Here is a 144,179-nt window from a genome sequence, read left to right as displayed (position 1 = left end):
GAACAAAACTCTGCCGCCATGAGGCGGAACCTTGGCGGAACCAATCTAGGGCTCCGGCGGAGCTGTTCTGCCGGGGAAACATCCCTCCGGGAGGGGGAAATCATCGCCATCGTCATCACCATCGATCCTCTCATCGGGAGGGAGTCAATCTCCATCAACATCTTCACTAGCACCATCTCATCTCAAACCCTAGTTCATCTCTAGTATCCAATCTTTGCCCCAAAACCTCAGATTGGTACCTGTGGCTTGCTAGTAGTGTTGATTACTCCTTGTAGTTGATGCTAGTTGGTTTATTTGGTGGAAGATCATATGTTCGGATCCTTTATGCATATTAATACCCCTGTGATTATGAACAGGAATATTATTTGTGAGTAGTTACGTTTGTTCCTGGGGACATGGGAGAAGTCTTGCTATAAGTAGTCATGTGAATTTGGTATTCGTTCAATATTTTGATAAGATGTATGTTGTCTTTCCTCTAGTGGTGTTATGTGAACGTCGACTACATGACACTTCACCATTATTTGGGCCTAGAGGAAGGCATTGGGAAGTAATAAGTAGATGATGGGTTGCTAGAGTGACAGAAGCTTAAACCCTAGTTTATGCTTTGCTTCGTAAGGAGCTGATTTGGATCCATATGTTTCATGTTATGTTTAGGTTTACCTTAATACTTCTTTTTTAGTTGAGGATGCTTGCAATAGGGGTTAATTATAAGTGGGATGCTTGTCCAAGGAAGTGCAGTACCCAAGCACCGGTCCACCCACATATCAAATTATCAAAGTAACGAACGCGAATCATATGAGCGTGATGAAAACTAGCTTGACGATAATTCCCATGTGTCCTCGGGAGCGTTTTCCTTTATATAAGTGTTTTTCCAGGCTTGTCTTTGCTACAAAAAGGATTGGGCCACCTTGCTGCACCTTGTTTACTTTTGTTACTAGTTACTCGTTACAAATTACCTTATCACAAAACTATCTGTTACCGATAATTTCAGTGCTTGTAGAGAATACCTTACTGAAAACGCTTGTCATTTCCTTCTGCTCCTCGTTGGGTTCGACACTCTTACTTATTGAAAGGACTACTATAGGTCCCCTATACTTGTGGGTCATCACATACCTAGTTCAATCTTGTTACCGGCAAGTCTCTTTACTCGTTTCATGATGCATCATCCCATAACTAACTCATTAGTCACATTGCTTGCAAGGCTTATAGTGATGTGCATTACCGAGAGGGCCCAGAGATACCTCTCCAATATACAGAGTGACAAATCCTAATCTTGATCTATGCCGACCCAACAAACACCTTTGGAGACACCTGTAGAGCATCTTTATAATCACCCAGTTACGTTGTGACGTTTGATAGCACACAAGGTGTTCCTCCGGTATTCGGGAGTTGCATAATCTCATAGTCAGAGGAACATGCATAAGTCATGAAGAAAGCAATAGAAATAAAAGTAAACAATCATTATGCTAAGCTAACAGATGGGTCTTGTCCATCACATCATTCTCCTAATGATGTGATCCAGTTCATCAAATGACAACACATGTCTATGGTCAAGAAACTTAACCATCTTTGATTAACGAGCTAGTCAAGTAGAGGCATACTAGGGACACTCTGTTTTTTCTATGTATTCACACATGTACTAAGTTTCCAGTTAATACAATTCTAGCATGAATAATAAACATTTATCATGGTATAAGGAAATATAAATAACAACTTTATTATTGCCTCTAGGGAATATTTCCTTTAGTCTCCCACTTGCACTAGAGTCAATAATCTAGTTCACATCGTCATGTGATTTAACACCAATAGTTCACATGTTTATGTGATTTAGTCCACATCTCCATGTGACTAACACCCAAAGGGTTTACTAAGGTGTGATCATGTTTTGCTTGTGAGAGAAGTTTAGTCAACGGGTCTGCCACATTCAGAGCCGTATGTATTTTGCCAAATTTCTATGTCTACAATGCTCTGCATAGAACTACTCTAGCTAATTGCTCCCATTTTCAATATGTATCCAGATTGAGACTTAGAGTCATCCGGATCAGTGCCAAAGCTTGCATCAATGTAACCCTTTACGAAGAACTTTGTGTCACCTCCATAACCGAGAAACATGTCCTTATTCCACTATTTGACTGATGTCTAATGATCCACTCCTGGATCACTATTGTACCCTCTTGCCAAACTCATGGTGAGGTACATAATAGGTCTGGTACACAGCATAGCATACTTTATAGAACCTATGACTGAGGCATAGGGAATGACTTTTAATTCTCTTTCTATTTTCTGCCGTGGTCGGGTTTTGAATCTTTACTCAACTTCACACCTTGCAACACAGGCAAGAACTCCTTTGATTGTTCCATTTTGAAGTACTTCAAAAACTTGTCAAGGTATGTACTCATTGAAAAAACTTATCAAGCGTCTTGATCTATATCTGTAGATCTTGATGCTCAATACGTAAGCAGCTTCACCGAGGTCTTTCTTTGAAAAACTCCTTTCAAACACTCCTTTATGCTTTCCAGAAAATTCTACATCATTTCTGATCAACAATATGTCATTCACATATACTTATCAGAAAGGCTGTAGTGCTCCCACTCACTTTCTTGTAAATACAGGCTTCACCAAAAGTCTGTATAAAACCGTATGCTTTGATCACCTTATCAAAGTGTATATTCCAACTCCGAGATGCTTGCACCAGGCCATAGATGGATCACTGGAGCTTGCACACTTTGTTAGCACCTTTAGGATTGACAAAACCTTCTTGTTGCATCATATACAACTTTTCTTTTAGAAATTCATTAAGGAATGTAGTTTTGACATCCATTTGCCAGATTTCATATAATGTGGCAATTTCTAACATGATTCGGACATACTTAAGCATCACTATGAGTGAGAAAACATTGGTGCGCGTCGGTCCTAAACAAACGGTTTAAAATCCCTCTCCGTGACGTCATTTGGAACCATCGCCAAGTGAGTGTGGGCGATAGGGGGGTCCTTCCCACACGACCCAGAAACCGTCGGGGATAGGGCCCCTACAGTACTCCTACTCGTTTCTACTCGCATTGCCATCGCAGTCAGTATTCTGTGGTGCTACGTTTACGATGTGTGGCCCATCACAAACGGTTCACTATTATAGAACATGTATGATGCGCGGCCCATCACAAACGGTTCACTGTTAAGAAGATTAGCTAATCGTCGTACGAGTGTCGGACAGGATTACGAAACGTCGGACCATCGTAACATCGTCGTACACGACAACTATCGCACACGCTATTCTGTGGTGCAACGTTTACGATGCATACTTCATCAGAAACAGTTCATGGTTGCGAATCGTGTACGATAAGGAAACTAACACAAATGTTTAGTTTGCCCACACCATTTGTGATATTGTCTGACATCGCACACACTTTGCAAACAGCAACTGTGTGCATGCTTGCACATGTTTCCTCTCTGTGAACCGTCTCGGATTATGGTGCATATCTCAAACGTTTGTGTTTTATCAACCATGTGTATCATAACAACCTGGAGAGCGTAATTTCACTATAATTTAATTGTTGCTTTTCCAAATTGTACCGGATTTGGATTTGAATTTGAATGTATGCTACAGCTTTATTCATATCCATCAGGATCAAACAACAAATGCATTATTCGATTCATAGGTACATATGTTCAAGAATTACATAAGAACCAAATAAAGAATGATGAACCACAGTTGTATACTTATACTATTAAAGACGGTAAAGAAAGAGGCAAAATATATTCTAGTTGCTGAACAAGGTGAAGCGGAATGCCCATATTACGCCCTCCTCCATGCAGAAGGCACGCACGACTCTAGTCCAACCCCTTGTGATGGCTGACCGCCCATCCTTCACGATCTTCATGAAAACATCTAGATAATCATCGTGTTTTGGTAGAAATACTTTAACCTTTGCATGCCCACCAATCATGTAGTTTGAGAGGTAATCTTGAGTAAACTGCTTTGGCAACCATTGCAAAGGAATAAGATTTCAGACATTGTCATCTAACACAACTAATTATGGGCAGTAAAAAGAAGGCTGCAGAGTTCTTACTTACCATCCTACAGTTCGCTATTGTCTTGGATAAAGTGTGAACAAATAGTTTAATTGCCATATTTGGACCCATTTTACTAACAATCTTTATCAGCTTCCTCACTTGATGTTGGTTCATTGATATCTCATGGCCCCATACGCAGAAAGGGTCGAAACGCGGATCTTTACCAATGACATATGTACCTAAAAGCACCAAGTTAATATTAGAAGCTAAACAACAATTGCACAATGATGTAGTACAACACTCTTTTATAATATGTCTATATACATCCGTATGTGGTAGTCCATTTGAAATCTCTAAAAAGACAAATATTTAGGAACGGAGGGAGTATCTTATAACATCCAATATACTCACATATTAGATGAATTAACATCTTATATTATGGGCCGGAAGGAGTTTAGTTCATTCTTAAAAATTATCTGTTGTTGTATCAACGGGTTACAGTTAGTTTGAGCTAGTTCGGGCTCAAATAGCCCTAAAGTATATCTAAACATGAGGGCTAATTTGAGCTAGTTGCATCTATAACCCACCCAAAAAAACTAGTATCCAACCCAAGAGGTGCTGATTGGAGCTAGTTCTCCTAGTGCATTTATTGTCAATCTAACCCTGCCATCCAAACAACCCTTTGGATGGAGTTAGTCAGGGTTAGTAATGAGCTAGAAACTAACTCCAACCTCTAGCTAAGATGAGTATCCAAACAGGTCTGTGTTGTTGCTACTGCTCTTCTACGTATATCTAGACATCATTAGAACATTAATGTAACACTCTTCCTTGTTGCTATGTAGCCTAGGATTGCATATTTAGACATTAAGTACAATGAGTGTTGCTATGTAGCCCCAGATATATTACGTATGGCCCTAGTTAACTTAAGGAAAAATGGGTTGCAGATATATTCAGTTAAAAGTTTGATTCACCGATTAGTCCCTTATCAGCCGCCGGCCTATATGGTACCAGCTACGGATATCCTGGACAGTGAGCAGATATAAGCCATGGGGTGAAACTAACCTCGATGGAAAACAACAGTCGTTCCCAAAATTGTCCTATGTAGGTACATCAAGAAGCATGTTAAGCACAACAAGCTAAACATCAACCAAAATTACACATGGCAGACAAAATAATCTCCAAAAGATAGCTTCAGTGTGCAGGTTTAAGCACGCTAGTAAAGCAAAACAAGTGGAAAGGTGTGCTAACTACAACAGGCCTAACATTTAACAACAAGCAAACATGGTCATTCAAACTGGTATTGTGCCAGTCTAAGTACACTGGTTATGGTTAAATAAAAATGGAAAGACGTGTTAACTACAAGATGCAGCAACCAAATGTAGTCATTCATAGTGGTATTGTTGAAACTGGTACTGATGAAATTGAACTGCACAGTTCATACTTGCACATATAGAACATCAGGTTGTGAATAACTGGAATAAACAAGGCATACTACAAACAACCAAAGATAGCATTTGAAACTGAACATATGCTAACTACAAACAACTGAACAATCAAAAAACTTTAAAAGAGGCATATGCTAGCTATAACAGGCTTAACAGCAAGCAAATATATGCATTCCTATCGGTATGTTTAAAACTGGATTGATGAAATGTACTGCACAGTAAATAATTGCACATATAGAGCATCACATTGTGAACAATTGAAATAAACAAATCATGGGTTTCCTCACTTGTCACAGATGGGCTCGTTCCTGTGGGAAGAGCACGGACCCTGGATGCGCTCCATGTTGTCGCAGATCGGCTCCTTCCCCTTGGAAGAGCACGGCTGTAGGGTGCCCTCCCTGATGTCGTAGACGGGCGCTTTCCCCTTGGAAGAGCAGAAGGGCTCTTTCCCCTTGGAAGAGCCGGAGAGGGTGCCCTCCTCGTGGTCGCTGTCAGTGAGGTCTGACTTGGAAGTTGTGGATCCCAAGCCAGCATCACAGAACGTGTCCTTCAGAAATGACAAAAGGGGCTCGATGGTGATGTAGAATGGCAAATTGTTGACAGCGAGCCACAGGAGATCAGTGGCGGGGCCATGGATGAGATCGACGGCGATTGAACCCGAGGGGTTGGGGGTGGGCCACTTAACCTGTGACACAGCCCGCCTCAGGGTGTCGCTGTTGGTGACCTCGATGTCATAGCTAGCGGACGAGACATGCTCACATACTCTAGCCCACTGCTTGAGTGTCTACCGCCAGTAATGGTCGTCAGCTTCCTTGGCGACATCGGGCGAAGAGACCGCTATACACCTCTTTTGGGCCAGTCGCTCCTCGAGCTCCACGGGAAGCGTAGCCGGGCTTAGGCTGCGACGCTCTGGAGTGGGGATGGGGATCCGTGGGAAAGGGGCCGTTTGGCAAGGGTCATCTGAGAAACTCAGAGCGGCCTGGGTATGGAGATCGGTGGGCAAACCGGCAGATGTTGACAATGGAGGCCTTGTGGCAGCGGTGGCGGGGACTTTACTAGGGTTTCGAGCAAGGGAGGGTGTGTGTGTGTGCGCGCGCGCACGCCCGAGGAGGTTTTGGGGGGTGTGTGTGGAGGGGGAGTGGGGTGTTTAAGGAAATGATGCGTGTACTGAAAATTTTACTACGCAGGAGTGAAATGCCGGGCTATTGAAAATTTTGATGATAGTGCATCGCACACGGTACAGAGATAAGAACCGTGTGTTATGAAAAAGAAAAACCCTTGAGGCGGGCAGATATTTTCGATGCAGGAGGGATTGGGAACAAGAAACATCACACACGGTCCGGAGATAACAACCGTGTGTTATGAAACAGAAAAACCCTCAAAGCGGGCAGATATTTTTGAGAGGGGGAGCCTCATGGAGCCCAATGTACTGTGCGGATGTGTGCGTGACAGGTGCACCGGCGTGGCACACGGTTAGTTTGAGTGAACTATGTCTGTTGCGTCATCCGGCTTGTCTAATGTTCATAAATTTGGTGAAAAATGATGCAGGAGAGGGTCAGAACACGAACACACTTGCATGTGGACAAAATTTATGTATCAAAAGGATGGTTTGATTTTCAAATACCAAATGCAACTTCGATGTGGCACCTCTCTCGCAAAGCGCACGGTATTGCTTGCCCCCCCCCCTCATGTCGGCATGAAGGGAATCCTAAGCTATGAATGCATGCCCCCTCCCCCTCAACCGAGGTTCACCTAGCAAAGTGCGAAGTAGCTAGCAGCCCCCTCCTCCCTCATGTCGGCACGAAGGGAATCCTAAGCTATATATGAACGCATGCCCCCCAACCGAGGTTCACCATAGCAAAGTGCGAAGTAGCTAGCAGCCCCGCTCCCTGTGTCGGCACGAAGGGAATCCTAAGCTATGAATGCATGCCCCCAAACCGAGGTTCACCTAGCAAAGTGTGAAGTAGAGCTAGCAACCCCCCTCCCTCGTGTCGGCACGAAGGGATTCCTAAGCTATGAATGCATGCCCCCCCCCAACCGAGGTTCACCTAGCAAAGTGCGAAGTAGCTAGCAGCCCCCCTCCCTCGTGTTGGCACGAAGGGAATCCTAGCTAAGCTATGAATGCGTACCCTCCCCCCCCAACCGAGGTTCACCCTAGCAAAGTGCCAAGTAGTGCTACCTCTTGAGCACTGCGTTGGTTTTCCCTTGAAGAGGAAAGGGTGATGCAGTAAAGCAGCGTAAGTATTTCCCTCAGTTTTTGAGAACCAAGGTATCAATCCAGTAGGAGGCCACGCTCAAGTCCCTCGCACCTACACAAACAAATAAAAACCTCGCAACCAACGCAATAAAGGGGTTGTCAATCCCTTCACGATCACTTACGAAAGTGAGATATGATAAGATAATATTTTTGGTATTTTTTATAATAAAGATGCAAAGTAAAGTAAAAGGCAATAAAAATGGCTAAGTGTTGGAAGATTAATATGATGGAAAATAGACCCGAGGGCCATAGGTTTCACTAGTGGCTTCTCTCGAGAGCATAAGTATTAAGGTGGGTGAACAAATTACTATTGAGCAATTGATAGAATTGAGTTATGAGAATATCTAGGTATGATCATGTATATAGGCATCACGTCCGTGACAAGTAGACCGACTCCTGCCTGTATTTACTCCTATTACTCCACACATCGACCGCTATCCAGCATGCATCTAGAGTATTAAGTTCATAAGAACAGAGTAATGCTTTAAGTAAGATGACATGATGTAGAGGGATAAACTCATGCAATATTATAAACCCGATCTTGTTATCCTCGATGGCAACAATACAATATGTGCCTTGTTGCCCCTGCTGTCACTGGGAAAGGACACCACAAGATTGAACCCAAAGCTAAGCACTTCCCCCATTGCAAGAAAGATCAATCTAGTAGGCCAAACCAAACTGATAATTCGAAGAGACTTGCAAAGATAACCAATCATACATAAAAGAATTCAGAGAAGATTCAAATATTGTTCATAGATAAACTTGATCATAAACCCACAATTCATCGATCTCAACAAACACATCGCAAAAGAAGATTACATCGAATATATCTCCACGAGAATCGTGGACAACTTTGTATTGAGATCCAAAGAGAGATAAGAAGCCATCTAGCTAATAACTATGGACCCGAAGGTCTGAGGTAAACTACTCACACATCATCAGAGAGGCTATGGTGTTGATGTAGAAGCCCTCCATGATCAATGCCCCCTCTGGCAGGACGCCGGAAAAGGCCCCAAGATGGGATCTCACGGGTACAGAAGGTTGCGGCGGCGGAATTAGGTTTTCGTGGATGCCTCTGTTGGTTTGGGGGTACGTGGGTATATATAGGAGGAAGAAGTACATCGGTGGAGCAACGTGGGCCCCACGAGGGTGGAGGGCGCGCCCCCTGACTCGTGCTCTCCTGGTTGATTTCTTGACGTAGACTCCAAGTCCTCTGGATCACGTTTATTCCAAAAATCACGTTCCCGAAGGTTTCATTCTGTTTGGACTCTGTTTGATATTATTTTTCTGCGAAACTCTGAAATAGGCAAAAAAACAGCAATTTGGGATGGGCCTCCGGTTAGTAGGTTTGTCTCAAAAATAATATAAAGGTGTATAAAAAAGCCCATTAATCATCCAAAACATAATATAATATAGCATGAAGCAATTAAAAATTATAGATAGTTGGAGACGTATCAACCATCCCCAAGCTTAATTCCTACTCGTCCTCGAGTAGGTAAATGATAAAAACAGAATTTTTGATGCGGAATGCTACTTGGCATAATTTTTTTAATGTAACCCTCTTAATTGTGGTATGAATATTCATATCCGAAAGATTCAAGATAAAAGTTTAATATCGACATAAAAGTAATAATACTTCAAGCATACTAACTAAGCAATTATGCCTTCTCAAAATAACATGGCCAAAGAAAGTTCATCCCTACAAAATCATATATTTTAGTCATGCTCCAATTTCGTCACACAAGAATGCTCTCATCATGCACAACCCCGATGAAAAGCCAAGCAATTGTTTCATACTTTAGTAATCTCAAACTTTTTCAACCTTCACGCAATACATGAGCATGAGCCATGGATATAGCACTATGGGTGGAATAGAATATAATGATGGGGGTTATCTGGAGAAGACAAAAAAGGAGAAAGTTTCACATCCACGTGGCTAATCAATGGGCTATGGAGATGCCCATCGATTGATGTTAATGCAAGGACTAGGGATTGCCATGCAACGGATGCACTAGAGCTATAAATGCATGAAAGCTCAACAAAAAGAAACTAAGTGGGTGTGCATCCAACTTGCTTGCTCACGAAGACCTAGGGAATTTGAGGAAGCCCATTGTTGGAATATACAATCCAAGTTCTACAATGAAAAATTCCCACTAGTGTATGAAAGTGACAAAACAAGACTCTCTATCATGAAGATCATGGTACTACTTTGAAGCACAAGTATGGAAAAAGAGATAGTAGCATTGTCCCTTTTTATTTTCTCTTTTTTTCTTTTTTTGGGCCTTCCCTTTTTTTATTTGTCCTTTCTTTTTTTATTGGGACAATGCTCTATGAATGATGATCATCACACTTCTATTTATTTACAACTCAATGATTACAACTCGATACTAGAACAAAGTATGAATCTATGTGAATGCCTCCGGCGGTATACCGGGATAGGCAATGAATCAAGAGTGACATGTATGAAAAATTATGAACGGTGGTTTTGCCACAAATACGATGTCAAATACATGATCATGCAAAGAAATATGACAATGATGAACGTGTCATGATAAATGGAATGGTGGAAAGTTGCATGGCAATATATCTCGGAATGGCTATGGAAATGCCATAATAGGTAGGTATGGTGGCTGTTTTGAGGAAGATATAAGGAGGTTTATGTGTGACAGAGCGTATCATATCACGGGGTTTGGATGCACCGGCGAAGTTTGCACCAACTCTCAATGTGAGAAAGGGTAATGCACGGCACCGAAGAGGCTAGCAATGATGGAAGGGTAAGAGTGCGTATAATCCATGGACTCAACATTAGTCATGAAGAACTCACATACTTATTGCAAAAATCTACAAGTCATCAAAAACCAAGCACAACGTGCATGCTCCTAGGGGGATAGATTGGTAGGAAAAGACCATCGCTCGTCCCCGACCGCCACTCATAAGGAAGACAATCAAAGAACACCTCATGTTTCAAATTTGTTACATAATGTTTACCATATGTGCATGCTACGGGACTTGCAAACTTCAACACAAGTATTTCTCAATTCCACAACTACTCAACTATCACAAATTTAATATCACTACCTCCATATCTCAAAACAATCATCAAGCATCAAACTTCTCTTAGTGTTCAACACACACATAAGAAAGTTTTTTACTAGTCTTAAATACCTAAGATATTAGGATTAATTTCCCGATTTAAGAAAATTACCATGCTGTTTAAAACTCTCAAAATAATATAAGTGAATCATGAGAGAATAATAGTTTCTATAAAACAAAACCACCGCCGTGCTCTAAAAGGTATAAGTGAAGCACTAGAGCAAAAGCTATATAGCTCAAAATATATAAGCGAAGCGCATAGAGTATTCTAATAAATTCCGAATCATGTGTGTCTCTCTCAAAAGGTGTGTACATCAAAGATTATTGTGGTAAACTAAAAAGAAAATACTCAAATAATACAAGACGCTCCAAGCAAAACACATATCATGTGGTGAATAAAAATATAGCTCCAATTAAAGTTACCGATGGAAGTAGACGAAAGAGGGGATGCCTTCCGGGGCATCCCCAAGCTTTGGCTTTTTGGTGTCCTTATATTATCTTGGGGTGCCATGGGCATCCCCAATCTTAGGCTCTTGCCACTCCTTGTTCCATAATCCATCAAATCTTTTACCCAAAACTTGAAAACTTCACAACACAAAACTTAACAGAAAATCTCGTGAGCTCCGTTAGCGAAAGAAAAAACAAAACACCACTTCAAGGTACTGTAATGAACTTATTCTTTATTGATATTGGTGTTAAACCTACTGTATTCCTTCTCTATGGTTTATAAACTATTTTATTAGCCATAGATTCATCAAAATAAGCAAACAACACATGAAAAACAGAATCTGTCAAAAACAGAACAGTCTGTAGTAATCTGTAACTAGCGCAAACTTCTGGAACTCAAAAAATTCAGCCAAAATAGGAAGACCTAGAAAATTTGTCTATTGATCAGCAGCAATTGGAATAAATATTTTATCTTGTTCTGGCGATTTTTAACAATTGTTTTCGTGAACAGAAAGTTTCTGGAATTTTCAGCAAGATCAAATAACTATCATCCAAGAAGATCCTATAGGTTTAACTTGGCACAAACACTAATTAAAACATAAAAACAAGTCTAACCAGAGGCTAGATCAAATATTTATTCCTAAACAGAAGCAAAAAAACAAAAAACTAAAATAAAATTGGGTTGCCTCCCAACAAGCGCTATCGTTTAACGCCCCTAGCTAGGCATAAAAGCAAGGATAGATCTAGGTATTGCCATCTTTGGTAGGCAATCCATAAGTGGCTCTCATAATAGAATCATAAGGTAATTTTATTTTCTTTCTAGGGAAGTGTTCCATGCCTTTCCTTAATGTAAGTTGGAATCTAATATTCGCTTCCTTCATATTAATGATTGCACCAATCGTTCTAAGGAAAGGTCTACCAAGAATAATAGGACATGAAGGATTGCAATCTATATCAAGAACAATAAAATCTACGGGCACATAGTTCCTATTTGCAACAATAAGAACATCATTAATTCTTCCCATAGGTTTCTTAATGGTGGAATCTGCAAGGTGCAAGTTTAAAGAGCAATCATCAAATTCATGGAATCCTAGCAAATCACACAAATTTTTTGGAATCGTGGAAACACTAGCACCCAAATCACACAAAGCATAGCATTCATGATCTTTAATTTTAATTTTAATAGTAGGTTCCCACTCATCATAAAGTTTTCTAGGGATAGAAACTTCCAACTGAAGTTTTTCTTCATAAGATTGCATCAAAGCATCAACGATACGTTTAGTAAAAGCTTTATTTTGACTATAAGCATGAGGAGAATTTAGCACGGATTGCAACAAGGAAATACAATCTATCAAAGAGCAATTATCATAATTAAATTCCTTGAAATCCAAAATAGTGGGTTCATTAATATCTAGAGTTTTGATCTCTTCAATCCCACTTTTACCAATTTTAGCATCAAGATCTAAAAATTCCGAATTTTTGGAATGCCTTCTAGGTAAAGGTGGCTCATAATCAGTCCCATCATTATCAAGATTCATATTGGAAAACAAAGATTTAATAGGGGACACATCAATAACTTTTAGATCTTCATCTTTATGTTCATAAAAATTAGAAGAACACGCTTCCACAAAGCAATCTTTTTTAGCATGCATCCTAGCAGTTCTTTCTTTGCACTCATCAATGGAAATTCTCATGGCTTTGAGAGACTCATTGATATCATGCTTAGGTGGAATAGATCTAAGTTTCAAGGAATCAACATCAAGAGAAATTCTATCAACGTTCCTATCCAATTCATCAATCTTAGGCAACTTTTCTTCAAGCAAAGCATTGAAATTCTTTTGCGAATTCATAAATTCTTTAACACTAGTTTCAAATTCAAAGGGCATCTTATTAAAATTTCCATAAGAGTTGTTGTAGGAGTTACCATAATTATTAGAGGAATTACTAGGAAACGGCCTAGGATTAAAGTTTCCCCTATACGCATTGTTACCAAAATTATTCCTACCAACAAAATTCACATCCATAGATTCATTATTATTTTAAATCAAAGTAGACAAGGGCATATCATTAGGATCAGAAGAAACACTTTTATTAGCAAATAATTTCATAAGTTCATCCATCTTTCCACTCAAAACATTAATTTCTTCTATCGCATGCACTTTTTACTAGTAGATCTTTCAGTGTGCCGTTGAGAATAATTAACCATAATATTATCTAGGAGTTTAGTAGCTTCTCCTAAAGTGATTTCCATAAAAGTGCCTCCCGCGGCCGAATCTAAAAGATTTCTAGAAGCAAAATTCAATCCTGCATAAAAATTTTGTATAATCATCCACAAATTCAAACCATGTTTAGGGCAATTACGTATCATTAATTTCATTCTCTCCCAAGATTGTACAACATGTTCATGATCAAGTTGCTTAAAATTCATAACATCGTTTCTAAGAGAGATGATCTTAGCGGGAGGAAAATACTTAGAGATAAAAGCATCTTTGCACTTATTCCAGGAATCAATACTATTTTTAGGAAAAGACGAAAACCAAGCTTGAGCACGATATCTAAGCGAAAAAGGAAATAGCTTCAATTTAACAATATCATTGTCCACATCTTTCTTCTTTTGCATATCACACATATCAACAAAGCTCACTAGTAGAAAAGGGGGCTTTGGTCCAGGTCGGGTAAGCCCATTAGTCCTGGTTCAGTCCAGAGCCGAGACCAATGGGTGCATTTATCCCGGTTCGTGCGGCTAAGGCATTAGTCCCGGTTCACCTGGGCCCTTTAGTCCCGGTTCGTGCGACGAACCGGGACTAAAGGGTGCGATGCCCATTAGTCCCGATTGGTGGCACCAACCGGGACTAAAGGTTAGACCTTTTGTCCCGGTTGGTGCCATCAACCGGGACTAATGGGCTTTGAGGCATTAGTACCAGTTCATGGCACGAACCGGTACTAAAGGTCCCATTTTCAACCCCCCCTGTGGACCGCCTTTTCAGTTTTAGAAAAAACAAAAGAAAATGATGGAAATGTCAAAAAAATAAAATAAAATAAGTTTCCCATGTGATATGTGGTCTAGTTGTTGGGAAAATTTACAAATATGAATTTCGACTTTATTTACAAAATCTCTCTGGAATTTGTAAAATGGGCATAACTTTTGCATACGAACTCGGATTAAAAAGTTTTTTATATGAAAAATCATCTACTCGAAAAGTTACATCCGATGGAGACCACCTACAGCCTGTTTGCAAATTTGTAGAATCCTCAAATTCCAAAAGGAAAAAAAGTTATGCTCAAATTTTAGTTTTTTTAAATTTTCATTAAATCTGGTCAAACTATGGTCAAACTACTTATTCAAGAAGTATTAGTGTTACTAAATAATTATTCAAGAATATTAGTGTTATTAAATAATTATTTCAGTTTTTTTGAATTTTGGTCAAATCTGGTCAAACTATGGTCAAACTGTGGTCAAACAATGGTCAAACTACTTATTCAAGAAATATTAGTGTTACTAAAAATTTATTGTTTTTTAGAACAATAGTTTCAAACTCAAACAGTGAAATGCGTGACTTCATGCTCAAGCTATACTCCTGAGGGTTAATAGGATTGACATCTTACTATTGTCAGGAAAACAACGAGTGCAGACTTGGAAACGAGGGAGAATAGAACCCGAAAGTTAAGCATGCTCAGGCTGGAGGAGTGGGAGGATGGGTGACCGTCCGGGAAGTTAGATGATTTAGAATGATGAGGGGTGATTAGAGATTAAATTGAGCAGTGATGAGGGGTGATTAGAGATTAGAGGTTAAAATAATTCAGAAATTTGAAAATAAAAAAATCAAAAAAAATCAAAAAAAAATTCAAAAAAAATCAGAAAATTTCCTTTAGTACCGGTTGGTGTTACCAACCGGGACTAAAGGTGGACCGGCCACGTGGAGGGCCTTTAGTCCCGGTTCTAGATTGAACCGGGACTAAAGGGACAGGGCATTAGTACCGACCCTTTAGTCCCGGTTCAGGAACCGGGACAAAAGGCCCTTACGAACCGGGACAACATGCCCTTTTTCTACCAGTGGCTATTTAGATGGATAGCGGCAACTTCACTAGGAAGGCCGGCAAATTGATGTTTCATGACAAGATTCAACAAAGCAGCATTAATTTCACAAGATTCAGTATCGGTAAGAGGAGCAATCGGAGTGCTAAGAAAATCATTGTTGTTGGTATTGGTAAAGTCACACAATGTGGTATTATCTTGAGCCATCGTGACAAGAAAGCGATCCAACACACGAGCAAACAGGAAGCAAGCGAAAAAGAGGCGAACGGAAAAGAGAGGGCGATTAAAACGGCAAGGGTGAAGTGGGGGAGAGGAAAACGAGAGGCAAATGGCAAATAATGTAATGTGGGAGATAAGAGTTTGTGATGGGTACTTGGTATGTTGACTTTTGTGTAGACTCCCCCGCAATGGCGCCCGAAATCCTCCTTGCTACCTCTTGAGCACTGCGTTGGTTTTCCCTTAAAGAGGAAAGGGTGATGCAGCAAAGTAGCGTAAGTATTTCCCTCAGTTTTTGAGAACCAAGGTATCAATCTAGTAGGAGGCCACGCGCAAGTCCCTCGCACCTACACAAATAAATAAATCCTCGCAACCAACGCAATAAAGGGGTTGTCAATCCCTTCACGGTCACTTACGAGAGTGAGATCTGATAGATATGATAGGATAATATTTTTGGTATTTTTATGATAAAGATGCAAAGTAAAATAAAAGGTAATAAAAATAGCTAAGTGTTGGAAGATTAATATGATGGAAAATAGACCCGGGGGCCATAGATTTCACTAGTGGATTCTCTCAAGAGCATAAGTATTGCGGTGGTGAACAAATTACTGTTGAGCAATTGACAGAATTGAGCATAGTTATGAGAATATCTAGGTATGATCATGTATATAGGCATCACATCCGAGACAAGTAGACCGACTCCTGCCTGCATCTACTACTATTACTCCACACATCGACCGCTATCCAGCATGCATCTAGAGTATTAAGTTCATAAGAACAGAGTAATGCTTTAAGAAAGATGACATGATGTAGAGGGATAAACTCATGCAATATGATATAAACCCCATCTTGTTATCCTCGATGGCAACAATACTATACGTGCCTTGCTGCCCCTACTGTTACTGGGAAAGGACACCGCAAGATTGAACCCAAAGTTAAGCACTTCTCCCATTGCAAGAAAGATCAATCTAGTAGGCCAAACTAAACTGGTAATTCTAAGACTTGAAAATATAACAAAACATACATAAAAGAATTCAGAGAAGATTCAAATATTGTTCATAGATAAACTTGATCATAAACCCACAATTCATCGGTCTCAACAAACACACCGCAAAAGAAGATTACATCAAATAGATCTCCACAAGAGAGGGGGAGAACATTGTATTGAGATCCAAAAAGAGAGAAGAAGCCATCTTGCTAATAACTATGGACCCAAAGGTCTAAGATAAACTACTCACACTTCATCGGAGAGGCTATGGTGTTGATGTAGAAGCCCTCCGTGATCGATGCCCCCTCCGGCGGAGCTCTGGAACAGGCCCCAAGATGGGATCTCACGGGTACAGAAGGTTGCGGCGGTGGAATTAGGTTTTTGGCTCCGTATCTAGTAGTTTGGGGGTACGTAGGTATATATAGGAGGAATAAGTACGTTGGTGGAGCAACATGGGGCCCACGAGGGTGGAGGGCGCGCCCTGGGGGGTAGGCGCGCCCCCTACCTCGTGCCTTCCTGGTTGATGTCTTGACGTAGGGTCCAAGTCCTCTGGATCACGTTCGTTCCGAAAATCACGTTCCCGAAGGTTTCATTCCGTTTGGACTCCGTTTGATATTCTCTTTCTGCGAAAGTCTGAAATAGGCAAAAAAACAGCAATTCTGGGCTGGGCCTCCGGTTAATAGGTTAGTCCCAAAAATAATATAGAAGTGTATAATAAAGCCCAATAATGTCCAAAACAGAATATAATATAGCATGGAACAATAAAAAATTATAGATACGTTGGAGACGTATCACAGTATAAGGCATCAAGTCCTCTTTATTCCCATACTCAAACAACCTACTTACTCGGGTCTGTGCTTCTGTCACTCACGCCACCCACCATAAGCAAATCATGAACATATTGCAAACCCTACAGCGGGGATCCGTCACGCTTGCGCAACACGGAGAGCACCATAGGACAGCACCAATAATAAAACATGCAACTCAAACCAATCACGATCATCAATTAACCCATAGGACAAAACAGATCTACTCAAACATCATAGGATAGCCATACATCATTGGGAAATAATATATAGCGTTGAGCACCATGTTTAAGTAGAGATTATATCCGGTAAAAGAGGGGTTACACCGCTGCATAGAGGGGGGAAGAGTTGGTGATGATGGCAGTGAAGTTGTTGGTGTAGATTGCGGTGATGATGACAGCTCCGACGGTGTTCCGGCGCCACCGGAAGAGAGGGGGAGAAAGCCCTCCCTTCTTCTTCTTCTTCCTTGACCTTCTCCCTAGATGGGAGAAGGATTTCCCCTTTGGTCCTTGGTATCCATGGCATGGGAGGGGCGAGAGCCCCTCCAAGATTGGATCTGTCTCTCTGTCTCTCTCTGTTTCTGTGTTCCAGATTCTGCCCTTTCACCGTTTCTTAAATTCCCGGAGATTCGTAACTCCGATTGGGCTGAATTTTGGACATGATTTTTATCCGGATATTAGCTTTCCTGCGGCGAAAGAAGGGAACCAACTGCCTTACGGGGTGGCCACGAGGGCCCAGGGCGCGGCTGACCCCCTGGGGCGCGCCCCTGCCTCATGCCCCCCCCCCCCCCCGGGCATTGTCTCGCGTTGATTCTTCTTCCCAAAAATCACATATATATTCCAAAAAAATCTCCATCGGTTTTTATCCCGTTTGGACTCCATTTGATATGGATTTTCCGCGAAACAAAAAACATGCAACAAACAGGAACTGGCACTGGGCACTGGATCAATATGTTAGTCCCAAAAATAGTATAAAAAGTTGCCAAAAGTATATGAAAGTTGTATAATATTGGCATGGAACAATCAAAAATTATAGATACGACGGAGACGTATCAGCATCCCCAAGCTTAATTCCAGCTCATCCTCGAGTAGGTAAATGATAAAAAAACATATTTTTTATGTGGAATGCTACCTAGCATAATCTTGATCATGTAATCTAATCATGGCATCAATATCAAGACACGAGTGATTCAAAGCAATAGTCTATCATTTGACATTAAGACAATAATACTTCAAGCATACTAACCAAGCAATTATGTCCTCTCAAAATAACATAGCCAAAGAAAGCTCATCCCTACAAAATCATATAGTTTGGCCATGCTTCATTTTCGCCACACAAAATGCTCCCATCATGCACAACCCCGATGACAAACCGAGCAATTGGTTCATACTTTTTGACACGCTTCAGCCTTTTCAACCCTCACGCAATACATGAGCGTGAGCCATGGACATAGGACTATAGGTGGAATAAAATATGATGGTGGAGTTTGTGTGGAGAAGACAAAAAAAGAGAAAGTCTCACATCGACACGGCTAATCAACGGGCTATGGAGATGCCCATCAATTGACGTCAATGTGAGGAGTAGGGATTGCCATGCAACGGATGCACTAGAGCTATAAGTATATGAAAGCTCAAACTGAAACTAAGTGGGTGTGCATCCAACTTGCTTGCTCATGAAGACCTTGGGCATTTGAGGAAGCCCGTCATCGGAATATACAAGCCAAGTTTTATAATGAAAATTCCCACTAGTATATGAAAGTGATAACTCAATGAGACTCTCTATATGAAGAACATGGTGCTACTTTGAAGCACAAGTGTGGTAAAAGGATAGTAACATTGTCCTTCTCTCTTTTTCTCTCATTTTTTTTTGTTTTTTTTCTCTTTTTTTGGTGGGCTTATTTGGCCTCTTTTTTATTTGGGCTTCTTTGGCCTCTTTTATTTTGATAACCTCACATGGGACAATGTTCTAATAATGATTATCGTCACACTTTTATTTACTTACAACTCAATATTACAACTCGATACTAGAACAAAGATATGACTCTATATGAATGCCTCCGGCGGTGTACTGGGATGTGCAATGATCTAGCGTAGCAATGACATCAAAAAATGGACAAGCCATGAAAACATCATGCTAGCTATTTTACGATCACGCAAAGCAATATGACAATAAATTCTCAAGTCATGTATATGATGATGATGGAAGTTGCATGGCAATATATCTCGGAATGGCTATGGAAATGCCATGATAGGTAGGTATGGTGGCTGTTCTGAGGAAGATATAAGGAGGTATATGTGTGATAGAGCGTATCGTATCACGGGGTTTGGATGCACCAGCGAAGTTTGCACCAACTCTCGAGGTGAGAAAGGGCAATGCACGGTACAGAAGAGGCTAGCAATGATGGAAGGGTGAGAGTGCGTATAATCCATGGACTCAACATTAGTCATAAAGAACTCATATACTTATTGCAAAAGTTTATTAGCCCTCGAAGCAAAGTACTATTATGCATGCCCCTAGGAGGATAGATTGGTAGGAAAAGACCATCGCTCGTCCCCGACCACCACTCATAAGGAAAGAAATCAAAGAACACCCCATGCTTCAAATTTGTCACACAACATTTACCATACGTGCATGCTACGGGACTTGCAAACCTCAACACAAGTATTTCTCAATTTCACAATTACTCAACTAGCAGGACTCTAATATCACCACCTTTATATCACAAAACTATTGCAAGGAATCAAACATATCATGTTCAGTGATCTACAAGTTTTATGTAGGATTTTATGACTAACCATGTGAATGATCAATTCCTGTCATCTCTCTAAATAGATATAAGTGAACCAAGAGAGTTCAATTCTTTCTACAAAAGATATGCCCACGCTCTAACAAATATAAGTGAAGCAAAAGAGCATTCTACAAATGGCGGTTTTCTATGTGAAGAAAACAGGCAATCCAAACTTCAAATGATATAAATGAAGCACATGAAGCATTCTATAAAGCCATACTCAAAAGATATAAGTGAAGTGCAATGAGCATTCTATAAATTAACCAAAGACTATCTCATACCAGCATGGTGCATAAAAGAAAAGTGAAAACTAAATGCAAAAGACGCTCCAAGACTTGCACATATCGCATGAATGAAACGAATTCGAAAACATATCGATACTTGTTGAAGAAAGATGGGATGCCGGGCATCCCCAAGCTAAGACGCTTGAGTCTCCTTGAATATTTACTTGGGGTGCCTTGGGCATCCCCAAGCCCGAGCTCTTGCCTCTCCTCCTTCTCCTCACATCGAGACCTCCTCGATCTTCGAACACTTCATCCACACAAAACTCAACAGAAAACTCGGTAAGATCCGTTAGTATAATAAAGAAAATCACTACTCTAATATTGTTGCAAACCAATTCATATTTTGTTTTTTCACTGTATCTACTGCAATATAACTTTTCCATGGCTTAATCGACTGATAGATACCGATAGTTTCATCAAAACTAGCAAACAATGCATCAAAAACAGAATCTGTCTTAAACAGGATAGTCTGTAGTAATCTGAACATTCACCATACCTATGGTACTCAAAACATTCTGCCAAAATTAGGAAAAATAGAAACTTTGTATAGAAAGACAGTGCAAAAAGTTTCAGAACCGTTTGACGTTCCAGTAAAAATTGTAAAATCGTGCACTACAGCCAAAGTTTCTGTTCTGCACCGCACAAACCAACAAGCAATGTAAACATCCTAAAGGCAAATCTTGGCACATTATTTTTATAATACAAAGGAATTGTAAAAGGGGATAATTATTTTTGTTGAAAATTTTATGTAATCAAGGTTCACAAAGTTTCCGTGAGCATGAACAAAGTTCAAGGAGCTCCCCCCACTTCAACAATGCTTGTCTCTCTCACTTTCACTTTCCTTTTTGAAAAGTTTTGGGTTCCCCTCTTTATTTTTTGTTTGTTTTTAAACTATATAAAAGCACTCAACAGAAATAAATGACTCTCTAAAACTTTCGGGTTGTCTCCCTGGCAGCACTTTATTTAAAGCCATTAAGCTAGGCATATAGTGCTCAAGTAATGAATCCACCCGGATCCCAAGGTATATCAAAGCCAATTTTAATTAACAATGATTTGTGATTTAGTAGTGTACACAAAGCAACATATATCATGTAATGATGAAGTCTAACTCTCTTCCTATGCATCGGCATGTCATAAAAGAACAATTCATGCATACATCGTAAAGGCCAATGCATAGTATAAACAGTTTCTTGCAATTTTATCATATTGGAAACATGGAGAAGCGGAGATGTAGTTCCTCTCTCATAATAATTGCAAGTAGAAGAAGCAAGAACATGCATATTATATCTATCAAAATCATCATGTGTAGTAGTAAAACGCAACCCATCGATATAATCCTTAATAAGGGCAAACTTTTCCAATATAGTGTAGTCGGGAGAATTCAAAAAGATAATAGGACTATCATGCATGGGTGCAATAACAACAATTTCATGTTTAACATAAGAAACTATAGCAAGTTCATCTCCATAAGCATAATTCATATTGGCATCTTGGCCACAAGCATAGCAAGCATCATCAAAAAGGGATATTTCAAAAGAATCAACAGGATCATAACAATCATCATAGCAATCATCCTTCTGTAAGCACGAAGGGAAATTAAACAATGTATGAGTTGAAGAGTTACTCTCATTAGAAGGTGGGCACGGGTAGCTAATCCGCTCTTCCTCCTTTTGTTCTTCGCTCTCCTCCTCATCTTTTTATCCAATGAGCCCACAGTTTCATCAATTCCTTCTTCCATAGACTCCTGCAAAATATTAGTCTCTTCTTGGACAGCGGAGGAGTCCTCAATATATGGTTTAACATAGGCATTAGAAGCATAATTATCATAACAATATTTAAGTATGGCAAAAGTTTCAGATTTGTAAAGAGTAGCATCATACTTTCCAATCAAAGAAGCAATTTCATAAGCACCCTTAAAAGCAACAAATTCTTAAATTTGTTGAACATCATAGTAATTATAAACACCCTTAGCATACGGAGATACGATTCCATTATCACTAAACTCACATTGGTAGGGAAGGTGTTTCTTAGGGTCTTCAGAACAACAAGTAAAATCATATATTTCACATAAATTCCAAGCATAGCATTGCAAACGATGAATTTGATCCAGTAAAAGTTTCCCTTTTTTAGATAACGGTGTCGCACATAACAAGCATGCTCATCTAAAGATTTGCCCTCAACAAAGCTAGTTGGGGTTTTAGCACGAGCACATAGGGATCGAAGATGATCCAAGTAAAAAGCTTCAGGAGTGTGATAGATTTTGAGTGGTTCTTCAACCATTGGTGTAGTAGATACAACTAATTTTTTTTGGTATTTTGTGTTTTCTACCCATAACTAAAGATAGAAAACAAGAGCACAAAATAAAAACTACTTAGTGATAAAGCAAACAAGCACACACGAGAATATTCACCCCACGCTATTGCTCCCCAGTAACGGCGCCAGAAAAAGGTCTTGATAACCCACAAGTATAGGGGATCAATTGTAGCCTCTTTCGATAAGTAAGAGTTTCGAACCCAATGACGAGCTAAAGGTAGAACAAATATTCCCTCAAGTTCTATCGACCACCGATACAACTCTACGCATGCTTAACGTTTGCTTTACCTGGAACAAGTATGAAACTAGAAGTATTTTGTAGGTGTTGTTGGATAGGTTTGCAAGATAATAAAGAGCGCGTAAATAAAAAGTAGGGGCTGTTTAGATGAAGACACAACTAAGTTAGTTTTAGTAGAGAGCTTGTTATCACACAAGAAAGTTATTTCTCCCTAGGCAATCGGTAACTAGACCGGTAATCATTATTGCAATTTTATTTGAGGGAGAGGCATAAGCTAACATCCTTTCTCTTCTTGGATCATATGCACTTATGATTGGAACTCTAGCAAGCATCCACAACTACTAAAGATCATTAAGGTAAAACCCAACCATAGCATTATGCTACCTCTTGAGCACTGCGTTGGTTTTCCCTTGAAGAGGAAAGGGTGATGCAGCAAAGTAGCGTAAGTATTTCCCTCAGTTTTTGAGAACCAAGGTATCAATCCAGTAGGAGGCCATGCGCAAGTCCCTCGCACCTACACAAACAAATAAATCCTCACAACCAATGCAATAAAGGGGTTGTCAATCCCTTCACGGTCACTTACGAGAGTGAGATCTGATAGATATGATAGGATAATATGTTTGGTATTTTTATGATAACGATGCAAAGTAAAATAAAAGGTAATAAAAATAGATAAGTGTTGGAAGATTAATATGATGGAAAATAGACCCGGGGGCCACAGGTTTCACTAGTGGCTTCTCTCAATAGCATAAGTATTACGATGGTGAACAAATTACTGTTGAGCAATTGATAGAATTGAGCATAGTTATGAGAATATCTAGGTATGATCATGTATATAGGCATCATGTCCGAGACAAGTAGACCGACTCCTTCTTGCATCTACTACTATTACTCCACACATCAACCGCTATCCAGCATGCATCTAGCGTATTAAGTTCATAAGAACAGAGTAACGCTTTAAGCAAGATGACATGATGTAGAGGGATAAACTAATGCAATATGATATAAACCCCATCTTGTTATCCTCGATGGCAACAATACTATACGTGCCTTGCTGCCCCTACTGTCTCGCGTTGATTCTTCTTCCCAAAAATCACATATATTCCAAAAAAAATCTCCGACAGTTTTTATCCCGTTTGGACTCCGTTTGATATGGATTTTCTACGAAACAAAAAACATGCAACAAACAGGAACTGGCACTGGGCACTAGATCAATATGTTAGTCCCAAAAATAGTATAAAAATTTGCCAAAAGTATATGGAAGTTGTATAATATTGGCATGGAACAATCAAAAATTATAGATATGATGGAGACGTGTCATGAACATACATGTTACCAAAGGAGGGACGTTTTAATTTCAAAAAAATCACAGAGATCATTAAGACGTTTTAGTACATTGATTGATTGATTTTCTATGGGTATAATGTGCAAAAATAAAATTTGAGCTACATGCACACGTGACATTGCACCTAAATGGATTGCAAAAACTCATGTGTCTCATTGGGTGCATGTTTACTCCCCGTGCAACAAATTTCAAACATTGAGAATCTTGATTTTTAAATTCTAGTACATCCAAAGCTTATTTGAAGCTCATGAAACTTATCGTGTTGTCATATGAACACCAATACAAAGTGGCATTGTACTTTTTATCAAATTCGAGACCAGTTTTGATGTAAACTTTATCCAATTACAGACGGGAGATTATTAATAATTAGGAACCAATATCCCAAACGGATTATTTATTCGAACCGTGAGCATTAGACCAGCAATGGATACGTGTCATGCTTCGGTTAAGCAATAAAGCGGCGGCATTAATCATCCAAATAGAAAAACAATATACGTGCCGCTGCACGACCCATGTGGCGTGCGAGCAGGCGTGAGTTGATGCGACGCATGCGAGCAGGCCGCCGCGCAGGCAGACGGGGAGGTGTGCGTGCAGGTGTGTGAATTGACGGAGGCGTGCTCGCTGAGCGGTGTCATCGGGAGGCGTGCGAGTAGCTGTGTGAAACTTTGGTAGACATGCCCGCAGTCCGGTGTGTAGGCTCACCGGGAGGCGAGCCATCAGTTTGACCGCCGCCCGCCTCTCTCCCACAACTCCCACTACTCCATATTAATGGTGCGCACGAGCGGCCGCACCCCCCATCCTCGCTACGCACACACAATCCTCTCTCTCTGCTTGCATCCTCGACGCCGCTCTCAGTCCTCAAAGCCGTCAGTGTATGAGGATGCCGTCGAAGCGCCCCATCTGAGGGAGTGGCGACGCAGGGGCTGCTAAAGCACCGGAGCACGGCGTGGAGATGGAGATAGAGGTTGCCGTCACCGCCGGCGAGTTATCGCTGCACCCTGACATCGTCGACGGCGTCGAGCTTCCACAACTGTAGGCGGAGTTCCACCCCAACTCTGACGACCACTCCGGCGACAACTCCGACGATGACGGTCAGCTAGTTAGTCATCTATACCCATTTATGTGTTAAATAGATCATAGGGTTTCTCTGGTTACTCCTGCCTCCCCCTTTTTGGAATAGAAATCATGTGGATATGTTCTCCCAATCCATGTAATCTGAGTAAGTTTCGTTAGATCCGTGTAGTGTATTGACTCTTTGAATGGTACAGGTGATAAGTGATTAATTGTTTCATCTGTGCAAATGATTTCTACTAGTAATCCGACTAGGGTTAGTGTTCGTGGTAATAATTTGTAGCCAGGACTTGACAATTGATTTTGAATGACTGATAATCCCCAAGTGCAGGGAATCATCGTAGCAATTCCCAATGGTGGAAGTGATAAGTATGGAGTGTCGAACCCGTAAGGAGCTAAAGGTAAGATCAATATTCTCTCAAGCCCTATCTGCCACTGATACGACTCTACGTACACCGAATGTTTGCTTCCAACTAGAAACGAGAAATAAAACTATGTTGTGGGTATGAAGAGGATAACTTTGCATGGTATCGGAGAGATAAAATATAAAAGTAGGTGTTGTTATCATAAATTTGGAATATATTACTAAATATCATAAATAGTGAGTGTGGAATAATGATGGATCAGTGTGCGGAATTGTCTTAGGCAATTGTTAACAAGACCGGTGGTCGTCATTGCAATTTCATATGAGGGAGAGGCATAAGCTAACATACTTTCTCTTCTTGGATCATATGCACTTCTGATTGGAACTCTAGCAAGCATCCGCAACTACTAAAGATCATTAAGGTAAAACCCAACCATAGCATTAAAGCATCAAGTCCCCTTTATCCCATACGCAACAACCCCCTTACTCGGGTTTATGCTTATGTCACTCAAGCAACCCACTATAAGTGAATCATGAACGTATTGCAACACCCTACAGTGGGAATCCCTCACACTTGTGCGACAGGGAGGGCTCAATAGGACAGAACCAAAATAAAACATACAACTCGTACCAATCTATATCATCAATCAACACAAAGACAAAGGATATCTACTCAAAACATCATAGGATGGCAACACATCATTGGATCCTAATATGTGGCATAAAGCACCATGTTCAAGTAGGGATTACAGCGGGGTGCGAGAGAGTGGACTACGTAAAAGAGATGAGGGTGATGTTGAGGATGGTGATGTTGATGAAGACGATCACCGCGGCGATGATTCCCCTCTCGATGGCACTCTGGTGCCACCAAGAGAGAGGACGAGAGGTTCTCCCCCCTATGCTTCCTCCTCCATGGCCTCCCCCTGGATGGGGAGAGGTTCTCCCTCTGGTCCTTGGCCTTCATGGTGATGATGGCCCCTCCGGGATCCTCCTCCATAGCCTCCGGTGATGATGGCCCCCTCCGACAGGGTGCTAGAGAGGGCCTAGATTGATTTCTCGTGGCTACAGAGGCTCGCAGCGGCAGAACTTCCGATCTAGGTTATTTTCTGGGGGTTTTTGTATTTATAGGAATTTTTGGCATCGGTTTCACATCAGGGGGGTCTCCGATTCGTCCACGAGATAGGGGCCCACGCCCAGGGGGGTGGGGCGCGCCCCCCACCCTCGTGGACGGTTCGGGACTCTTTTAGCCCAACTCTTTTACTCCGGGGGCTTCTTTTGGTTCATAAAAAATCATCAAAAGTTGGCACGTCAATTGGACTCCATTTGGTATTCCTTTTCTGCAATACTCAAAACAAGGGAAAAACAGAAACTGCCACTGGGCTCTAGGTTAACAGGTTAGTCCCAGAAATCATATAAAATAGCATATAAATGCATATAAAACATCTAAGATGGATAATATAATATTATGAATACTTCATAAATTATAGATACGTTGGAGACGTATCAGCATCCCCAAGCTTAATTCCTGCTCGTCCTCGAGTAGGTAAATGATAAAAGAAATAATTTATGAAGTGTGAATTCTAGCAAGTGCATAAGTTTCATCAATGATAGTTCCAATCACTTTTTCTAGCATCATTATATATCATAACAGTAGCTCAACTCATGAAACTTCTCATGATCAAGTAACAAGCTATTCACATGTTAAAGTATAGATCATAAACTTTCTTGAAAACTAACAAACCGTGCTCTTAGTCATCAAACAATTGCAATTCATCTTATTTTCGGGAAGGGTCTATGTAAGAGCTTTGATTCAGCAAACTCCACATACTCAACTATCATTTAATCTTTCACAATTGCCAACACTCATGTGATATTTATGGGTTCAAAGTTTTAATCAGACACAGAGAAAGATAGGGTCCTATAGTTTCTCCTCCCAACCTTTTACCTCAAGGGTAATGTCAACAATAATAATTTATGAGAACCTACATCCAAGTGGATATATATATATATATCCGGATTGATCCAACACAAAGTGCTTGCCAAAGGAAAAAGTGTAAAAAGGAAAGGTGATGACCACCATGACTCTTGTATAAGGGTAGAAGATAAAAGTAAAAGATAGGCCCTTCGCAGAGGGAAGCAGAGGTTGTCATGCGCTTTTATGGTTGGATGCACAAAATCTTAATGCAAAAGAACGTCACTTTATATTGCCACTTGTGATATGGACCTTTATTATGCAGTATGTCGCTTTTATTTCTTCCACATCACAAGATTGTATAAAGCTTATTTTCTCCACATTAATAGATCATATATATTTAGAGAGCAATTTTTATTGCTTGCAACAATGACAACTTACTTGAAGGATCTTACTCAATCCATAGGTAGATATGGTGGACTCTCATGGAAAAACTGGGTTTAAGGATATTCGGAAGCACAAGTAGTATCTCTACTTGGTGCAAAGAATTTGGCTAGCATGAGGGGGAAAGGCAAGCTCAACATGTTGGATGATCCAACACAATATAACATTTCGAATATAGGAAAACATAACCCATTAAGTTGTCTTCCTTGTACAACATCAACTTTTCAGCATGTCATATTTTAATGAGTGCTCACAATTACAAAAGATGTCCAAGATAGTATATTTATATGTGAAATCTCTCTTCCTTCAATATTCTTTCATGAATTGTTCAAGTGACCAATTCTGCGTTTGCTAACTTCCAATAAGTTTACTATCTATACTTATTATGTGTGAAGTCATTACTCCCCATGTTGTAAGCATATCAAACATATATAAATTCAAATTTATGATATTCAATTCATTCAACCATTTACTCATAGGATATATGTGAAGCACGTGAGTAAATGACAAACTACTCCAAAAAGATATAAGTGAAGAATACTGAGTAGTCAAATAATTAAACAGCCATGGGAGGATTCTTTTTCATTCAGGATTTCAGATCCAATGATTTTATTCAAACAGCAAGTAAAATTGAAAATATTATCCAAGCAAAACACACATCATGTGACGAATAAAAATATAGCTCCGAGTAAGGTATACCGATAGTTTTGAAGACGAAAGAGGGGATGCCTTCCGAGGCATCCCCAAGCTTAGGCGCTTGAGTCTTCCTTGAATATTACCTTGGGGTGCCTTGGGCATCCCCAAGCTTAGGGTCTTTCCACTCCTCATATCGATATCTCACCCAAAGCTTGAAAACTTCAATCACACAAAACTTAACGGAACTTCGTGAGATAGGTTAGTATGATAAAGAGTAAACCATTCACTTTGGTACTGTAAAAGACAAGGTTCATAATTTTTCTCACACAATGCCTGCTGAACCAAATCATTTCTACAATTTATATTGAGAAATATAAGCCATAGAAACTAGAAAACAAGCAAACTATGCAATGAAAACAGAATCTGTCAGAAACAGAACAATCTGTAATGATCTGAACACCAACCATACTTCTGCTACTCCAAAAATTATGAAATATATTGGTGGACGTGAGGAATTTGTCTATTAATCTTCTGAAAAAATAATCAACTCAATCGCATTCTTCTGTAAAAAAATGACAGCTAATCTCGTGAGCGCAAAGTTTCTGTTTTTTACAGCAAGATCAGATTAACTTTCACCCAAGTCTTCCCAAAGGTCTTACTTGACACTTTATTGAAACAAAAGCTATAAACATGATTAATACAGTAGCTTAATCATGTAAACACACAAAAATAGTAAGGGTAAATATTGGGTTGTCTCCCAACAAGCGCTTTTCTTTAATGCCTTTTAGCTAGGCATGATGATTTCAATGATGCTCACATAAAAGATAAGAATTGAAACATAAAGAGAGCATCATGAAGAATATGACTAGCACATTTAAACCTAACCCACTTCCTATGCCTGTGGATTTTGTGAGCACACAATTTATAGGAACAAGAACCAACTAGCATAGGAAGGAAAGACAAGTATAACTTCAAAACTCTAAGCATATAGAGAGGAAACTTGATATTATTGCAACTCCTACAAACATGTATTCCTCCCTCATAATAATTTTCAGTAGCATCATGAATGAGTTTAACAATATAACCAGCACATAAAGCATTATGTTCATGATGGTACAAGCATACAAATTTTACTAGTCTTCTCATAAGCAAAATTCCTCTCATTCGGAATAGTGGGAGCAACCTTCTTCTAAGTCCACTTTAGATGATAGTATTATTCATACTCCAAAATATATAAGTGAAGTTCATGGAGCATCCTACAATTAATATAGACTAACCAATATCCAAGCCCAAAATATATAAGTGAAGCACACGAAGCATTTTATAAAACCATACTCAAAATATTTAAGTGAAGCACAAAGAGCAATTTTATAAGATCATACTTAAAAGATATAAGTGAAGCACATGAAGTATTCTATAAATCAATAAAGGGCTATCTCATACTAGCATAGTTCTTAAAGGAAAAACAAAAACACAAAGGACACAAATTGTTGAAGAAGAAAGATGGGATGCCAACCGGGGCATCCCCAAGCTTAGATGCTTGAGTATCCTTGAAATATTTACCTGGGGTGCCTTGGGCATCCCCAAGCTTGAGCTCTTGCCTCTCTTTATTCTTCTCATATCGGTAGCTCCTTGATCTTCGAACACTTCATCCACACAACACTACAAAAAAAGACACATCCGTGACATTTTGGGCCGAACGAAAAAAAATTCTGTCATACATATGACACTTCTATGACAAAAATTGTGACAAAACCCGGTATCATCATAGATGTGGTGGGCTCCTACTTCTATTACAAAAAATCATGACAGAAAATGGGCTTTTCGTCCTGGGCGGGCCAGAGACGCAGTTGCATGACATTCTTTGGGCCGTCCATGACGGAAAAAACCATGGTAGAAGCGAGGGTGAGGAAAATTTCGGCGAGTTCCCGGTTACGGTGGTAGGCCGGGGCCGAGCGATGCGTGTTTCTCTCGTACACGTACGCGCATGTGTGCGAGGCATTGGCTCTAACTGAACCCGAGCGAGGCGTTGGGCTCTAACTGAACCTGAGCGATTGCATTGCAGGCTACGCGTTACTGAACCCGAGCGATCGATCGATGGATGTTAACTGAACCTGATCGAGCGATTCCTTCGCTACTGCTGCTAACTGAAGCCGATCGATGCTGCAACTAGGATGAACAGTGAGTGTTGTGGGGGGTTTGGATGAACAGTGAGCGGTGGCGTTGCCTCTGGATGAACAGGACCCCGTGGTGTGGTGGAGGGCTGGATGAACAGTAGACGGTGGAGGGGTGGTCGAACAGGACCCCGTGGTGTGGAGGGCTAGATGAACAGTAGATGGTGGAGGGGTGCCCGTGGAGGGGTGGTTGAACAGGACCCCGTGGTGTGGAAGGCTGGATGAATAGTAGACAGTGGAGGGGTGCCCGTGGAGGGGTGGTTGAACAGTAGCGGTGGAGTAGCGCGCGGTGGAGGCTGGATGAACGGTAGCCCGTGGAGGCTGGAGGAGGTCGACAGTGGAGATGAACAGTATCCCGTGGAGTCCCGTTTTGCGGTACGCCACACCCCTCCTGATGAACAGGACCCCCGTTTCGACCGTAGCGCTCCAACACAAGTCCGTTTCGTCCGTTTTGCGGTACGCCACACCCCTCCCGATCAACAGGACCCCCGTTTCGATCGTAGGAGGTCCGTTTTGCGGTACGCCACACCACTCCCGATCAACAGGACCCCCGTTTCGACCATAGGAGGTCCGTTTCCTCCGTTTTGCGGTACGCCACACCCCTCCCGATCAACAGGACCCCGTTCCGAACGTAGGAGGTCCGTTTCCTCCGTTGTGCGGTATGCTAGGCCTTGTTTCCATCACTTGTTCCGTCCAAACCCTCCCGATGAACACGACCATGCATTCCGTTCCGACCCAGTCGGTTGGCTCCCACGCGTTCTGTTGCCTCCCGATGACCACGACGCATTCCGTTGCCTCCCCATGAACACGAGGCATTCCATTGCCTCCCCATGAACACGACGACAACGTTGTTACTCCGTTCCGACCCAGCCATGTACACGAGCCCTCGCTGTACGTATGCACGAGTAGGCGTTCGAGACCCCGCCCGTATGTACATATACGTGGCCGTAGTTTCTTTCTTGCACCCTGGCCGCTGTACGTACGTGTACACGCTATGTGCGCGCCTCTACTACGACACGTGTGTGCCTCTACTACGACACGTCTGCGCCTCTACTACGACACGTGCGTGCCTCTACATCGAACAGTATGTACGTACACGTTCGCGACCAGAATGACAACTCTACCTATGCTTCGACCAGGTGGGTCCCGACTGTTAGGCACTTCCTTGCCTGCGAAGATGTAGCTGGTGGGTCCTAGCAGTCAGGGGGGCGTATCGTTTTGTTTTTTTTTTGCCCGGACGCACTTCCTTGCGTGCGAAGGTGTAGCTGCTGGGTCCCAGCAGTCAGGGGCGAATCATTTTTTTTGCCCGGACGCACTTCCTTGCGTGCGAAGGTGTAGCTGGTGGGTCCCAGCAGTCGGGGGGTGAATCGTTTTTTTTCGGACGCACTTCCTTGCGTGCGAAGATGTAGCTCGTGGGTCCCAGCAGTCAGGGGGCGAATCATTTTTTCGCAAAATACGGTGGCCCGTCCGGTGGGTCCCCGCTGTCAGGTGGAGGAATAATTATTTTGCGCGTAATAAGGAAGCACTTCCTTGCGGCTGCCATGGACCCAGTTGTCAGCCTCTCCACGTATAGTCCATGTCCGATGGAAGTCGTTCCTTGACCACGTTAACCATGCCGCGTCGAGAGCACCAGGGCGGTAGACGACGGCGAGGCCTAGGAAGGGGACGACGCGGAGCCGGAGAAGACGCGGTAGTGGATGCACACGCGGAGAGGAGTATCAGGGTTCACTGGTTCGGCTGCGCTGCTGTCGCCGCAGAATAATAGGGGGTGTGGGTGAGTGGAGGGATGGCCTGGCCAGTGGTGGGAGTAGTCGGGGGCGGTGAGGCCTCCGCGGTAGCACAGCCGGCCACGGGAGACAGGAGCAGGCAGCACGACCGGCGCTGCTTTGGGCAGCTGGAGCAAGAAGACTAGAGGTTGAAGAAGCACGACAGTCGTTGGATGGACATCATACGGTCACTGCAGCTAGAATCGTTTATATTGACTAAGTTGACAAAGCCCTTGGTACGTCAACTTAGTAGGCCCACAGGTCAGCTTCCGAAACGATGTGCCCCAGATGTCAGGGGGAGGAATCATTTTTTGGGCGGGTGAAGCTAGAATATCCGAGATTAAAGAAGAAGCACGGCATCCGTTGGATGGATATCCAACGACCACTGCTGCTAGAACTGTGTGTTGACTATAAGTTGACAAAGCCTTGCATACGCGTCAACTCTGTTTTTTTTAGGGGACGCGTCAACTTAGTAAGGCCAGAAGTGTGTGGCAGAGAACTTATAGCCCATTTGAGATTTGTAAGAATGTGTAGCCCATTTTTGAATTCTAACGGAATTTACTACAGCCCATTTACAGTTTGTTAAAAGTACAGCCCATTTCAACCAACCGTTCAAAACAGAATTCAATAAAATTTCCCACATTTTGATGGGATCCGAAATATTTTTATCCCAAAATTTCTAGTCAGATTAAATACAATTTCAATAAAATTTATATTACGTAAAAATCCAACGAAACATTGCGCTCGCAACAATTAATGAAATTAAAATTTTCAATATCCAAAAATAATATTTTATAAAGTAATCACGTGTTTGGTGCATTTTTTATAGTTACTGCCTAGTTTTTATAATTACATCCCATTTATTATTACTTAAAGCTCATTTTCTTGTTAAGCCTAATGCATCCCTCCTAGGAAAGGTTTGCAGCCCAGCGGGGCGGAGAATAACAACTTGACCTTGCCTGGGTATTCCTAAAAAAAGTATAGCTGGGCTAGCCATTTTCATCTTGAAAAAAATTAATATCTGGGCTGGATATCTGGCCTGGGCTAGACAGGCCACAGCCCGCCCAGTTAATACCTGCAGCGATGTTTTCGTTGTTGTTCAGAGGAGAAAAATTAATATCTGGGCTAAACATCGAAAAACTCTGCAGTGCTCACACCTCAAAAACACAAATACTGCTCGAGCTGCTTGGTCCCAGCTGTCGGCCGCTTCTTGTGCAATTCTCTCGTTTATTGACTACTACATAGGTTGACAATGGTGTGGGACCGTGATGTCAGGAAACCAGGAGGAAACAAAATAAATTATAGTTATATATATAATAAGGAGGCACTTGCGTACGTGAGGCTATGGACCTGGTGGGTCCCCATTGTCATCCTCTCCAAGTAAAGTCATCTCCTCACCCGCGTGCGCTTTCCGCCTGAAACAGTCAGCGCCGCTCGCCCCGCTTCCCGGTGCAGGTGATTGCTCCGCCTTCAAACGACACAAGTGTCGTCCGTCCGTCCATCTGCCGCCCACATTAATGATACGTGGTTGCCGAGGCGGCTACTCCGGCGCCACACGTCCGTCCCTCCGCCCACCCACCATTGCTATATAAACTGCTGCGCCGGCCATAGCCGCAGTCATCTGCATCTGTTCCCTTTCTCCTGTCCACACCACTACTGCCCACCATGGCTTCCTCGCGCTCCAGCACTCTTCGGGACGGGCGGACAATGGACCACAAGGAGATGGCAGCCATTGCTGCCGACCGGCTGGCCGGCAGGCAGCCGGAGGACGACGACGTCCCAATGGAGAACATGGTAGTCGATGATCCGGCGCCAACCCCCTCCTTCGCGCCATCCTCGCCGGTGCATTGCACCATGACCATCGGCGAGGCCCGTGCCCAATATATGGATAGGGTGAGGCAGATGCGTGAGGAGCAGTTCCTGGAGGCGCAGGCCGACGCCGCCTACAACCACCATCTCCTCCAGGAGCACCTGCAGGCGGAGGAGCAGATAGCCGCGGAGCGGGCGAAGCAGGAGGCGCTGCTCGACTCGTACCGTCCGCCCGCAAGGGCCGCCTCAAGCGCTGGCGGTACCGCATGTGGGTGGCACAGGCTGCGGCCGCCTACAAAGAGGCTAGCAAAGAGGGCGATGAAGCGGGCGAGGCGCTGTTTGGCGAGACCGAGGACGAGGCAGAGGACAATGCCGGCTCCGATGAGTCCCCGCTCCGCTGGCGTCAACGAGGCCCTACTCCGCCGAGGCCCCGCGGCACCAACAACGAGGCAGAGGACACCGCCGGCTCTGCCGAGGCCCCGCCCCGCCAACAACGAGGCAGAGGACATCGCCGGCTCAGCCGAGGCCCCACCCTGTCGGCAACGTGGGGGAGGATTTCCACCACTCCGCTGAGGCGCCGCCCGCCGGCAACGAGACAGAGGACATCGCTGGCTCCGCCGAGGCCCCGCCCCGCTGCCAACGAGGCCGTGCCACATAGAAAACGAGGAAGAGTAGAACACGGTAGGTCGTCGCCGCTCGGGTCCAAGTAAGGCCACCGCTGCTACCCTCTGGTTGAAGCCAAGCTAGGTGGGTTAACCATTGACGGTCGGTTAGCTTCTTGGCGGCGACGTGGAGTCGGAGAGCTGCGCTGGAGAAGAACGCTACTTCTACTTAACTGCTGGTGCAGTTGGGTGACTGACACGTGGGCCCAATAGGCCACATGTCAGTTACGCAACTGCACCTGCAGTTTAGTAACTGAAGCTTCTGTTCGGCTCAGCGGGACATAGTTGGGTAGCTTCGGTTAATTAATTATACCTCCAGCGCACCCCTTTTTAGTTGAAGAATGTATGAAATGTAATGAAATCCGGCATGTTTATATGAAATCCGACCGTGTATGAATGAATTTCTTTTGATTAGTTCGAATTCCTGTATCACTGGCATTGGATGAACATGCAAAACAATACGTACTAGCATTATTCCCAGGGTGATCACCTCGTTTGCAGCAGTTTCACATGTACTCCCTCCGGTCCTTTCTAGTCTGCATACAAGTTTTGTCTGCAGTCAAAGTATCTCTACTTTGACCAATCTTATACAAAAAAGTATGCACTTTCACAATGTGCGAAGTAAAAAGGAACAGAAGGAGTACAAAGAGTTTGAGCAGCTTTTTAGCGTTTCTGTACATTGCAACACACAGGCCTGGCAATCCATAGAGAACATTCAAAACAATCGATGATTATGCATCTCAGCGACTCACATGTCAGAGGCAATATTTACTTCACAACTAAAGAATAAAGAAAAAATTGATCGACGCTGCTGATAGCAAAGGGCGTCCCATTCAAAAATATCAAATGCATGTGTTGCTAAAATCAATGAGCAAAATTTGATAAGGTGGTCCCATTCCAAAATATCAAATGCCTACGATTGTGGAATGGGCAGGGTTTGCCATCAGTTCAAACATTGACATGGCACCTCGTGCTAAATAAAACAGCTGTTCTTTTTGTGCAGTTCTACCAAAATCAACCAAATTCGTGCGTAGCTTGTATGATTTCGACCTTATATGTTGCAACGCCTTGAACTTATCAGCACCTCCTTTCTTGTGGTGGAAATGAATGATTCGATGTATTCAGGAACATTTTGTGCAGTTCCCATTGAAATCAAGCTGAGCACCCCTGTTTGCACAAATACAAAAAAGTGATTAGTATAAAGCAAACTGTACTATGAATTGACAGTTTCAACAGGCACATACATGGTCCATGTAGAGCACACTTTTAGAAAAATGGAACTCACCAGAAAGAATCCTAGAACAACATTGTACTCGCGCATCACAGCAAAAAAATGGAGATTTGTCAGTCCTTCTGAGCTGAAGTTAGTTTGGTCTTGTGGGGAGTAATGTAACCATCCTTCAACTGCTCCTTCTGATGATAAGATAGACAGGGCTTCTTCATCCTGGCATAATCGGAACTAGTCACTTCACGTACTCCATATTCTTCTTCAGAGGAAGATGATCCTGTTGTGCAAAGATAAGAAGACTACTAAATGCTAGCATCCCTGTTTGCTCAAAAAAAGGAAAGGAAATATTTAAAACAGCACAGATGAAGCACTTCTCAAGGACAATACCACTTTTTCATGACAGTATCTAATTAGTAGCACAACACCAATAGAGATGACAAAGCTCAATCATATGGATGAAATAAGTGGGCGAGTACTAACCTTTGTCAGGAGGCTTATTGTTTAGAGCATACAGATGAAGCACTTCTCCGGAAACATCTGTTGCTATCTACGATGGTGGCCATGCTTACTATATACTCCTCGATTAGTTTAATGTTTCCAACATCTTCTTGTGCAGTTCCACTAAAGTATATGGTATCTGCAAAGAAGATCCCTATTTGCACAAGTAGAGATAATTACATATTACATTAAGAGTGGCATCAAATCAGTGGCAAAACAATTGCTCGTTCCAGCCATAGCAATAAATTAAGATGCAAAACTATATCATTACTTGTGTCATCATAGTTCCAGTGCTTCATTACAGCACCGGGAGTTGATTTTTGTTTTTCTTCCGCTTGTTCTTCCCCTTCATCACTTGGTTCAATAACAGACAAGCTTCGCCTTCAATGTAAGATTTGGCAAGTCAATTAGGGAGCACAAGTATAGTACTAAACTTAATTTTCTGATGAAAGTGGCAAAATACAGGCCAGTAGTTGTGAAATATCCTTATCTTACCTCAATGGGATATTACGGTGCACATACAGATTGAAAGTCTTGTCTTCATTTGTGCAGTTCACTAAAATCAAGCAACATTATCATACAAGTAGCACAACATATGAAAGCACACTGCAGAATCATGTGAAAGAAGGCTAGTACTGACCTCTCATGATGCGGAATTCAAACAACTCACAAGAATAAGATCTAAACCAAATTCACCTTAACGGATAGGAAGCAAGATCTCCTCTTGTGCAGTTCCACTAAGATCAAGCAATCAAGCAACGTTGTTGGTGTGACATTTTGGTTGAACTGCACAAAACACTCTTAAAATAGAAGTGTTTTGTGCAGTGCAACAAAAGGTCACAATGGCAACGAGGTGAAGTAGATAACCCTGTTTACACAGAGGTGCAAAGGAAACAATTAGTGGTTAATAACGGTGGATGACACAGAAGCCAACAAAAAGAAGCATCTACATTATCTAAATGGGAAAGAAATCAAGACAGTAGCATTTCTCAAACGGTGGCATTGATTAATATTAACATAGAGATTATATTAACAATAAAATTCGTTAAACATGTAATTTTCTTTTAACTATGGCATTGGATCAATTTTCCAGCGGCATTATTAGAGGGTGTTTGTTTACAGGGACATTTTGGTGTAGGGACTAAAAAAACTCCGTGTCAGTCCCATCTAAACCAAACAGGAGGGACTTTTAGGGACTAAAAGTGGGCATTTGAGACTAAAGAAAGAAGATCCCGAGGGAGTCTTTTTGGGACTTTTTCCAACAGTTGCCCCTGCCACGCATCGCACCTTGTCTCTATTAGTTCATTACTAGGGGTAACATGGTCTTTTAGCATGTCATTTAATAACCTCTAGTCCATGTTTAGTCTCTGGAACCAAGCAGGTAGAGACTAGGGAGTTTTTAACCAAACAGGGCCTTAGATTAACAACATCTAATGAGTTGCATGGGACAGTGGATGCACCAGCACCATGTGCATCTACCGATGTACTATGGTCATGCACAGTCTGTTACAACAAAGAACAAACAACCAAGGAGCATATTTGTGTTGGTCCCAGTTTTGTTATCTTTAGACACCTTTCCCTATGTGAGCGCAGCAAATCTAGTCCTGCTCAAACTCTACAGCCTTGTCCCTTCCTTTTCTTTTTGAACTAGTACTTTCGCCCCTTCCATTCCTCTTTGAACCGCATCCTAGATTTATGCGATACAACTTTCCCCACTACTTCCCCACATTCCTTTCCTCTTTGAACCACGTCCTAGATTCATGCTATACAACTTTCCCCCTTCATTTCCTCTTTGAACCACGTCCTAGATTCATGCTATATACAACTTTTCCCACTACTTTCCCCCACTCCTTTCCTCTTTGAACCACGTCCTAGATTCATGGTATACATGCAGCTAGAGCAATGCATGTGGAGTAAGTAAATTATACCTTAAGGTTCTTGGGGCGTGGTTCGGTGGGCGATGGGATGGCGGCGAAGTAGAAGGGGTCGGAGGCCCTCCCGCGCCGCCGCTGGGTGGAAAGTGAATAGCTGCGCCGGTAGTCCCTCGCCGACGGCGACAGCGTTAAGCCTCCTTCCCTTCTCGGCGGACGGATCTTGCTGGCTCTTTGAGCATCAGTGAGGGGAGAGAGAGGCCAACGAAGTCTTGTTTAGATCTGGAGAGGGCGAGAGAGTGTGAAGAGAGCAACTACAAGCGTTGAGGCTCCAGCGAGAGAGGGTGAGAGAGTGTGAAGAGAGCAACTACAAGCTCTGAGGCTCCAACGGGAGAGGGCGAGAGAGTGTGAAGAGAGCAACTACAAGCGCTGAGGCTCCAGCATGTATATATATACTGGAGAGAGAGTGTGAAGCGTGCAAACTCTAGAAAACATTTTGACTAGTCAAAGAATCCTCCTGGCACAAATTATGCTCAAGTGTAGTTATCGAACCCGAGACCTCAAGTTTGATGAGCGAACAGGCTAACCAGCTACACAACCCTCCTGTTATGTTCAACGAGAGGGAAATAACCTTTTATACATTCCTGCATTCGTGTGACAAGCATGCCGTGTTTTTTTTTGTGTGTGGGAATCATTAGGATTTCAATCATAATCGTGTCATGTGGCTTTGGTGGTAAGACTATCCACAGTGGTGCAAAAATAATGCAGCCTTAGTCACCTTACCTCTCTCCACATAGTACGTTGGGTCCCACCAGTCAGGGGGTGAAACAAACAAATTAATAAGAAAAATTAAAAGCGACAGCGGTGTATCTTACCTCACACATCTCGCTACTGCTCGGGAACACTGTCCAATTGATCCCTTTGTTCGCTCACGTACTATTTTAAGTGAATCCTTATTATAACATGCACACAAATTTTGGGCACTTGTATTCGACTTAAGTCAGTGTGCCACCGTATTTCGTACACTTACTACTCCCTCCGTCTAGGTGTAATAAGTCACGTTAGAAGGTGCAACCGGGACCAAGTTGTGTGCGTGCATGTGTGTGTGTCTGTGTGTGTGTGTGTGTTTAACAGCATGTGTGTGTTAGAGAGAGCGATAGATCGACCTACTCCTACAGAGAGATGTTGTGTAGTGTACGATTTTAGACGTGAGAGTCAGTGCATCCTCTCGTTTCCGGGCGTGTCCGGTAGGGACATGCGGACAGCTGCCATGCCCGCTCCTGACCAGCCTGGCCCACCCAAAGCCGCTCCATCTTCCACGCGCGCTTCCCGCCCGAAATGGTCAGCGCCGCTCCAAAGAATCGGTGCCACATTCATGCCTGGGCAGCGTGGACGTGACCTCTCACTGGCGCAAGAGTGATGGTTGCTTCGTCCGTCCCACTTACTGCTGGGTCTATGTGATTTGACGGCTCATTGGTCTTTATTACTGAGGTGGTAGGACTGCTGGATGTCCCACGCTTTTGGCGAAAGCAGGTACTACTACTAGGTTACAATTTTCTCCATTCTTACAGCGGAGGCATGCAAGAGCAGTGAAAACACGTAGGCTCAGTGATTACATGGCCCACCTCACACTATCACTGTGCGACACCTAACTCTTTACATAGTACTCCCTCCGTTCCTAAAACACGCAGGAACAGCAGTATATCTCTCTGCGCAAAATTATTGATTTCATAGAACTAAAAAAACTCTATAACCGCATTGTGGTAGCCAAACTAAATAAACTCCCATCATCATTTAGATCATCCCACGTAAGGAAAAAATATCAGCCAACTCCTACTGCATAATGGGATTATATTTTTCTTTTTGACATGTTAATGGGACTTAAAAGCTCACTTACATGCATGCTACCGGTGCATGCTTGCATGCAGACATGTTGATGTGATTTAAAACCCACTCACATGCATGTGCCACGGTATTTCTGCATGCTTGCATGTGGCTTAGTGCGGAGCCTCTCAACGTCTAGATCAGACGGCTCTTGTGGACTGATTTCCTTCATCTAATGGCTACATCAATTTTGATGATGTGGCTCAAGGAGAGGATAGAGAATTCCTAGTAGTGGGGGCTAGCTATTACTAGTAGATAAGTCTTTGTAGAGATTCCACTACATACGGAACAAAATGAATGAATCTACACTTAAAATGCATCTATATACATCCGCATGTGGTTCATGGTGAAATCTCTACAAAGACTTATATTTAGGAACGGAGGAAGTACTAGTATAGTACGTACTGTAATTTATCAGCGAGATAAATTTGTACAATGTTATGAAGCTTCCAGCTTCTGTTACATGTATCTTGCGTCCAAGGTTGCCCGTTGCAACATTTCATCAAATACAAAGGAGACTAACATGCATGCTATTGCATCTCAATGATTGACAGATCATAGCAAATATGTACTCCCTACGTTCCAAAATAAGTGTCTCAACTTTGTGCAAACTTTAGTACAAAGTTGTACTACTACTAAAGTTGACACTTATTTTGGAACAGAGGCAGCTAAAGAAAAAAACGATCCATGCAGTCCCTAGCCCTTGAACCGTGAACCCTGACCAGGCTTCAATTTGCTGGCAACGTTCGAGCTTCCTAATAAATGAAATTTGCAACCTTTTGACCATCGGATCATTTTGTGCAGTTTCACCAAAATCGAGATGAGCATCCCTGTGGCAAAGAAATTGAAGAAGCGTGATTAGAATAAGATTACTGGGACTAGTTGTTGAGACATAAACTCATCACAAATACAGTACGTAGAAGCCAGTAGAGGTATGTGCAGGGCAAAGAAGTAGAGAAATATCCACAGGGAGTGATGTGGGCAGCTGGAGCAGTGGTGCAAGCCGGCTGTAAAGGGAGTTGTACCTGAGGGACGTAGCTCAACCTTGAGGAGGGCGGCGGGAGGCGGCAACTTCCCATGTCGCGGCGGTGAGCAAGGGACGAAGGCAACCTCACCGGCTTTGTGAGAGAGAACGGCGGGAACCCCTGATCGGGACGTGCCGACAGTGGGTTTTCGCCGTCGGCGACGGCCACTGCATCTACACTAAGCAACCACCCCTTCCCCAAGCGGACGTGATCCGCCGGGATGTTAGATATGTGGCCACAGTCGTTTTGTGCGAGAGAGTGTGAAGAGAGCAACCCCAGCAAGCAACCGTGTAGGCTGGCCCGTCCTGACTATGTATATAGTGGAGCGGTTTCCTTTTCTCTCCATATGAACCTATCATATTGCGTACGTGCCACTGTAGAAAAAGAACTTTATTTATAAATGACGCGGCACCTACTACTCGTTCTCCTATAACCTTGCGCTTGGCATCTCCAAAATATTAACCTTGCGATTGGCTCTTTGCCTCTTCGGGAAGTCGAGCAATAATGGTAGTGCAGTATATATCGTTCTGGCTATATGAGACCAAATAAATTGCTGCACGTCCACCACGTGGGCGAGGGTCGAGGGGCGAGGGATAGTGCTACATACGGAGCAAAATGAGTGAATCTACTCTCTAAAATACGTCTATATACATCAGTGTTTGGAGTATGTACTAGTAGTTCATATTGAAATCTACTAAAGGACATATATATTCCAAACAATATGATATAATCTCTATAACCAAGGTAGTAGGGACGAGGAGTAAATGGAGGGAGTAGTAAATTTTTCTCCTCGTCCTGCGAGCCACCGCGCGCATGGGCGAGGGAGCGGGCGTAAGGCGGAGCAAGCTTCACCTCATCCTGCGAGCCACCGCGCCCATGGGCGGGGGAGACGACATACTAAGCAAGCTTCTCCTCGTTCTACGAGTTGACGGGACACATCAAAAGTACTCCAGTGTATAGAGCCTTGCCTCTAAGGTAGGCCTCACATGGTTTGCCTCTTTTTTTAACATAACATGTCAAGTCGCAATTTGTTTGTTCACCCGTGGTAGATGATCCTCCCTCCACCAAGTGGACAACCAGTACACGTGCCAAATTACCACATGGCATGCCTTTTTCGTACAGAAATGAGCTCCACCATGTACCCGCGCGGGTGTGGTTGGGAAAGAGACGGGAGTACGTGCGTCGTGCATGCACCTCTTCTCTTCGTTCACGTCCCCCGCCTACGTGGGTGTGTGTGAGAGATACAAACCGCGTTCGTGAGTGTTTTTTTTTTGGGGTGGGGGTGGGGTGGGGGTTGATTTCGTGAATTATTTGTGGGAATATGTGTCGATGACATCTCAAACAAAATTTTGCATGCAATGTGTGTGAAATGGAGGCCTATCCATATCATACATAGAGGGTCGGGCAATCCACGAGAAGAGAGGGAGGGGTCATAGCTATCGATAGAGTCGAAGAGAGGATCAAGTGGGTGGGTGCGAGATCGATGAAGAGAGCCATCAAAATTGTGTGTGTGTGCAAGTCAAAGATATAGGGCGACTGGCCTACCGGAACGTTAGAGGGCACATGTCAAGTTTGTGTGTGGCAGGAAGACATGACTAGAGCGCTCGATGTATCGGTGTGTGTGGGGGGGGAGGGGGAGGGGGGAGGGGTAGGCAGAGGCCTAACTATAGAGGTAGAATGACTCGTATATGTGTTGAGAAGGAGAGACCCAGCTATGTCTTGAGGGAGATCAGTCGACATCCATACATAACTGAAGGACAGGAAATATGATGGGACAGAGAGAGAGAGGAGAGAGAGAGGGAGGGAGAGGGGTAGAGTGCTGGATGGGTGATGGAGTTGCTTCTCGAAGATGGTGGGAGAGGCCTACTAGACAAACTGAGGGTGGAACTGCAATGTTATCAATAAGAGTGGGGATGTGTTTCTGTGTGTGGCTGTGCGTGATAGATCTGTCGGGACGCATCAATGGATGATAAAGGGGAACCATGTGTTTAGTAAGCAAACCTAACTAGATCGGTAGATCAATTGTTGTCTGTTGGAGGAAGGGAGAGACACAACTAATGAGGTAGATCGATTGACGTGTGGGTAAAAACGAGTTATAAGGACCTAGCTAGCTATATGTATAGCGAGAGATCGGTCGGTGTACGTCCATTTGTTAGAGGGAAATAAGGCCCAGCGAGACGGATAGACAGAGAGAATGGAGCTAGGAGGTGGTGCGAGAGGCCCAACTACTAGCTAGATAGGGGGAGGAGTGTGCCGTTGTGAGATCGATGAAAAGAGGGGTGAGAGTTTACACGTGTGTCTGACCGTATGAGAGACACGAGGCAAGGACACATAAAGGAGGAGATTGAAGGTGTGTGTGTGTATGTTGTAGGTAGGCATCGCTGGAAAGGATTATCGATCGGTGTGTGTCGGAAAGGAGTTGTGGAGACTCTCGGAGAACGACCTAAAGAAAAAATGAATGTGCCCGGTGGATAGAATGCCGAGGGAGGGGGAGGGCGAGGAGGGCGTGTGCATGCACAAGAAAAAGTTAGTGGTAGCTACAAAGGTTAGAGGATTGTGTGGGTGTAAGAGACTAACAAAGATCATAATTTGATATGAAAGCGGATTCATATATTTGAATAGGAGATCATAATGTTTTAAACATCGCATGCATGAATATAGCGGTGATACACGTGTTGTGCACATGTTATACCATAATGTGATAATGCATGGCGTTTGCAACTCACAGCTAAATGCCGAACAATCTAAACCATACTATACATCAAACAATCTCACATTTTATTTGAATTTGTGATAATGTGTGGCATTTGCAGCTTACAACTAAATATCAAACAATCTAAACAATATTATATATCGAACATTCTCACATTTTATTTGAATTTGTGGTAATGTGTGGTGTTTGCAACTCACATCTAAATACTTGTAGGTGTAGGGGGCGGGGCACCATACATAATGTGATAAACACATTATACATATGAGACATGGTTTAGATTATGAAGATCTAGCTAGAGCTAGAAATGTAATGTGATTTGAAATCAAAATAAAGTGGATTCAAAAAATCTAGTTCGAGTTCATATAGTACACATAGTTCATATGTAACTCGAGACTAATCATGTGGTGTGCTGTGAAGATTATACACAAATGATGGTTTAACTTGACAATAATGATGATTGTAGATCTTATTAAAACAGAGAAACGAATTCAAATGCTTTGACTTCACAACAATCATTACTGTAGATCTTATTCAAATAGAGAAATGAATTCAAATTTAGTTCATATTGAAGCGGTACTATATACGTTTGGAATGCACTAAAACGTTCATTTGAGTAGTAGGTTGCATGCATTATACACGTAGCGAAATATTTTAATTGAACATAACATGAATTCAAATTTTTGAATGACATTTGTAGTGTGCATTGATTTGGTATAGTACACGTTAGGCTTGTCCGGAAATTTCAACCCGCGCCTTGTTAGCCCGAAATATTTAAGATATATCTTTGTCTCGTTGTGCTCCGACAACTCCCTCCATCTCAACCCGCACCTTGCTATTCCGAAATTACGACGCGCGCGAAAACTCCCACCTCCTGTGAAATCCCGACACGCGAAATGCCCGTGGTACCCTTGAACCGAAAGAACCGCCTCAAATCGGTGGGGGGTACTTTCTTAACTTACCCCACATTTCGGACAAGCGCGTCTCTAAGCCATGGTTCCCCACTACCATCCCGTCTGCCCACCCATTCGTACACCGAGGCCGCGAAAACCCGCAACGAAACCCCACACCCTGCTCCGTCCGCCACCCAGCCGGAGCCTCTTCCCCGACGATGTCGTCCACAGCAACACCTCGACGTCCCTCATCCACCGTACCGGATGAGGATCCGTCATCGATCTCGTCGTCCTGCCGGTTCAGCCACCCCGTCCTCCACCTCCAAGGAGCTGCCCCGACGTTCCCCTCATCTTTCGCGCCACCTCCATTCCCACACCGCCGTCTTCACCTGCACCACCGGAAGAGCATCATCACACCGTTTCCTCAGATGAAGCTGTGGCCTAATCGGTGCAACCAAAGAGGTTGTACACTAATCGCCGCATTTTCTTCTTGATTCGATCTCACGGTGGTGCCGGCGCTCGGTCCCGAGCCGACACGGCGCGGCTCCATCCACAGCGGCGTCGTCGGCCACTTCTCCACGATGTCGCTCCCTCGACGGCGACGTCCACATCAGTAGGAGCTGCTGCTGCTTTAGCTCTCGCTCGCGTTGCTTCTCTGCTCTTGCTCTCGGTCCCCTGCCTGGTCTGCTCTTGCTATTGCTCTTGCTCGCGCTGCTGCTCTCGCTCTTGCTCTTGCTTCCGATGCTGCTCCGATTTAGCTACACTTCAGTCGACTGAATCGACTTTTGGGTCAGTCAATTTTCAGGGGGTGGGGGGCTCGCCGGGGTGAAGGAAGAACCAGCCGTAGCGGGGAGGGGGGCTCACCGGAGAGGTACCCCACTATCTATCTTAGGGTTCAGGATGGGGGCGGTGGTCGCCGGCGGTGGCGGGGCGTTGGCGGGGCAGTGGCGTGGGGATCGCCGGAGAAAAAGCTCGGCATGGGGGGCCTAGAGGGATGGCCGGAGCGGCGGCGGACCGGCGGTGGGGAGTGTTTTCGAGGCGGGCGGGGCGGCGCACCGCCAACCGCGGGCGGCGGGGGCTGCTGTTTGGTCAGTGGTGGCTGGCCGCTCAGGGGGGTGGAGGTTGAAGATGAACCGCAGGCCCTTGATTTCGCATCCAACGGCTGAAAAATCGACTGACCAGAGATGAAAAAGTCAGTCGACCAACGTGTAGCCTCACCTTGCTAGTGCGTTCAGTTTCGACAACAAAATTCAGTTTCGACAGCAAAATTTAGTTTCGACAGTTAAGTTCAGTTTTGACAGTTAAGTTCAGTTTCGACAGTTAAGTTCAGAGATGAGCGTCTGATGTATTTTACATCTAGCACTTTGTGGTTATGTATTTTATGTCATGTATTGGAGATTCTATTAGAATTCCACTCAGGTTAACATTGCTCGTTGTCTCTCTTACCTTGCTTCGGCCTCGGTGTCGTACAACTCAACGGAGCTGCTCCAACAACGAAACCCTCCATCACAGCGGAGCAGTACCTCGGGCTCCATCTCCAGGCGCCTAAGAACTTCTTCCCCTCCTCCGACAGCAAAGCCAGTTGAAGCATCCTCACCGGCCAACCCAATCACGCTGATATCGACATGGCTTCGCCAAAGAGGTTGTACACTTGTTGCATCTCTTTTTTACTCTACATGTTATATATATTGTCCACTGAGCACACGGATTTGTTCCTTTAGTGTCTCCTTGAAAGAAAAAACATAGGAACTTTAATTTTCACTTGTCCTCCTTTTCAAATTCCTATTCATGAAGCACAAGACTAAGACATAGTAGCATAATAGCATTATAACCGTACATTTTCTTGTGTTTGACTTAATCTCACCATGCTTCTTCGCATCCTGTGATCTTCCAACTGTTGTGAATCAAACACCCAGATTGGCAGAAATCCTGTGTTTTTAAATTCTCTATTTTGCACGTGCATTCCTATCCTATTCCTGTCTATTTCCTATCCCTACATTGTTGGAATCCTCCAATTCAAACGAGCCCTTACAGAATTACTTCTCTTACAGATAGTTGTCAAACAAAACCTTGTGTGGTTTGTCTCGCTCCTGCTACACCCTCGTCCACCCCAGCTCAGCTGCTCCAACGACAGAAGGGTCCAGCACAGCAGGGATCCGGCCTCCAGATTGTCTTTCGCCGCCTCAAATCTTCTTCCCGCCGCTGGCAGCCGTGAAAACTGCATTACTATCATCAACCGAGCAGATGACCTCGAGGACTACACGGGTCCGCAAGAGAGGTCGCACTCTTTCGTGTCTGCTTACGTTATGCATCGCTTAATATTACATGGTACTTTATCGTCCTGTTCACCGATTAGACTCTGAGTCAGCTCCAAACTAATGGTCAAACTTGAGTTTTTAAATGGTTGTGGGGTACATATCGGGGCCGCTATCAATAGTATCTATCTACTATCTGGTTAATCTCATGTGTCTACTATGAGTTTCATGTTGGGTGGGAAACAAATAGTAAAGAAGCCATTATCTGTATTTTTAACTGAAACCATTATCTGCCTGCTATTATTGGTTTTGGGTCTATCCACAGGTTGCTACCATCACTCTGGATTTCTGCATGCACTCCTTACATAATCTCACTATGTTTTATTCCTATGCATGACAGTTATTGTAAACAATGGAACTGAACATGTAGAGCAAAAGAGACGAGCCTTGTGTGGCAATAAAATTTCATGCAGACGTCGCTCCATGGTAGGCGCAAAGGCAGCCCCCCCCCTCCACGCATTTTGGATTGTAATCGAGAGGAAGATATCTGTTCTGGGGGGGATTCAGAAGGAGAAGACCACTCCTATTTACCCCCTGAGGTCTTTGCTCTAACTTGACATGCTGATGTTGGTTATATCATGCATATTGTGTCTTGCATTCCTTACTTTATACATCAAATATGTCATCTGCTTAGTTTAGACATCCTTTGTGCGAATGCCATCTGTTTAGTTTATTCATCATTTGTGTGAATTATGCAACGCCATCTTGTTTAGCCAGGCATCATATATGTGAATTTTGCAATGCCATCCTACTTAGCCAGTCATCTTATATGTAAATTATATCAGGCCATCCTTTTTTTCCATTACACATTACATTTATCAACAATGTTAGTACATTCAACTGCTCCTTGTGTGCATCAGCCATTTGACACGGTGATGGCAAATTCTAGAGTGAAAACAAGGTCTTTAGAGCAGACTATGCTATCTGACGAAGCGCATATCTCGCTGGTTACAGATAGCTCCTCAGAGGAGGATTCAGAGATAGATGACCAGTCCTATCCCCCCCCTCGAGGTGTATGCTCTAACTTGGCAGGGTTATGTTGCTCAATCGTGTGTATGGTGTCTCGCATTGCTATGTCATTTGATTAGTTTAGACATGCTTTGTGTGAATGCCACCTGTTCAGTGTCTAATTACCATATATGTGAATTATGCATTGCCATCTTGTTGCAAGACATTATGTATGTGAATTATACAATGCTATCTTGTTGCAAAGGCATTATATATGTGAATTATGCAATGCCATGTTGTTTAGCCAATCATCATGTATGTGAATTATATCATGCTATCATTTTTTTGTATTACGTGTTCCATTTGTCGACAACATTTGTATATTCAACTACTCTTCCTGTGCATCAGCCATTTGAAGCGGTGATGGAAGTATCTGGAGTGAAAACAAGGTATTCAGAGCAGACAATGCTACCTGCTGAAGCAGACATCTTGCTGGTTACAGAGAGCTCCTCAGAGGAGGATTCAGAGACTGATGACCAGTCCTATTTTCCCCCTGAGGTCTATGCTCAAACTTGGCAGGGTTATATTACACATGTCATGCATGTTATCTTGCATTGCTTAGTTTTTACATCATATATGGATTGCCATATGCTTACTTGCTTACTATATAAATCATATATTTGAATTATGGCATGGCAACTCATTTAATAAAGACATCATATAGTTATATCATCTCATCATGTTTAGTGTTTACAGTCATCATATTTTGAATTATGGCATTCTATCCGTGAATGTATGTGAATTATGGCATGCCAACCTATTTAATAAACACATTATATAGTTATGTCATGTCATCCTGTTTACATAGTCTCATATTTTGAACTATGTCTTTCCATCTTTTTTAGTTAGCCATCATAATGTGAAATTGTGTCATGCTATCCTGTTTAGTTAGCCATCATATATGTGAAATTGTGTCATGCTATCCTGTTTGGTTAGACAACATAAATATGAATTATTTCATGCCCTCTTTTATTCCCCACTATCCATTGCACCTGTCTATCATACAATGTCTATACTTTCAATTACTTTTCTTGTTTATCAGCCATTTGAATTGGAGAGCGTGATGGCAGTATCTAAGGGAGTAACAACACGGTCTTCAGAAAAGATAGTGCTACCAGTTGATGCAGATAGAACCATGGTTGTACTTGCCCAAGGACCAGATCCACCACACATAACCCAAACTCTCGCAGATTGTACCCCTACCTAGTTGGACAGAGAACCAGCTACACCCCTTCTAACCCCAACCCCGGCAGATAGTAACCCAGTTCCAGTTGACACAGCACCGTCTCCACCACAGAGCACCCAAACATGAGCAGTTAGTAAGGGAACTGCAGTGTCCAAAGCACGAGGACCACCACTCTGAATCCCAACTCAACGCTTAAAGGAGAAGAAGATTTGTTCGCAGGTCAGGTTCTGTAGCTATGGTTCATACTGCTTTGCTCTTGCATTACTGTATTTACTCATACCAACTATTTTCAAATTTAAAGGATGGAATTGAAACTCCAATGGCGCAACAGGTATGTTTTAAACCTGTTTCTTTAACTGGTTTGCTGTTGTAACCTGCTCTATGTTGATTTCAGTTTCAATTGAATAAACAGTTATGTTCTCATGTCATGCACATTAGAAGTGTTGTTATTGCTCTATAGTTACCCACACTTATATTCTGTCTATTCTGCTTTGTCTTGAACAAATATTATTTGAACTGTGTCTCTATCTTGATTTGGCAACAAAAACTAGAATGATATAGACCATAAAGTGACCATGGTACATAGATATATGTTTGTTTCATGCTGTTATCCTGTCCACTTTACTACTGAACTCATTTACCAAAATGAGTTTCATATACAACATGGTAAACATGTGATGTGTCTGCTTGTTTCTCTTTTAGAATGCGGACAAAATATTGGAGAACAGTATCGCGTTATCCAATGGTAAAGGAAGTAATGCAGATAAGATTCAAGATAGTGAGACATCCCTGTTGGTCTCCAAGAAAGATGATAAAAACTATCTTGACGACAATGAGGGAACCCAAAAGTCCTGTCTTGATGTAGTGTTCGAGTTACTGGCCACTACTGCTGGCACAAGCTCTTCGAACTCGCTGCCTGAATCAGTTCGTCTTCTTGAGTCTCAACTTCAAGTTGAAAGACATCGATCAGATGTTCTGCGACAGGAAGCTGAAGGACTGAGGAAGTCCCTGCAGAATTCAGATGCATATTTTCTGGTGCAACAGCAAGCGCTGGAGGATTTAAGCGCCAAACAAGAGAAAGTTAATAAGCTTGCTAAGCATCTTGCCAGCATTATGGGTACCCAGGATATTGTTTCTTGAGATCTTCTGAAGTGGTTTCAGTTCTGGATTTGTTTTGCTGCGGCGTTTATTTGCGCTGGTCGCCAACTTTGACAACCAATGTATATGATATGCTGCTTTGTTCCCTATATTTGCACTGGTGGCAAACTTTGATGCCCAGTGGATGTAATATGTGTAATAGCCGTGATAGCCTAGCGTTAGTTGCTTGCTTATTTATTTCCTTGTTGTCTTGTTTATTTGTTTGCTTGTAGTCACTACAGTTCTTTTTCCGCGGTTAGCTAGTGGCTGCAATAACCTATTTTTAAAAAACTAGGCCACAATAACCATGGGCTAATATTTACGGTGGTGACACTGGGCCTCCTACTGGCCGTAGAAACAGTGGGCCTTCTACGGGTCGTAGAAACAATGGGCCTTCTACGGGTCATAGAAACAATGGGCCTTCTACGGGCTGTATCATCAATGAGCCTTATACGGGCCGTATGATCGATTGGCCAAACATGGGCCAAACAGACCGCATTATGGTCGTAAATGGGCTAGAGTTGGAATCGTCCGTTCATGGGCCGACCATAACGGGCCATCATTAATAGGCCATATTTGATGATGCTATGAAAACGGCCCAACGTATTAACGGACCACAAACGGGCCGACGGTAACCACGGGCTGAATTTGGCCCACAAGCAGAAATTGACAGTAACGGGCCGTAAGTAAACAAATGCTGGAAATGAGCCCAAGAATAAATGGGCTCTGAGAAGGCCGAAAGATAACATGGGCTGGAAACGGCCCAATGGAATAACGAGCCGTTAATGGGTATAAAGTGATACACTGTTCTTTAAGGGCCAGTTTCACCACGGGCCGTTAATGGGTGTAAAGTGATACACTGTTCATTACGGGCCAGTTTCACCACGGGCCGTTAATAGGCCAAGAGTTACATAGGGCCTCATATGGGCCGAAAGACGTCATGGGCCATACATGGGCCAGAAGTGAAAACGGGCTGGAATCATATTGGATGGCCCAGATGACGCTACTGGGCCTAATTCGAATAGGGGGTAACGAGCCTTGGGTTAGCGGGCTGTAAATGGGCTATATGCAAACAGGCCGTTAACAGGCTTTCCATGGGCCGGCCCGCCACCTTTTGACCAAGTCAAATGGCCCGGCCTTTTCATAGGAATGGGCCTCTGTTGGGCCGTGCCACGTGTCGACGTATCATAGGCGCCTATCTGACCCACTGACGAGCTGACACGTGTTTCGTCCGGCCAATAAGAATTTTACACATGGAAATTTCCCATTGGTCGGGGCTATTAACGGGTTATCTGATCCAAAACCTGACCCAATAGCTTAACGGTGTTCCGTTATGGTGGATGCCACGTGCCGGCCACCCTTGACGAAAGCACTTCTGTGACGCGCGATTTATCGTCATGGAAGTGGACACTTCCGTGATGATAATTTTGGTAATGTCATGGAACACTTCTACGACAGCACAGGTATGACTATCTTGATTCTGTCATAAATTTTTCATGGATGTACATGCATGACAAAAAACGCGGCCTACTGTGACAAACACATATCATCATGGAAGTGTATTTTTTTTGTAGTGCAAAACTTTAACAAAAACTTTGTGAGATCCATTAGTGTAAATAAAGCAAATCACTACCTTTAGGTACTGTTTCAAACTTATTGAAATTTCATATTAGAACTATATCTACTGTATTCCAACTTCACCATGGTTCATACCCCCCGATACTACCCATAGATTCATCAAAATAAGAGAACAACTCATAGAAAACAGAATCTGTCAAAAACAGGACAGTCTGTAGTAATCTGGAAGTTTAGTAAACTTATGTAACTCCAAACAATTCTAAAAAATATGAAAATTTAAAAAATTTGTATAGAAGTAATGTGCAAAAAGTTTCAGACCCATTTGGCTTTCCAGTAAAAAATTTAAAATCACGTGCTACAGCCAAAGTTTCTGTTTTTGTACTGCACAAAGTAAACAAGCAATCTAATCGTCCTAAAACCAAGGCTTGGCACATTATTTTTATAATACAATGGATATATACAAGGGGATAATTATTTTCATAGAAGCTTCCATGAAATTTTTTACATTGTTTCCATGAGCATCAACACAAGTGTGCAAGGTCGACCCTCATTTCTCCAATGCATAACCTTCCAATCACTTCTCTTATTGAAAAACTTTTTAGGTGTGAGAGGCAAGTAAATTTTTTTGTATTTTCATTCTTTTAAAAAAAATTATGTTTCACCCACAACTAAACAGAAACAAAAAATGAAAAAAAAATCTACTTAGTGAAGAAAGCAAACAAGCATACACAAGAATATCAACCCCACGCTATTGCTCCCCAGCAACGGCGCCAGAAAAGAGCTTGATAATCCCCAAGTGCAGGGAATCATCGTAGCAATTCCCAATGGTGGAAGTGATAAGTATGGAGTGTCGAACCCACAAGGAGCTAAAGGTAAGATCAATATTCTCTCAAGCCCTATCTTCCACTGATACGACTCTACGTACACCGAACGTTTGCTTCCAACTAGAAACGAGAAATAAAACTATGTTGTGGGTATGAAGAGGATAAATTTGCATGGTATCGGAGAGATAAAATATAAAAGTAGGTGCTGTTATCATAAAGTTAGAATATATTACTAAATATTATAAATAGCGAGTGTGGAATAATGATGGATCGGTGTGCGGAATTGTCTTAGGCAATTGTTAACAAGACCGGTGGTCGTCATTGCAATTTCATATGAGGGAGAGGCATAAGCTAACATACTTTCTATTCTTGGATCATATGCACTTATGATTGGAACTCTAGCAAGCATCCGCGCAACTACTAAAGATCAGTAAGGTAAAACCCAACCATAGCATTAAAGCATCAAGTCCCCTTTATCCCATACGCAACAACCCCCTTACTCGGGTTTATGCTTCTGTCACTCAAGCAACCCACTATAAGCGAATCATGAACGTATTGCAACACCCTATAGTGGGAATCCCTCACGCTTGCGCGACACGGAGGGCACAATAGGACAGCACCAAAATAAAACATACAACTCGTGCCAATCTAGATCATCAATCAACCCAAAGACAAAGGATATCTACTCAAAACATCATAGGATGGCAACACATCATTGGATCATAATATGTGGCATAAAGCACCATGTTCAAGTAGGTATTACAGCGGGGTGCGGGAGAGTGGACCGCGTAAAAGAGATGAGGGTGATGATGATGATGGTGATGTTGATGAAGACGATCACCGCGGCGATGATTCCCCTCTCGATGGCTCACCGGTGCCACCAAGAGAGAGGAGGAGAGGTTCTCCCCCTTGTGCTTCCTCCTCCATGGCCTCCCCCCTAGATGGGGAGAGGTTCTCCCTCTAGTCCTTGGCCTTCATGGTGATGATGGCCCCTCCGGGATCCTCCTCCATAGCCTCCGGTGATGATGGCCCCCTCCGGCAGGGTGCCAGAGAGGGCCTAGATTGATTTCTCGTGGCTACAGAGGCTTGCGGCGGCTGAACATCTGATCTAGGTTATTTTCTGGGGTTTTCTGTATTTATAGGAATTTTTGGCATCGGTTTCACGTCAGGGGGGTCTCCGAGTCGTCCACGAGATAGGGGCCCACGCCCAGGGGGTGGGGCGCGCCCCCCACCCTTGTGGACGGCTCGGGACTCTTCTAGCCCAACTCTTTTACTCCGGGGGCTTCTTTTGGTCCATAAAAAACCATCAAAATTTGGCACATCAATTGGACTCCATTTGGTATTCCTTTTCTGCAATACTCAAAAACAAGGGGAAAACAGAAACTGGCACTGGGCTCTAGGTTAATAGGTTAGTCCCAAAAATCATATAAAATAGCATATAAAACATCTAAGATGGATAATATAATAGCATGAATACTTCATAAATTGTAGATACGTTGGAGATGTATCAATGACCTACATATGTTTGTGCCATTATTTTCTTCAAGATTGGTCTGTACACAGACGAATGTGCTTAAAAATCAAACCATAATATCTGAATATGTATAAATAAATAGCCATAAATTCCTAATCCTACTTCATGGCATATAATCGGTGATTTGGTGCCAAATTTGTTTTACTATATGTATAGGTGTTGTCTGATGATGTGGACAGCGAGGACGAAGATGCCCAAAGGAGGTACAAGAGGCGAATCCTGAGGGAGCTTTATGCGGGAATGCATAACAGGTGTATTAGGACCTGGAACGATGGCTATGGATGCCCATTTCGCAACCACAAGATTCATGACGCATATCTAAGTGTTCTGGCGCATGCAAGAGGACGGGTCATTGGCTCCTTCAAGCAGAAGTATTCTCGCAGGGTGGCGCACGGCGCGTATGCCGAGTACCTGGAGAAGCTTCAGGATCGTGCCGGCCGCATGTGAGATGATATGTGGGATGGATCGGACTATGTACGCTTGAGTATGCTTAATGATGGTTGAACTATGTACTTATGGTTGAACTATTCTTATGTACATGTATGCTATCTATGTCTGAGAATGTTAAATATTTCGCCAAATTTTGGTAAAAATTACAACATGGGACCAATAAACCAGGACGGAGGTAGTACGTCAATCACACACGGTTCCCAAAATTGGAACCATGTGCAATGACTATCATTTTTCCTGCTGCGTCAATCACACACGGTTTGCTCTAGCAAACCGTCACCCCCAAAATTCTTTGTGGGACAGAAAACCCTCACCATCCCCACGTCACAAAAACCCTCACCCCGCCCGCCACCCCCTCGGCCCCTCCGGTACGTTCCCCATTCACACCTGCACAAGCTCCTCTGCGTCTATGCCATGGCACCGCCTATCGCGGTGGTAAACACTTAGCTTGACGCATGTCGTCGCCGCCAGGCTGCCGACAAAGCCCACCGCATTTCGCCACTTCCACTTGCCGCCGCCTATCGCCATCAACTTTCTCGACGCTGCTCGCGGTCGACCCAGCTCCACTCGGTTGGGGAATCTGCCGTACTGAGGGTTCTTTCTCATGGACGACAAGATAACTAATTTAATGAGATATTATCTCATCTCTTATCCCAGTTCATCTGCCTCCTTTAATCACCCAGTGGAAATCGCCGTGAATTCATTTTTATTTGATCTGATTTGAGGGTTTTCTTTCATTCATAGAATGTATAGTGCGCCGATACTTCAGGACTTGGCGACCGCCGCCAGAGATTCCATCTCATCGTACCAGATAACTTGAGGACGCGCGCGGTATGTTCAATCTCACCCTAAATCGGTTGGCATGGCCTACTTTCCTGAACATATTCTAAATATTGCTACATTTGGATAAAAGGTGCCACATGCACCATATACGTCAAAGGGGATTTTTCTCCTCTTCCTTCTATATTAGGAAAATTAATGATGTATTGTTCTTTCGATTACTCTCATATTTCCATGACATCATGTTTACCCTATCTGTTCAATTATAGACTTTTGTCCTTCAATTTCAACTGTTGTACAGTTCTTTCAAATTGGGCCCATATTTGCATGTTACCATATTTTCTTTAACAATCCTACCATTTTCTACAGGACATCCCTTGCTATGCAACAGATTGTGTAGTGCACACCTTTTCTCTTTACATACATCAAGGCTCCACGAATGTCATACTGCGCACAAACCATAGATTTACAATCATTGCCACTGTAAGACTTGATGAACGTGGTGACTCCTATTTTGGCACTGGATTTTGGAATGAAATTGCAAAGTTTTATGTACTGAAAGCTGGCACTAAAATTGAACTACACATAGAAGGGCCTGGTCATGAGATATATGCTAACTTCCCCGAAAAAATCATCCGTCCAGACTTTGTTTGAAGTAAGTTTTCTTTTCAACTATCTGCATATGTTGACTTACCCAGCAATGTCAAATGAATTGTGTAGTATTTAAGCAACCAATTGTTATTCCCTTATCTTACTATATTCCTACCTAATAACTTCTAGTTACCAATACACTTTTCTATTGCCCTGTTTTAACTAAATATTCTCTGTACTCCCATTTCTATCAGAAAGCGCCGCTGACAAGGAGACTCCGGAGGTGGAGAACGGGGCTGCCAACAAGTGGAGGCGGGGCGAGCTAGAACCGCAAGCGACTCCAGCAGGCCTAGACTTAATCAGCAGCCTCCCCGCTGATATGTTGAGAGTCATCATCTCCCTCCTCCCAATCAAATATGGGGCACAAACAAGCCTCCTTTCCCGGCGGTGGCGCCCCCTATGGAACTCCAGCCCTCTCGACCCCATCGACACCCACGAGCTCTGCCATGGCTATCGCAAAAGCTTGGATGCGTTCTCCAAGATCCTCCGCAGTCACCTTGGCCCAACCAAAGGCCTTAGAATGGGCATGTTTCGTTCCAACGGCAAGGACCAAGCCAAGCTTGATGACTGGTTCCGATCCCCTGCCCTAGATCAGCTCGAGGAGCTCACTTTTGATGATGGGCATATGCGTTCACTACCAACATCCGCACTCCGCCTCGTGCCCACGCTGTGCGTCAACAAGTTCAGGAAATGCCATTTCCCGCCCCTTAATGATGCACCTGCTCTTATTCTACCACGACTGAAGCACCTCAAGCTCTTCGTCATCTGCCTCTCAAAAGGTGACATGGAGCGCCTGCTCCATGGATGTACTACACTCGAGTACCTTCGTCTTTAGGCGATCAATGGGATGAGTACCTTCCACATCACCTCCATGACTCTTCGGACTATTTATGTGTGTTGCTGGTGCGGCAGGAAGACATCACAAAAGGTGGACCACGGTATGGTCATCCAGGACACACCTGCACTTGAGAGATTACTTGTAGGTGATCAAGAAGGTCCAACAAGAATCAATGTCATTTCTGCGCCTAAATTGTCAGTGGTGGGCTACTCGTCTGACAAGTACTCCGAACTTGTTATTGGATCCACACCCGTTCAGGTACAATAGCCGCCTTCTACCTCTCCTTCTACAAATTAACATTATTTCTAATTTTGAAGATGTTTGTTCGTCTGTCATTCAGAAAATGATTCCGACAAGCTTGACCCCGAAACTGCGCACACTGAAGGTCTTGCCACTAGAATCTATCGGGCCCGACCTGGAGCAAGTTGTTAGTTTCCTGAGATGCTTTCCGTGCCTCGAGAAGCTATATATCAAGGTGATGTTCCTTTCCTGTTAAATGTTAACCATAAGGGAGTTCAATTTGTGACACCTTTTTCCAAGTTTACAATGACAATGTACTACGATTTCTGAAGGTTCTTTTGGAGGATTTTAGTACATACATGCCCCCCCCATATTGGTTGCTTGATCCATATGGTTACAATCAATAAGCATTTCTCCTCTGGATTCATCTGTACTAGTTTTCTTAGGGAACTTTTCATCCACTCCAACCTCTTGTGAAGAAGGCTACATTTTCCTAGAATGTAATCAAATGCCTATGTTAATCATGTCAGATCGAAGATGGCATGTTAGTGCATTTTACAAATCCTGCAAACCAAATAGCTAGTCGTGTAGTAATGTTCAAAACTGCATGTAGGCACTAATACGTTTTCTTCTTTTGCAGATAAGATTAGGCCCGGTGGTGGATAATGTGATACAATATAACAATCATGTCAAATGACTAGATCTGCATCTCTCAGAAATTACTTTGAACTCCTACTGAGGGACCTTACCAGAGATTATATTCGTCAGGTTCTTTATTCTCAGAGCAAGGGTGCTGAAGGAAATGAGGTTCGCCCTACATTTATTTCGCAAATATGAATGGTCTATTGATCAGAGACGGCGCTTGCGGTAGAATGGAGTAGGCTCCAAAAATGCTGAATTTCATTTTGGAACATCAGATGACAGAGTAATCGAAAGTCATCGGGTCAACCCCATACATGACATCTCAGTGGCTGACCCCTTTGCAAAAATTGTGAGGTTTCGAAGCCAGACTTAGAAGCGGTGATATTAGTTTGAACCTCTTTGATATCCATGTTCATCGCACGAGCGTTTGCAGCTGATGAGCTGAATTTCATTTCTAATATCAGTTTGAACCTTGTAATCTTCGAATTTGAGCCATATAACTCTAGAATTTGAACCTTATAACATTTCGAGCTTTTGTGGTACAATCGTTGAAATGGCATCGTATGAGGCTCGTATATTGCTAGCACTATTTTTGACCTTAATATGCAATGGTCTTAAATTTTATTAACCATTCTCAAATTAGTTTACCTTGTCAATCTCACAGCACACGATCTGTATAGCTAACTCGACTGTGATCTTCAACATTATTGCACACAGTTGGTTTCTTCCATCGTGTGCATTGTAGAGCGCAGAATTAATTACCGCACTCGAGTGTCCACGCCTGGGGTGCGGTGTTGTCAAGCATGCACTGGATTCTGGAATCCTCCGCTATGAATGCCATGACAAGACGTGACAATTACAACCTGGTCGGCCCCCATTTATTACAGCGGCCATTTAACCTACCCTTGTGTCTCTTCAACCTTTCAATCACGCCCCACCCTTGCAAGAAGCACACCCACCACGAGAAATTCTTAGAGGGTATCCTGCGCGGCTCCGATGGCGCTCCGAGCGGCTGCGGACGACGAGCAGCAGTTCACCATGCGTGACGTGGTGGGCACCCACAGAAGGTTCATGGACCTCTCGGTGGTGTACGCCAACGATCCGGTCTGGGTGGAGCACTCCATCCACATCATGGAGCTGTTGCTTGAAGAGGAGAAGTACAAGGTGGTCAGGTTCGACCTCGAGTACACCCGCGCTCGTGCCGGGTCTCGTCCCAAGGTCGTCGTCGCCCAGATGTGCGTGCGCCACCACATCCTTGTCTACCACTACTGCCTGGCCACAAGGCCTTGCGAGCGTTTCGCCAGGTTTGTCAATGGCCCCCACTACATGTTCGCTACAGTGGACATCACCAACGATGTAAAGGCGCTCGAGAGTTCGGGCATCGCCTACCAGAATCTTGTCAACATCCAGGGCCAATAGAAGATCTGGGGCAGCAAGGAGCATGAGAAGGACTCACTAGTTCACCTCACCTAGACCCCTACTACAGAGACATGAAGGATTCGTGCAACAAGGACAAGCGTGCCTGGCACTCGGCCTGGATGGAGAAACTCAACAAAGCTCACATCGTGTACGCGGCCAAGGAGGCGTACACAAGCTACGACATGTACCAGCAGATCGTTGACATGAGGAAGTCCCTCCTTCCCCAAAACGGCCAGGGATCCAGCCAGAAGCAGAGCAATGGCAAGCATTGTCGCAACAATAAGTAGATGATTAGATCCTCGTTTCTCCTACTTGTAATTGCTTACTTTGGTGTGTGGAAATGTTATGTGTGTAGTCACTTGTGTAATTGTATGGTTAATTTGGTTATGCAATGTTGTCTTTTTAAGTATATATGTTGATGCTCTATAGACAGAGCATAGATGGTGTGCGAACAAAGAAGATCACATCGCACACGAACTAAACAATGGAACCTGTCGGTGATGTTTTCATCAATCACTCACAATTGTATACCAGCAATCGTTTTCTCACAACAAACACGGCTTGTTAGCAGTAATCATTTGTGTTCTTATCGGTCTTCGCACACGTTTCTGATTACAGACCTGTTTGCCTCGTATCACACACATCTTGTTCATTTGAACTGTTTCTGTTCTCATGTCTCAACATAAACAGTTCATCCGAGTGAACCGCATGCCATATATCGCACACACCTTGAATCTTGCTGACCGTTTATTTTGTGTTGCCTAATCACAACCAGTTCATCCGAGTAAACCGTATGTTGTACATCGCACACACCTTCATCTGGTTGCCCATTTCTTTTGTTCCTCGTCATCGCAAACAGTTAATTGAGCTGAACCGTATGCCCTGCATCGCACACACAACTAAAATTTGAACCGTGTTTGATGCATCCTCCGTCGCAAACGTTTTGCATCATTGCTGACGGTTTTCATACAGCACCATTTGTGATTATTGCATTGCACATAGTTTCTCGAAGGGTCTCTGATCGTAGTGTCGCGTTAGCAGCATCCTGCAGTAGTGAAATCTTATCATAGTCAATACCTTGAACTTGTCGAAAACTTTTTGCGACAATTCGAGCTTTGTAGATAGTAACACTACTATCAGCGTCCGTCTTCCTCTTGAAGATCCATTTATTCTCAATGGCTCGCCGATCATCAGTCAAGTCAATCAAAGTCCATACTTTGTTCTCATACATGAATCCCATCTCAGATTTCATGGCCTCAAGCCATTTCACGGGATCTGGGCTCATCATGGCTTCCTCATAGTTCGTAGGTTCTTCATGGTCTAGTAACATGACTTCCAGAACAGGATTACCATACCACTCTGGTGCGGACCATACTCTGGTTGACCTACGAGGTTCGGTAGTAACTTGATCTGAAGTTTCATGATCCTTATCATTAGCTTCCTCACTTATTGATATATGAATCACTGGAACTAATTTCTGTGATGGACTACTTTCCAATTCAGGAGAAGGTACAATTACCTCATCAAGTTCTACTTTCCTCCCACTCACTTCTTTCGAGATAAACTCCTTCTCTAGGAAGCATCCAGTCTTAGCAACGAATATCTTGCCTTCGGATCTGTGTGTACCCAATAGTTTCCTTTGGGTATCCTATGAAGATGCATTTCTCTGATTTGGGTTCGAGCTTATCAGGTTGAAGCTTTTTCACATAAGCATCACAGCCCCAAACTTTAAGAAACGACAACTTAGGTTTCTTGCTAAACCACAGTTCATATGGTGTCGTCTCAACGGATTTAGATGGTGCCCTATTTAACGTGATTGCAGTTGTCTGTAATGCATAACCCCAAAGCGATAATGGTAAATCGGTAAGAGACATCATAGATCGTACCATATCCAATAAAGTATGGTTACGACGTTCGGACACACCATTATGCTATGGTGTTCCAGGTGACGTGAGTTGTGAAATTTATTCCACATTGTTTTAGATGAAGGACAAACTCATAACTCAAATATTCACCTCCACGATCAAATCGTAGAAATTTTATTTTCTTGTTACGATGATTTTCCACTTCACTCTGAAATTCTTTGAACTTTTCAAATGTTTCATACTTATGTTTCATTAAGTAGATATACCCATATCTGCTCAAATCATTTGTGAAGGTCAGAAAATAATGATACCCGCCGCGAGCCTCAACACTCATCGGACCGCATACATTGGTATGTATTATTTCCAATAAGTCAGTGGCTCGGTCCATTGTTCCGGAGAATGGAGTCTTAGTCATCTTGCCCATGAGGCATGGTTCGCAAGCATCAAATGATTCATAATCTGGTGATTCCAAAAGTCCATCCGCATGGAGTTTCTTCATGCGCTTTACACCAATATGACCTAAACGGCAGTGCCACTAGTATTTGCACTATCATTATCAACTTTGCATATTTTGGCATCAATATTATGAATATGTGTATCACTAAGATCGAGATTCAATAAACCATTCACCTTGGGTGTATGACCACAGAAGGTTTTATTCATGTAAATAGAATAACAATTATTCTTTGACTTAAATGAATAACCATATTGCAATAAACATGATCCAATCATATTATGCTCAACGCAAACACCAAATAACATTTATTTTAGGACAACACTAATCTCGAAGGTAAAGGGAGTGTGCGATGGTGATCTTATCAACCTTGGAATCACTTCCAACACACATCGTCACCTCGCCCTCAACTAGTCTCTGTTCATTTTGTAACTCCTGTTTCAAGTTACTAAGAATAGCAACTGAACCAGTATCAAATACCCTAGGCCTACTATGAACACTAGTAAAGTACACATCAATAACAAGTATATCATATATACTTTTGTTCACTTTGCCATCCTTCTTATCCGCCAAGTATTTGGGGCAGTTCCGCTTCCAGTGACCATTTCCTTTGCAGTAGAAGCACTCAGTTTCAGGCTTGGGTCTAGCTTTGGGCTTCTTCATGGGAGTGGCAACTTGCTTGCACATTCTTCTTGAAGTTCCCTTTCTTTCCTTGCCCTTTTACTTGAAACGAGTGGTCTTGTCAACCATCAACACTTGATGCTTTTCTTGATTTCAACCTTCATCGATTTCAGTATCGCGAAGAGCTCGGGAATCATTTTTGTCATCCCTTGCATATTATAGTTCATCACGAAATTCCAGTAACTTGGTGATAGTGACTAGAGAACTCTGTCAATCACTATCTTATGTGGAATATTAACTCCCACTTGATTCAAGCGATTGTAGTACTCAGACATTCTGAGCACATGCTCACTGGTTGAGCTATTCTCCTCCTTCTTGTAGGCAAAATACTTGTCAGTGGTCTCATACCTCTCAACTCGGGCATGAGTCTAAAATACAAATTTCATCTCTTGGAACATCTTATATGCTCCTTAGCATTCCAGACATTTTTGAAGTCCCGGTTCTAAGCCGTAAAGCATGGTGCACTAAACTATCAAGTAGTCATCATACCGAGCTTGCCAAACATTCATAACGCATGCATCTGCTCCTGCAATAGGTCTGTCACCTAGCGGTGCATCAAGGACATAATTCTTCTGTGCAGCAATGAGGATAATCCTCAGATCACGGACCCAGTCCGCATCATTGCTACTATCATCTTTCAACTTATTTTTCTCTAGGAACATATCAAAAATAAAACATGGGAGCTATACGCAAGCTATTGATCGACAACATAGATATGCAAAAACTATCAGGACTAAGTTCATGATAAATTAAAGTTCAATTAATCATATTACTTAGGAACTCCCACTTAGATAGACATCCCTCTAGTCATTTAAATGATCACGTGATCCATATCAACTAAACCATGTCCGATCATCATGTGAGATGGAGTAGTTTTCAATGTTAAACATCACTACGTTGATCATATCTACTATATGATTCACGTTCGACCTTTCGGTCTCAGTGTTCTGAGGCCATATCTGCACATGCTAGGCTCGTCAAGTTTAACCCGAGTATTCTTCACGTGCAAAACTGGCTTACACCCATTGTATGTGAACGTAGAGCTTATCACACCCAATCATCATGTGGTGTCTTGGCACGACGAACTGTAGCAACGGTGCATACTTAGGGAGAACACTTGTCCCTTGAAATTTAATTAGGGATCATCTCATAATGCTACTGCCGTACTAAGCAAAATAAGATGCATAAAGGATAAACATCACATGCAATCAAAATATGTGACATGATATGGCCATCATCATCTTGTGCCTTTGATCTCCATCTCCAAAGCATCGTCATGATCTCCATCGTCACCGGCTTGACACCTTGATCTCCATCGTAGCATTGTTGTCGTCTCGCCAACTATTGCTTCTACGACTATCGCTACCGTTTAGTGATAAAGTAAAGCAATTACCTGGAGATTGCATTTCATACAACAAAGCGACAACCATAAGGCTCCTGCCAGTTGCCGATAACTTTTACAGAACATGATCATATCATACAACAATTTATATCTCATCACGTCTTGACCATATCACATCACAACATGCCCTGCAAAAACAAGTTAGACGTCCTCTACTTTGTTGTTGCAAGTTTTACGTGGCTGCTACGGGCTTCTAGCAAGAACCGTTCTTACCTACGCATCAAAACCACAACGATTTTTCGTCAAGTGTGCTCTTTTAACCTTCAACAAGGACCGGCCATAGTCAAACTTGATTCAACTAAAGTTGGAGAAACAGACACCCGCCAGCCACCTGTGTGCGAAGTACGTCGGTAGAACCAGTCTCATAAACACGGTCATGTAATGTCAGTCCGGGCCGCTTCATCCAACAATACCGCTGAATCAAAGTAAGACGTTGGTGGTAAGAAGTATGACTATTATCGCCCACAACTCTTTGTGTTCTACTCGTGCATATATCATCTACGCATAGACCTGGCTCGGATGCCACTGTTGGGGAACGTAGTAATTCAAAATAATTCCTACGATCACGCAAGATCTAACTAGGAGATGCATAGCAATGAGAGGGTGAGAGTGTCTCCACGTACCCTCGTAGACCAAAAGCAGAAGCGTTTAGTAACGTGGTTGATGTAGTCGAACGTATTCACGATCCAACGATCCAAGTACCGAACATACAACACCTCCGTGTTCTGCACACGTTCAGCACGATGACGTCCCTCGAGCTCTTGATCCAGTTGAGGACAAGGGAGAGTTTTGTCAGCACGACGGCATGGCGGTGGTGATGATGAAGTTACCGGCGCAGGGCTTCACCTAAGCACTACGACAATATGACCGAGGTGTTGAACTGTGGAGGGGGGCACCGCACACGGCTAAGAGATTGTGTGTTGTGCGTTTGGGTGCCCCCTTGCCCCCGTATATAAAGGAGGGGAGGAGGAGGCCGGCCACCAAGGGGCGCGCCAAGCAAAGGAGAGTCCTACTACTCCAGTCCTAGTAGGACTCGCCCCCCCCCCCTTTTTCCTTCTTTCGGAGGGGAAAGGGGGAAAGGAGAGGGAGTAGGAGAAGGAAAGGGGGGCGCCGCCCCCTTCCCTAATCCTATTCGGCCTCCTCCCTTGTGGGGGGTGCACCAGCCCCTTGTGGGATGGTTAGCCTCCCTCCTATGGCCCATATGGCCCATATCTTTCCCCGGGGGGTTCTGGTAACCCTTCCGGTATTCCTATATGTACCCGATACACTCCGGAACCCTTCTGGTGTCTGAATACTACCTTCCAATATATCAATATTTACCTCTTGATCATTTAGAGACTCCTTGTCATGTCCGTGATCTCATCCGGGACTGCGAACAAACTTCGATCACCAAAACACATAACTCATAATACAAATCATCATCGAACGTTAAGCGTGCGGACCCTACGGGTTCGAGAACTATGTAGACATGACCGAGACACATCTCCGGTCAATAACCAATAGCAGAACCTGGATGCTCATATTGGCTCCTCCATATTCTACGAAGATCTTTATCGGTCAAACCGCATAACAACATACGTCATTCCCTTTGTCATTGGTATGTTACTTGCCCAAGATTCGATCATCGGTGTCATCATACCTAGTTCAATTTTGTTAGCATCTTTATAATCACCTAGTTACGTTGTGACGTTTGATAGCACACAAGGTGTTCCTCCGGTATTCGGGAGTTGCATAATCTCATAGTCAGAGGAACATGTATAAGTCATGAATAAAGCAATAGCAATAAAACTAAATGATCATTATGCTAAGCTAACGGATGGGTCGTCCATCACATCATTCTCCTAATGATGTGATCCCGTTTATCAAATGAAAACACATGTCTATGGTCAGGAAACTTAACCATCTTTGATTAATGAGCTAGTCAAGTAGAGGCATACTAGGGACACTCTGTTTTGTCTATTTATTCACACATGTACTAAGTTTCTGGTTAATAAAATTCTAGCATGAATAATAAACATTTATCATGATATAAGGAAATATAAATAACAACTTTATTATTGCCTCTAGGGCATATTTCCATCACATACAACATACATAACTGAAGTGGTGGTAACTACCACCGGTGATAGATAAAATTTGCCATATATATATATATATATATATGTGTGTGTGTGTGTGTGTGTGTGTGTGTGCGTGTGTGTGTGTGTGCGTGCGTGTGTATGTATATGTATATGTATATGTCATATGTATATGTATATGTATATGTATGTATGTGAATGGTCGTGCGAGAAATTCGATGATATATATATATGGTTCTACAAGAAATTCTATTTATATATATATGGTTCTACAAGAAATTCTATTTATATATATATGCATAACGTGTACACTGTGTAGTAGCGTAAAATATGTTTGAAATGAAAAGGGATTAAATGGAAACACAAAATTAAAAGGAAAAATAAATCATAAAACCCTAAACCTCTTAGTCCCGGTTGGTGTAATTATACGGAAGCAAAGTTGATGCGTTCCTTGAGAAAGCAAAGTTGAAAGATGATGGTAGCAATTATACGGACTGGGTCCGTAACTTGAGGATTATCCTCATTGCTGCACAGAAGAATTACGTCCTGGAAGCACCGCTGGGTGCCAGGCATGCTGCAGGAGCAACACCAGATGTTATGAACGTCTAGCAAAGCAAAGCTGATGACTACTCAATAGTTCAGTGTGCCATGCTTTACGGCTTAGAACCGGGTCTTCAACGACGTTTTGAACGTCATAGAGCATATGAGATGTTCCAGGAGTTGAAGTTAATATTTCAAGCAAATGCCCGAATTGAGAGATATGAAGTCTCCAAAAAGTTCTACAGCTGCAAGATGGAGGAGAATAGTTATGTCAGTGAGCATATACTCAAGATGTCTAGGTATAATAATCACTTGATTCAACTAGGAGTTAATCTTCCGGATGATAGCGTCATTGACAGGATTCTCCAATCACTGCCACCAAGCTACAAGAGCTTCGTGATGAACTATAACATGCAAGGTATGGATAAGACGATTCCCGAACTCTTCGCAATGCTAAAAGCTGCGGAGGTAGAAATCAAGAAGGAGCATCAAGTGTTGATGGTCAACAAGACCACTAGTTTCAATAAAAAGGGCAAAGAGAAGAAGAAGGGGAACTTCAAGAAGAACAGCAAGCAAGTTGCTGCTCAAGAGAAGAAACCCAAGTCTGGACCAAAGCCTGAAACTGAGTGCTTCTACTGCAAGCAAACTGGTCACTGGAAGCGAAACTGCCCCAAGTATTTGGCGGATAAGAAGGATGGCAAGGTGAACAAAGGTATATGTGATATACATGTTATTGATGTGTACCTTACTAATGCTCGCAGTAGCAGCTGGGTATTTGATACTGGTTCTGTTGCTAATATTTGCAACTCGAAACAGGGGCTACGGATTAAACGAAGATTGGCTAAGGACGAGGTGACGATGCGCGTGGGAAATGGTTCCAAAGTTGATGTGATCGCGGTCGGCACGCTACCTCTACATCTACCTTCGGGATTAGTATTCAACCTAAATAATTGTTATTTGATACCAGCGTTGAGCATGAACATTATATCTGGATCTTGTTTCATGCGAGACGGTTATTCATTTAAATCAGAGAATAGTGGTTGTTCTATTTATATGAGTAATATCTTTTATGGTCATGCACCCTTGAAGAATGGTCTATTCTTATTGAATCTCGATAGTAGTGGCACACATATTTGTAATGTTGAAACCAAAAAATGCAGAGTTGATAATGATAGTGCAACTTATTTGTGGCACTGTCGTTTAGGTCATTTCGGTGTAAAGCCCATGAAGAAACTCCATAGTGATGGACTTTTGGAAACAGTTGATTATGAATCACTTGGTACTTGTGAACCGTGCCTCATGGGCAAGATGACTAAAACACCGTTCTCCGGAACTATGGAGAGAGCAACAGATTTGTTGGAAATCATACATGCAGATGTATGTGGTCCGATGAATGTTGAGGCTCGTGGCGGATATCGTTATTTTCTCACCTTCATAGATGACTTAAGCAGATATGGGTATATCTACTTAATGAAACATAAGTCTGAAACTTTTGAAAAGTTCAAAGAATTTCAGAGTGAAGTTGAATATCATCATAATCTGATCATGGAGGAGAATATTTGAGTTACGAGTTTGGTGTACATTTGAAAAAATGCGGAATAGTTTCGCAACTCACGCCAGCCGGAACACCACAACGTAATGGTGCGATCTATGATGTCTCTTACTGATTTACCGCTATCGTTTTGGGGATATGCTTTAGAGACGGCCGCATTCACGTTAAATAGGGCACCATCGAAATCCGTTGAGACGACGCCTTATGAACTGTGGTTTGGTAAGAAATCAAAGTTGTCGTTTCTGAAAGTTTGGGGCTGCGATGCTTATGTGAAAAAGCTTCAACCTGATAAGCTCGAACCCAAATCGGAGAAATGTGTCTTCATAGGATACCCAAAGGAGACTATTGGGTACACCTTCTATCACAGTTCCAAAGGCAAGACTTTTGTTGCTAAATTCGAAAACATTCTAGAGGAGTTTCTATCGAAAGAAGTGAGTGGGAGGAAAGTAGAACTTGATGAGGTAACTATACCTGCTCCCTTATTGGAAAGTAGTTCATCGCAGAAACCGGTTTCTGTGACACCTACACCAATTAGTCAGGAAGTTAATGATGATGATCATGAAACTTCAGATCAAGTTGTTATTGAGCCTCGTAGATCAACCAGAGTAAGATCCGCACCAGAGTGGTACGGTAATCCTGTTCTGGAAGTCATGTTACTAGACCATGATGCAATGGTGAGCCCAGATTCCGCAAAATGGCTTGAGGCCATGAAATCTGAGATGGAATCCATGTATGAGAACAAAGTATGGACTTTGGTTGACTTGCCCGATGATCGGCAAGCAATTGAGAATAAATGGATCTTCAAGAAGAAGACTTACGCTGACGGTAATGTTACTGTCTACAAAGCTCGACTTGTTGCGAAAGGTTTTCGACAAGTTCAAGGGATTGACTACGATGAGACCTTCTCACCCGTAGCGATGCTTAAGCCTGTCCGAATCATGTTAGCGATTGCCGCATTTTATGATTATGAAATTTGGCAAATGGATGTCAAAACTGCATTCCTGAATGGATTTCTGGAAGAAGAGTTGTATATGATGCAACCGGAAAGTTTTGTCGATCCAAAGGGAGCTAACAAAGTGTGCAAGCTCCAGCGATCCATTTATGGACTGGTGCAAGCCTCTCCCAGTTGGAATAAACGCTTTGATAGTGTGATCAAAGCATTTGGTTTTGTACAGACTTTTGGAGAAGCCTGTATTTACAAGAAAGTGAGTGGGAGCTCTGTAGCATTTCTAATATTATATGTGGATGACATATTGTTGATTGGAAATGATATAGAATTTCTAGATAGCATAAAGGGATACTTGAATAAGAGTTTTCAATGAAAGACCTCGGTGAAGCTGCTTACATATTGGGCATCTAGATCTATAGAGATAGATCAAGACGCTTAATTGGACTTTCACAAAGCACATACCTTGACAAAGTTTTGAAGAAGATCAAAATGGATCAAGCAAAAAAAGGGTTCTTGCCTGTGTTACAAGGTGTGAAGTTGAGTAAGACTCAATGCCCGACCACTGCAGAAGATAGAGAGAAAATAAAAGATGTTCCCTATGCTTCAGCCATAGGCTCTATCATGTATGCAATGTTGTGTACCAGACCTGATGTGTACCTTGCTATAAATCTAGCAGGGAGGTACCAAAGTAATCCAGGAGTGGATCACTGGACAATGGTCAAGAACATCCTGAAATACCTGAAAAGGACTAAGGATATGTTTCTCGTTTATGTAGGTGACAAAGAGCTCATCGTAAATGGTTACGTTGATGCAAGCTTTGACACTGATCCGGACATTTCTAAATCGCAAACCGGATACGTGTTTACATTGAACGGTGGAGCTGTTACTTGGTGCAGTTCTAAACAAAGCGTCGTAGCGGGATCTACGTGTGAAGCGGAGTACATAGCTGCTTCGGAAGCAGCAAACAAAGGAGTCTGGATGAAGGAGTTCATATCTGATCTAGGTGTCATACCTAGTGCATCAGGTCCAATGAAAATCTTTTGTGACAATACTGGAGCAATAGCCTTGGCGAAGGAATCCAGATTTCACAAGAGAATCAAGCACATCAAGAGACGCTTCAATTCCATCCGGGATCTAGTCCAGGTGGGAGACATGGAAATTTGCAAGATACATACGGATCTGAATGTTGCAGACCCGTTGACTAAACCTCTTCCACGAGCAAAACATGATCAGCACCAAGGCTCCATGGATGTTAGAATCATTACTGTGTAATCTAGATTATTGACTCTAGTGCAAGTGGGAGACTGAAGGAAATATGCCCTAGAGGCAATAATAAAGTTATTATTTATTTCCTTATATCATGATAAATGTTTATTATTCATGCTAGAATTGTATTAACCGGAAACATAATACATGGACAAACAGAGTGTCACTAGTATGCCTCTACTTGACTAGCTTGTTGATCAAAGATGGTTATGTTTCCTAGCCATAGACATGAGTTGCCATTTGATTAACAGGATCACATCATTAGGACAATGATGTGATTGACATGACCCATTTCGTTAGCTTAGCACACGATCGTTTAGTATGTTGCTATTGCTTTCTTACTGACTTATACATGTTCCTATGACTATGAGATTATGCAACTCCCGTTTACCGGAGGAACACTTTGTGTGCTACCAAACGTCACAACGTAACTAGGTGATTATAAAGGAGCTCTACAGGTGTCTCCAAAGGTACATGTTGGGTTGGCATATTTCGAGATTAGGATTTGTCACTCCGATTGTCGGAGATGTATCTCTGGGCCCTCTCGGTAATGCACATCACTTAAGCCTTGCAAGCATTGCAACTAATGAGTTAGTTGCGGGATTATCTATTATGGAACGAGTAAAGAGACTTGCCGGTAACGAGATTGAACTAGGTATTGAGATACCGACGATCGAATCTCGGGCAAGTAACATACCGATGACAAAGGGAACAACGTATGTTGTTATGCGGTCTGGCCGATAAAGATCTTCGTAGAATATGTGGGAGCCAATATGAGCATCCAGGTTCTGCTATTGGTTATTGACCCGAGACGTGTCTCGGTCATGTCTACATAGTTCTCGAACCCGTAGGGTCCGCACACTTAACGTTTCGATGACAGTTATATTATGAGTTTGTATGTTTTGATGTACCAAAGGTTGTTCAGAGTCCTGGATGTGATCACGGACATGACGAGGAGTCTCGAAATGGTTGGATTTTACCGGAGTATCGGGAGGTTACCGGAACCCCCCGGGAACTTAATGGGCCTTAGTGGGCCTAGGTGGAAGAGAGGAGAGGAGGCAAGGGCTGGGCCGCGCGCCCCTCCCCCCTAGTCCGAATAGGACAAGGAGAGGGGGGGCTCCCCCCCTTCCTTCCTTCTCCTCCACTCCTTCCCCCTCCCAAGTCCTAATCCAACTAGGAAAGGGGGGGAGTCCTACTCCCGGTGGGAGGAGTAGGACTCCTCCGGCGCGCCTCCTCCCTAGGTCGGCCGCACCCCCCCCCCTTGCTCCTTTATATACGGGGGCAGGGGCACCCCATAGACAAAACAATAGATCAAGTTGATCTTTTAGCCGTGTGCGGTGCCCCCCTCCACCATAGTCCACCTCGATAATACTATAGCGGTGCTTAGGCGAAGCCCTGCATCGGTAGAACATCAACATCGTCACCACGCCGTCGTGCTGACGAAACTCTCCCTCAACACTCGGCTGGATTTGAGTTCGAGGGACGTCATCGGGCTGAATGTGTGCTGAACTCGGAGGTGTCGTGCGTTCTGTACTTGATCGGTCGGATCATGAAGACGTACGACTACATCAACCGCATTGTGCTAACGCTTTCGGTCTACGAGGGTACGTAGACAACACTCTCCCCTCTCATTGCTATGCATCACCATGATCTTGCGTGTGCGTAGGAATTTTTTTTAATTACTACGTTCCCTAACACTTTGTTCGTGATGAACCGGCACTAAAGGCCCTTACCAACCGGCACTACAGCCTGATTCTGCAGTAGTGCCTTTCAAATATCTTGGGGTTCCCGTGCATTTTAAAAAGCTTAGAAGCGAAGATATTCAGCCAATAATTTACAGGATCATCAAGATTATTGTTGGCTGGCTATGGAGACACCTCTCTTATAGAGGCAAACTGATTCTACTTACTACCTATATTGCTAGCATACCTACCTACGTTATGTCCATAATGAAATTTCCTAAATGGGCTATTGATATGATCTCCTCCCAAATATCTCATTTCTTTTGGGGCAATGTGGGAGAGGTCCATAAATATCACTTAGCTAACTGGGGCCTTGTGTCAAGGAAAAGAGAGATTGGTGGTTTGGGGGTACCCAATCTTAGAGAATTTAGTATGTCTCATCTTGCCTCATGGGGAAAGAGATTCTCTGATGGCAGAGATAGTGATTGGAAGAAAATTATTTGCTTCAAATATGCTACTAACAAACCTAACATTCTCTATGCCAAACCTGCCCTGGGCTCTCCTTTTTCGAAGAGCATTTCCTGGGCTTTTGCTGCAGCAAAAACTTTCTATAAATGGGTTCCTAGGAATGGGGAGAATATTGCCTTCTGGCATGATAATTGGATTGGGAATTGTTCCTTAAAAACTGCTTTCTGGGATTTGTTTGACATCTATCAACAACAAGAGTCTAATCTAGCCCAGGTTTGGGATAAGATGTGTGGATGAGGACACCATTTCCAGATGGTTTGTCCTTCTTGACTTAGTCAAACAAACCTCACTTTCTGACAGGTCAGATCGTCCCATTTGGATGATGGAACCTTCTCGTCAATATTCTGTTAAATCCTTTTATGAAATAATTAATTTTGGTGGGATTTCTTCTTACATAAAAGATGTCATTTGGAAAATTAAAAGTCCCCCAAATATTCATGTTTTTCTTTGGCTGATGTTTTATAACAAGAGCCTAACTAGAGATAACCTAGACAAACATAGACATGTTGAAGATATGACATGTGTTTTTGTAGTGAACTGGAAACAATACAACACCTATTTTTTTACTGTATTGTTGCTAAACATATATGGGCTATTACTATTGAATGCTTTAACATTTCAGTCCCGGTTTCTTTCGTATCATTGTCTTCCTTCTGGAAGAGGAAAAAAATTGTGAAGCTCTCAATACTGCTACTTCTGCTACCTTGTGGAGCTTATGGATTTTGTGCAATGATTTTGTCTTTCGGGGGAGAAGATGGCGAAGTACACGTTGTCTTTTGGATCTGATGGGGGTGATGATCAGATAATGGAAAATACTACGTATCAAGGTCCAGGGTGCTCTTCTTCTCCAATGCTTAAGGCTTTTGGATCGTCGAAGAGGGGAATTGATTAGGATTGCCTGGAGTAACTAGGAGAAGGATTTGGACTGAAGCGGGTGATCATGTGATGAACTTTGATCTTTTTCTATATGCACCTCCTTTTAGTCCCCTTCCTTCAATCAAAAACCAAAAGACCCTCCCTTCTTTGGACAAAGTGTAATAGGGTAGTTTCATTTGAGAACCATGTTTGTTCGATCTGTGGCAGCTACTCTGGTTGTCGCCGAGCGCTGCTAAATAGTCTAAGTGCTTGTGCGGGTTTGCCTTGGATTTAATAAAGTTGGGGCGGGGGGAATCCCCTTTGGTCTTAAAAAGAGAGATAAACAGCTCAGCTAACACAACCGAACAGGAACATGCACAAAATGCATCTCAATTGGGGTTGAGGGGAAGGGGCGGGAGGAGAGCAGGTTGCACGCACCAGTTGAGCCCGAGGTCATGGAGGAGGACCTGCGTGAGCTCACGCATGGCGGCGAAGTCAACAGACGGGCGGCCTCCCGCAGACACGGTGGCGAAGGGGGCGAAGGAGGGGTAGAGCGACGCCATCGCCGTGAAGTACGACGCCGCCCGGCGCCGATTGCAAGGGGTACTACGATCTCAGAGCCACCCTCACGTGCTTCTCCCTCCTCTGTCCTCGTCTGCACCTCGATGCCATCCCCTTCCTCACCCTCCTTTGCAACCATCATGGCGGCCAAGTAGAACGCTAAGGCGAGAAGGTTTGGGAGAGAATCGGATCTGAGGTTCCTTCTCCAGTGGCCGACGCCGGAGGAGTTGGGGCGGCGGCGGCGTCAACCCTAGCCACCCATCGTGGGAAGGTAAAACGAGGAAAGGGAGGTTGGTGTATGCGATTTTTGAGAGAGAAACGAGAAGTGGCGAAGCAAGCGGTGGGCCATGTTTTTCCCATACAATTTTTTTCACCTCAACACAGTAAAAGTAACACGTGGGTTGCGCGAGAGCGCCCAGCTCCCGCAGCTTATTGTGATTGATATCAGGGGATTATGAGTGAATTCAGCAACATCTTTTTTTGAAATATCCAGCAATCGCTGGCTTTTCATATCATTAGCAGAAATCAGTGGGAAATACAAAGGTGTGTTGGAAGGTCCTAAGACCAGTACAGAAAGATTACGACAAGCTCAGCTTCGGTCTAGGCTTTGCTGACCGAAAAAAGTGGAAAAAACAATGGCCTATATCTCATGGCGGATCCCAGAAGGGTCTCTCCAAGCATGCTGCGCCCGCCTGTCGCCAAAGTTGCACTGAATTTTCGATGGCCTTGGCGATGTCCCTTGCTGCTGGGTGCTTGCCTCTGAAAATACAGCTGTTCCACTCTTTCCATATCTCCCAGCATGTCAAAAGCATGATCGTGCTGGCGCCCTTCCGTTTGGCCGGCGGGGTCTTGCTGATCATCCGTTGCATGATCATAGTAGAGTTGGAATTTTGCCATGAGTGATGTGGAGCTAGCTGACGGCATCCTTCTCTTGATCCTACCAGGCCCCAGACCTCAAGCGTTGTTTGGCATGACCAGAGCAAGTGGTGGGTCGACTCCAGGTTGTGGACACAAAACTGGCAGAAATAGTTGTTTGGCCAACCGCGCCGCTGGAGACGATCATTTGTCCAGAGGCGATCTTTTAGTAACAGCCAAGCAAAGAATTTGATGTTTCCTGGTGCCCATGTTTTCCAAACGAGCTCATCCAAAGCTGATAGGATCCGTCCCTAGAACTGCATGGCATAGGCTGACTTTGATGTGTATTTGCCTGTTGCCTCGTGGTTCCATCGAATTGTATCCCTCTCTCCCTCCCGGAGCTCCGGTGCAGCGGCGATGATCAAGCGGTTGAGCTGGACGAACTGCTGCAGCAGCGGATGTGTGTCTCCATGTCTCAGGTCTTCAGTCCAAGTGTCATTTCTAAGAGCTTCTCGAATTGTCCTGTTTTTGCGCTTGGAGCGGTTGAGGAGGGCTGGGTAGGCAGTGGCCAGCGTGATTGGGTCAATCCAAGAGGAGTGCCAGAACAGGGCTGTTGAACCATCCCCAATTGTTACCGTCGTCGCAACCGCAAACAGAGCTTTGTCTTCCTCATTGCATGGTGGAGTCGTGCCCACCCATGGGCAGTCCGGATCAGCCCAGGAGATTCAGAGCCATCGTAGTCGCAAGGCACGGCTGAAGCGGTCCAGGTCCGGGATGCCCAGGCCCCCTGGAGGTTGGCGCACACACCACGGGCCAGCTTCCTTTGCAGTTGGCCCCCGTCAGCTCGTCATCCTGTTTCCATAGGAACCGGCGTCTGCACTTGTCAATTTCTTTCAGTAGCTTCTTTGGAACTTTTAGCACAGTGAGCGCAAAAGTTGGCATGGTGCTGAGAACACTTCGAACCAGCACTCTCCTACTTGCAATGGGAAGTAGCTTGCCCTTCCAGCCAGCCAACCTGGCTTTGATTCTATCTAGGATGAACTGTAGGTTTGCCAGCCTCAGCCGGGTGATGGTGATCGGGAGCCCAAGGTATGTAGTGGGAAACTGTCCTAGATTGCCTCCAAAATTGTGTAGCACTGTCGGCAGGTCAATATTCTCGCATCTAGTGGGGATGGCCGACGATTTTCAAGGGTTTATATGCAAGCCTGTTGATTTCCCGAAGTCTTGGAGGATGTCTAGGAGTGCATCTACCTCGTGTTGCACTGGGTTGGCGCGAAGATGACCGCGTCGTCAGCGTAGAGACTAATACGAAGTTTTAGTTCCCTTCCTGGTATAGGCGCAATTAGTTGCCGCTGGGTGGCCTCCCGTAGAATGTGATGCAGGGGGTCGATCGCTAGGATGAATAGAAACGGCGAAAGGGGGTCGCCTTGTCGCAGTCCTCGACGATGGAGGATTCGCCGGCCGGGGATGCCATTTAGCAGGAAGGACGATGATGAGGTAGAGAGCAGGAGGGCAATCCAATCTCTCCATCTAGCGCTAAAACCTAGCTTTTGCAGCAGCTCTAATATGTATTCCCATGATACATTGTCGAATGCCTTGGCGATGTCCAGTTTTAGGAGCAGGGCCGGGGTTTTCTTTCTATGGAGTGCCTTGACACAATTCTGGACGTAGAGGAAACTATCGTGGATACACTTGGTCCGGAGAAAGGCCGATTGCGCTGGGGAGACTAGCGTATGGATCACCATGGCCGGTCGCATTGAGAGCACCTTTGCAATAAGCTTGGCGATGGAGTGGATTAGGCTGATGGGTTGAAAATCCGCAATGGAGGAGGCCCCATCCTTCTTTGGGATCAAGGCCACCAGGGCCGTGTTGATGGAGGCAAATTTTGTACCAACTAGGTTGTAGAATTGGCTGAAAGCTGCCATGATGTCATCCTTGATGACAGTCCAGTAGCTTCTGAAGAAAATGCCCGAGAAGCCATCCGGTCCTGGTGAACGCTCAGCTGGAGAGGATTTGATCGCGAGCCATACTTCTTCTTCGGTGAAAGGGTTATCTAGGCCACCCCCTTGCAGGTGAGGTAGGTCGAGGGAGTTCCAGTGGATGGTGGTGTCTCGACGGGCCGACGTCCCCAGCAAGGAGTTAAAATGATCATGGATCAGTGCTTCATCATCCTCCTGAGATGTGATCACACCTGTAGGCCCATGTAGGGTGTGGATGAACTTCTTCCTATTTCTAGAGTTGATCTTTGCCTATCCCTAGCCTCGTAGATGATGTTGAAATCGCCATTGATCAACCACGCTTCGCCAGGTGGGGGCGCTACGCTGGTAATCTCGGCGAGGAAGTCATCCTTCTGTGCTTCGTCAGCAGGCCCATAGACCGTGGTCAACCAGTAGGAAGTCGCGGAGTTTGCAAGCGTTACTCTGGCGGTGATTGAGAATTGACCTATAGCTTGAGATTGGATGGAGACAAGAGTGGAGTTCCAAAAGATTACAATCCCTCCACGCGTCCCCATCGCTGGGAGGACGACACAATCATCAAGCCTTGCACCTCCTACCTCTCTAGCTAGGGCCGCCAACCAGCAATCTATCTTAGTCTCCTGAAGGCACAGGATTGCAAGCTTGTGTGTGTTGGCAGTGTCGCAAATGACTGCACGGCGCGCCGGTGTGTTTAGGCCTCGGAAATTCCAACTCATGACGGGGTAGTGAGTGTCATTCATGGGTAAACCAATAGTCACTCATCATGCTAACTATAGAGAGGCAGAATCGGCCATTTTGTCGACGACTGTCACTTGTTGAAAGGAAATACAGGTACACATCCGGACTGTCCTGGGGTTGCCGGCGGCCACCAATAGGCCCAAAACCCCGCCGGTAAACAACTATCCTCCTACCCAATCTACGGTTACAGCAATCTTGACACATGAAGGAAACTACGCTACTCCAGCACCATGTTGGTCGTCGTCGACGAGGAGAGCTACGGGAGGCAACTAACATGGAGTAACAGAGGGCCCCGGGGCCTCATCTACGTGGTCGTTGACGCCAGCGATTGCCTTGAGCGCTCTGGGGTCGAGGCGGGTGAGCTTTGCTATGGCGGCAATGTCGGAGTCCGTCAGCGGTTCGTCGAAGCGGCGAATGAGGGCCTCCGCTGCCTGGGCCGTCATCTTCTCTTTTGGGCCAAGGATCCCAAGCCCGTGCATCGGCCGCAGCGTCGCCCTCTGGGAGACTGGCACCGGGGATGGATTGCTGGCTTGCCTAAGGCTCTGCCGAGTCGGCTTGGGCACCACCCTGGTCTTGAGGGGCGTCTTGTCTCTGGTCGGCTGTCGGCCGATCACCGCTTGGGGCAAGGGCGCGAAGAGGGGCGACACAGCGTCTGCGGCATCGCCCTGGAGCTGCATCTCTGTGACCTTCTGGGTGACTTCTCCTAACTGCATCGCATGCGTGGCCGCCGCCTGGGGGTGTGGCGTGCTAGGGAGAGAGAAGGTCCTAGGTCCAGGGAGTCACTGATGTCCCCCCCTTCGTCAGCATCGAAGGCGAGCGGCTTGGCCAGCTTGGAGGCTATCATCTGGTCGATCACCGGAGCCTGGGCGTCGGCGCGGGGAGACGGGGGAGGCAGGGTGTCTTGGGCGCCCTCAAAGAACTCGGCCACCGGGTCTGCGCCAGGGGACGGTGTAGTGCGCTTGGCGAGCTGGCGAGGCGGGGCGAGGAGAGAGACGCCGCTGCTTGTGCCTTCACAATCGTGGAGTCGCCTGCTCGATGTGGTCTCCTTTCCCTTCAGCTTTGACGGGCGCGTCGAAACCGCACGTGTTGCCGGTTCCTTGCTCTTGCCGGGGGCGTGGGGCAGTGTCTTGTCGCTGCACATGTGTCTTCCGCGTGGCGCACCTTGCCGATGGCGGGAGATCGTGGTCCGGCTGTGCTGCCTTTCCTTGGCCGGGGGGGAGGAGCATTTGCCCGTCCCAGGCCGAGGAGGGTGTCCTTCCAGGTGCGTCACTGGTATCTTGGGTCGTCGCTGTCGCGGTCGCGATCGTGGAGGCCACGCGGGGCTGCGGGCGCATGGTAGGCGCAGGCGCAATCGCCGGCCTGCCGTCCTCCACCCGCACAGTCCACACGCCCGGCTCGGTGCGGGGGTAGGGGCGCTCGTCAGGCTCGTCGTCTTCCGAGGGGATGCCACTCGGCGGGGAACATGAGGATCGCGGTGAGAGCGGTGTCCAGTCCTCGACACGGTCCAAATGAAGGAGGAGGTCAAATTGCAGCAGCTCGGGCGGAGGAGCCACCGCGCGGCTCGGAGGGGAGTGGCCCAGCATCTCGTCGATACGGCCCGCCCCCCTGGCGTGCTTCCAAATGGTGCGCCTGGTGGGGATATGGGCGGTGTCCCAGCACCAGACCCAGCAGGCGAAGAGCTTGGTGTCGACACGCTTGTGCGTCCGGCTGTCCAAGCGGTCGACGATCACCTTGTCACAGATGGCTTCCCCCGCCCCCTCGAGCGTCCAGAGGTTCATGGGGAGCTTCTCGATGACCACACGCACATGTAGCATCCACTTGAGGCGAATAGCATGCGCGTCCTCTCGCCAGGGCTCAAGCAGGAAGGGCACGCCATCCACCGACAGCAAGCCCTGCCGCACAGCGAGATCCTTGTGCGCCGGCATGGTGAAGAAGACGAAGAAGTCCTCGGGGTCGTGGTTGGTGACGTGCAGAAGGTGCGGTGGGGTCTTGAACTCCTTCTCGAGCGCGCGGCCAATGGACAGCGGACTAGCGGCATGCGCCGTGGTGCCCACCGCCGTGACGACCACGGCATGCTGGAGGAGCAGGAACGTCTGGTGCTCGATGGCAGGCGAGGACGCGATGACCTTGTGGCTGTTGCGGGGGCGGCGGTTGTGGTCGATGAGGGGTGCAGGCTCCATGGCGAGGCGCTCGTCGACCGGACAGGCCGGCCGCAGGGTCGGGGACGGCGGGAAGATCAGGCGCTCGCGGACCGGACGGTGCTGGGCGCACGGACGCATGCCCTGCTTGCGCGCAGCCTTGTTGCAGGGATTTGCAGGGCAGTCACGGCCGTAGTGGCCTTGGAGTTTACAGATAATGCAGCGCAATGGGTCGCGGCAGTCGATTCTACGATGCTCAGAACTAAGGCAGCGAAAGCAGAGGCCTTTGAATCTACTTAAAAAGGCCTCCCTGCCCTTTGGGGAGAGACGGTCGGGGATGGAGCGTCGGCGTCGGTGGCTCTGGAGCTGGCTGGAGCCCATCGGATCTCTACTGGCCCTCCTGTTTTTGCGGGATTGATGGAGCGTCCAGACCTCTTCATTATCTTCGCTAGCCGGAAATGGCAAGGAGGAATCACATACCACAATGGACTTGATACGGGGGCGCTCGAGCGGAGGTGGCGCGTGCCCGCCCTTCGGTCCAAAGCCAGCCTCGGGGTCGCAGGCGACAGATCCGCGAGGGAAGCAGGGAGGGCTCCTCGGACCGCGCGGCGAAGGGGGCGACGGGGTCGCCGGCACCTGGGACGGACCGCTGGTCGGGGAATGGATCTCCCCCTTTTATGGAGAGCTCCATTCAAGGCTTCCCGCAGGCGAAGCTGGATCCCGCACCGGGGTGGAGCAGCGCGGCCTGGCCTCCGCGGAGACCCGGGCGGGCGGCGAGCGCAGTAAAGGCGCCTCGGATTTTGGGTGGCCGCCGCGGCCAGCGGCGCGGGGAGCGGAGGGGCTCAGAGGAAAAAGAGATCCTTACAAAGAATTTCGCTACACTATTTCAGCAACATCTGGCATCTTTGCAGGATCTCTCACGCCCAATTAAATTCTAAGGATGTCATTTGTCTCTGTAACATTGCATATCAATTTCATGTCCTGCCCCAATCAACGACCATATTTCAGCAAAGCCATCTCGATGCAAATAATTCTCAAGTACCCCTGTAGCCCTCACCCACACAGAGTACAATTTGAAGAAAAACCCTGCCTCTGGTGTCCATTTGGTAATCTTCACCCTTGAGACCAAAGTGAGGGTAATAAATAATCACTCATTTCCTCCAGCCTTTGAGCAGAATCAAATTTCACTCTGAAAACCTTCTGTCCATGTTCTTTTGCAGCCCACTCCCTTCTTTTGAGTGCATGGAATCTATTTCTCCTTCCCCCATTATATCCAATCCTCAAGTTTATTTAGGCCCTTGTGTAGTTATTTTCCTCCCTGTCAGCCCAACCAACAGCTACAGAGCAATTGTTGTGCAACCAACCAGATTTGCTCTCACTGCCCGTCATTTTCTCCGAAACAAAAGTAATTTCTCTGCCGTGGTTGATGCGAAAAATAAGTTAGAATCCTTCACAAAGTGCACTGGCTTTAAACATCTTTAGCAATGGGCTGTTACTTTCCCACTGCTTGATTGCCACTGCCCGACACTGATTTGAGACAGGTGACTGGTCCTGCTATGTTTACAATTTTCACAAGTGCTGTTTATAATTCACACAAAAATTAGAGACAGGCTGGGAAATGAAACAAGAATTAAGCATTATAACAACTGGCATTGGAGATGCAAATCACAGATAGCACACATAATTTCAAACTGAAAGTGCATACAGGGCACTACAGCATGTCTGATACCAGGATAAAAAACATTCAGCCATGACTAAAGACATCAGGTTATATAAGCAATCAACAGACGATGAGCTCAAAGGTCTATTTCTTTCTGCCCTAAACTTCTTGTCACTCTTCGCAGACTGTGGTCTATTTCTTCCTGCCACTCTTCGCAGACTGTGGCTTGGGGATGATGACGAGGTCCTTCAGGATATACAAATGCGGGTGGGTTTCGAAATCCTCAAACTCCGGTATCTCAGTGCCAAGAGTTTCAGCGAAGTTGCAAAGGGACTTCTGAACCCGTTTGAGCTCTTTCGTGTACCATTCCATCACCTCACGGCCTTCCAATTTAAGGCACGTTATCCTAACAAAATGCAGAAACATTTAGTTCCTCTCCAGCAAAAAACTTAAGATACAATCTGTTTAGAGCAAACTTTAAGATACAATCTTAATAAAAAGCAAAAACATTTAATTCCTCTCCAGCAAAAAAAACTTAAGATACAATCTGTTTGGAGCAAACTTTAAGAAACAATCTTAATAAAAAGTAGAAACATTTAGTTCCTCTCCAGCAAAAAAACTTAATATACAATCTGTTTGGAGCAAACTTTAAGATACAATCTTAGTAAAAAAGCAGAAACATTTAGTCCTCCACAGCTGCCCTAAGCATTGAAAGAAGGTCTTATGGACAATATTTTACCTACGCCTGAGATATGACCCCATCTTTGCCTCCAGCCAGTAAGATCTAGCTGCTGTTTGCACTTTTTGGCTTTTTACCAATGATGATGTAGTTCGGAGGAGTAGGGGGAAACTTGTAGAGTTCCTAAAAACACACAAAAAAAACAACGTTACAACAGATTGAAGGCGTAAAAGTTCACAACATATTGAATGTATAGAAGTTGACAGTCATCTAGTACTGAAAATAAACAGGGTGTGCTTCAACAGATTACAGATTAACAGGGTGTGCTTTAATCTGTTGAAACACACCCTGTTTATTTTCAGTACTAGATGGCTGTCAACTTGTATACATTCAATATGTTGTGAACTTTTACGCTTTCAATCTGTTGTAACGTTGTTTTTACGCTTTCAATCTGTTGTAACGTTGTTTTTTGTGTGTGTTTTTAGGAACTCTACAAGTTTCCCCCTACTCCTCCGGACTACATCATCATTGGTAAAAGACAGAAAGTGCAAGCAGCAGCTAGATCTTACTGGCTGGAGGCAAAAATGGGGTCATATCTCAGGCACAGGCAAAATATTGTCCATAAGACCTTCTTTCAATGCTTAGGACAGCTATGGAGGAACTAAATGTTTCTGCTTTTTATTAAGATTGTTTCTTAAAGTTTGCTCCAAACAGATTATATCTTAAGTTTTTTTGCTGAAGAGGAACTAAATGTTTCTGCTTTTTATTAAGATTGTTTCTTAAAGTTTGCTCCAAACAGATTGTATCTTAAGTTTTTTTCTGGAGAGGAATTAAATGTTTCTGCTTTTTATTAAGATTGTATCTTAAAGTTTGCTCCAAACAGATTGTATCTTAAGTTTTTTGCTGGAGAGGAACTAAATGTTTCTGCATTTTGTTAGGATCGCGTGCCTTAAATTGGATGGCCGTGAGGTGATGGAATGGTACACGAAAGAGCTCAAACGGGTTCAGAAGTCCCTTTGCAACTTCGCTGAAACTCTTGACACTGAGATACCGAAGTTTGAGGATTTCGAAACCCACCCGCATTCGTATATCCTGAAGGACCTCGTCATCATCCCCAAGCCACAGTCTGCGAAGAGTGGTAGGAAGAAATAGACCACAGTCTGCGAAGAGTGGCAAGAAGTCTAGGGCAGGAAGAAATAGACCTTTGAGCTCATCGTCTGTTGATTGCTTATATAACCTGATGTCTTTAGTCATGGCTGAATGTTTTTTATCCTGGTATCAGACATGCTGTAGTGCCCTGTATGCACTTTCAGTTTGAAATTATGTGTGCTATCTGTGATTTGCATCTCCAATGCCAGTTATTATAATGCTTAATTCTTGTTTCATTTCCCAGCCTGTCTCTAATTTTTGTGTGAATTATAAACAGCACTTGTGAAATTGTAAACATAGCAGGACCAGTCACCTGTCTCAAATCAGTGTCGGGCAGTGGCAATCAAGCAGTGGGAAAGTAACAGCCCATTGCTAAAGATGTTTAAAGCCAGTGCACTTTGTGAAGGATTCTAACTTATTTTTCGCATCAACCGCGGCAGAGAAATTACTTTTGTTTCGGAGAAAATGACGGGCAGTGAGAGCAAATCTGGTTGGTTGCACAACAATTGCTCTGTAGCTGTTGGTTGGGCTGACAGGGAGGAAAATAACTACACAAGGGCCTAAATAAACTTGAGGATTGGATATAATGGGGGAAGGAGAAATAGATTCCATGCACTCAAAAGAAGGGAGTAGGTTGCAAAAGAACATGGACAGAAGGTTTTCAAAGTGAAATTTGCTTCTACTCAAAGGCTGGAGGAAATGAGTGATTACTGATTACCCTCACTTTGGTCTCAAGGGTGAAGATTACCAAATGGACACCAGAGGCAGGGTTTTTCTTCAAATTGTACTCTGTGTGGGTGAGGGCTACAGGGATACTTGAGAATTATTTGCATCGAGATGGTTTTGCTGAAATATGGTCGTTGATTGGGGCAGGACATGAAATTAATATGCAATGTTACAGAGACAAATGACATCCTTAGAATTTAATTGGGCGTGAGAGATCCTGCAAAGATGCCAGATGTTGCTGAAATAGTATAGTGAAATTCTTCGTAAGGATCTAAATATCTTATTTTACAGCCTGGATTGGATACAGGGCACTACGGTATGTCTGATACCAGGATAGGAAACATAGAGCCATGACTAAGGACATCAGGCTATATAAGCATACAGCACTATATAGCATGTCTCATATCGGGATGATCAAATAAAAATATCAGACGATAAGGTCTATTTCTTTCCGCCCTTAGACTTCTTGCCGCTCTCCTCAGACTGTTGGGGATGATGACGAGGTCCTTCAGGATATATGAATTAGTGTGGGTTTTGAAATCCTCAAAATCACTAGTAGGAGGCCATCTGAGTTGCAGATGTTGTCAGAATAATGATGCAGTTGCAGGCTAGAGACTACAGCAGCCATGATATTTCACTAAAAGTCTACAGCAGCCATGATATCTCATTAAAAGACTACAGCAGCCATGATATTTCACTAGAGATTAGACTACAGCAGAAATCGCTAGTAGGCATGACTGAATGAAAAAATCAATCACAAATAACTCAGCTTCTTTTCTCCTGAACGTTGGATCTATGTCTACCACGACGGATCTGCCACGAACAGCCACGAATTACCGACCCGATAGTAGATCAAACAAGTAGCATAGAATGCTTACCAGCCCCTTGCCCTTTTCGTCCCCAGACCTTCCCGAACCAGAACCAGACCTTCCCTGCGCCCATGGAGGCCATCTGAGTTGCAGATGTGGTCAGAAATCGAACATAAGAAAGTAAAATCGCTCAAATCCTGGTCAAGGCAGCAGGTACCTCACCTTTGAGGGGTCACCGAGAGAGCTTCCTAATCGACTTCGTCTGCGGCTGCGGCGGCTGCGGGGAGAGGGGGCGGGGGGTTAGGGTTAGGGAATTCCCTGCCTTTTTATAGTGTTTAGTAAGGAGGCTAATGGGCTGGAGCTTTTTTCATAGCGGGCCTGCCGTTAAGGAATGAGAAAAATGGTCATCCTTTTCTTAAGAGATTCTTTTTCTATCATGTGCACGAAAAAACTAAACATCAGTGTCCCTCAACAGCACAGTAGTGAATAATGTTGCAATGTGGGATCAGTAAAGGGTGGCCTTTTGGCACATGGGAGCGCGCTCCTGATTTTTTTTAAATGTGTTTTAAACATATTTTGAAATGTCAAAAAAATCCGAACAAAAAATTGGCGTGTACATCTCGGTATTGTACATGCTAAAAAATCGTTTTGCGAAAAACTGACAACTTATGTGTCACATGTGAAAAAGACAAAATTTGGTGTTAAAAAAATGATTTTCACAAGACATCCTTTTGTCTTTTTTACAAGCCACAAAAAATGTCGATTTTCTTCAAAACTTGACATGCACACATATAATGTCGAGATGTATGTGCCTAAATTTTTGTTTGGAATTTGTTCACACTTTAAAATATATTTTTCGCGTGCAGGAGCGCACGCTACCGGGAGCACCAACGGATTTCCAGGGATCAGTACCACTAACAACATGTCAGACACCGCTCATAGACAAGGCTGAGATGCAAGTCCCATACCTCCCGGAAAATTGAGTCCAGTTCCCAGGCTCTATGGAGCTCAAATCTATGTTTCCACAAAAGCTTGATACCAGGACTCTAACACGTGTCATGGTCACAAGACAACAGCTTTACCTTGTATTTCCGAAAGAGGTGGTTCCCAGTACGATATATAGAGCTCAGTTCTTAGAAAATTCAAAGAACTAATAATAGGTCTAAAAAATCTGAAAAAGAATGCAAACATACATATGGTATTATACTACTTGTGTGTAACGTTTCACGGCTTAATACATTTTTACGCGAGCTAAACAAAAATAACAAAAAATGTATTTTTAGCACATGACCTATTCGCTATAAAAGTGCACGGTTTCTTTTTCGTACGGCTCACATAGAAACGTATATCATAATGAAATTTTCGCATACATGTGGCATACATCTCTAAGTGCTTGTGAATTTATTTTGAGATTTACTTTTCACTTAAAAAGTCAATGTTTGAAAAAAAAATAGAGCCAAAAATCCTCTCTACTCTCATGTTTATTATGGTTAGATCCCCTCGGTGTAAGATTAACTCTAACAACAGCTCCATGGAGCCAACACATCAAAGCCATGTCATTCACCAGTCAGACCTACTTCCTTCAAATATAACCTTGACTTGTTAATTATGGGCACCATGAACCATTGGGCCAAAACAAAATTATAGGGCCATCTATAGTGTTCTAAACCAAATAAAAAGATCACATCTTAACATCCAAGAATCCAAGTCCAATTTTCATGTTCTACCAGAAAAGTGTGACTGAAAAGATTTAAACTCAATCACCTAGACATTACCAAGTTAAATTAATATATGAATATGTGTCCTCAACTCTAATATTTTAATCTAGGATTGTAATCAATACATGAATGAAAAAACATGCTAATTGTAAAAAAAAACAATTCTGCTAATTCTGAAAGAACTTTTCTAGTTCTCAGATATGTGAGCTATCTGAAAGGACATGGAAAGCATCAGGTGTATTTTGAAACCATCAGTGCCTCATACAAGACTCAACTTTATCTGCAACCAACATGGTTCTCTCATAAATCACCTATGTTCTTAGTACTTGTAGGAACAAAAACTAAGTTGCTTTTTGATTGAAGAAAAGAATGTGTATGATTTTCATGTGGCTTCTACTCTATCAAAAAACTACTACAGCAGACCGCCTAGCCATCTGTGGCTGACCTCATGACGAGGTTTGCCATCTTTGTTTAATTCTGCAAAAACCCAATGAGCACTTTTCACATGAATGCCTACTCTCGCATTAGGTTTGAGTTGTTGTCTCGTATTGGCTTCCTGTCCACCACATGACGATGCATATTTCTCCTCACCCAAGGGTTGGTGGAACACCAATATTGCTAGCCATGATGTGGCTTCGTCACACCTATGCTTCCGTAACCACCCTTGACATTGCATATCTTGTAACGGAGGACATTACAAATGTTCAGTAGGCCTTTACTCCAAAGATGTAGTTTCTTTGGTTCTTGTCTTTTTGGTTTCTTTTCTTCATGTAAAATTTCAGTGCTGTTTTGTATCCCTACCTTGACATGGGCAGTGCAAACGCCTTTCACAGCAAAAAGTATATGCTTGGAACTACCATCTAATGCAAACTACGGACAAATAACTTTTCATGAAAAATAGCGCAGAGTTGAACACTAGAGATGATACTAAATTACTAATAGGTGAATGTGCATGGTCATACCTATAGGAGCGAGCTTGTTCTTGTGGCTGAACTCAATTAAATCCTTCATGTGATTCACCACCCCTGATATCTAAGAGCAGCACACAAGCAATCAACACGTTGTATATGGAATCATAAAAGGTATAGAAGCATCCAATGCACGCCAAAACAAGTACATATCAAAGTACTTCAAGATAATATAGAGGAAAGAGAAGGATAAATACTACAAAAGGGACTCTAATTACCTGCAAGCAGCAAACATATCTTTTAGAAATCCCATGTACATATATGTTGTGGTGTCCTTGGATTTTCGCTACTTGTCGAGATGCTGACACACACCTTCAAGTACCAAAAACAAGCCATAGAATACAACAGAAAACTCTAACTCTTAGAAAGATTAAAATATTTATGTTTGTGATTTATAATGAGAAAAGAAACAGTAAGAAGATGATGTAATAGCCATGCATACAGCCTTTACTGACATTTTTCGAATGGATTGTACATCACTGGTTCATACGCTAGCATGGCCACTTTCAGTGGCAGCGGCGCTTTGTACATGTGGACAAGTTAAGGCATACGAGTAACCTGAAAAAATAGAAGAATGTAGATAAGAAAATATAAAGGTGGCAAAATTAAAGCATAGCACACAAGGCAACAGATTCAGATTTACAGTTAGGTATACTAGTTAAATGACAATGATTTGCTACCTGATACACAAGTAAAAAAATTCAACCAAGTGGTAGAGATATTGAAGAGAAGAACAGACAACTTCGAAATGCGCAAAATAAAGAATATCATGGTCCGAGAGCTCTACCCGTGGAGTTAGAAACCTGTTGTCATGTAAAGATGCTACCGTAGCAGCCAGAAAACGGGAGCAATGGATCGGGATTTGTAGAGAACAGAGCTGAGCAGTAGGTTAGAATTAGATCTCCCAGCATAGAGCGAGGGAACAAGCATGTAGTGGGGGAAAAGGAACATATCAGGGCTATGTCAAAGGAAATAAAGACTGAAATAGTATAGAGCACAACGTTTTGGTTAGAAAATATGAGAGAAAACGAAGGAAAAGCAACATGAGCGGGGAACACTGCTGTTGGTCGTCGCGGCAGATTCAAAGCCAGGAAGGAAGAACAACGGAAAGATGGGGTAGCGGATGAAAAACAGCAGCAGGGCTAGAGAAGTAGTCAGAATCAGATCTACCAGCGAAAAACAAACTCGATTTCATATCGGCAAAATAGAGGAGATGAATCGGAAGAACCGTTGGCTCACATGGAAAACCTAGGATGTTCATCTTGTTCATCAGATCCACGATACATGGCCCTGTGAACATGCAAGCAAGACAAATCTGCAAAAGAGAAGAGATGTCACGAGCGAAAATTCACAAGCAGCACAACGGACCACACACCGGCTTCGTACCTCCGGCAGGTTGGGCATGATCGTGCATGGCGGCCTCGGATCATGGGCTCCTCGATCCTTAGCCATGTGGAGATGCAAGCACCACCAGGAACAGATCTACACAGCACAAGAGAGATTGTGAGCGAAAAAAAATCACGGGTAGCTGCGACGGGAGGAGGAGCATCAATTGCGTATTAATGGCCTTCACCGGCCAACCAGACTATAGCAAGGTCAGATCCGCAGGAGCAGACAGTGGCAATACCGAGAAGAAGATAGGTGCAACGACGACGACGCGCACATGAAGGAATCGTGTCTCAGGCGGGCCGGCCACGACCGTGCGCGGCGGCCGCCCACGGAGATTCATTGCCGGAGTCGGAGCGAGAGCCATGGGCAGAGGCGGAGGAGAGGGTCGAGGGAGAGAGAGAGGGGGGCGAAAAGTGTTGCGGTGCGTGTACCGCACGACTTTGATAGCCTAACCCGCTTTCGTTAGCGGCGGGACCCCAGGCTGGTTCGGTTCGCGTGGCTGCGGCTGCGCGCGGGCCAGCACCCGCGTGGACCCCGTCGGTCAGTTGGAAAGGCTAGGATGCACACCGCGTATTTTTCGCGAGTCAGTTAAGATCGAGGCGCGTCCGTTCCGACAAGTTTATTTAGAAACAAAAAACCGAATTTTTTTAAGAAAAAATGACACGGAACGAAAAGCGTGACGCGGTGGCAGGCAGTCCCATCGGAGCAGCGCATTGTTTTCACCCGGGACGTGACAAGTTTGCCTGTGCCGTTTTCGGCAAATTTGATAAATTTAACCTGTGAACAAAATCAAATCACAGAATAAACTGCTCGTAAAACTATTTCACGCGGCTGACCTTTTTGTGTGACGCCCGACACGAAGGCGTCACACTACATTGTGCAACGCCTCACAGATAGGCGCTACACGTTTGGCCAACGTTGCATCCGAAACTGTCTAAAAATTGCTAAGTCATTGTGCAGAGCCTACGAGCTAGGCGCTGCACTGTATAGTGTGGCGCCTAGCTCTTAGGCGCTGCACTAGTGGTTGCACTACAAAATGAAGCCATCACTAGTGCAACGCCTAGAAGCTAGGCGCTACACTGTATACTGTGGCGCCTAGCTCTCAGGCGCTGCACACTGACTTAGTAATTTTCGGATCACATGGATGCGACGCTGGCCAGGCGTGTAGCGCCTATCTGCGAGGCGTTGCACAGTGTAGTGTGACGCCTTCGTGTCGGGCGTCACACAAAAATGTCAGCCGCGTGAAATAGTTTCACGGACAGTTCATTCTGTGATTTGATTTCGTCCATAGGTCAAATTTGTAATTTTGCCGCCGTTTTCTTCTTTGCGCACGCCAGTCGCAAGGCATCTGTGGTTGCTTCTTCTCCGTCGTTTTTCTCTTCTTGTTGTTTTTCGAGAATGCTTCTCAAGTTTCAGTTCGGTGATCCTTGCTGCTGTTGCAACTTGTAACCCGGCACGTCGCGGAGAAGAGCTGAGCATATGCTTGTACGTGCTACTAGTATACGCTGCCGTCCGATTAAACAAATTTAGGAGTAGAGCGGAGGAGCTTTCATGCGCATTCAAGACGGGGACGAGGGATCACAACTGGACGATCCACGGCAATAAATGGAAATAAATTATATCCAGTGCGGCCGGCCAGCCAACCCCGTGCGCTTGATTTGGAAGGACGTAGTACATGAAACTTATGGCCAGGGGACGTCCATGACTCACTCCATGGCCAGGTCAAACGATGCACCTCAAACGCTGCCACAGGTCGCGCGCGTATCCCGGCCCAGAATCGCGTGCGAGTTTGTTTATATACTTTTATATTTATATACACTACAAGTACTCCAGTGGTATACGTATACGACCGTCTTTTCTAAAAAAAATCGTATGGAACCAACCAAGTGGCGAATAAAGAAGGCTCACGCAGTTTTCGAACCGGGCGGCACGCCGTGAAAACTGAAAAGCGATTCTGGGCCGCCACGGCGCGGCTTTCGGTGGAATCATCCGGCTCGAGCTCGCGTGCATTCATGCATGCATGTGTCCAAAGGCATCTCTCTCTTTCTTCAAATACATTTCACTGTACTACTCCAACAATAGTGTACGTACTAGTAGTTTTTTTAGAGAGGGAGAGAGAGAGAGAGAGAGAGAGCGTACAATACTACTAGCTGGTGAAAGGAATCGACGATTCAGCTAGCTGGGTAGCTAGGCCTGCATGCCAGTAAAATGTCTTCTGGCTGGCTCCTGCTACTCGTCAGTGGAGTGGAGTATGTGCTCGTGAACAGCGCCATCTTTGTAGAGTAGCTAAAATGACCCATCCCGTGAGCCGGGGGAGAAGACAGCATGGACCCGACGCGCGAATATAAACACGGGTCCGGCGCAGCCTTTGTTTTGGGGCACGCAGCTCAGCTGCAGCACTCACTCATTGGCACATAGCCGACCGCACCACTGGCACCACTTGGTGGGGCGGTGGAGGAGCACCCTATGCTTGCTTGCTTGCTTGCTACTAGCTCATCGACACGTCTCGACTCTCGCCGTACGCATGCGCAGCAAATGAAAGGCAAGGCATCGCACTCCGAGAGATAAGGCCAACTCCACCGTACGATTCTAAATCTATACCCATTTTGTCCGGATTTTGTCCATATGAGGTAGAAATAGGGAGAACAAACGCCAGACAGAGGCCGCACAAATTCACTGCACGCAGCGCTGCTACCCCATTTTCACCCCATACGTTGTGGTCGTGGGTGCACGTGGTGGGCCAGGTACAGAAAAAGAAAGAGTGACATGTGGGGTCGAGACGGACACAGACGGACGACGAGGACGCCAAGACGTCCGCTTTGGCACAAACCAAGAGCAATTTTGGTCTGAAAATAAGGCAAAAGCGGACAAAACGTCCGTATGCTCCCATGCGTTGGGTCGTTTGATTTGTTCATTTTACCCCAAACGAACACAAACGAATGAGTGGAAAAATTCTCGCCCCCACGCCAAAGTTGTCGCCGTCAGCCCCCCAAGAGGCGAAAAAAATGCCTCCTGAGGGGCCGAACGGCTGGAGATGCCCTAACTTGCCAACCTGCTGAGTAGTACTAGTAGAGCAAATGAAACCACCGGCGACCGTGATGATTCACACTACGACGATGTGCAATGAGACCGAGTCACGGGTTACCAGTGAGAGCAATAGTGCTAAGTGGTCTCCAAGACCAAGATCGACCTCATCTTTTTTTTGATGAGAGGTACTAGCGTACGTTGATTAGCAGAGCATTATCTCGAGCTGGCCGGTCGGAGAGGTCCTGCATGCATGTGCAAGTTGTGACATGCATGGTTGATTGATGGACGGTCAGGGGCGAAAGCAAAAGAACACCTCAATCATTGTTGTGGCTTGTGGGTGAGGAGAGTTGAGGCTCTCCACAAGTAGTGCACCGCCGCTCGCATATATCGCCGCCACGTCCACGTACGCTATGCTGGCCGGCGGCGAGGTCTCAGAAGACATTGCCACCGTATGAGATGGACGTATGTGGTCACTCACGGGGTTACTATAGCATGCAATCCAACGAAGCAGACGATGGATCACACCTCCCCCCGCCTCTCTTGCACATGGGCACTGGTCACCACTCACACCTTCTTTGTCTTACACGTGGGCCCTCTCCCTCTCTCTCTCTAACAGATGGGTTGAACACCGCTCACTCATTCTCTCCCTTACAAGCGGGCCCTGCGTGCAGTCTGCATGTGAGCCGATTCCACAGTACTAGAGATAAGAGTCAGTGGACTGACCACTCACTTGTTCTTTGGCTTACGCGGGGCCCTACCTGCATGTGATGTGAGCGAGTCACCTACCGAGAGTGGACTCGCCGCTCCTCACGGATACTGCTAGGTGCTACTACTAGCGTGCTGTGATGGATGCATGCCAGCGCGAGAGAGAAAATTAAACGTACTCCCAGTCTGACGAGAGGGACCAGCCCCCGTGACATATGCCGAGTGGAATTGGCTGCATGCTGCATGCTGCAAGCGGCGTACGTAGAGGATGTGTGGTACTACTTGACCAAGGTGTGGTCGCGGTACCACAAAACGAATGGCCGACACGTCGTGCGGGGAGATAAAGTCGTGCCAAAAGTCAACATTGGTGATTGGTGGAGGAACACTCATTTTCCGCTTCCTCTTCTAATAACCACAGAAAAGACTCGCATCCCCGCTTTATTGCATATACTTACTTGTATATACTCCACCAATCATACAAAGTTCAACGAAACCACGGATCAATATTTTAAAAAAGGAAAAATAAAAGGTCCACGAGACAAATAAAGAGCTCGATGCTGGGGCGGCAGCACAATATCAATATGCCCCAAGGTACAGGAAAGAACAAGTCAGGTTCTGGAGGAGGACGCTGCGAAGGAGGCTCCCGCCTGGGTGCCAAAGTTCGTGAAACGTGAAGAGATCAAGTCGAGGCCGTCACGCTCTTGCTGCCGGCTAGGCACTTTCTACTTCATCTTCTCTGACCAACCTTCTCGTTGATAGTTGCCGACGGCGGTCCGGCTCATCCTCCTCACCCTTGACGGTGACATCGACTGGAGTAGGCATGGGAGAGGAGCACGGGTGGATCGTATATGGCGCTATGTTGGTTGGGAGAGGGCTACCGGCGCACACGAGCTGCAAGGGATGCGGGTGGTGACCCTCCTCCTTGTGGCCCTTCCTCGGTGGGAGTCGGCTGTATTTTTTGAACTTGTCGCACATTTTATTCAAATTTATGTAAGAGCAAAGCTACATCTACTAAAACTTACGTTGAGTTTTACGTAAATGACCAGGTGGCAAACTGTGATCGAGAGTAGGAGGAGGCGGGGCCCACACCCCTAGAAATCAGGGGGGAGATAATGTGGTGAAGGAAAGTTACGTAAGGCTTTGTAACCTGTTCGTAGATGTAGAATTATTCTTTATGTAATAATTACATCTTTAACAAATTCAGCCAGGAAGAAATCAAGAGGTCCATCATCCCAAAAAATTACATGTTTTGAATCAAAGAACTTTCTAGCAAGGTTGTGCACCGCCTTGTTTGCCTCTCTCGGGCAATGAGCAAAAGATACCCAACCAATCCCCGAGCTAACTGGAAGCATCCAGTCAGGATAGCTGAGTAAGGGCTAATTTGGTTGCAGGGGTTGCCCCGGGATCCCTGCTTATTCCCTGGGTGGAGCAACCACGGGTTGAATCACTCTCGGGAGGCCCTTCGTTCCATTTGGACGGCCATGAGATTGGGGCACCCCCGCCCCTTCCACGTCCTTTCGCCGGGAGAGGCTCCCACGCCTTGACGGGTCGGGGACGAAACCCTTGCTAGCTCTCGCGAAAAAGCGGTGGCAGGGACCAAGATCAAGCACTTTTTCCCGTGGCTGGAAGCGACGCCCCCGCCATCCTCTCTTTCCAACGTTCTTTGCGTGGTACAACCGCTTCCTCGAGTAGCTCCCCTGCATGGATCTCAGCTTCCTCGCCTTGTTACTAAACTGTGACAGAAATTTGTCCATGTGGAAATTACCCCTAGGGGCTAGTGGCCCTGGGTTTTCTCCCTCTTGACACCAAACAAAGCATAAGGGGCTAAGGGCTTAAGGGCATATCTAACACCGACCATTAAAACGGACAAACTATTTGTCCACAGACTGGTCCGCGAACACAGATACGGAAGCCGGTCATCCAACCTGTCCCCTAAACGGCTGCACATGTTTTTTTTTCTTCAAGTCCGCAACACTCAAAATAATTATAGGAAATAGCACAATTCATCTATAAATAACTTGCAAATATCTCTCTCGGTCCCTCAACACTTGTTTTTTTCTTTAAGTCCGCAACACTCAAATGTTAATATTACATCTGAGATAACCGGATGTTCAACAATTTTTTTGAATTCATCGATTCCAAATTCAACGATACTCGAGTCAGAATCAACACAAGTCCTCCCAAGCATTGTGCCCCTTAAGCGTCATCCAACAATGTATGAACGTAAATGGCCTCCCTCGGCCCCTCAGGTTATACAACGTTATGATTATCAAATTACAACGGCCAGTGAATCTATGAATTGACCAACATATAGAGCACAAGAAGCAACAATTATGATATCCATGGTTGATGAGCCCGGTGGCTATATTGTCTTCTCGTGCAACCGCATCGCAAAACTTCACGACGGCGTTAGAGATGGCATACCACCGATGGGCTAGCGAATTCACATTGTGCTCATGGGTCACATGCAAGTCGTAGGGCGCGAAGTGCTTTTGCTCAAGAAACGAAGCACACACATTTTGCCAAAACATCGAGCCCCCTTGCCTCATGCCTACAAAGACCGGAGATACGACCTTCCACGCATCACACAACAACTCATCCTCCATCACCGAGTACCCCCGCCATCGTGCTTACTCTAGAAAACAAGGAGAAGTTCAATAACAAAACTCAATGGCATTTGATCGAACACTTGCCGGGCGTGGTGTTCGTCATGGATGGCATCGGTAGGGGGCAGAGGGTACCTGGCTATGGCCGAAGGCGTAGAACAAGGTGGGCATTGTGTGGGTGGGGGTTGTTGACGTGCAGCAATACTAGGGCGGTGTTGGATGAGGAGGGTTGGGATGCAGAGTAAGGGGGAGGATGTGGGAGTGGAAGAAAAGTGGCCTGAGTTGTGGATTTGAGTGGGCCGGGGGGTGTCAGAGTCCTACATGCAGCGGTCCGGACTCCCATAAAGCTCCCCCCAATTTGCATCTGGTTTGAGAGAATCCGGACAAACGGACACGTCCGTGGGCAAACAGGGGTCCGCTTTGGATAATAAACTACGTCTGCGGGCAAATAGGCTCTGGCTTCGGCAGATGTAGCCACAGTTGGAGGGGTGTAGACACGGCTGGAGGAGCAACTCTGGGTTGGGCTACAAACTGTTCATTGGTGTGCATCTCCTGTGTCCCATCACTTGATGCATGAATATCATGAGCATCAAAGGTTTCCTTTAGCTTTGCAAAGTCTGTAGATAGCTCGTCCATGTTGACTATGAGGTCATGGAACTCAGTCTCAACAATCCTTTCCAAGCTCTCTTGGTTCTTGACGAGGTTAGCTAGGACCGTCTCGATCCTATGAGTGACTTGGAGAGGAAGGTCCATCTGTTCAGACTTGTTCTTTGGCATTTCCACAGTTGTCGGGGCTGAAGAAGAACCTGTGATTCTAGCATGAGCACTCGATCTCAACTCTTCAGCTTGTGTCTGAGCAGCAGCTGAACCGGGATCATTGGGATCCATAGTGTTGTGCAATCCTCTAGCCCTGGTTGGATAGGCTTGTGTTTTTGCTCTAGAAGAAAGACATCACCACTGAATTTTGAGTTGATGAGCACCTAAATGTAGGGAGCATAGCCACATGAGCACTTATGGTAATTAGATGTCCTATTGACAGTCTCCACAATAAGATCCATTGAACATCTCCATTTTATCCACAATCTGCAGCATATCAATAGAATACCCGTTGATCATCCTATCATCCAGACTTGGGCATCAATGTGACTTTGAGGATGGAGTTGACAGTGGCAAATCCTGGCAGGAGGTAGTACACTAATCCATGCTTCCACTTGTCATGGTAGTCAGCAGGGATGTCCTTGTACATATTCTTCATGGTGTCATGATTGAGATGACCAGTTCTGTACACATCCGTTCTGTACACATTTGTGAAGTTCTCATCACTAGGTGGCAGTCCAAGAAAATTAGCCCATTCTTGCACCGTGGACTCGTACATAGTGCCATCTGTCATTCACTTGATATGTCCATCTGGATAGAAGTGCACTCGAGCAAATAATTGCATGAAAGCTCTTCACACCAGTCAGACATGACATTTCCCACACATCAGCAATCTTGAGAGTCTTGAAGTTTTCATGCACACTAGTGAAGTTGTTGGGGGTGCCTCTCAATGTAATCTCAATCAACCCACTTCATACGATAGACTCTAGCTTCTTCTCAAACAGGATGGTCTCATAGAAGTCTCGTTGTTCTTTGTGAAGAACCTTGGATCAACTACAGTCTTTCTGGTTCTTGGGGCATGTGGATCATTTTCCTGCTCTCAGGCCTCTATCCTTCATATCATTCATATTTTCAGCTACTGGATGCTCATCATTATGCATAGGCAGTGATGGTCTCAGCTTCTTGAGATGAATAGGTTCATCTTCGTCGTCATCATCTTGAGCAGCAACTGTCTTCTTCTTCTTCTTCTTAATAACAACTTTTTCTTTTTTCCTTAGGACCAGGCTTGGTCTTGGCAGGACCCTTGGGCATTGCATCTTGCATTAACTAGGTTGTCTTCTGGGGCATAGGAGGCTGAGGTGCTTCCTGTTCTTCTTATTCTCTAGTCTCTTCCTCTTGCTTTGCACGAGGACCCACAAACATGGTGGATTTCTAGTTCTTGAGATAGACAGTCCTAGTCCTCTCCTTTCCGGGCTTAGGTTGGCCCTGAGTTGAGCTACCACCCTCGTGTGTAAGAGTAACACCTCTCTTTGCAGTAGCCAAGGTAGAAAGCTTGTTTGCAAACACTCTTTCATTCCCGGAGGATTCCACCTCAATAGGAGCAAAATGATCATCATCTGAATTCCTCCTCTTTCCTTGACCTAGTAGCAGCTGGAGGTAAGCCATGGTCACTAGGGCTACCTGGGTCAGAAGATGATGAGCTATCTAGACTAGTTCCATCACTCAACTGAACATCCTCATAACCTTGCATGTTCTCGCTATCATATCCATATGATCCAGACATACTGACACTGAGCGGACCATGTGAATTAGATAGATAAGAGTGGAAAATATAAGATCACAAAATGCGACTGGTTTTGAAAATATTTGAGTTCAAAAGTCAACTTTAGGTTTTCTCTGTGAGCTAGTCAGTATCACCGGGTGGAATGGTTTGGAAATTCCAAAGCAACAACAGAGACATGGCCAACTCAATTCGGTGGCACTGATAAGTGTGCCATGTCTCTCCAAAGTGCATAAGAAACCCTAGAAACTACTAGTTGTAGTCACCTAGTGACTTCCCATCAGCGAGACCAAAAGTCAACTCTATGCAATGGCTAAGCCATCTCGGTGGCACCGAGTGGCTTCCAATCGGTATTACCGAGCCTAACAAAATGGCTCAAAACTTAGATTCTACTAATTCTTGCGGTGGATGAAGATCTAATCAATGTGGCAAGATAATGTATCGACCCCTTTGTGCAGAATTGCAAACTAAGTGCATGCAGGGGGTCGCATCATACCCTAACTTGGTGATGTCGGGATACCACGGTGACGTCGGGTGAGATTTGACGATAAAGATGGGGAAATCCGGCGGCTGATGGTCGCGAGAGTGTAAGGCGATCGTCCGCAGACCTTCACGGTAGAGGCGAGGCACGACAAGATTTTTTTTGGAGGAATTTCTGAAAACCGTTCATGGGGAAAGTATATATACTCGCACTTTGTCGGTTAAACCGGCTAAAATCCGTCGGTGACACCGGGCTGTATGGTCGCTTTGTGAATAGTGGCTTGGTGGGACTGGTGATTTCCAGTTAAGATGTCCGTGGGGCAAAGAAATAGATTCATTTGATTGCATCGGTGGGACCAAGGAAGGTTGAATCGGTCAGACCTAGGAACTAACAGAATGTTTTAATGTTCATCCCTATACAAGTCGGTGACTCTGAACGCCCCTCGTTCAAAGAGACCGAATAGAGCCCATTCAAATTTTGTGATCAACAAGAATATGAATTGAGACAACTTTACGAGATAGATAGCTAGGAAGGGTGCTTAGGCATTCTTGTTACATACAATTGGTCAAAAGAATAAAATCAAACAAGCCACAGTTTGGACGAACTCGGATGGAAAACATGCAATCCGACACGCTTAGCCAAAGGAACGAATAGGCAAATAAAACATGACTAGAATATGCACAATCAACCTAACATCTATCAAGAAATTGGTCGGCGACTAGGTCACCTATATATGAGTATATTAATAGACTTATGTACCAAATGAGAACATTTGATCATAGGTTATACCTATCGTTTAAGCATAAAATGGGGTTACCCATTTTAGATTAAGCATTTATTTGTTCACATTATTAGAGTTGTTTTAGCTCAATTCTTAGAGTAAAGCTCCCCCTAAATGTGATACCCCACTGGACTTACATTGGGTTTGTCACTGATGACTTCGTGTAGTTGTACTTGCTGTGGACGCTCAAGGTTGATGATGACCATCAAGAGTTGCTAGCAATCCATTTGAGTTGAAGCACTTTCAATCTACACGAGTTAGTAACACAAGGAACAACAAGGATATCCAATATACATAGAGTGAAGCATGCACATGATGATGTCTATGGATGCATTTGGTTACCTTATTCCTTTGCCTTACCAACAAAGAGGTTATGTGCCTCCATGAATTAGTGCATGATGTCGAAGTGGTTTGCAGTAACTCCTTACCATGAATGGATATGGTTGAAACTTGTTGGCGGAGTGACCCTCAAGAACTCTCTAGTTCTTCTTCTTGGGAATCCACATCAACTTGATGGGATCATTGTAGTTGATGTATAACTTGAAGAAGCGGAGCTCAATGGAGCTTTAGGGAGCCACTTGAACATAGCTTAGGAGGGTTCCTCATATGAGTCTAAGCCATCTTGTAGATTTTACTTCCTTTTTTCTTGAGGTCTTGTGGAGGAAGATCATCTTGAACTTGTGTTCCCTTGAAGGAAGTAGGATCATACTTATCCTTTTGGGGATAAAATTCGTCTTGGATATTGATCTTCTTCCCACTCTACTCCATCGGCATTGAACTTGCATTCAAAACCAACACCATGGTTCCTTCAATGTCTTCCTTGCTTGCACACAATCTCATCAAATTGCTTACTTCTGGCAAGACTTTTGTAGACATCTTTTCTATAATTCCTTTCAATAAAGCATTTTATTTCTCAAGTGTAACTTGGCTAAGAGAATCATTAGTGGAATCAATAGAATGACTAGAAGTAACAAATTTGGATTTAACATTGCAAGCATTTTTACTAGAAGTTGAACCATTTTTTAGACTTGTGATGTGATTTCTTAGGTTTAACTTGTGGAATAAAAGTAAACAATAGAAGTTGTTTGGCGATATGAGAGGAACTCTTCTTTAGAAGATCATCATTGGTAGCTTTTAATAACTCATGCTCTTACTTCAAATTAAGCATCTCGAAGCGTAGTTTCTCATGAGATTTCAAAAGCTCTCTATGATCTTCTTGAAGAGTTTCATGGGACAACTTAAGAGTGTTTAGCTCTTTAGTTAAAAGCTCATTCTTCCTGTTCATATTGACCATCACACATAATAGCAAGTTCATCAAAGTTAACATCACAATCTTGAGTGATGTCTTCCCGCACTACACCTGATACCACGCTCTCTTCAACTCTTTTGTTATCGCAACAAAGCAAACAAGTTTATTATTGACATTGATCTTAAACCCGACCCTGACATACTCCCCAACATACCCAGCCGGTAGTCTGATATGAACTTTAGTGATCTCGCCCATTGGCTTGCACATCCCCTTGATCATGGTTTCATGGAGGTAATTATTCGGGAGTATCAATATTCATGCCAAAACAACTAGCTTATCTAGGATTACAGACTGTGGTTCTTGAACCCATCATATTCCTCATGAATTAGGACTTGGTACCTAAACAACCAGGGACCCATCAACATGGCCTTGTTCCAGTCTCTAAGACAGTTAAATTGAACTGTGAAAAGATTCTCATTGATCTTCCGCCAGACCACATCCCTCGTGAGGTTCCATGTCGATCGCATATCGGAATACAGTGTTGTGGGGCTAAAACCCCTAGTCGCATGAACCCTAGCGATGGCTAGGCACTTCACGTGGATCAGTGGCTCAACGATTTTGTCTTCCCAAACAAAATCCTTAGATTCCCCCTCCCGCAGATTCAGATGACTCAAGGTTTCCTTGGTCGGTTCCCGGCGTCCCATGGGCGTTTTGTCGGATCCTCCAGTTTCCGCCATCTATAAAGCAGAATGACCTCCAAAGAAAGCACCCGGCGCACCCATGAGAACCGGATCAGGGAAACAGATCAGTGGTTGCGGGGATTAATCTCGACCAGTGACGACATAGGGACAGACTCTCGGCGGGCCGCCGCCGGAGGACAAGCAAACCCTAGAGGGGACAATTAGGCAACCCAAGTGGTGCGATATCGAGGTGAGGTACCCGCTTTGTCGTGCTCACCCTCTTCTAGCCGTTCATGGCGGAGGAAGGGGAGAGGTGGAATGAGAGATATCAAGACTCCATCGAGTTGCGAGACCAATTCGTTCATGGACCTCATCCTCAGTGGTGTTCGGGCAAGAGCTATGGCGCCTGCTGAAGCTCTCTTCAGCCTCATGAAGGATTTGTGGCCTGTTTGGGACTGCTCCGCTCCACCAAAATCAACTCCACTCAATCAAATTTACTTTGGAGCAGTTTCACCCAGGAGTCGCAGCTTTTTTATCCTGTTTGGCTTCAACTTCAAAAATGAAAATATTTGGTGGGAAAAGTCTATTGTGCCCCTAGTTTTTTGTATGGATGATGTTTTGACAGCCCAACATTATTTTTGCCCTTCGAGCAATGGGTCTTTCCAAGTTTCGTAATTAAAAAAAATATAGTATCACATGGGAACTCATGTACATATGGTCAAAGTGTTGTATGCATGATTGATTAAATAAATAAAAATATAAATTTACGTCAACTAATACAACCGATATATAATTTGTCAGAAAATAACATGCTACTCTTTACCATAGTAACCGGACTGATGAGCCTCGCGGTTCAGGTTTTCATTGGTCAGACCGCCAGTTCATTCGGTTTGATGTTGGTTCGGTAGGTACAACTTTCTAACAGAAAAAAAAGTTCAAGTAGTTTTCTTTCATGTGTAAGCAACAAATCGTGAGTATAGCCGCTCCTGCTCGTTGCAGGAGGGTGCAGGTTCGAATCTAACACTAGCGAATATACATTCCTTTTTTCTCAATCATTTTACTGGTTAGGTTTATCACCCGGTTTTCCCCCCAAAAAAGGGGCAGTTCGACCAGTTTTCACCAATCTGATTGCAGAACGGCCCTCATAGCTTAAAAAACCGATGAGCCTGCCGGTTCCAGTTTTCAATCCTAACACTAGCGAATATATTTTCTTTTTTGCTCAATCATTTTACCGGTTAGGTTTATCACCCGGGTTTTGGGCATTCGAGTTTTCACCAGTCTGATTGCAGAACGATCCTCACAGCTTAAAAAACCGATGAGCCTGCCGGTTCCGGTTTTTTCTGGTCCGACCGGCGGTCTGGTCTGTTTTTTTTAACACTGCTCTTTACCTGCCGAGATGTCATCGCATAAGCATCAAATGGAAAAGCTGAAGATCCAACCAAGCCTATTCTAAATCCCCCAATACTCCATTAAAGCATTAACCAACTCTTTTCAGATTTATACATCAAACTGTGCATTCACAAGAGCTGCCACCTATGCATATTCCTTCTTTCTGATGCATATCAGGCAGCATGCTGATCTTGTACTACGTTACAATTTTAGTCAAACCACTGATGCTCCTGAACTGCCAACAGCAGGGGTTTGGAGTTCTAAGATCTCTGGTCAGTTGTCCTGGGCGAAACCGTCGGCAGGTGAAGAGTTGCTAACCAGCTATTACACACCACCAGATGAATCTATTCTATTCCTAGAACAGGGGAATCAGGCGTGTTGCTCCTTATGCAATTGCCCTCGGAATTTTGCAATGTTCTTCCGCAGTTCAATGTTTGACAGTCGCTCTGCCTCCAGTGCCCGTTCAAGCTGTTGAGCGCATCCAAAATGTTAAGACGGGGGAGAGTATGAGAATGCTACAGGTCAAACAATAACAACTTTAATTATCCAGAGTACCTTTGCTGCTCGAGAACTCCATTCTCCAAGAATAGCTCTGAGTCTATCATTTTCTTCAACGTACTGCACCCAGCATGTTCATAATCAAGTAAGAATGCTTTGCAAGCAGGCGTGGGAAACATTGACTTGATCGTCACGCCATGGAAGAATGCTAGTATTTGCTAAAACATACCTGACTGTTGCTCAAACGAATACGCTGGATCTCCGAGTCCTTTTCATCAATCAGGCCACGAGCAAGCTGAAGCTCTGAGTGCACTTGATTCATCTGAACATTTAATTAGTATGGGATACTTCATGATGGAAGATTCACTAATGGAATTAAAGATGAATGGCTCAAGTAAATGGTTCTCATATCAATATTGACAGCTTTTCTAAATTATAGTATGATTTTCAAATTAAAAGACTAGACAATTAACACAAACAGTCAACAAACACATGGCAGTGCCAGCAACTAGTTTGCACAGAAGATATATACTCTATGTAATAAGTTCATGTAAGCATTTCCTTTAAGTGGCCCGACACAGGTGATTTGACCTTGGGCACATGCCTTGCGAGCTCATGAAAAATGGTCGCGTTGCTTAAGATAGTACAGATTATTACCTCGGCGGAGAGTGCTCGAAGTTCTTGGTCACGAGATGCTAAAAGATGGACAAGATCAACCTGCAGAATTAGAGAAGGGAATAACTTCAGGCAATCCATCACTTTCATATAGTTCATATAACAGCTGAGTTTCTTCTCCAATTTTGAGTCTATGCAAGTGCCAGTTAAAGAAAACTAATGCAGAATAAGTAGTCAGTGTCGTGCAGACCTGAGGAGTGTTCCCAACATCAGTTCTCTGGTATTTGCTCAAACATTCTTGCAAGCGCAGCACCTTTCAAGAAAAGAAAAAGGAAACGTTGGTCAACAAGCAAAGTTCTCAATGTGCAACTAACTTAGTATTATAATCCATGCTAATTTGACCAGAAATGTAATCTAATCCTTCTGTGCCGAGTATGATCTGACTGAGGAAGGCAGCGGAGAATTAGAAAGGTTCAGCTCATTCCTCCTTTCAGGAAATAGTATGACTAAAAGTTCAGCTGCTTATGTTGCACAAAGATTTAAATGAAACTATTGCAATTTAAGGCAATAAGATTTTAAAATACTCATAGTTACGCTACATGTTACCTTCTCTAAAATTGTTAAAAGGATCTAAGTATACAAAAGAGAATAGATTTAGTGAAATGGGTCTTGACTATTCAGCATCACAGCTGTTTTCATTTTTCTACGTACCTCCTCACTCAGGTAATGAATATTCTCCCTTTGGTATTGAAGTAATGCCATCTGCTGGTCAGAGAGACGGCCATCATAATATCTGGTGGAAAATAAATGCATCAGTGCGCCTAGCTAGCTCTACTAGCAGTACCATGTTCAGTGATCTATATAACATAGTTTTAACTCTTTGAAGTCACTTGCTGCTAAACATGAAGTTCAGTAGATATGTTTGATTTTTTTTTCTTTAGATATGAGTTCAAGAATCCTATCCGACACAGGAAACACCCCCCCCCCCCCCCAAGTCTGCCGTGGTGCAGACTGTGTGAAGAAGACAGATGTTGTATGTGCAGTAATAAATATCATTTCAATCGGCTGGCTGCTGATACTGAGTGTTACTTAAGTACCTTCGATCTTCCAAAGTCGTAGTAGATGGTTGAAGTGCAGAATATAATGACTGCAAGATATCAGGCCGCCCATCCAAAGAGTTGTACTTATGGATATACCCTGTAAAAGGAACCAATCAGACATTGCATCTTAAGACCATCTAATGGGAGCAAACATGCATTTATAAGGGGGAAAAACACAAGGCACATGTATTTCATTAGGTGGATGAAACTGAAAGAATATTATGAGAAACATGTGGAATACCATTCAAGGAATGGCAGCATTGCTTGTTTAGTATAATTCCGAAAGAAATAAAGCTAATCGTGGTTGTAAAAATGAAGATTTCACAGAAATTTGAAGATGTGTGCCATGGTAACAAACTTACAGAACAAATTGACATGATTCTAGCTATCTAAAAGGTACTCCCTCCATTCACAAATATAAGATGTTTTGGATAATTCAATATGGATTATATACGGACTGAAATGAGTGAATAAAAACACTAAGACGTGTCTATATGCATCCGATTCAGAAAAAGTTAGAACATCTTATATTTGTTAACGGAGGGAGTAACAAACAACAATTTAACTCACATATGTATAAGCTCATAAAGCATCCAGCACATGTTGCTTCAACCATGATAGTAATCCTGCATTATGGCAACTGGAATTGTAAGATCAGTTTAGCTTGGCATACTATACTATAAAAGTTAGAAACAGGCTCCGCGAAGCGATAAACATGTTAAACTTCAGCCCAGGAACTCTAATTTTTGGGCCAACTGACAGCTGAACCTATGTCAACAGAACAGAATACTAGAATACGGGTTTAAACACAACAACATAAGTAACCAACTGAAACTTTAGAATGAAACAACAGAAACATGCCATATACGCCCATGCATTGCCTTCTCTTGCCATTTTGCTTGAGAACATGCCCATGTATTTTGCTTTGTAGTACAATGTATAGATTAAGTTAAATGGCATAATGCTTTTCTTGCCAAGTTGCAGAAAATCATCCCAGGTAAGCTTAGGTATCCTCAACTTCCAGTAAACAATTATGATTCAAGAGAGATCTCACAAATTTACAGAGGCTAAATACAGTGGCAAAGGTGTACCTTAGTAACAATGAAATTGATAGTATATGTACAAAAGGTTGCCAGACTATGATTAAGAGCATTAAAGCAGTGCCTGCAGAAGCAATACACAATAACAATGAGTCAGTTTCACTGCGAAACATTAGAATGCATGAATCACCTAGACCTTAATTCATTGTGTTAATAGATTATTAAATCAGCCCTAAGAAGATAAAAGTTAGAACCAAAAGCTATACACACTCTCAAGAGATGGAACCAAGGTGAAATGTGAGCACATAAATGAAGCAGCAGCTCACTATAATGCTAGTTATAATTTATAAAATAATGATAAATTCTGGTTTAGAGCATCGCACAAATTTGTTTGGTACTGCTCACCATAAGCAATAGTGGCAAATGGAAGTCGAGCAATGTGCTTCAGTTTTTGGCTAAAATCATAATAGCCCTGCATGTCAAAAGAGACACGGCATGTTAAAGTACAATAAAAAGAAAGGTAACAAAATGCAACTATAGCACAGAAGGTAACAGAATGATAAGGGGACATAAAAGCTGATCATATGTATATTCAAACATAACACTGAAACCTATTGAGGAGAATAATAGAAAAGACTTTTCACTGGGAAGCATATATTCATGAAACTTACGAAGTGTCGATCAAATTGATTACCCCAACAAACATATCACCACTATTACATGAAATATGAAGAAACAAAACACACTAAAGTATAGTATCTTTTTGATCGGCCGTACCTGCAACCTCACTTTCCTGACCTGGTGAACCCAATATTGTTGAAAAATGCCTGCGTTGAATTCCGCATGAACATTAAGTAAATACATCACGTCAAGAGACATAACTTGAAACAAACAAAAAAAAATGAGCCAGTCAATCTGATAGAAAACCTGTAAGAAGCAGAAGGATAACATTGGAGCTGCATAGCAATGGAGGGATCATGCCTGGTACACGAAGAAATATCCATGGAGCTGACACAGACACAGCAGCATAACCTACCTAGAGAATAAGAAAGAACAGCTATCATAAAAGTGGATACAGAAAGTGAAACAACGTTTTGCTGACTAATGACAGTCCCATGGGATGATAAAATACATAATTTTGTAGTTGGTTTGGATAATTTACAAAACAAACTTATACCCAAGGCAATCTTCTTTATGCATGATAACAATAAATGAGATTGGTACTAAGAAACTTGTCCTTACCAACAATATACAGTACAAGGTGCCACTGACTATGCTCCTAGGCTCTCGATGGCCAGACAGGGGAGCTTCATGTAGTAAATCGATAAACCTACATAGAAAAAAAGATTACGCAAACAGAAGAAACAGTATGATTGCCAAAAACTAAAGCAATAAGAACTCTACAAGGATAACGTAAATGCCGAGACAGCTCAGCTAACTATCTCTGTTTCTGCTAACTAACTCTATTTCTGCATCACCCTTGGTCGTGCTGCTAGCTATCATGGAGTTCATACAAAATTCAGTTAACAATTGCACTGAGATTAATCCTGCATTGCAACTTAAGCTAATCCGAGCAGCCAATTGAAGAAACACTCAATCCAATCGCCAGCCCCATGGACAGGCAAAGGGATTCAGACCATCAAGAAGGAAACCTACGCACAAGCACCAAACAGTAACATGGGGGATGAAATGCAGATTCAGAAAACTAGCCCCGCGCCTTGTTTTTTTCACATTATTGCTGCAAACCTCACACACCTTCAACAAAACTCCGGACCACAGACAGGACACAAATACAGAAGGCCAAAACGTTAGCCAACGCTGCGCCCCTCCCCGCCCCACCTCTGCTCTCGCATTCAACGCACTAGCGCGGAAAATTTCAACCCATGGCTGGGGCATGCGGCACCAACACCGCGGAATCAAAACCCTGCCGCGAGTGAACTGCGGACCACACCACGGAGCCTGACATGGGACGAGACGGGCCCGAAATTCCACCGCCATTCCCGCGGAATTGAGATCAGAGATCGCCGCAGGCGCGCGCACAGACGGAGCGTCTACTGGACCGACCTAGGGGTTAGGGCAGGGACTCACAGCGCGTCCTCCTCGGGGGCGGGGGCGGCGGGCGCCGCGCCGCCCCGCTGCGGCATCGCCGATGCAGTGGGGTAGTCGCCCCCGGGCCCCGCTCCGCAGCCCGCGCGCGCGCGCCTCCTCCGGCCGCCGGGTCGATCCGAGGGGTGGTCGCGGGCGGAGCGGCTCAGGCCGCGACTCCAATCTGATTAATGCGCGCCCTGGCGGTGGAATTGACGCGAGCTCGCTCCGGTTTGATTGATGATCTGTGCGGGGGGTAACGTCAGCCCCTCTCCCTCTCTCCCTCCCGCCGAGGAAGAAGACAAGGTGCGAGTGGCTAGTGCTCTGGGCAGTCCTGCGACGTCATCTAGTCGTACTCTTTCTGAGGCTGCCCGTGGGTCCCACCCTACAGTCCCATGGGCAGCCTCTCTTAGATTCTTTTCAAAAAATAAAATAAAATCAGATCTATTAGAAAAGTTCATCAGAGTACAAATCACCTCAAGCATAATAATAATTACTTCGAGGTCTCTAAACCAGCGAACAACCACTACAGTCGTTCGTCAGAATGAACCGTCGACATGCTGTTATCGTCGCTTCCCTGCTGGAGCCGGCTTGACCTTAACGATGATAGTTGAGAAGTTTTCGTGCATGGCCCCTAAGGATCAGCACCCTGAAGCCGCAGCCGTCGTCGTTCAACCTGAATAGATATGAAGAAATTGGCACCAAACCTCGTTGTCACGCACACACGATGAGAAACCATAACCTCGCTGTTCCAAGGAGATGGTGAGAATCTACACCGGAGCTTCGCCGAATATGTCTAAATGGACAAACTCAAGGCGGATCGAAACTCTGAAGACAAACTCGAAGAAAAAGCGTCGTCGTCCGCCTGAGCGCTGCACTTGCGAGGACTGAAAACTCTAACCTAAACTACAAGTCGGAGCGAAGGCACCGGTATCCCCTCCACGCCATCGGCCATCAGAGCAGTAGGTAGAGGGAAGGCGAATTCATGGACTCACCAGCAAAGCCTAGAGGGGAGAGCTTGCCCTACCGCAACGTCTCTCAAGTAATATCACACCTTTTGTTTACAATGGAATTTGTAGTTCATCTCATCTGCCCTTTTTGGAAGCCATTGTAATGGTTTATCAATCTGAATTATCAGTGCCATAGTTTTCTTATCAGCAACATGCACATGGCTTAGTGCCATACATAGTTTATTTTCTTTCTTTTTTCCCGGAAAGTGCCATACATAGTTTTTTTTTCTGGGGAAGTGCCATACATAGTTTATGCGCAAAACTGAATCACAAATTTGTGCTCTTCAATGCAATTATAGAAAGGTCAAAACTTTAATACTCTTGGTAAAGATTGTATGTTGCACATGAAAAAAAATATGGGGTTCAAAAGATGTAAGTGACGGCGACGGCTACAGATATAATCTCTTTCGGCTCCACTAACCAACCCATGGATTGTCCTCCCTCTGCCTACCGCTATAGCGGCTGGTGATGGGGAGGGGAATCCTATTGCATTGGCTCCGACTAGTAGTTTAGGTTGTGTTATAATTTTAGCATGGATAGCGTCCAGGTGGATGGCGTCGTCTCACCTTTGAGTTGGACTTTCGGGTTTTGATCCTCCTTGAGTTCATCCATAAAAAATGGGTTCAATGGAGCTCGACATAGATTCGTTCTGGTGACGGCAGTGGTCGTCCGGTGGTCCAAGGACCTCGGTATAGTTTTAATTATGTTTGGAATCTTTTGTACTTCTGATGAACCTTTATAATAGATCTAGACCCTTTCGCCAAAACAAAGAAACAAGTTCCAGATACCCCTAAATCTCCTCTTCTAAAAAAATCTCCTCTTCTATTTTGTTCAGTCGAGATTTGGTATAACAGTCACCAGCCACAGCTTTCTCCGTGGAGCAAAGATCGATGAATTCGGTAAAACAGTCACTACCGTTTCTCGGCCTACTCTTAATCAGACTGTCAACGAGCATGGTAGCAGTAAGCAGCTTGTACTGTTGAATGGTAAGTGGCATTCCAAACTCAGGGCACAAACAGGCATTTAGATCTCGCAACATTTTACACATTTCTTGAAAGTGTCCAGGTGGAAAATGACTGCAGAAAGCTAAGCCATAAGTAGCAGCACTAAGTAATGCATGTTGGCATGAAACATCAAACTCATATCCAGCAACATTAATACACGCCTCAATCGCCTCTTGTTCAGTTGAGATTCGGTATAACAGTCACAGCTTTCTCCACGGAGCAAAGATAGATGAGTTCGGTAAAACAGTCACTACCGTTTCTCGGCCTGCTTCATAAGTGGAACGTCAGGGCTGGTCCTGGCATACATATGCAAATATATATACACCCCCTACAGACTGGAGTAACTACACAGCCCTATTGAAACGCTGGTGAGTGGGATTATGTAGGTGGTACAGCACCATCATCGACGAATGCCTGGCAAGGCGAAGGGTGTCAAATTGGTAATGGTTCTCTTGACAAAGACTGAGAAACGCCTGCCTGGTGTCGAAAAACTTGCTTTCTATGATACCGTCTCCATCCTTTGTCTCTTCAGGCACACCCACAATGTCAACCTAAATGAAAAACATCAAGTTAGAAGATGTTACTACTGATTTCCTCTTTTCATTTTTGCCTGAAGACAGAAGAGTCTTGGTTAGTTACCGGATGGAGCTCATGTGTTTCTCTACTATTGCTCGGATGCCTCTCCCTCTCTTCAAGCTCTTGTTCTGCACTGTAGCACCTGCATGCAACAGGAAAATATGAATGTTCACAAACATAACTTTACAAGAGCTAAAGGTTTTTCTAAAACGGCGAGCGGTATACGTAACTTCATACTCCCTCCGTCCCAAAGTAAGTGTCTCAACTTTATACTAACTCTACTACAAAGTTGTACCTAAGCTTGAGACACTTTATCTTGAGATGGAGGGAGTAGTACAAAACAACTCATCCCAAGGATAGAATACTTCTTATGTACGTACAGAATTTTCCAGCACATGTGGTTAATTTCATCACAAAAATCTCACCAATACAGCTGGGCTATTAAGGTGTCGCCAGCCCCCAGCTAGGCCTGATGCCATGGTTGGGGTGGACATGAGGACATCAGTGCCCCCTGCCTTTCCAGGGGAGGAATATGCGGTCATCTGGGGTGACCCCAAGAGTCACCCCAGTTCAAGGATACAACAGTTTGTGTGGTAGACAAAGCTACTTAATTCGGGACGGAGGGAGTATATAATTTGTCATGCAAGTGCCTGGGCACCTGTTTCTTTCAAGGCACCTGGCCCTGAGAAAGAGCAATGATGCAAAAACCTGTTGGCACATACAGATGCTTTCGATTTCAATTGTGATCACATATAGATCAAGTACACGTGGGCTCTATAGCACAGGCGTCATATGGTTCAAGAAATTGACTTACTTGTCACAGATGTAAAAACTTCTGCATTGATGACAAGCCCAACGTTTTCCAGACGACATAAAGCTACGACAGTGGCTACAAGAATACTGCAAATGGACCATAATGAAATCCTCCTTCATTGGATAAATGGTTTCCCCAAGCTGCATACATCAAAATCGAATTCATGGTAAAGATGTCACCGAACTGAAACAAACAACAAGTACATTTTCACAAAAATGAGGGGGTTCCGAGAGATATGCAGTATTACAAGAGGTGCAAGAGAATCACAGAATAAACTTACCTTTTGCATCAGCATATCATCCTTGGAAGCGTTTCCACTTAGATCAGTGTGGCAAGCAGCTTCAAGAGCTCTTTTTCTAATAATTTTCTTTGCATTACCCTTCTTCTGAAGCTTTTGGTCATCTTCTTCTTGATGCAGTTGATTGACCATATCTTCAGCAGCTCCTGGCCAGTAACCTCCATCGAAGTAAGGCAAATGAGAAGCAGTAACCTTAGCCTTGCACTCTCCCGTAGTAATGAAGAAATGGTCATACAGATTTGTAAGCTCAACAACAATCTCCTCCTTAGTAGCTTTTCGAATCATGGCTAAGCACCTGAGTGTGTAAGACATTTGAAATCATGCAACCAGGAGCTAAATGTAAGCAGAGAAACACGTGTGTCAATCCAAGGCCTTACCACTCCCGGAGTATGTCAGATGTTCGAGTCGTCTGAATCATAGGATTGCAATAAAAAATGTTATCACCTTCCAGAGGTGGGCGAGCCCATATATAACAGCTTGTGAATCCACGCTGCTTGCAGTATTCAAGATATCCTATCTGTACACATCGAGAACTGGTGTAAGATTACAGGAAAATGCTAGCTCAGAGAGGAAGACATCACGTCTAGTAGTTTCATACAGGAATTTTTTCTGACTAGCCTAGCAACAGAAAATATATTCACAACTGTGATTAAAATTCAGCATATGCAGCAAGTTACCAGAATTTCATGGTAGACGAATGTACGCAAGGCCTCTCCAGTGGCTGCTTTAATCCCAGGTCTGAAGTATTTCACAGAATCCAGGTATGACAAGTAAACACGACGTTGGTTCGGGAAAGCGCATTCAGCACCAAATTCTTGAACATACATTCCAAATAAGCAGACTTCTACACCATCTATTTTCTGGAACAAAAGAACAGCCTGCCAACAATCATAGGAATAGAATCATGGATATCTCTCTCTGTTGTCAGCATAATTTATACTTTAGGCATAAGTTCCTACCTTGGACTTGTAAGGGAATTCCGTCGGGTAATTATCTTCTTGAAAAGTTTCCAAAAAACGTGGTTTAACTCCAACCTTCTTATCCACTGATGAAACAACTCTGACCACAAGACCATCTGCTCCAGCAACCTAACAAATATGGAACAATTAGACTTATGGAGGGAACATTTCTATCAAAATACTAGTTCACAATGATGCCAAAATATATGATGTCTGATGTGATTCAAGTTACAGGAAGTCCCTGTCTCAAATAATACATAATCAGAACTCAACAAGACATCATAGAAAAAGAAGCGCATAAAGCATCAAGATATATAACATACTTCAAGTACACAAGTAAGCAAAGCTCATATACACTTCAGACTTCAGGTCTCTGAGCTGCCAAAAAGATCATTCCTAGGTTGATTGTTCAAGCCATCCATCTTTTTTGTAGTCCATTTGCTGTTATTGTGTCTTTTTATTGGGTCGTAAATAATCAGATGAAAAAAATTGCACTATATGCCTGTATTGCAAACTATAAATACAATACAATCTGTTTTTTTTCTATAAGCCTTTAATATATAGTTGAAGCACCCCTTCCGAACAATAAATGGGTAATTCATACTATTAGTTAATTCTCCAAAATGGTTCCTCATTACATACCAGGTGGGAGTATACAGCTAGATAAACTGCTAGGTCATCCTGGTTGATGGAAAAAGTTGCTATGGGGTCTGAAAGAAAAATTAAACAGGCCCCACATTTGGTCTGTTTTTTCTCCTTTCAAATCCGGTAAGCGAAAACATGGACAGGACAATCATTACAGTAGGCTGCAATTATTTGCATGGTATTTTTTAAAAGGATTTGCATAGTGTGTAAGCACTTAAAAAACACTATCAGGTAGCATATGTTTTGTCACAAAAGGTAATATACTACCAGAGTGCATTAAGGAGCCATGCATTGCGGAGAAACATAAACAAATGAAGTACACGTGCACTTCCACCAACACTTAGTTTCACTAACCTCGTCAAAACTACGTCCTGTCTGAACTGCACGAGCCTGTCTCTCCAGCTTAAGCCGTTTAAAAAGCCGCTCTTCAATATGATCGCTAAGAGCAGTTCTTGGCAGATCACTTGCCCCAAGAACAGCACTCTGTGGTGAAGGCACGTGCAGCCCACGCTTCACTTCCTCAATATAGCAATACAGGCAAGTATATGCTTGTTCTACATCATAGTTTATGTCATTAAACAGAGCACATATCTGATGCTGCCAGCAATTACATCTTTCACAATTAACCCACTGTGGAGTGCATCATTCAGAGAGATTTAGTAAAAAACAAATATAATCAAAACTACAGTTATACAACCATCAGAATAGAAATACGGAACTTACACATTCTTGAGTTTCCTCATCATTTCTTTTTTTCTGAAATCGGGCCTTCGGAAACATCTGTCCTTCAACCTCAATGGTGTGAGCACGGGACTTATTGTAACATGGAATGCAGACAGAGTGGTGGGTATCACGAGTATCATAAGCATAGTATGGTCCATTTCGCCTTATCCGAGCACCACAAGGGAAGCAATACATTGGTGGGGGTTCAAAAGTGAGTTTTTCCTGTTTGCAGAGCTGGCATGCATTTTCATTTATACTATCAGACACCGGCGGCAGTTGTTGACCATATAGGGGATCTTCACGTAGTGAATCAATAATAAGCCTACATAAAAGAAGGATTGTATGTCCTGAGAAAACATTATAACTGCCAAAAAATTAAAGCAGTATGGACTATGCAAGGATAACGTAGATGCTCAGACGGCTCATCTAACTATCTCTGTTTCTGCACCACCCTTGGTCGTGCTGATCGCTGTCAGTGGTCGCGGAGTTCATACAAAATTCAGATGACAGTTGCACTGGTATTAAACCTGCAGTGCGGCTTAAACCAATGCACGCAGCCAAACTACTCGACACTTGATCCAATCACTAGCCCCATGGACAGGCAAACGGATTCAGATGGTCGAGAAGGAACCGGACGCACAGGCACCAAACAGCGGCATGGGGGAAGAAGTGCAGATTCAGAAAACTGACCCCAATGCATTATTTTCATAGCATTGTTTTTGCACACTTCACGCACCTCAAACAAAACTCTCGACCACACACAGGACACAACAAATCTAGAAGGCAAAAACGCCAGGCACGAAGAATCGGTCGCGCAGACGAGCAACGCCGTGCTCCTCCCTCCCCGCCTCTGCTCCCGCGTTCAACGCGCCAGCACAAGAAATTCCAACCCACGGCTGGGGCAGGGATGCGGCAGCAAGATGCCAAAAGCCCCAGCAAACGCACCGAAAACCTGCTGCGACTGAATCGCGACGCGAACCGCGCCGCGGAACCTGGCACGAGAGACAGGCCGAAATTCCTCCGCCATTGCCGCGGAATTGAGGTCAGAGACCACCGCAGGCGCGCGCACGGACGGAGCGTCTACTGACCGATCTAGAGGGGTTAGGGCGGCGGACTCACCGCGCGTCCTCCACGGAGGCGGGGATGTGCGCCATCGCCTCCGGCCCCCGCTCCGCCGCCCGCGCGCGCCTCCTCCGAGTCCGAACTGTGGATCCGAGTGGCGGTGGCGGGCGAAGAAGCTTAGCTGCAACCCCCGTGTGATTAATGATCTGTGTGGGGGTGGAATTGATGCGAGCTAGGCTCCGGGTTGATTGATGATGATCTGTGCGGGGGGTAGGAGCCGGGCTCCACGAACGCGAAACAGCGACCCAGCCGCCCTTCTACCCGCCTTCCCCAAGGCTATAGCTGGCCATAACGGGGCCTAACAAAGCCCGAAGCAGAAAACCTAGGACCAGGCCTGACCCGGCCTGACCGCCGGGCCTGGTTTTCAGGCCCAAGCCCATCCCATCAGTCAAAAAATCTCTGAAGCTTTGGGCCGGGCCTTTTCCTTAAATTGCAAAAATGCCAATCGGGCTCAAAATCTAGGCCCGGGCCCAGCCCATAGACAAGGTCAGACCGGGCTGGATTAGACTTTTTCGAGCCAGGTCAGGTCGGGATGACCAGGCAGGTATCCCATGGCCACGTATAGATTCGGCCCACGCTGGCCATCTGAACCGCGCGCGCGCGCACACACACACACATCTACAATATCCTCCCCTCAATAAAAAAATCTACATACCACCTGTATTTTGGACCAAACTCTATCACTTCACTCCGCATGCGCCCCAAGATCCTGTCCGGCAATCGGCATGGTGGGCAGCGGATTCTGACTCCGAGATCTCATAATCCTTCGACTGGACCTCATGTCATGCGGGGACGAGGAGGAGATGTCCGTTCGCATGGCTCTTTGCCGCTCCTAGGAGGAGTGCGACCAACCGTGTTCCGAGTCGATCCGGCGGGAATCCATTTCGTCCGCGTAAATGGCGCAGGACGTGCTAACCATCGGCTGGCGGCACAACCCCTTTGGTGGCACCTTGTCCCCGCGGCGTCGGGCTCTGAGTTGGAGGTCAACGCCAACATGGTTTACGGCCCAACTGGCCAAGAGGGCAGCGTGCCCGCCGTGCGAGGAACGCGGCGCGGGAAGTAGCGACAGCTCTCAAGGGCGAGGCCGCGGAGGCGGAGTCGCGTGCCGACTTGGATGAGGAGGCCCTCCGTGCTTGCATCCTCAAGAAGCGGCAAAGAAGGACGACACGCGCCTTAACAAGGAAGCAGAGTCGAGCGGTCTGTATTGCTCCCTACAGAGGAAGAGGAGGAAGCCACTAATGGATCAGACAGCGTCGGCTGGATCCATATTGAGTCTTCGCCCGCTAATTCCATGATGAAGATGGCAAGGGCAAGGGCAAGGATAATCGTTAGTGAACTTTTCTCCATAGCTCTAACCATGGCCCTTATTTCATAAGATTTTACCAGTCGCCAAGTTGGTATGTAGAACATTGTCAATTTTTCCTAGGTCCAATGACATGTATGACAAAGTAGAAGCATGACAATTTTGTATAGTAGTCGGATGGCATTTATGATAAAGTAGCCTATGCTATGTGTGAAATTATGATGTAGTACGTGGAGTTAATTTACATTGAATGGCATTGTATGAATTTAAGAATTTGTTAACGGACGGACCATCGCATACATTTAAGGGGACGAATTAGATAGGACCAGCCGTATATACTCCCTTCTTTCACGAATATGTTATGTTTGGCATTTAAAATTTGTTCATAAAAAAATGTACTTCTATCTTGCCAATATACTTTAAATTAGAAAAAATGCTTCTCTCTCATTGTACAATAATTAAGACCAATAACGTTCAACTTATGGTCTCCTCACTTTCCACATATATTTAACTCATTGGAGTTGGGTTAATTAAAGAATAAAGAAATGATGGTTGCGCCTTCCCATTTCAAAGCACAAAAAGTTCCACGCCCTATTGAGCATCTTATCCAGGGGCGGAGCTCTGTAGGGGCAGACCTGAACCATGGCCCGCCCAGGAATTTGACAAAAAAAGGTTTTTACTACTAGTCGTCTTAGCCCAACCCACTAGCCCACGCACGCACTGGCTATCCCCATCGGCCATCGTCTACTCGTCTCACGCACACTGCACGCACAGGCACACACTCACGCCTTCCCCAATTTCCCATCCTCTCAGACCCAGACTCATGTAGGTTGTAGCCACGCCGTCGACGACCACCGCCGTGGACAGGGAACACGGTCCACCGGAGCGCGCCGCCCGCCATCTCTCGAAGCAACCGCCGTGGCGACGCCCGCCGGGATCTCGCCTCGCCCCTGCCCAGCTCCCTCCTGCCGCCCATCATCCGCCGGGATCCAGTGTGCCATGCGTGCTGCCGGCCATCCATTCCTGCGGTTGTTCTCCTTCAACGCCAAGTCTCCAAATCTGGCGCATGACCTAGGCCAGCCCCTTCTCCTTTTGTATTCTGTCGCTGGCGCCCCCATGACTTAGCACCTTGCCGCACGCACAGTGGCGGAGCCAGGAAATTTGAATCAGGGGGGCCGATTGTAGTCAAAATAGGTTGGGGAGGGCCAAAGCATAGAAAAAATAGACTTTAAGCATCAAAAAATTGCTAATTACGCACTGTTCATCAGTGAATTAGCAGCAAACTCCTAATGTCAGGGGGGGCCAGTCCCCCTGTCTCCGCCACTGCGCACGCACACTTCACAGGTAAAAATTTTCCCCCAAATTCTAAAGTTGATAAGCAATAACCTGATTTTGTTCATTTCCATACACCCAGTGATCAGTCCTGCTAGTGATAAATAATAGCCTGATGATCTGATCTTATGCAAATTTCAATATAGGTAGTCATGGGAAAGGAAAATAAGACTCAGAGAAGAAGAAGAACACTAAGACAAGATTACGCAATAAGATGGAAGATGAGAACCTGGCTAATAACTTGTTAGTTCACATAGATGGTGGAATTCTAGAAAACTACAGCCACGACGAAGTCATTGCAGATTTTATAAGCAAGAAGGATCGGAGAGTTGATTGTATGTGAGTAGGTCCATGTCTAATGTCTCGACACTTTTGTATTAGCTAACTCAATAGTGACTCATGGTTGAACTGTACTTTGGTTCATATATATTATATATATACATATCTGCTAGCTCAATCTTGTGACCTGGGTGCTTGTAATATGTCCTTATGAGTAAGAATTTAGAAAATTTTGTGTTCTTCTTCAGTCTGGCCCACCCAACTTTTTCGTTCAAGCTCCACCACTGATCTTATCCCATCTTAAAGTTGATTTATTCGGCTGCCGCAAATGCTACTCATTATAGGGATTCCGACAAAGCGAATTTATTCATTACTAAAGCCAAAGTCAGTAGGAGTACTATTATGAAGAAATTCAGACCTTGACCTCGAGGACGTAGTTTCCCCATAAAAAAGCATGTCTCATATAATAATTGTGCATTTTTTTACTTCACTCCATAATCTGTTCCAAAATTTGTGTATGTACCGTTTTCATGGACGGAGAAAGTACGCTCTAACGTCAGCCCATCTCCTTGCCAAAAAAAAAAAGTCAGCCCCCTCCTCTCTCTGCCGAGGAAAATGTGCGAGTGGCTAGTACCCTGGGCAGTCTTGTGACGTCACCTCTCTCACTTAAGTTGCCGGAGGGTCCCACACCGCATGCGTCTCTTAGATGACCTCACACCTTTTGCGATTGATAATGGAATCTGTAATTCATCTCATATGTGCTGTTTTTGGAAGCTGTTGTAAAAGTGTATTGTTCTCTGGATTTTCAGTGGCCTTGTTATTTATCAGCAACATCCATCGAGTTCAGGTGCAAAATTGTTTCATCTACTGTATAGTGGGAGGAGTTCTGCAATACAGGTACAGGAAGGTCAAAAACTCCAATTACTAAAAATTGGTAAAGCATGTGTGTAGTTGTATTACATACAAAGAAAATGGGGTTCAAAACCGGTTTCAAGAGCCCCTAAAAATCTTCTCTTCTATTTTGTTCAGTATAACGGTCAAAGCTTTCTTCGTAGAACAAAAAACGATGAATTCCACCTGCAATCTTCACATTGAAGTGGAGGTTAGATCCAGGTCGCTGCTCTTCAAGCGACAGCGGCGGCGGCAGGAGATGCATGCGGTTGCAGATCAATGACGCCGTGGCACCGCGAGCATAGCGTAGGATGGTCATCGAACGACCCAACGTCCTTGGTGTAAACCCAGCAGCGCTCGCATTTCACGCCATCCGCACGAGTCACACCGATCCAGATCTCTCCCGTGCGTGGGTCGCTGAACTTTCCCGCATAGGACACACCTGATGTGGTTTCTTCACTCAGGGATGGGAGAATCTCCACCTTCAGAAAGACAGAAAAGAGGAGACGTCAAAACACAATTGAATGCAGAAAGAAGGCCTCTGGTTTTGAGGAAAGACAAATGTTCTACCTGAGATGTGATAAATAGGCGATGAAGGGCATCTGCATCATTGGTTGCAGAAGCCAGCTCCTTCAGTTTGGATACCGTATCGGGATTTTCAGCATGGAGATAAACCTTTGCGTCCAAACTAGCGCCGATCAGCTTTCCTGTTCTAGCGTTCTCCAAAATCTTGTTCACCTCTGATCTCAACTGGTCAACAAGCAAATGCAAAATATCTGTAAGAAATCTGTGCTGAAGATATGAACTCATGTGTGGCAACAAAATATATTAAAATAATGACCATAAAATGATAATAATAATAAAAGAGCTGCAAATGTTCTAGTCTACACCCTCTGTTCACTAGTTGAACTTTGAACTGCCAAAACGTCTTACATTAGTTACCCTCTGTTCACTAATGTAAAGACGTTTTGGCAGTTCAAGAGGTAGTAGCAATTAATTAACCAATTTAACAGAAATGCGCATATTACACATCAGAAGTGGTTTCATCTGTGTCTGGTCAATATGATGGAACTTGGATGTGTTGAACTGGAATGTTCCAAGTTGGCGGCACGGGTTTCATAAAACATTTATTGAAGAAAAGATGGCTGGCCTCTAGGAATATATCGGTCAAGTTATAAGCTACAACTAGGGATGCAGGCAGTGCACCACATATCACACACCCCAGTACACATCAGTGTTAATTTTGTGGCTATAGTTCGCTAATTGCATAGTTTTGCAGGACAGGGAGGGCAGCACTTGCATCCCTACATCTACCTACAACCCATATACCATGGCAAAGAAACACAACTATTAGTATATGAATGGATGCCTCTAAAGTGATGCAGAAGTGTTGTGTACCTCCAGGATAACACTCAGAAAATCAACATCATCCTTTTGAACCGAGCACCATTCTTCATTCTTATCTGGCCATTTTAGATCAAAAGCAAACTTGGCAACAGATCCATCTTCCAAGGTGTGTTCAAAGGGCAAGTTCTGCCAGATATCCTCTGCTAAGTGTGGCATAATCGGAGCAATGGCCCTAACAAGGTAGAGTAGATGTGCAGCAAGGACTGTCTGGCAGCTTTTCCTTGTGTAGCTAACTCGGCCACTGATAAGATAAGATCACATAAGTTGCATTAACGAACAACACCAGCTAGATTCAATTCTAACTAGATGCAGATGGAAATGAACATTGGATGAATGTCATACCCAACATAAAGTCGGTCTTTTGCAACGTCAAAATAGAAATTGGACAAACCAACGATGGCGAATCTCTGAAGGGTCTGAATTAGAGAGAAACATATGTCAACAATGGCATCCTGAGCATATGGCATCACATACTATAACAATTGTGCACCGCATGTGATCTGAAATTCTGATAAGAAAATTAAACAACTTCCAGAATGCAGAATGAAAACAAAGGACTAACTGAACAAGATCATTCCACTTCCAGGAAATTTGATCATCCAAATCCAACCAACTCCTAATTGGCAAACCATATATTCAGTAGCCACACTTTGTGTTTATCAAAAATATGACCTGAATATACCAAACCAGATAAACATAGTTTACGCATGCATGTGCATAGAAACACGTGAACACACACGCACAGTGTAAAAAAAGGAGGAACGGGAAAGTCTGAATTAGTGTGACTACGCAAAAATGTTACACACCTGATATATTTTATAGAATTGGTAATTATCATAACTATCCTTCATGGAAGCCACAACATTTTCCAGTTGGAAAAGTGCGTACTGATCAATTTTTGGCAGATCACTGTAGGGCACAGAATTCTCTGGCTATAAAGAGGAACATAAAAAAAAGACAAGATTAGAGAAGAAGCATGCACTGAAAGGAACGCTGTAAAAATAAATAAGAAAGGGAAACTAGAGAAATAATTAAAAAATATTAACAGTACGTAGTATTAGCTAGGGAGTATATATAAGAAATATCATGCCCTCCTCCCTATTATCTACATCTAATGAAACAGTTCCCAACTCAAAGCATTATATTCAGCTAACCAAAATTAGTTCAAAGCTTTGGCCTGAGAAAAGAAGTTAAAAGCATATAGTCTGAAGAAGTTCACTAAAATGAGTATGGGTTCAAATCATCAAAAAAATACAATTAAATGCGTAAGAATATCTGTTGTTCGCTAGGGCATCGGTATTATCAAAAAATGAAATGACAATATATACTTGGCCACCTGAACTTACGTTCCAATCATGGAGATTTGCTAATAGAAAACGCATTGTGCCTCGTAGTTTTCTATACATGTCAGACATCTGGCGCAAGATTTCCGAACCAATCAACACATCTCCAGTGTAATCAACACTAGAAACCCATAGACGGAGAACATCTGCTCCATAAGGAGGCTCTTTCTGCACAAGGTTGAGAGATATTTCACTCCTCAAAACTAGAAAGTAACACAAGTTTCTGTAGGAACATACCTTAGAATCTTTCCCACCAAGAATCACTTTCTCAGGATCCACGACATTACCAACAGATTTGCTCATTTTTAAACCGTCTTTGTCCAATACAAAACCGTGGGTAATAACACTGGAATATGGAGCCTTTCCTGTTTGTTTAATGGGAAAAATGGAGAACGAAGAACCTTATGTCAGTCTCCAGATTTCAGATGCCAAAAGTATTGAGAGCAAAGAGCGATGAGTGTTCAGATTTCAGAGTTCTCATGAAAAAATAAACAAATAAAACATTATTGCATATGGATCATTTTTCATTTTTTTACATAAATATGATAATAGTTTACAGAAAATATAACAAAAATGTCTTTAAAGATGTCTTGTAGAATGAACTGTTGATGAATCATGGTGTAGACTCTTAGTGTGATGCAGTAACTTATATCTTATATAAGCAATATCTATTCCTAAGAAAGTAAGGTAGCAACAAGAAGTGTTTCTGGTGCCCATAATTACCTGTAGTAGCGATGCTGGTTAACAGCGAACTCTGAAACCATCCACGATGTTGGTCTGAACCTTCAAGGTATACATCTGCAGGGAAATTAAGGCCATCCCGTTTTGCTGAAACAGCAGCCCATGAGGAGCCTGAATCAAGAGAAGATGTGGAATGAATTAATAATTAGTGTTCTTAACAATGCTCAATCTCGAGATATATTATTAAACATGAGTGCTTTGAGAGGTAAGGACTACAGGACAAAAGGTGGCATCGAAAACCAAATAAGTCGGAGGATTGGATACACAATAACAAGCCCAATAATGACATCAATGCAAGATTATAACACATGACTAGGGTGGCTTGGCTCAGTTTGAAGGCTCCGCAATTAAAATGATGGCAGCTGTCAAGATTCAGTGTGCGGGCACCCGTACACACACAGTGATCTATGGTGAACACTGATTTATGCATTGTCACAACTGATAATAATCATCACCAACTGAACTTTCTAAAATATATTAGCAGAATAATTAAGACAGGATCCTACCAGAGTCAAACCAAACATCCATTGTATCAGTGCCCTTACGATACTCAGATGCTTTGTCGCGATATTTATCTGGAAGAAGTTCCTCGGTTTTCATATACCACCAGGCATCACTGCCTTTGTCTGACACTATAGCTGCATAACAAAAAAAGAATTGGTGGGCATTCATGTGATTCTAAATCCAATCTTTAGTAAAGAAAAAAAAATCTGTAAGGAAAGAAAGCATGGCAAGCATAAGGTCATTTATAATGATTCAGAAAGTACAAGTACAAATGGATCAAAGCTTCATGTCATAAAGGATCACATAATGTATCTTAGAGATGTCTTCGAAAATTTCTAAACTGGACTTGGTACAGATACAGCAGACGTATTTAGGCTCAGTTTAGGGTTGCTGAATGTGCTGAGCTGTGCTTATTTATTATATTGATAATGCAATGTGCTCAATCTATAATCTGCTGTCGGAAAATACTCACGGAACTAGAGATAAGTTGGTTAAACAAGCACCAAAATAGGCAAAAGCTGGTTGGATAAGCTAGATTGTCATAATTCACCGCCACATTGTCAAATGCAGTCGTAGATGAAAATACTGTGAGATATGGCACATAAGATAATTCAGTCCATATGTTGCACCAGAAAGTTAAGATATAGGAGCATTATCTAAAAAACCTTGAGGGGCACCTTGAAACAAGACATTTAAGTTAGCAATTGCTTGAGAATGATGGTGTTGCAAATGCAGAGGGAACCTAACAAAGAAGTGCAAGAAATCATAATCATCGGCATACCCTTGATATGTTCAATCGTTTCTTCAGTTATAAGAGGTTCTTGTGTGTCTACATGATAAAAAACAGGAATGGGAACTCCCCATGTTCTCTGCCGGGAAATACACCAGTCAGAACGGCCAGAGATCATGTTAACAATCCTGTTTTCACCCTGAGAATGTTGAAACACAGGCAAGAAACAAGGTTAACTTGTCAGACAACACCAATAGCAATTCAAGAGTACGATTAGGTAACTCAACAATATTGGAAGGCAACACAACAATATTGCATGAAACTTATATATGGAACAAAGAAATCAGTTGCCCAAGGAAAAAAAATCAAGACAAGTAAGAAATATGCACTGAACTTAAAGCTCTTCTACAAGTACACTAGTTAAGATAAGAAATATGCACTGAGCAAACATCCCAAGTAGTAGTACTGTTGCCAAGCGTGAAGTTTTCAGTACTAAGCAGATTAACAGTTCAAAGAGGTTCAGTGAGACAATAAACCAAAGGAACATAAACACAGTTGCTGATTCGAATTTTAAGTTCAAGAAATAAAGCAGCTAAATACCTGAGAAGGAACCCAGGTTACTCTCTTGATTGCATCCAGTGCAGCATCCCGAAAACCATCCACAGAGGCAAACCACTGCTCAGTTGCTCGGAATATGGTTGGTTCTTTCGATCTCCAATCATAGGGGTACTTGTGTTCTGACAACCAAAAAACACAATGGGCACACAATCTTCTAAATAAAATCCTCGATATTCACATGGCTTTTATACCAAAAACTTTGAATACATATTGTGACGTTACTCACTGTAAGGCTCTTCTAAGATGAGTGAAACATGTTCGTCCAGATACTTCACAACTGCAGCATTACCAGCTCCCAGGACAGATAAGCCACTAAATTGTCCAGCTTCGGCAGTGAAGTTCCCTTCATCATCCACGGGAGAAACAATAGGAAGACCATATTTCAAACCTGTCAGGTAGTCTTCCTGGCCATGGCCAGGGGCAGTGTGAACAAGGCCAGTTCCAGATTCAGTTGTTATGTAATCTCCTCCAATAACAACAGAACATTCATTGCCATTCACAGGATGGAGGTATCTGAAGGCACCAAGCATAGCATGAAAAAAAATCAAGCACAACCATAATGAAGTTAGAAGAGCAAAATAAATACCTACAGTGCTCCAAGACTGAACCAGGAAATGATTTCCTGATTACAAGCTTCACACCCCATTTGGACTCTAGAACTGAGACAAGATCAGAAGCCACGATGATAAATGGTTTCTCGATCCCAGAGCTCAAAATACTCCCAAGTTTTTGTTGCTTTCCTCCAGATGTTGACTCACTTTCCAGTACAGACTGGAGCTCAACTACTGCATAACTAAGCTCAGGGTTCACAGCAACGGCTGACACAAGAAAAGGTTTTTACACAAGTTAGTACAATTCCAAAAAATAAGGAATGTTTGAAGCAAACTCGTACACAGTATGTGCAACAACCATGCAAGTGTAAGAGAGGAAATTCTGATTCCATAGTACCAATGAAATTAAAACAATGTCATTGTCAGGTAGCAGAATTAAAAAAACTTCAAATGCAATACATTACCAGTGTATGTGTCATGATTTGCGTTCAAGCTATGTTATTTAATAGTCTTAATATTCATTTATCTTGATTATCAGTTACGGCATCTTCAATACTGCTAGCTGATTCTATGATATTGGCATTTCATACTACTTTAGGAACTAAAGTAGCATATTGCTATAAAAAGAACTCCACATGGAAATTTAATATATATTTTCCATGAGTTGATTTGGTTATAGACATACAGCATGAAATCAGACAAATACTTTACTTTTACTGTCATCCATCTCCCGCCAGTTGAAAATTTCGAAACTGTTTTAAGGTGGCTGTCATGACACCCCAGTTCAGAGTCGCTGGACGTTTCCATTGAAATAAAAGCAAACAAGGCATCATCTCACCAGCATTAGCAGGAATTGTCCATGGAGTAGTGGTCCATATGGCTAAGCAAACATTAGGGAGAAATTCATCTAGCAACCCAGAGCTAGACGGGCTGGTAACCTTGAATGCCGCATATATGCTTTTGGAAACGTGATTTTCTGAATACTGGAAAAGGTAAAAGGAGCATATGTAAGGAAAAATCAACAGATAAATCAACAACAGAAGAAAATATAAGCACCTGTATGCCCAAAAGTTCCAACACAGCTCAAAAATACAAATAAAAATTTCTAGGATTCTCAGATTATCCACAAATAGGTCTACCAGAGTGACCATATAAATTTAAGTTCCAAAGCCATTGGCAGTAAAAGCATGTGATACTATCACACATAGGTTTAGTGCAAGACTATATGTAACAAGTTTTGCAAAAACACACCAGGTTGGTTGGTAAACATAGGCATTAATCTCAACATGAAAGGACTTACAAACGAAAGTTACACAGGTTGGCATGCAGCATGTTACACAGGTTGGCATACACAGGGTAACTTTTGCTCAAAAAACTAGATAGACAACTAGTAAACTACACCAAGCAACTTCACAAAGAAAACAAAAATTAAAGCATGATTCAGCATTTAAGTCCACATTGAAATAATTCAGAATTATCAATTGTTTATTTGCATACTCAACACTATCGATTATTCATTTGCATTTAACACTAACTTAAAGATTACTGTGCAACAAAGTGTTTGACAATAAATTAATGCAATTGAATAGAAAGATTAAGCATACCTCTAACTCAGCTTCTGCTAAAGCAGTACGTGAGGATGGACTCCAATGGACAGGCTTTCGTCCTCTATAGATATATCCTCTCATAACCATTTGACCAAACACTTCCAACTAGCATATCAAAACAAAAGGTTGTTACTGCCATGGTAAAATTTAATTATCAGTAAGGGCTCCTGATAAGGATGAAAAGAACTGTCGATATTAATTATCATAACATAAACTAGAATTATACCCCAGCATATTGTCTTTATACTGGCATGGTAAACAGGTCAAAAGAACAGAAAAATTAGCTGCTCTAATTGCAAGCAAGATAGAGATGCTGACAACCCAATCAAGTCATCCAATCTCCAAGCCATTGTTTATAAGGCGTCTCGCCTTGGATGCTTAGGCGGCAAGGCACCCTGGCAGCACCTTACAATTATGCCTGCTTTAGGCGCTTATGCGCCAGGGCGGTTGGTGCTCGCCTTAGGTCGCCTTAGGTCGCCTTACCGCCTTAAAAACAATGCTCCAAGCTCTCACTCAAGTGAATAGAATAGATACATATAGATGCATTTCCATGATTTTTTACATAAATAGTAGGAGTAACAGAGTGAAAACCTGAGCAGCTTCATATTCTGGCGAAAGAGTTAGGTAAGGGCTGTCCCAATCTGCCCATATACCGATCCGCTGCAAGCACGGTGTTATTTGTTAATATACCAGTAAGGAACTAAAACCTAAAACGTTTTGAAGGCTTTCGGTAAGCAAGAAGAACATGTGCCAGGCATTACTACATGACTCGGCCTTGCCTTAGAAAACTGTAAACACACCATGAAATACCACAAAACTTAAATAAGTGCCACTAGAATTTAAAATGAAGAAAATATTACCTTGAAAGAATTCATTTGTGCATTAACGGTCACTTTAGCAAATTTTGCAGCCTTTTGCCTTAATTTTATAGGTGTTAGAGCATTCAATGTTGCTTTGTCCATTGACTTCAGAACTGCAGTAAATGATCAACTGTTACTTGGTTATAATCTAACACATGCAAAGCAGGCATCTTCTAAGTGAACCCACCCCAACAACAAAATAACCACAATTAAATACACTTTTGAATATGGCAACATTTCCAAAGGTCATATAGAGTTGAACTTACCTTTCAATTCTATCGGAAGGCCATGGCAATCCCACCCAGGAATAAAGGAAACCTTGTGATTCTGAAGCAGCTGTGCAAAAGAAGAGAGGATCAGAACACTGAATAAATGGAAAATTATGGTTTCATTGGGTCCATGTTCTAATTCATATTTGTGTACTGATAAGGATTTAGATCATACCACCATCAGAAAATAGAAAGGGTCGCTAAATCAATATGCACATCATTGATTATTGAACAAAATGACTTCAAAACATTTCAACAGAAGTGAGTTGCCAGGACAACATAATAAAATTTTATAAAAATCATCATGTCATACAGAATCAACTACAATTAGGTGTCCATCTAAAAAAAAGAACTTAGGTGACCCAGAGCCAGCATATTATAAGATTTTATACAAGAAAAAATTCTCATCTGGAATCTTATATCTCATACACAATCAATTACTCTTAGTCTTGTAGAACCTAAGCTGGTTTATCTAGCATTCTAGCATGAGCAATGGCATTTACATAGGTCCAATCTTTGTTGAACTGTCAACATCAAGCTGAATATGCAGACTTTACCATTTGAAGATAATGGCACACGCATCAAAATATGGGGTGGCCCAGAAATTGAACTGACACAGAATATGAATCCGTACCAATTGTTTCCCCCAAAAAGAAATATGTCAATTGTTTGCAAATAAACATGTGCGTACAGCTAGATGAAATTCACGGATAGCTGATACCTTGTAGCGATTTATAATATCTTTGAGAACTTTATTCAGCGCATGACCCATGTGAAGATCACCATTAGCATAAGGCGGGCCATCATGAAGAGTAAATGTGGCCTAATCAAACAACCAAGAAAACCAACTAGGTCAGATGAATAGTTTCGTTTTCATTTATAGCTCTACTTGAAAAAGTAAACTCACCCCAGTATTCCTTTCGGACACCCTCTTCAGCACCTGGTTCTCCTCCCACAACTTCTGGAGCTCCGGTTCGCGCATAACAGAGTTTGCTCTCAAGCCAAAACTCGTCTTTGGGAGATCCACCGTGTGCTTGTATTTCCCATCTTCTTGTTTTGCACCTAGGAAAAACCGACAAGCTATCAGTCCTAGGTACCTCTGTGTTCTAACACCCCAAGGAGGACCAATGACTAAAACGAGACTCAACCTGTCAAACATCAACTAAATGCTTATTTCAGTTTCAAATGGTCCAGATCAAAACACTTATATCATTAAGAGATTTTATTTTGAAACATGCCAAATCGGACTACCTAGACTGTTTCCCGCAAAAAAAAAAGAGACTACCATATGTCTTATTGAGACTCTCAATGGAAGGAACTTTTATCCCCATGACTGCACTCAGGTATATTAAACATGGAGAGTTTTTCTAACTTTTAACTCTGAACTTCTAAGAATAGCAAAATTATTCATTAAATCATCAAATTGCCATATTCTGGGTATATATAGCATATAATCTCAATCGGTTAGCATCATCACAAGCACAATCACCACCGTCTGAGCACTGTTTCCACCATCCAACATCTAAAATAAGCTCACCTGTTCTTCTAGTTATTCACAAAATGAAAACCAAGATTGCTTTGATACCAAGACACTGGATGCAGAAAGCTTATATTGATGGAAGTCTCATACAGACCAAAAAGAGAACATGGTGACAAATTGTGATGAAGGCATAGACACCTTAAATAAAAAATTGCATACATAATGACCTAATTACAATGGAATGACCCAGCATGAAACATTTGTCAAAGAGCAACATCTATCAAGCTAAACCGACCAGATTAAGCTCAAGTTACACGCATACATCAAGTGAACAACCCGTCAGTCCCAACTACGACCACGGGCAAATTTCACTCAGAACCCTGATCCGCAATCGATCCGAAGCTCAGGAAACTGCACTCAAATTCATTCGTCTAATCCTACTACTGCTTGTGTCCCTAGTCCCTAGTGCCGGATGCAACTCACGAGCAATCGACCTCAAAAAACGGACGCCCCATTGCAACACGGAACAGACGGTCGCCGATTCCCCAAACCAAAAACCCCACCCTGAACCCCTAATGACGCGAGCGAGAGACGGCTCACCCTCCGCGGCCTTCTTCGCGGCCATGACGGGGCCCCGGGACCGGCGCTTCGAGGCCGACGACGACGGGGCGAAGAGGTCGCTCAGCTCGGTGGAGAACGGCCGCCGCGCCGCCACCGGGGCCGCCCCCAGCCTGCGCAGCGGGAAGCGGCATCTCTGCGTCGAGAAGACCTGCGGAAGAGCGGGGGCTCGTGAGGAGTGCCTCTAGGAGCTTCGGCAGTACAAGGGGGGGGGGGGGGGGGGGGGGCGCTTACGCGACAGCAGGAGGCGGCGTCCATCCGACGCCGGCGCCGCGAGACGAGCGAGCGAGCGGGCGAGCTCGAACTGGTTCCGTTGGGGAGGGGGCCCCGCCAGGCCCGGTCGACGGCTAGGTGGGTTCTGCTATGGGCGCGACAATGGCGGCATCGGGGATAAGGGGATTGGCGAGCGAGGGGAGAGGGGAGGAGGAGAGAGCCTGAACCGAAGAAGAGGGGTGTGGAGGTTTTTTTTTTGTGGGCTAGGTGTGGGGGCCTGGGGGGTTCGCTCGTTCGCGGAGGCCGATGAGGCTGCCGTGTGGGGCCCTCTTTGTTGGGCCACTTTGTGAGGAGGGCGTCATCATGGTTGGGCCACTTTGTGAGGAGGGAGCTACTGGGCTAGGCCGCGCTGTAGAGGTCAACTTGGGCTCTCTTAGCTGTTCGACACGCTCCCGTGCCCACTTGGCCCAAAATGGAAAGGCTGCGAATAGTGTGTTTCTTTCGCTCAAAGATAATAATTTTGCAGTCTGGACTCTGGGGAAGAGCAAGAAGAACCTCTCAAAGAAATACATACAGTACAGACGAGAAGCAGCATAGGCTGGCTCCTGCGCAAGCACAACTCAAGTCGGTTCAAACGGAGCTTTGTTACCGTGGACAAATCTCAGCTCGTTTGCAGTTAAAATTGCAACCATCATCCCCGAAAAAGGTTTCGAAAGTTCAAAACCACGACCTCTCTCACTCACTCATGATTTAAAATAGATTCTGCTTCACATTTGCTACAGCCAATCTCCATGCATGTTCATGGCGGCCACTGGACTCGTAACTCTTATTTAGCTTGTTCAGAACATGGCCAGGCACGAAGTGTCATAATAATGAATTAATCGAAGGTAGCAGTAGAGTACATGATGTGGGAATGGATCACTGAGACGGGAGGAAATAGAACGCCGGAGAATTTTTACCTGAAACCGGAGCCATCTTCCTCACGAGCTGGATGTTCGGCCAGGGTCTCAATCTCTCAAATCGGTGGAGAGACTTTTACCTTGTACCCTGTACTATATATAGAAAAAGCACTTACTTGCGTGCCAAGTGTCATGTTATATACTTCTACAATGCATCACAAGAGTAGGAATTAGCATTACGCAGGCTCCACGCAAATTCAAACTTGTCGGAATTAGTTACTAGTATATGCTCTGCTACGGTAGAAGTAAATTAGAAGTCAATTCAGTTAAAAGAAAACTGCGGCTTGGTCCTAGCACGGCATATCGAGAACGCTAAACTATACCACGTCGCCCTCGGAACTGATGGAGCTCACGTTGCACATACCTACAAGTAGTGTGAACATGTTTAGCAGAAGGATATCCTACAAACAAGTCAATGTTGGTGCCCATGATGTGCCCGTAGTTGCTCTCTTCAGGTCGAGGACATGTGAGACTTGAGGGGGGTGTTAGTGCATCTCTAATCGAACCCTAAAATTATGAACCCGTCTAAGGCGCATTTAGATGCGACATTGTTATTGCACATCTAAATGACGTGGTTCCCGCATAGACCCTGGACCCGTCCCTCGTCATATCATCTTCTATGATTTCAGCGGCATATGCCCTTTATATCTTACCACTCACCTGACTATTGTTCCTTCTGCATCCTATATGTATATTCTAGTTCAACCTAGTGCTCTCTCCAGTCCTTTTTACTCTGCATATAAGATTTCTTTGTAGTCAAACTTCGTAAAGTTTAACCAACTTTATGGAAAAAATTAACATTCATAATGAAATCAATATCATTAGATGTATCATGAATTTAATTTTCATATTGTATAACTTTAGTAATGTAGGTATTGATTATTTTTCATATAAGTATCTTATGTACTGTAGGTAATGACATCCAGCTGTGCTAGCCACCTTTATTGATTAGATTCAATCTACATGCTAGATGTATCTACTTGAGATGAGATTAAACAAAAAAAAAGACAACCAGCAGTAAGTGAAAATCCAAGACACCAGCCTCGTTTGTTTGGGTTTTAGGACTATGCATTCTAGTTCCATTTTTTTCTGCATGTTTCATATCGGTTCACACGGTTCAGAAACCCAGAAGTCCCCTTCCCTCCTTTTCAGACGCAAATTACCACGGTGTTTGCACTTAAGTTATCAGAAATGAGGGTCATATATTACCATACTATTTACATAGAAATTACCGGGGTATGTTCGTAAACAACGTTTTCCCTTTGTCAAATGTTATCGTGGTGATTGTACTTAAGTTATCGTGTGAGCTTTGTATATTATCATACTATTTATATAGAAGTTATCCGAGGATATTTTTCAATACCCCCCCCCTCCCAAGTAAAGAATGTTATCACGTTGTTTGTACTTAAGTTATGAGATATTAAGTTTGTATACTATCATACTATTTACATAGAAGTTATCGAGGGCTATCTTTTCAATAACTTTTTCCCCCTGGTTAAGTTTACCGCGATGTTTGTACTAAATTGTCAGATATGTGGTTCGTATATTACCGTGCTATTTTCACATAAATTACCGGGGTACGGTTTTCAATAATTTTTTCCTCTTTTGACAAAGTTACCGCGATGTTCTGAACTTAAGTTATCACGCCTACGATGCCTATATTACCATGATATTTACACATCAGTTACATGGGTATGTTTTTCAACAACATTGCTCCACCGGGTGTCAAACTTACCGTGTTTTTATACCTAAGTTATCATGCCTGCATTACGTAAATTATCATGTAGTTTACACTGAAGGTACGGGAGGCAAAAAAAAGGTTTCCCAATCTTCTCCCCATGCACTAGACACTGAAGTTATCATGTCTGTGGTGTGTTAAATTACAATGCTATTTAGGAAGGAGTTATCGGTGTATGTTTCAAATTTTTTCCCCCGAGTTGAAGTTAACAGGGCACGGGGTATTTTAACTTACCAGCCATGCGGTGCGAAATTACCATGCTATTTTCGCGGGAATTACCGGGGTATGTTCCAGCACCCGGTCAAAAGTTACAGGCCCAGGTAACTTAGCAGCCCCTCAGGCCATCATTTAGAAAAACTCCTTGCAATAAGTTCTTTCATAATCACTAGGGTGGAATGGGTTATCTACGGGTCGATTCCATAAGTTTTTGATTCACTAACTCCACCAATGTACAACTACATGGATTGATGAATCTCAGCACAAGCATGATGTAGCTGACCTGGTGTAACGCCCTCGATGCGGCTATATCTCCCACGTGTCGAAGCACGACTTAGAGGCATAACCGCATTGAAAGCAATGTCGCAAGTGAGGTAATTTTCACACAACCCATGTAATACATAAGGGAAAGAGATACATAGTTGGCTTACAATCGCCACTTCACACAATTACATGAATAAAGCATTACAACATCCAAATACAATCAAGGTCCGACTACGGAACCAAAATAAAAGAAGAACCCCAAATGCGACAAGGTCCCCGATCGACCCCCAACTGGGCTCCACTACTGATCAACTAGAACGAAACAACACAAAGGACAAGATTTTCATCGAGCTCCTCCTGAGCTTGGTTGCGTCATCTGCACGGACTCATCGGCACCTGCAAACTGGTTTTGGAAGTATCTGTGAGCCACGGGGACTCAGCAATCTCGCACCCTCGCGATCAAGACTATTTAAGCTTATGGGTAAGGTAAAGGTATAAGGTGGAGCTGCAGCAAGCGACTAGCATATATGGTGGCTAACATACGCAAATGAGAGCGAGAAGAGAAGGCAAAGCACGGTCGATAAAAGTATGATCAAGAAGTGATCCTAAAACAACCTACGTCAAGCATAACTCCAACACCGTGTTCACTTCCCGGACTCTGCTGGAAAAAGACCATCACGGTTACACACGCAGTTGATTCATTTTTAATTAAGGTCAACTTCAGGTTTTCTACAACCGGACATTAACAAATTCCCATCTGCCCATAACCGCGGGCACGGCTTTCGAAAGTTCATAACCCTGCAGGGGTGTCCCAACTTAGCCCATCACAAACTCTCACGGTCAACGAAGGATATTCCTTCTAGCGGGAAGACCCGATCAGACTCGGAATCCCGGTTACAAGACATTTCGACAATGGTAAAACAAGACCAGCAAAGCCACCCAGATGTGCCGACAAATCCCGATAGGAGCTGCACATATCTCGTTCTCAGGGCACACCGGATGAGCAAGACGTCGGGTAAGCCAACCCAGAGTTGCCCCTGGTAGCCTCGGACATCGCTCAGTTGGACCAACACTCAGAGGAGCACTGGCCCGGGGGGGTTAAAATAAGATGACCCTTGAGTCTGCAGAACCCAAGGGAAAGAAAAGGCTAGGTGGCGAATGGTAAAACCAATGTTGGGCCATGCTGGAGGAGTTTTATTCAAGGCGAATTGTCAAGGGGTTCCCATTATAACCCAACCGCGTAAGGAACGCAAAATCCGGGAACATAACACCGATATGACGGAAACTAGGGCAGCAAGAGTGGAACAAAACACCAGGCATAAGGCCGAGCTTTCCACCCTTTACCAAGTATATAGATGCATTAATTAAATAAGAGATATTGTGATATCCCAACAAGTAAGCAATGTTCCAACAAGGAACGATCTCCATGTTCCAACAAGGAACAAACTTCAATCTTCACCTGCAACTAACAACGCTATAAAAGGGGCTGAGCAAAGCGGTAACATAGCCAATCAACGGTTTGCTAGGATAAGGTGGGTTAGAGGCTTGGTTCAACAATATGGGAGGCATGACAAGCAAGTGGTAGGCATCGTAGCATAGGCATAGCAAAAGAGCGAGCATCTAGCAAGCAAAGATAGAAGTGATTTCGAGGGTATGATCATCTTGCCTGAAATCCCGCAAGGAAGAAGAACGAGTCCATGAAGAAGATAAATGAACGTAGTCGAACAGATCCTCACACACACGACGTTATCGGAACCAACCCGAAGAAGCAACACCGGAAAGAAGAAAACAACATAGTAAACAACCAACACATCAACATGGCATGATGCACAATCGGGTATGATGCATGTCCGGTTTAATGAGGCATGGCATGGCAAAGTGCACAAACAATCCTACAAATTAAGTGGATCTCATTATGCAACGGAGTTGCATATTGAAGAAAACACCACATGACTTATTTAGTTCTCTCTCGTTTATGTACCCAACAATATTAAATGTTAGTTAACATGGCAAGAGGTGAGGCAAAAGAAAACTACCTATCTAGGCAAGTTTAAATGAGGCCGGAAACAACGAACAACAATTCCGGTAAATCCCCATATGCATATATTAGGTTTGGTCCTGTTCTGCCCTAAACCATATTTTGTAGTTATTAAACATGCAAGATGATGCCACCATGTTAAACTAGGCAAAATTCTACCCCATTTACATATAAAGTTTGTTAAAAACAGAGCTACGGTTATTTAGTTATGAATTAAACCATTTTAACAAGTTATTTGAGCAAATTTAAACAAACAACATTTTAAGCATTTTAACATGGCAAGAAAGTGGCATGTTATTAATCTACACATAATTTTAAGCAAGTTTCATATATAGATCTTTTTAATCTGATGCACAGTGTGTGAGTTGTTAAATGCATGAAGATGAAGGTCTTTTCTGCAAATCTGCCTTTACTGGATAAAAGAGAAAATCACAGCAGCAGAGAAAAAACAATTCTGGGCCGAGTCTTGTTGGCCCAACAGGAACAGGGGAGAGGCTAGGCATGTCCTCACCCATGGGCCTTGGCCCGGCCGGTGCTGGGTTGGCCTACTGGCGCAGGACGCAGGCTGCTGGGCTGGAGGCGATCGAGGCCTGGTCCGCGTGGGCGCGGTCAACGAACGCGGGCGAGCACCCGTTCATCTCTGACGAGAGGAAAACAGGCGCAGCGGGACTTGCAGCGCCGGTGGACCTCCGGGAAGAAGATGGCGGCGACTGGGCGGAGCTGTGGGCGAGGAGCGGCAGCGCGGTGGCGGGATCCGGCCAGGAAGGGCCTGGAGACGGTGGATCCGGCGGAACTGGAGGCGGCGTGACGAACTGAGGAGGCAACGGCCTCAGCTGCAGGGCGGTGAGGACGGCGCAGAGGCGAGGAGGAGGTCCTGCGGGGCCCGAGGGCACAGGGCGTCGGGGTGGCCGGATCCGGTCGCGGGAGATCGCCGGGATCCCGTTCCCTGCCGGATCGAAGCAGAGGCGAGCCAGTGGACAGGGTGCTCCATGGCGCGGGGCCCCTGGTCCAAAACAGAGTGAGGGAGACAGAGGTGAGACGAGGTAGTAGCACGAGAGAAAAGAAGAAGGCAGGGGCGACGTTGCTGCTATTTCGGTCGCCGGCGGCGGTGCTGGTCGCCGGACGACGAGGCGTGGTGGAGTCGCACAGGGAGGCTCGGGGCTCCGAGGATACCAGCGCGAGAGGAGCTTGGGGAAAGAACAGCGAAGGGGCTCGGGGCTCGGGCGACCCAATTCGTCAAGCGCGCAAAAAGAGGGAGACTGTCGGGAAGGATTTGGATCGGGGTTGCGGGCTCCGGTTGGTGGTGCTGAAAACGAGGGAGGGAGAGGATGGCTGCGGGTTGGATCCCGATGAAGATTCGATGGGGATTGCGGCGGCGGGTGAAGGGACAAATCCCTAGATTTTAGGGTTTTGTCCAGATTAGGTTAGGGATCTATATATAGTAAGTGGATTTTGGATAGGGGCATTTGGTCCCTATGATCGGAATCAGACGGCCGGAAAAAAATAGATAGGGAGTCCAAACAAGAAAACGGAGATGTTTTGTAGATGTTTGGGGATGATCCGGACACAATGGCGGCGACAGTCCGGGTCGGGTCCGGGACAGCTTTTCGGACGCGCGCGCGAGGGGTCGGTTGGAACTCATGGGCTGTGCAGAAGGGCTCGAGCTGAGAGAAGAGAAGAGAGAGAGGCCCGGCGACTGTTTTCGGAGACCAAAAACGTCCGACGTTAGACCGACTATATTGCCGCTATAGTTTAACGGTTGGGCTATCAAACGAACTCCGAATGCGATGAAACTTGGCAGGCGACCTACTAACAACATAACAACACCGCATGCCAACTTTCAACCCATTCCGAGAACATTTTCTGGCCACTTATAAAATAATATTTCAGACATGCCGCGGGCGCGTGCATGTGTACCTGGGCTCAGAACGGACAACGGAGAGAACGAGGAGGCCGGGACGGATGCAAGTTTTAAAACATGATGATGCAATGCACATGATGACATGATAAGATGCAACATGCAAGCAAATGACAAGGCAACAACAGCGAATAACTGGAAGACACCTGGCACATCGGTCTCGGGGCGTCACACCTGGTTAGTGCGGTCAGAGTTTCCCGTTGACCAGGCTAGGTCCTCGGTCGATGCACCATGTCAGCATCATGAAGGACATGCCGGACACGACCATAGCCTGAATTTAGGTAAAATCAATCAAAGCCGATCAGTGGCAAGCCATGTTGTGCATACTGTAGCAGCAATTCAGAAGCACGATGGTTGGTTGGTTTCTTATGGAGTAGAGGAAAGTGAGGATCAGGAACCTGCTGGAGATGATCCAGCCGGCGAGGCTGCGCTACACGCCGAGGCCGACGACAGCAACCTGGAGGAAGCTGAAGGCCACACCTATGTAGAAGGTGAGCACCATGGCGCCGTCAAGCTAGACGAGCATGCTGGCGAGCTTGGTGGCGCCGATGGCTGCCCTGAGGTTGAGTGACTCGGAGTGGGTGACTACGACGAGCATGAAGGAACATTGGGGGATGGCCATCCGGCAGCTGGAGAAGCCCCTGTTCATGAGGCTCCCCGTTGATAACCCACAAGTATAGGGGATTGCAACAGCTTTCGAGGGTAGAGTTGTCGGTGTACTAAGGTAGGGGTACCCTAGTACCCCGAACTTGTGCACGGCCAGTCGCAGCATCCCCGCGGCAAGGCTTGTCGGGTAACCGCCAGGGTCCTCCGCGGCTACTTTGAAGACCATTCAAGAACAAAGTATCCAAGACAAGACCCCGGCGAGAGGAGCTTGCCGGAAAAGCTATCAAAAGCATCTCAAGGCCCCGGCAAGGGGAGCTTTCCGGGAAGGAAACGAGACCCCGGCAAGAGGAGCTTGCCAGGAAGGCCAACCCAGGCATACCAAGAAAACCTGCCGCGACGCGCCACGCGTCCCGGCAAGACCCGGTGAGCGACAAGCTCCCGGACGCGACAAGACGACGACCGCGGCGAGGAGTTTGCCGCGGGAACCGCCTCTCCGAGCCCGCGCTCCAGCACAACCACCGCGTGTCGCTCTGGGGGCCTCTCCCAAGCACACGTGGCAGGAGGTCGCGCAGCTAGGGGTGCGAGGTGGCGAGCAGGCGCTGACGAGATAACCATCGTGGCAAACGGTGGCGTCCCTAGCGGTCCCTCTCGGTACTGTTTAGGCGACACAGACGGGCATTTAATGCCCTTGTCCCCTGCCGTCAGGGTTAGGTATGATAGCACTGTAGCGGGTAGCTGTGCCTACTACAGCACCTAGCTGTGCCTATCCACGGCACCCTTTCCATTTTTGCCCTTGGCCCCCGTTGCCCTATGTCGGTAACCCCTTGAGTATAAAAGGAGGCCCGTGTGCAACGTAGAGGGGGGTCGGCCATTTTGAGAGCCTTCGGGGGCCGGCCATTTTGAGAGCCTTCGGGAGGAGGCCATTCCAACGCCCACGCTTGGTCTCGCTAGACGCCGGTGTGTACTGTAGCACCCCGCGCTCTCGAGCTAGAAATCAATACCAAACCACAAAGCAGGAGTAGGGTTTTACGCATCCATGCGGCCCGAACCTGGGTAAATCGCTCGCGTGCTTCGCCTCGATTTACTCTTCGCACGACCAACCGCCCGCGTGCTTCGCCTCGATCTGCTCTTTGTGCAACCTCCGCCCCCCGCCGAACCGAAAGGGACCCGGTCCGCCGGTCCCATAGGTGTCCGTGGATCAGAAACCCCGGCATCTCTGGCGCGCCAGGTAGGGGCGTCGAAGTTGTGCGAACCAGATCCGGTGTCCTCGCGGGCTAGATCTTCATCGTCCTCAGATCCGGCGTCCTCTCGGGCTAGATCTTCATCGTCCTCAGATCCGGCGTCCTCTCGGGCTAGATCTTCATCATCTTCGTCAACATGCCGCCGAAGAAGAAGGTTTCGGAGGCAGCTGCTCCGTCTGCGCCGAGCCAGCCACCGCCGGAGCAAACGGCCGGTGGGGCAGGCGCCGGCGGAGGAACACGCGTCGACGAGGGAACTCGCGGTGCTGCCAGGTCCCAGGGCAAGGCTGCGCTGCCCATCGGCGGCGTAGCCAGCTCCCACAACGACCGGGCGCACTCCAAGACCTCGGTGTCCGTGCATGCACCGCGCCCATCTCAGGAGGCGCGGGACCGGCAGCGTCATGGTACTCACGGTACCATGCGCTCGCTGGACCCGGATTGGGCTGGTGGATCTCGGAGCGCTCCGGACCACCATGCACGTCAACCTGCTGGCGCGAGCGACACGCGGTCGCCTGGACGGGACGCTGCTCCTTCTAACATGGTTAGAAGTCCGAGCGTGTCCCGCTCCTCGCACCATTCGCTACCGCCGCCCGCCACCGCAGCCGAAGCTTTGGCGCGAGCTCAGCTGCTCCTCGACTACCCCCCAGCACCGGACAAGATCAACGCCAAGAGCGCCGGGGAGCAAGATGCTCCAGCAAGCCCTAGGGTTTGTTCCGTTGAAGCTGAAGCTCCCGGCAAGCTTGTCGCGGAACGTCAAGCTCCGGCAGAGACACAGCTTCTCACCGTAGAAGCGGATGTTCCCGCGGCAGCAGAGTTGCCTTTAGTCCTTGTTGTCGAGCCACAGGCTCTAACGTGGGCGCAGCAGATTGTCCGTTTCCTTCAGACAGGAGAACTTCCCGAAGAGCAAGAAGAAGCCGAAAGAGTAGCCCGGCAGTCAAGTATGTACCAGTTCGTCGACAAGACACTGTACAGAAGAAGACTCAACGGTGTGAAATTGAGGTGTATTCCCCGGGAAGACGGACAAAAGCTGTTGGCAGAGATACACGGAGGCATATGTGGTCACCACATTGGCGCAAGAGCACTTGTCAACAAAGCATTCTGGCAAGGATTCTTCTGGCCAACAGCCCTCCAGGATGCAACTGCACAAGTAACCAAGTGTGAAGCGTGCCAGTTCCATTCCAAGCAGATACACCAGCCAGCTCAAGCTCTCCAGACGATCCCTTTATCCTGGCCATTTTTGGTCTGGGGGCTCGACATCCTCGGCCCCTTCCCCCGAGCTGTCGAGGGCTTTGAGTACTTGTACGTCGCAATCGACAAGTTCACAAAGTGGCCGGAAGTGGAACCAGTGAGGAAGGTGACCGCACAGTCAGCCGTCAAGTTCTTCAGGTCGATTGTTTGCCGCTTCGGGATCCCTAACCGGATAATCACCGACAACGGCACACAATTTACGAGCCGCACCTTCATGCAGTACGTCCAAGATCTCGGCACCAAGGTCTGCTTCGCTTCTGTTGCTCACCCAAGAAGCAACGGTCAAGCGGAGAGGGCAAACGCCGAGGTGCTGCGCGGGCTCAAGACCAGAACTTTCGACAGGCTGCACAAGTGCGGAAGAAACTGGATCGAGGAGCTACCGGTGGTTCTTTGGTCGATCAGAACGACGCCAAATCGAGCCACTGGACAGACACCCTTTGCTCTAGTCTATGGAGCAGAGGCAGTTACCCCCACGGAACTCGTATACGGGTCACCTCGAGTGCTCGCTTACGATGAGCTTGAGCAAGAGCGGCTGCGGCAAGATGACGCGCTGCTCCTTGAGGAAGATCGTCTCCAGGCTGCTGTGCGAGCTGCTCGCTACCAGCAAGCTCTGCGCCGCTACCACAGCCGCAGAGTCAATGCCAGGAGTCTCGAGGAAGGCGACCTTGTTCTTCGGCGCGTTCAGTCGGCCAAGAATTCCAACAAGTTGACGCCGAAGTGGGAAGGCCCTTACCGGGTGAAACGAGTCACAAGGCCTGGCGCTGTCCGCCTTGAGACCGAAGATGGCATTCCAGTGAGCAACTCCTGGAACATCGAGCATCTTCGTAAGTTTTACCCGTAAGGCGCGGTTGTCGGGCCTTGCCCGGCAACCACCTTTCTGTACAAGTCTTGCCGCTGTTGCATGTAATCCTTTGTACAGAGCCAGGCGCAGACCCTGAGCACCAGTAAATGAAGCGCTGCCACCCCGGGGTTATAGCATGCATGCTAGGTTGAGTCTCGTCCTTGGTTAGGGTTGATAGTGCCTAACAGCAGCTAACCCCTAACTTAGAGGTCGAGTGTCCGTCCCTTTGCTCTTCTTTCGTTCGCAGGGCTCGCATATCCTGGCCAGACCGCTTGAGGACGAAAAGGAGAAGAAGGGCGCGCCGGCACCTGAGCCCCGGCAAGCCAATATCGCCGAGGGTTGCGGGTACCAAGATCCGTTCCCGGCAAGCCAGAGTTGCCGGGGGCTGCAAAATCAGATAAGTCTTTCGTCCCTCATCATGCATCCTCTTATGGACTGGGGAATGTGAAACCGCGTTTCTTCCCGAAAACTGCCGTGCTCCCCCGACTCTAGGCCCTGGAGCGCGTTCCCGGGGCCAAGTTTGGTCGTAGCCGCGACAGCAAAGGGATGAAACGAGGAGGCCGCACCCACCTCGTTCCCGCCTTCGTCAAAGGCGTGAGGAAGGTCGAGCGACGTGGGAAGGCGGCAGGGCCTGTTGCCAGGAATGTCTGTCCGAGCGGTACCAAGGATTCGTTCCTTGGCGTGGGTTCATCCCGCGAGGCAAATAACCCGGCAAACATCCCCTTTTCATTAAAAAACATCCCACTCAGGTACAGTCCATAGAGGATGAAAAACATGAAAGAGAGGATTACAAGTTTTAGATGCAGCTAAGGCCCGAGGGCTTACAAATTAAAAAAATAAGGTGCCCGTAATCCCTTTCCTGTCCCTCTCTTCAGGAGGTAGGTCAAGGAGGCGAAAAGGGGAAAAGGGGCGCCTAGGCGAGCCACAGGTGCCAGAAGACACCAAGAGAACATCCCGGGGGGCCGACCGAGGGCTTGACGGTGATGGCGACGCCGGAAGCGGGGCTCGAAGACGGGGCGGCAGGACGTCAGCACGCTGTCGAGGGCACCACGCCCTCGTACTCTGACCTGACGGCCTTGTCGCCAGCCCTCTTCCCCTTCCGCAGCCTCCCTACGCCAGCCGCCCAAGGAGACGCCCCCGGGGAGTTCAAGGAGCCGGCGACACGGATGATGGGGTCGCCGGTGCCGCGCGGAGCGGCGTCCGACACCTAGTCGGGCCCGCCATCCCGCCGCCCGCTCCCTTCATCGTCGCTGTCGCTCCCCTCCTCGTCGCTATCGCTCGAGGAGGAGCCTTCACTATCGGAGGAGCTGTCCACGCAGCACTTCGCCCGAGTGCCGAAGCACCCGAAGACCTTGGCGGAGAGGAGATCGCCCTCCATCAACTTAAAATGGAGGGTGAGCCCCCCCGTCAGGCTGTGGATACGGGCGAACGTCTTCCACCCTCGATCAAGATACATCACATTAGGGGCTGGGAATACAACGCGGACTCGCGTGCCGCTGATCCCACAGCCCCTCATGTGCAGCCTCAGTGTCTCGGGCGGGTCCGACTCCATCGCGCTCGCGAACGGAGCTGGGAGCCGGAGGCGGCGACGAGGCGCCCGGCGTAGCCTGACGAAGAACTCGCAAGGGTTGTCCCCTATATGGACCGCCGCGGGGAGAGGAACCGCTGGCGGAGGCGAAGCTGGCGCACCGCCTCGTCCGCCTCTTCCCCGAGCGCCTCGACCTCGTCCTCAACCTTGTCCACGACCTCGCCCCCTCCCTCTTCCCCTGATGGCTGGCCCTGCCACCACGGGCGCGGGAGAGGGAGAGGTGCGCTGTCTGGCGGCGACCCTTGCCGCCACCGATGAGGGGCCAGGGTTCCCTTTCTCCATGGCGGGTGGGAGAAAGGGAAGATGAAGCTGAAAGGAAGGAGGAGATGGGAGAGTGCGGGATTCCGTGCTCCCCTCCCGCTCCTTATAAAGGAGCGAGGTGGGGGCTCAGCCGCCCCGCTCAGCGAATCAAGGCACGGGAAGGGCAAGGAGCCGGCCCCGACCCGCTGCCTCTGCTCGCGACGGCCCAGCTTCCCACTTCCACCGTCCGTGACTCCAGGCGCATGGAAGCCGTGTGGCGAGGATGCGGAACCGGGGCGACGAATGAGGCGGCCTCGCCCCACCCCGTGATCGCGGGGAGTGGGCGCCTCAGAAACCGCGCACCGGCCCCGTTCAGTAAATGCACCACGCCTCCACACCTACCTCCGTTTAGGGAGGAGGGCGTGAACCGTTCCCTTCATCATGGCCCGACGCATGCTCGCGGGGCTTAGCCCCGCGCACGCCGCCCACGTCACCCACGGCGCCGCGTTTGACGCGTGCCGTTCTGGACGTGCGCGACGGAAGCGGAGAGATACGCGGCGTGACCTAGGCCGCGCGTGCCTGTGCACTGTTTTGGGCCTGGCCCAACAGCGCTCGGCACCGTGTCTGGCCCAGGCCCGGGGGCTCCTGTCGGTGTACTAAGGTAGGGGTACCCTAGTACCCCGAACTTGTGCACGGGCAGTCGCAGCATCCCCACGGCAAGGCTTGCCGGGTAACCGCCAGGGTCCTCCGCGGCTACTTTGAAGACCATTCAAGAACAAAGTATCCAAGACAAGACCCTGGCGAGAGGAGCTTGCCGGGAAAGCTATCAGAAGCATCTCAAGGCCCCGGCAAGGGGAGCTTGCCGGGAAGGAAACGAGACCCCGGCAAGAGGAGCTTGCCGGGAAGGCCAACCCAGGCATACCAAGAAAACCTGCCGCGACGCGCCACGCGTCCCGGCAAGACCCGGTGAGCGACAAGCTCCCGGACGCGACAAGACGACGACCGCGGCGAGGAGTTTGCCGCGGGAACCGCCTCTCCGAGCCCGCGCTCCAGCACGACCACCGCGTGTCGCTCTGGGGGCCTCTCCCAAGCACACGTGGCAGGAGGTCGCGCAGCTAGGGGTGCGAGGTGGCGAGCAGGCGCTGACGAGATAACCATCGTGGCAAACGGTGGCGTCCCTAGCGGTCCCTCTCGGTACTGTTTAGGCGACACAGACGGGCATTTAAGGCCCTTGTCCCCTGCCGTCAGGGTTAGGTATGATAGCACTGTAGCGGGTAGCTGTGCCTACTACAGCACCTAGCTGTGCCTATCCACGGCACCCTTTCCATTTTTGCCCTTGGCCCCCGTTGCCCTATGTCGGTAACCCCTTGAGTATAAAAGGAGGCCCGTGTGCAACGTAGAGGGGGGTCGGCCATTTTGAGAGCCTTCGGGGGCCGGCCATTTTGAGAGCCTTCGGGAGGAGGCCATTCCAACGCCCACGCTCGGTCTCGCTAGACGCCGGTGTGTACTGTAGCACCCCGCGCTCTCGAGCTAGAAATCAATACCAAACCACAAAGCAGGAGTAGGGTTTTACGCATCCGTGCGGCCCGAACCTGGGTAAATCGCTCGCGTGCTTCGCCTCGATTTACTCTTCGCACGACCAACCGCCCGCGTGCTTCGCCTCGATCTGCTCTTTGTGCAACCTCCGCCCCCCGCCGAACCGAAAGGGACCCGGTCCGCCG

General features: G+C 44.9%; 4 protein-coding genes and 2 long non-coding RNA genes across 16 annotated transcripts; 1 reads left to right on the top strand and 5 right to left on the bottom strand.

The window, feature by feature from the left end:
- Nucleotides 1-53,874: 53,874 nt before the first annotated feature.
- LOC125514911 (uncharacterized) lies at nt 53,875-89,479 on the bottom strand. 10 transcript variants are annotated; one of them, XM_087528758.1, is made up of 10 exons: nt 89,273-89,479; nt 89,032-89,127; nt 88,885-88,960; nt 88,101-88,203; nt 87,864-87,957; nt 87,640-87,709; nt 85,182-85,337; nt 85,029-85,101; nt 82,336-82,458; nt 70,552-82,002 (listed from the first exon to the last, which is right to left on the bottom strand). In XM_087528758.1, exon 10 carries the CDS (start codon nt 80,315-80,317, stop codon nt 78,809-78,811), a length of 1,509 nt encoding a protein of 502 aa, XP_087384884.1. In that variant the 5' UTR covers nt 80,318-82,002; nt 82,336-82,458; nt 85,029-85,101; nt 85,182-85,337; nt 87,640-87,709; nt 87,864-87,957; nt 88,101-88,203; nt 88,885-88,960; nt 89,032-89,127; nt 89,273-89,479; the 3' UTR covers nt 70,552-78,808. The 10 variants fall into 10 exon arrangements, 8 of the variants coding, with proteins under 8 accessions (XP_087384884.1, XP_087384887.1, XP_087384881.1 ...); XM_087528761.1 differs by having other exon boundaries at nt 85,029-85,082; XM_087528755.1 differs by having other exon boundaries at nt 85,182-85,236.
- Nucleotides 89,480-102,387: 12,908 nt separating this feature from the next.
- On the bottom strand, nt 102,388-108,000 carry LOC125514909 (protein FIP1). Its single transcript, XM_048680284.2, has 14 exons — nt 107,671-108,000; nt 106,825-106,912; nt 106,510-106,618; nt 106,360-106,409; nt 105,988-106,054; nt 105,634-105,706; nt 105,113-105,168; nt 104,540-104,639; nt 104,154-104,235; nt 103,693-103,755; nt 103,485-103,544; nt 103,057-103,149; nt 102,885-102,947; nt 102,388-102,797 (listed from the first exon to the last, which is right to left on the bottom strand). Exons 1-14 carry the CDS (start codon nt 107,724-107,726, stop codon nt 102,699-102,701), a joined length of 1,059 nt encoding a protein of 352 aa, XP_048536241.1. The 5' UTR covers nt 107,727-108,000; the 3' UTR covers nt 102,388-102,698.
- Nucleotides 108,001-109,775: 1,775 nt separating this feature from the next.
- LOC125514908 (putative histone acetyltransferase HAC-like 1) lies at nt 109,776-115,087 on the bottom strand. The gene is made up of 10 exons (XM_048680283.2): nt 114,816-115,087; nt 113,697-114,018; nt 113,328-113,603; nt 112,329-112,457; nt 112,047-112,247; nt 111,747-111,886; nt 111,352-111,664; nt 111,072-111,211; nt 110,321-110,399; nt 109,776-110,232 (listed from the first exon to the last, which is right to left on the bottom strand). The coding sequence occupies exons 1-10, from the start codon at nt 114,848-114,850 to the stop codon at nt 110,026-110,028; spliced, it is 1,842 nt and encodes a 613-aa protein (XP_048536240.1). The 5' UTR covers nt 114,851-115,087; the 3' UTR covers nt 109,776-110,025.
- Nucleotides 115,088-116,840: 1,753 nt separating this feature from the next.
- On the top strand, nt 116,841-118,618 carry LOC125512682 (uncharacterized). Its single transcript, XR_007285487.2, has 2 exons — nt 116,841-117,465; nt 117,600-118,618. It is a non-coding gene; the product is annotated as an uncharacterized LOC125512682 (long non-coding RNA).
- A 16-nt stretch (nt 118,619-118,634) lies between these two features.
- Nucleotides 118,635-129,823, bottom strand: OVA2 (tRNA synthetase class I (I, L, M and V) family protein). Of its 2 annotated transcripts, XM_048680279.1 has the most exons (22): nt 129,586-129,823; nt 129,334-129,502; nt 128,161-128,315; nt 127,975-128,076; nt 127,251-127,320; nt 126,985-127,097; nt 126,716-126,784; nt 126,122-126,229; nt 125,356-125,500; nt 124,553-124,784; nt 124,193-124,479; nt 123,949-124,085; nt 123,400-123,547; nt 122,621-122,752; nt 122,097-122,225; nt 121,611-121,738; nt 121,377-121,541; nt 120,837-120,962; nt 120,373-120,446; nt 120,022-120,271; nt 119,194-119,373; nt 118,635-119,105 (listed from the first exon to the last, which is right to left on the bottom strand). In XM_048680279.1, the coding sequence occupies exons 1-22, from the start codon at nt 129,607-129,609 to the stop codon at nt 118,857-118,859; spliced, it is 3,192 nt and encodes a 1,063-aa protein (XP_048536236.1). In that variant the 5' UTR covers nt 129,610-129,823; the 3' UTR covers nt 118,635-118,856. The 2 variants fall into 2 exon arrangements, with proteins under 2 accessions (XP_048536236.1, XP_087384879.1); XM_087528753.1 differs by having other exon boundaries at nt 121,377-121,738; nt 129,586-129,815.
- Nucleotides 129,824-132,852: 3,029 nt separating this feature from the next.
- On the bottom strand, nt 132,853-136,166 carry LOC147966237 (uncharacterized). Its single transcript, XR_015608812.1, has 2 exons — nt 134,408-136,166; nt 132,853-133,144 (listed from the first exon to the last, which is right to left on the bottom strand). It is a non-coding gene; the product is annotated as an uncharacterized LOC147966237 (long non-coding RNA).
- Nucleotides 136,167-144,179: the final 8,013 nt, after the last annotated feature.

Source organism: Triticum urartu, chromosome 6A (assembly GCF_056163025.1).
Source record: "Triticum urartu cultivar PI428250 chromosome 6A, HENAU_Tu73, whole genome shotgun sequence".
NCBI lineage: Eukaryota > Viridiplantae > Streptophyta > Magnoliopsida > Poales > Poaceae > Triticum > Triticum urartu.
Note: the sequence above shows the minus strand (reverse complement) of the source record. Positions and strands in the feature narration are given on the sequence as shown.

What these genes read in the sequence shown, in the direction of transcription:
- LOC125514909 (XM_048680284.2), bottom strand. Translation starts at nt 107,726, where the DNA reads ATGCCGCAGCGGGGCGGCGCGGCGCCCGCCGCCCCCGCCCCCGAGGAG. An exon ending in CCTTGTACTGTATATTGTTG is followed by an intron (nt 106,619 to 106,824) that starts GTAAGGACAAGT and finishes CTTATTCTCTAG; the next exon opens with GTAGGTTATGCTGCTGTGTC. An exon ending in TCAGGAAAGTGAGGTTGCAG is followed by an intron (nt 106,055 to 106,359) that starts GTACGGCCGATC and finishes TTTGACATGCAG; the next exon opens with GGCTATTATGATTTTAGCCA.
- OVA2 (XM_087528753.1), bottom strand. Translation starts at nt 129,609, where the DNA reads ATGGACGCCGCCTCCTGCTGTCGC. An exon ending in ATATTATAAATCGCTACAAG is followed by an intron (nt 127,321 to 127,974) that starts GTATCAGCTATC and finishes TCTTTTGCACAG; the next exon opens with CTGCTTCAGAATCACAAGGT. An exon ending in AACGATTGAACATATCAAGG is followed by an intron (nt 122,753 to 123,399) that starts GTATGCCGATGA and finishes TTTGTTATGCAG; the next exon opens with CTATAGTGTCAGACAAAGGC.
- LOC125514911 (XM_087528760.1), bottom strand. Translation starts at nt 80,317, where the DNA reads ATGGGCTCCAGCCAGCTCCAGAGCCACCGACGCCGACGCTCCATCCCC.
- LOC125514908 (XM_048680283.2), bottom strand. Translation starts at nt 114,850, where the DNA reads ATGGCGCACATCCCCGCCTCCGTGGAGGACGCGCG. An exon ending in TCTGACATACTCCGGGAGTG is followed by an intron (nt 111,665 to 111,746) that starts GTAAGGCCTTGG and finishes TTACACACTCAG; the next exon opens with GTGCTTAGCCATGATTCGAA. An exon ending in AAACACATGAGCTCCATCCG is followed by an intron (nt 110,233 to 110,320) that starts GTAACTAACCAA and finishes TTTTTCATTTAG; the next exon opens with GTTGACATTGTGGGTGTGCC.